The sequence below is a fragment of the Megascapheus bottae genome, chromosome 25 (assembly GCF_031878675.1).
Source record: "Megascapheus bottae isolate mThoBot1 chromosome 25, mThoBot2.hap1, whole genome shotgun sequence".
Taxonomy (NCBI): Eukaryota; Metazoa; Chordata; class Mammalia; order Rodentia; family Geomyidae; genus Megascapheus; species Megascapheus bottae.
Window position 1 is genome coordinate 6045388 of NC_143533.1, and position 142162 is coordinate 6187549.

Sequence of the window (142162 nt, forward strand, 5' to 3'; positions counted from 1 at the left end):
GTAGCTCAAGGGTAGGGCAGTAGACTTGAGCTAAAGAGCTCAGGGACAGCGCCCAGGCCAGAGTTCAGTCCCCATAAAACCCTTCCCCCAAACGAAAGAAAGAGAGAAAGAAAGAAAGAAAGAAAGAAGGAATTAATCGACCACTGTGCTACATTCCTAGGTCCTGTGCTGTGTTTACAATTTCTGTTTTATATTGGAATCTTTTTCTTATCGGGGCAAATTAGGATTAATAGTAGTTGCCCACAGTTTCTCACTGAGCTCCTGCAGTGATGTAGCATGGGCAGGTAGCCAGGCATAGCTTTCTGATTCCCCACTTCTGGCTTTTCCCGCCAGCCTGTATACCTTCCTCCACCATGTGGTCAATAATCTAAAACTGAGGCCTTTGATGAATGTAAGGTTGTGGCCACAGGTCCCTTCTGTTCCTGTCTGTGACCTTCCCAGCCTGCTCCTTGCCTTCCTGCCAGCTGGGTGACATTGAACAGGCAGCTTAGCTTCTCTTGGCACCAAAGACGTAGTCTGTGAAATGCTTCATTGGTGTCTTTCTACCTGGTTGTAGGGTTTGGGGGAATGTCATGAATTGGCTCAGGGTAAGGCATTAGTAAATGCTCAATAAATATCAGTTGATCTCAGTCAGGGTTAGTAGAGCCAAGACCCAGGGCCTTGGCCAAAGCTGACTCACAGGCCTGTGTGTGGTTGATGCTCCACCCTAGCTCCGTTCATTCTGGCTTATCCCAACACATAGTTACTGAATGACTGCTTTTAGCTTTTGTGGGTTTTGTTTTACAAATAGAATTTTACTGGAGCTTCCACTCAGGGCCTAGGAATTGTTCTGGAGCTCTAAAGGCTCCAGGCTGGCACTCCACCACTTGAACCACAGCTGCTCTTCTGGCATTTTGCTGGCAAATTGAAGATGAAAGTTTCACTGAATTTTCTACCTGGGATGGCTTCTACCTGCAGTCCTCAGATCTCAGCTTCTTGAGTAGCTAGGATTACAGGCATGAGCCTTTTTAAATTTTTTTAAGTTGATTAATTTTTTTTTGAGGCAGAGTCTCATATAGTTCATGATGGCCCCAAACTTATAATCCTCCTGCCCTGCCTTCCCAGGTACTGAGATTACAGGTGTGTGCTACCACATTGGTTTAGCATTACTTTTATAATCCACATGGTTGAGGTGGGATTGAGGAGACCTCTGAAAACTGTTTCAGTGTTTAAGGGTCCTGAAGTGGTACGTCTCAACTTCCCCTCCTCCCTTCCTTCCTTCCTTCCTTCCTTCCTTCCTTCCTTCCTTCCTTCCTTCTTCTTTGTGCTGGTACTCGGGGGTTGAACTCAGGACCTCATGCTCTTGCTTGGCTTTTTTTTTTTTTGCTCAAGGTTGGCATTCTTTCACTGGACCCACAGCTCTACTTCCAGCACTCCTCTGTTTTGGCTACACATTTGAATGCCCTGGGGAGCTGTAAACATCACTACACCCAGGGATTCCATTTTAATGGGTTTGGGATGAAGCCTAGGTCTGCAGAGTCCATTAGGAAAACAAAATTAAGAACTACTGTTAAGATCTCACTCTGGATATGAACTGCGGTGTTAGGAATGTATGGGGAGCTGGATATTCTTATGCTGTTTATTTAGCTTTGCAGTGCTGAAGATTGAACCTGGGGCCTGGCATGCTAGATCAGAGCTCTACCGTGAAGTTCAATGCCAGCTCCAGATGCCAAAGTTTGCAGCCACTTGTAGTTTCACTTTTTTCTTCTCCTCTTATTTCTCTTCTTGTTCTTGTTCTTCTTCTTTCCCTAATTTATTTGCTTTGTTTTGTCACTTGTGTTTTGCTTGCTTGCTTTGATCTGTTTGTTTTAGAGACAGGGTCTTGCTGTGTAGCCCAGGTTGGCTTAGAACTCATGATGCTTTGACCCCAGCTTATCCAGTGGTGGATTATGGACGTACACTACCATGCCCAACTTTGGGAGGTTCTAGATTTTATTTTAAGTATTAAAAAAAATTGATGGGCTATACAAATGGCTCATACCTGTAATCCTAGCTATTCGAGAGGCTGAGATCTGAGGATTATGGTTTGAAGCCAGCCTGGACAGGAAAGTTTGTGAGACTCCAATCTCCAATTCATCACCAAAATACTAGAAATGGATCTGTGGCCCAAGCATTTGCCTTGAACACAAAGTCAAGGAACAGTGCCCAGACATTGAGTACAAACCCCAGGACTGGCACAAAAACCCAGTCCAAAGCAAAACAAAACCATGACCAGTTTTACCAGGAAGTAAAACTGATTGATTTCTTACATCAGTCATTTTTTCATCAATTCACCGGAGATATCAGAAGGTAAAGAACTTGAGAAAATAGATCCAAATAAGCTCAGAACTGAGAGTAAAGAAAGGCTCTCCTCTCCTTTCCCTCCTTTCCCTTTCCTCTTATTCCTTCTCCTCCTCCTCTTTCTTTGTCTTTAACTTTTCTCTTTTCTGTGTTACAGATCAAACTGAGCACTTCTAGGACAGTACTTTACCACTGATCTATACCCAAGCTCTATGAAAAGGCTCTGAAGCTAGTCCAGGCATGGTGAAACATATCTGTAATCTCAGAATTTGAGAGAAAGAGGACCAAGAGTTTAAGATTATATAGTGAGTCTCTGTCTCAAAAAATAGGGAGGGTGAGAAAAAAAGAAGGAAAGAAAAGAAAGAAAATCTGGAATCTCTGGTCAGATCAAGATAGAATCCCAGAAGAGGAGAGGAAAGATTGAACAAATGAATAAGTTCATTATTTATTTATGTGTGGTGATATTAGGGCTTAAACTCAGCACCTTGAACATGCCAAGCACACTCTATCTTTTTGTTTTTGTAGGCTGTGGGGCTTGAACTCAGGGCCTGGGCACTGTTCCTCTGTATATTCAAGGCTAGTGCTCTACCATTTGAGCCACAGCTCCTCTTCAGTTTTTTGAGTAGCTAATTGGAGGTAAGCATTTCACGTGAATTTCCTGCCCAGGCTGCATTCAAAACTCAGTCCTCAGATCTCAGCCCCCCGGAGTAGTTAGGATTGCTGGCCTGGGCCACGGGTGGCCAGCTACAACTCTACCAACTTGAGCCCCAGTTCCAGACATTTCTTATAATAGATCCAGCTCCCTAATCGAAACCCCTTCAGTTCCTCAAGGTCCTGATAACTACACTGTCCTCAAAAGTAGGTTTTCAGTAATTTTTACAGAATGGTTTTCAATATGTATGTTAAAAAGTTATGTGAGGGTTGTCCCAGAATTTAGGAGAGAGACTGAGGCTCTCAATTTCAAAGCCACTCTCAAAAATATGACCCCAAATCCCCACCATCCACCAATAACAAACCACCAATAACAAAAGAACCGTTAAAAAATACACATAACCAAGCCAGGAACTGGGGCCTCATGTCTAGTAATTCTAGCATAGCAACACAGGTGGCTAAAAATCTAAGGATTGTGGTTTGAAGCCTCCCTCACAGACACGTCTGTGAGATTCTTATCTCCGATTAAACAGTAAAATGCCTGCAAAATGCCTGCAAAATGAAGCTGTGGCTCAAGTTGTAGAGCACCAGCCTTGAGTAGAAAAAGTTAACTCAGTGCCTAGACTCTGAGTTCAAGCCCAAGTGCCAGTCCCCCCAATACATAAAAACAGCTTATTTGTTATGATTAATTTAAGAAGAATCGAAAGAATAATTGTGTTATAATTTATAACATAAATGTGTTTATATTATACATGTAAGATGTATTAATTATTATGTAGTGATTATATAATTAAATCAATTTCAAATAAACAAAAGAATGATTTGTTGAAGGACAAATAGTCTCACAAGGAAGACAATACTAAGTTAGGGGACTCTACTTCAGGATTGGATTCACAGAGACTTTTTTTTCTTTTTTCTTTTTTTTGCCAGTTTTGGGCTTGAGCTCAGGTCAGCACTGTCCTTGGGCTTTCTCAAGGCTAGAGCTCTACCACTTGAGCCACAGCACCACTACTGGTTTTTTTCTATGTATGTGGTACCGAGAAATGGAACCCGGGTCTTTGTGCATGCTAGGCAAGCACTCTACCACTAGGCCAAACTCCCGGCCCTCACAGAGACTTTTTATCTTCATAAGAAACTAGAGAAGGGTTGGAGGTGTGGGTCAAGTGGTTGAGCAATAACCTTGCAAGCATCAGGCTCTGAGTTTAAATTTCAGTATCAGCAAGTGGGGGTGTGGGAGGTAGAGGGAGTGAAAGAAGAAATGGTAGGAGATCACACTTGCAGGTTCTTTCTGAATAACTGTAGGACCCTTCTTCATATTCTTCCTTTAGCAAAAGGGAGGTGGGGTACCCCAGGTGATTTCTAACTAGAGTGTGTGCATATAGGATTTATCTCCCTTCACTCAATGCATTTCTTGTTTTACTGAATTATCAATTTATTAGTCTGAAGTGCTGGTGATAAAACCGAGGGCTTTGCTCAACTGCAGGCAAATGCTCTCCCACCAAGCTCCATTCTCAGATCCATTTATTTGTGTGTGTGTGTGTGTGTGTGTGTGTGTGTGTGTGAGAGAGAGAGGGGGGGGGCAGGTTTCAGGTACGCCCAGTTCCCAGTGGGGATTTCAGGGCTGAGGCAAATACCAGCATTTATTAGTACCTGGGTGAGCAGGGAGAGAAGGAAGAGGGAGGAAAGTGTCTTCGAAAGTTTGACTTTCCCTGCTTTAGAATGCTGGAACTTACAATCTCATAATCAAGTATCCACGCTAGCAATTGCACAGTTTTATCTGCAACACTAAGTAACAGGACAAGATCCCTTATGCAGACACTTATGGGGTTGGCGTCTTGTCCATCTTGCCCTCTGCCCTTTACAGGGCTGGGGATTGAACCCAGAGCCCTGCGGATGCTAGGAAAATGCTTGACCATCCAGTTTCCCTCCAGACTCTTGGGTGCATGTTCTCTATCTGCATTCACATAAGGTGAATTCAGATGCTTCCGTGAATTCTTTAGGAGGAACTAGAAAGGTGTTTCAGGTTGGTCCCTGCTTCCCTTGCCCAGACTGTGTTGGGAAAGAGGTGAGGCGGGGAGGACAAGGTTAGAGTAAAGGGTGATTCTAAGCACAGGCCGGAGGGCTGGGTCCTGGCAGTGCCAGAACTGGGTGCACACATTTTAGGTGTGCACCACCTTCCTGTTTCTACTTTCTTCCGGAGGACCACGAGCAGGTGGGCGCTCGCCAACTCCAATGCCTGACGCAAGAACCTCCGCGCCCTCATTGGACGCCTGATCACACCTGACTGTGTGAGTGTGTGTGAGCGTGTGCGCGCAAAGGCGAGGGTGGACAGGGCCCAATCCCGTGATGCCCCGCGGTGGACGAATCCCCGGGCCTCGAGGGCGGTCTGCTCTCGGCTCCGCCCCCATCAGACCACGCCCCTCCGCGAGCCTAGACACGCCTCCCTCATCCACGCAAGGCCCCGCCCCTTCTCCCCAGGCTCGGCGGGCGCCGGCGCCGCCCCTCGTTCCCAGCATGCCGTGCGGCAGCGGCGGCGCGGCGGGCGGAGCCGGGAGGCGGGGAAGCCGTGGCCGTGTGAGCGTGAGGAGCCGCCGCCACCGCCTCCTCCTCCTCGCCGTCCTCGTCCTCCTGGGCCCGGGCGTCGCGGCCCGCGTACGGCTCTGGAAAGAGACGTCGCCTCCCCTTCCTCCGCCTCCCCCTCGCCGCGCCGCTCCCGCCTCCTCGCCCTGCGCTGCGGGCTCAGGCGGAACCCGGAACGGCCGTCGGCCTCCCCCGCCCTTCGCCGCCGCCGCCTCCTCCTCCTCCTCCTTCTCCTCCTCCTCCTCCTCCTCCTCCTCCTCGGCTTCCTCCTCAGCCCCGGGCCGGAGCGGAGTGTCGGCGGCGGCCGGTTCGGGCGGCGACTCGCGCTTCTCCGGGCGGCGGCGCTTGGCCATGTCGTGTCGGGGAAGGTAATGAGCCGCAGAGCCCCGGGGTCTCGGCTGAGCAGCGGCGGCGGCGGCACCAAGTACCCGCGGAGCTGGAATGACTGGCAACCCAGGTGGGTGACCGCGGCCAGCCCGCCGCCGCCGCCGCCGCCTGCGGGGCTGCGGGGCGCCGCCCGAGGCCTGGGGCCGCGGGGGCCGGCGAGCGCGGCCTAGGCCCTCCGGCCGCCCCGGGGAACCGGGCGCGGCTCCCTGGGTCTCTCGTCGGCCGGCGGGAAGGCCAGGCCCGAGTGGGGGCGCCCCGCCGACGCCCTGGCCTCAGGGGTCGGGGGAAGAGGGAATCCCTGTGTGGGGTGCGAGTTCAAGACCGCCTGGATTTCCTGGAGAACCCCCCGGGACCCCCGCCCGCCTCGCCCCCCACGTGGACGACCTGAACTCCGTTCCCGGCTGGCCCTCCCACGTGTTCGTCTTTTTTTTAAACCTCGAACTCCCAGCTAAGGAACTTTTGACTTTCAGGCCAGGCGCTGCTGGGGCCCTGAGGTGAGGTGGGGTGGCCGGTCGTGGAATGTGTGGAGGGAGGTCCTCTTCCCCGATGCGGGGCAGGTGGACCGACACCTGGACACTTAGATCCCCTCGGGGCGCTCCTCACTCAGCACTCAGCTCGAGTCGAGTTTTCTCTTTCCATGCTAGGTTTGCTCTCAGGCCGCGCGTTGTGGCCCGGTTGGATTAAAATATTTTTTTTTTTTTAGGAGCGTTTTTTAATAAGTTAAATTTAAATTTCTGAGTGTTTAATTTAGGGTTGGTTTAGTCCTTCTTACTGAGTAAAGGCTTGTAATTGTAATAATCAGAAGACCGTTTGGAATTTGACCCAGAGCTCAGAAGAACTTCCTCAATGCATTTGCGTATATTTTAGGGTTAGTGGATACAGGAAGCTTTCGAATTTGAGAGCCAGAAACTGGCTAGATAAATGTCAGACGCACACATTATGAAATGCTGCTTTGCTTTCTGACGAAATTATCCTGATTTCACTTGTATGGAAGTGAAGAGTTTGAATTGTAAGATGTTAAAACGTAACTTTTGTTCCTTCCCCTCCCCCCCAATACTGGGGTTTGATCTAAGGGAGGGGAAGCTTGCTTGCTAGGGAAGCCCTGCCCTTCTTCCAGCCTAAAGAATTGAAATAATCTTTGAGTAGTAGTGGTGATGGTGGAGAGATCTCTTATTCTTTCGAGGGTGCTTGCCTAAGTTCTGTGTCTTTTGAGAGCTTATGTACATAAGTGACTTTAAAAATGAACACTCCAGGGCCGGGAGTTTGGCCTAGTGGTAGAGTGCTTGCCTAGCATGCGCGAAGACTCAGGTTCGATTCCTCGGTACCACATACATAGAAAAAAGTTAGAAGTGGTGCTGAGGCTCAAGTGGTAGAACTCTAGCCTTGAGAAAGTCCAAGGACAGTGCTCAGGCCCTGAGCTTAAGCCCAGGATTGGCCAAAAAAGAAAAAAAAAAAAAAAAAAAGAACGCTCCAGTCTAGAATTGAGTAAGTAGCTCAAAACAGTTGTTTGAAAAGCATGGCTTTGACTTGACTTGTACAGGGTTCTAAATAAATCAGATACAAGTAGTATCTGTGTTGGATGTACTTGGCTGTTTTCACTTCTATTTAGATGTGTGAATTTTTATTTTATTTTAATTTTTTGCCAGTCCTGGGGTTTGAACTCTTTCCCTGAGTTTCTTTTGCTCAAGGCTAGCACTCTACCACTGGGAGCCACAGCACTACTTCAGGCGTTTTTTTTTTAATGTGGTACTGAGGAATTGAACCCAGGGCTTCATATAGGCACACATTCTTGAAATTTGATTTTAGGCAATTAGTGCTTTAGGTGATAAAAAAAAATTGGATTTGACATTTCAGACACCCCCCCTCCCCCCCTCTCTCTGTGGATTATGGGGCTTGAACTAGGCCTGGGCGCTGTCCCTGAGCTCTTCAGCTCAAGGCAACTCCCCTACCCTTGAGCCAAACCCCACTTCCCCTTTTCTAGAGGTTAACTGGAGATAAGAGTCCCAGTCCTTTTGTGCCTAGGCTAGCTTTGAACCTTGATCCTCAGATCTCAGCCTCCTGAGCAGCTAGGATTACAGGTGTGAGCCACTGCGTCCGGCTTATTTCAGTAACCAACAATGGATTTTCTGTTGGTTGTCAGAATTGTGTCAGTATATTGAAGAGGGTTTTAGCAATCATTTAGAGGGTTAAAAATGCCCTTCCCAAGGCCGGAAATTTGGCCTAGGGGTAAGAATGCTTGCCCATTATGCAGGAAGACCAGCTGGAAGTGGTGCTGTGGCTCAAGTGGTAGAGTTCTGGCCTTGAGAAAGCCAGAGGACAGTGCTCAGGCCCTTTTCAGTCCCCATGACTGGCAAAAAAAAAAAGAAAAGAAAAAGAAAAAAAAATGCCCTTCCCAAATAGTCCTACAGCTTTTGGGATATGAAAGTGTATTGTGTTAAATAAATGTGATAGCAGATTGCCAGCCACATCCTGGGGTCACTGGACTTAATTGTTGAAAGGTATGAAGCAGAATGACTTAAAAAGTTTAGGAATCTGTGCATAGGTTATTAATAAGTACTCATGTTTCTTCCAGGCGCTTTGTATCTTGATGTGTGAGAGATTTACTGGGGGTGGTGAGAGGCAGGGGGAGGAGGATGCAAGCTTGCTTTGGAGCTTAGTTCTGTAATACTCTGATCTAACACCCAGGTAGTAGGTGGGTACTGTGAGATAGTTGCACTACAACTTATGTGGAGTTCAGAAGGTTGGAAATACTTGATTTTCTCCTGTTGCAGAGAGAATAGAGAAAGATGTAAGGACATACTCTATAACCTTGATTTGTTTGTAAGGTTGCCATAGTTGCTTTGTAAAATAGCCAATAAATAACCCCAGGTATTTTCTGAATCTTAGGGTTGTTCCTTCTGTTCAGAAAAATGAAATAGTTTATAGTTAACTAATAGAATGGAGGTTGAAGTTCCCACTTGCATAAACAGTGGCTTATTTTTGAAACCTTTTCAAATGCATATAGATTCTTTAAGGGTTCATCTGAATTGTAAAAAAAAAAAAATCCATTAATTCCCTGATTTTTCACAGGACAAAGTATTCTGGGGCCCTTGATCTGGGGTTTGAGAAAATGAGATTTTTTTTTTTTTTTAAAGAATCATTTTCAGTTTCCTTTAGCTTTTTTTTTGCCAGTTGATCAGAAAACTGACAGTTGAGTCAGTCATGACCATGAGGACAGGAAGTGTTCCAGGTGGCTGAGTAATGTTAGAGATGACAACCCAGCAATCCTATCTTCTTTAGAAGCACTTGCTTACAGCCTTCGTTTCTTTTTTTTTTTTAACTGTACTTTGAACATTTACGAATGGCTAGTCAAGTGAATGATATTAACTTAGTCAGTTATTACTTACAGTCTGTGTGTCCATCAGACATAAGAGTTTTAGGAGGCAGACTCATTCATGACTGTAATATCAGTTACTCAGGAGGCTGAGATCTGAGGATCACCATTCAGAATCAGCCTGGACAGAAAAGTCTGTGAGATTCATACCTTCAGTTAACCAGCAAAAATACCCAAGTGGAGCTGTGGCTCAGATGGTACAGTACCAGCCTTCAGCCTTAATCAAAAAGCTATGAGAAAACAAGGCCTCAAATTTTTAAGTTCCAGTACTAGTACCCAAAAAGTAAAGGTGATGTTAGGATCTCGTGGATACCCCTGGTGTTTTCATATGGACAAACAGGTGTGGTGGCTTTTTGTCATTTAGGAAACTTGATATGTGAAGGTAGTTTGCTTTCTTTTACTTTCTTGATTTTGAGAAAGTGTATGTGCTATTCAAATGCAGATTTCAAGTTAAATGTGTAATATTGTACATTTTAATATTCTAAAATTCAAGAAAGAGAAAGCATTTACTCCATCAGAAAGCAAATACTTCTTGGATTAAGTTAACAGATACATTAGAAGTCTTATGGTGCCCAAGCTTGCTTGCTTGCTTATTTATTTACTTATTGTAGTGTTGGGATTTAAAGCCTGTGATAGTGGGCAAGTGGTCCAGCACTTGAGCCACTTTAGATTTTCTGGAATGGTCTTGCTCTGTTGTTCATATTGGCTTCAAACTTGAGATCCTTCTGTCTCAGCCTCCCAAATAGCTTGGGTTAGAATTGAGTACCACAATGCCAAGCTATTTCTAGACTTCTAAATGGATACAGCTGTGTAGTAGAAGTAGCCTCCAAGTTTAGAACAGAGATCAGAGTTCTCAATACTTCCTGTGACAAAGGATGGAAATGTTGTGAAACTGAAAGTCACATATTAGAAGCTGGAGTTTATTTTTTATTTTTATTTTTGATTATATAGTCCATATTAGCCTTGAACTTAAAGAACTCTTGTGTCAACCAGTGGAGGAGATCTGAAGTTAGAGATGTGTGCACTGCTAACCAGATCTAAAGCTAGGTTTTCTTTTTTTCTGAGCCTGTCCTGGGGCTTAAACTCAGGGCGCTGTCTCTGAGCTTTACTCAGGCCACATGAGCCACAGCTCTACTTCTATTTTTATTTTTTTAGTGGTTAATTGAAGGTAAGAGTCTTCATGGACTTTTCCTGTCTGGGCTGGCTTTGAACCTCCATCCTCATACCTCAGTCTCCTGAGTAGGTAGGTTTACAGGGGTGAACCACCAGCACCCAGCTTCTGGCTAGGTTTTTGAAAGAGTTTTCTATGAATAGAGCCCTTCATGGGTTTTAATGTCTGATGTATATAGTATGGTGAAATATATAAAGGATATAATTACAAGGAGTCACATATTTCAGGCTATAAATGGGACCACAAATAGAATACAGTTACTTTGGGGGGGGCGTGGCAGAGTTGGAGGAGGTAGATCTAGTCTCACTATGTTGCCCAGGCTCTCCTGCCTCAGCCTTCCAAATAACCTGACACTAAAGGCATACACACTACATCTGTACCAGAGATTTCTAAGTTTGTGAGTGAGGTTTAAGTTTGTTTTCATAATAAAACAAAGCATTCCTTATGAAACATTTATCAATTACCTCTTTAAGCTACACGTTTGTTTTCTCCCCTTATATTTGTTCTTTGTAAGTAGGGAATATAATTAAACATTTTTTTTCTTAAGTGACAGGAGATGTGAAATACTCTATTGAATTAGAAATACTGTAATTCAGTGAGACTGATCAGAACAGAAACTGTTGATGTTTTAGAGATATTTATGACTTCCAAAACTATTCTCACAGAGGTTCATAAGGGAAATCAAGGCTTTAAAATAATAAAACATCCAAATATTGTGTTATACGTCTTGGTATACTCACTTTTTGTACAGTCAGTAGAGTTTAAAACTTGAGTTAAAAAGTGGGAAAGCTATATAGTTGAGTGTGACAGGGGAATTAATTGGTGTGTCTATCTTTGACCATAAATTTGTGGAAAACTCACAAAAGGATAGAATAAAATATAATTTGTCCTTGGCAAAATATTTAAATAAAAATTGATCAGGAGCCTTGGCATTTGTGAGGAGTAATACAAAATAAAAGGTAAAGCCTGAAGAGTTGGGTTAGAACTCTTTTTTAGCCTTGAATTACGTGTAATGGCTTTAGGGAATGAACCAATGAAATTTTACCAGGTGGAAGTGACATAATTTAGGGCTAAATCTAAGTTCTTAAACGAGATGGAGTGAAGAGGAGGAAAGGGGCGCCTACATAAGTAGACAAGAGTACTAAGAACCTAAGTGAGTATTATGTTCTGTTTATAATTCAGTTTAAATTCAGGCAAGTGTCTAGCCAATATGCAAAAAGCCCTTCATTTATCTGGTGTTAACTGAAGACGATCACTTTAAGTGATACTTTTTATCTACTCACATTTCAGTTTGCCTTAGGAAACTTACATGTAATGTCACATACATAAAATGTAGTGTGACTCATGGTGTCTTTTAGGAATATTGAAGTCTCACAACTCTTCAAGATTTCCTGCGTTAACTATCTGGTATTTATAATAGGTACTTTCTTTTGCTATCCTAATTACCAAAAATAAATCCCCAAGGTTCCTTTCATTGAACTTTATGAGTTTACATAAGCTAGTTTTTCATAATATCATTATTTTTATTACCTGTTTTTGGCTATCTTAGTTTTCTCAGAGCCCTTTTTACTTTGGGAACTATGAAATAAAATGTATCTCTATCTACATGGAGATGTAATGGCAAAGACTGCAGAAATATTATGGTTTAATTCCTGTATAAAATAGTCTACTGTAGGTGTATATAACATTTTCTCCTTTACATGTAGAATGTTTGCTTACATAGAAATATTTGCCTTAATATTACTTTTCACTAGTTTATGTGGTGTACATTTCTAAGTTTGCTTCTCTTTTGCACTCCATTGTAATTTTTTGAAACATAAGTTATATATAACACTAACACTTAATTGTAAATTTAGTTAATTTTTTTTTTTTTTTGCCAGTCCTGGGGCTTGAACTCAGGGCCTGAGCACTGTCCCTGATTTTTCTTACGGCTAGAGCTCTACCACTTGAGCTACAGCACCACTTCCGGCCTTTTCTATGTATGTGGTACCAAGGAGTTGTCCCTGGGGCTTTGTGAATGCTAGGCAAGCACTCTACCACTAGGCCAAACTCCTGGCCTCAATTTTGACAAAATTGTATACACATCTGTACCCAAGAATCCAACCAAGAGACTTCAGGTTGGCCTTTTACCCCGGAGGCAGCAATGTGTGGGTTAGGTGTTACCTCGAAGTCTTTTGTAGAAAGGCAGTCTCACTGAGCTTGGAAGTAGCTCAATGGTAAAGCACTGTCTAACAAATGTATGGTCCTGGTTCAATCCCCAGTATCAAAAAGAAAAGACTAAAAATGAAAAAGCAAGTCTCTGCATAATGTCTATGGTTATCAGTTTACAGTTAATAAGGATAAATAAACTCATATTCAGTGTATTTTTCTCATTTGTCTTTTGCTATAGCATTGCTGATGTATTTAGAGTATCTGAAGACATTTTCAGGCTTTTGAGGTCAGGAACACAAAAGGAGTTCCTCTGCATGGCTACATTTACTTCTGTGAGTTACAGAGTTGTGGGCTTTTTGTTACCCTTGTGGTACCTGCTGGGATTCTGCTCTGCTTTTCATGCTCTTCTGCATCTAAAGTCGCGCTTCCTTTCACTCCTAAACCTGCCTTTGGTGATTTGTCTCTCTGCTATATAATTTGCAAGGGATCTAGTAAAAAGGAACATGTACTTTTTACTTTAGTTGTCAAATCCCCCCATTTAGTTTAGATGTTTGAGAGCTGTGACTGGATGGCTTTTCTCTCCTGCTTTGTGCTTTGTCCCAATGCACTTCCCAAGTTCATTCTTGGCGTAGGGCCTTCGCATGTGCTGTTCTTGGTGCTACTAAGGATGACTGCCATTCTCAGCAGCTTTCATACTTTCTTGCCCTGTCTTACCCCCTCTGTGGGGGAAGCAGTCTCCTTAATACCTCATCCCTGGTGGGACCTGAACACAAGGCCTGGGCACTATCCCTTCAGTTTTTGTGCTCAAGGCTAGTGTCCTGCCACTTTGAGCCCTCAGCTCCGCTTCCAGTTTTCTGGTGGTTAATTGGAGATCAGAGTCTCATGGACTTTCCTGCCTGGACCGAATTCAAACCATAATCCTCAGATCTCAGTTTCCTAAGTGATTATAGGCATGAGCCACCCAGTCCCAATTTTAATTTTTATCTTTATTCATTTATTATTATTATTTTGTTGTTGTTGGATTTGGGGCTTGAAATCAGGGCCTGGGTACTGTTCCTGAGCTCTTTTGCACAAGGGTAATGCTCTACCACTTTGAGCCATTAGTCCCACTGTTGATTTTCTGGGGGTGAATTGGAGATAAAAGTCTCATGGACTTTCCTCCCTGGACTGGCCAAGTAGCTAGACTTATAGGTGTGGCCACCAGTGCCTTGCTCCCAGGTTTTTAAAGTAATACCAATAAGCACAATTTTATGTTTTTTCCCCAATAAAATACAACCTTTGTGTATATGGATCTCATATAATTCATGCTTCATGTCTGTATCCTTCTACCTTACTAATAGAGTTTATGTAGCCAGTCTGTATTTGAGTGTCTTCTCAAAGAACACATGCTTGTGCATACTCTAGTACAGACACAGACACACATACTTGGTACCAGTTGAAACTGTTGAGCAGCAAAAACAATCTAATCTTTATGACTTTGGATACAAGGGAGGGCAGGTACAAACGGAATTAAACTGAGAAAGGGTAGGTTAGAAAGGCAACATGTCCATTGCTTAACTTTGATTATAGTTAGAATTTAAGAACTATTATTTTTAGGAACATCAGTTGAATGTTGAATTATTTTTTCCTCCACAAGTTATGTGTCTATACTGTACATAATTTGACTACAAGAGAAAGCTTGTCCTCTGTCAGTATAGTACTTTGAAGTTCTTGGAGAAGAACCCACATGCATCTTAAAAAAACCTGGGAACAGTCATACTGCTGTAAGAGTGTGTGTAGGAAACAAAAAAAGCCAGCTCCATGGGAGGCTGAGATCTGAGGATCCCATTTCAAAGCCAGCCCAGGCTGGAAAGTTCATGAGACTGTTACCTTCAGTTAACCCCCAGAAGACTGAAAGTGGTGCTGTGGATCAAAGTGATAGAGCACTAGCTTTGAGTAAAAAAAGTTCAGGGACAGTGCAGGCCCTGAGTTCAAGCCCTTATGACTGACAAGAAATGAAGGTAGGAAAGAAAGAAGTTTATATAGATATTAAGCAGTAAGACTACTATACTATCTTAAATTGTATTATAAACTCAAAATGAGCATAGATGTGCTTTCCTAAGTAACTTAATACTTAGAAACTATGTTTTTTTCTCTTTTGCTAGAAAAGTTACATAAGTCACTTGAATTGGATTAAAATGTACTTACAAAATGTAACAAAAAGATGAAGTTGGATGGACTTTGAGCTTGCTGATGAGCTTAAACTATTTCTTAGAATTCTAACAATTTAAGGCTAAGTGTCAATGCCTTGATTAAGTGGCTCCTGCATAGCTAGGGAGCGGGGGCTCCCTGGGGCTGATGGGGGCTTCCTGGTCTTCCCGGGAGCTACCCAAACTGTCTTCATTAAAAGAATAGTGAGATTCATCTGAAAAGGAGCTTCTTTTCTCAAGGAGTTCATTTATGACATTGTGCTCCCCCCCACCCCCCACAGGGGTGCCAGTCCTAGGGCTTGAACTCAGGGTTTGGGTACTGCCCTTGAGTTTCTTGCTCAAAGCTAGGGTACCACTTGAGCTGCAGCTCCTCTTCTGGGGTTTTTGTTTTTGTTTTTGTGATGGCTAATTGTATAGATAAGAGGTTTTTTTTAATTTATTTTTTTATTGTCGGGATAATGTATAGAGGGGTTACAATTACATTCACCAGGTAGTAGGTGCATTACTTGTCACACACTGGGAGATGAGAGTTTTATGGACTTTCTTGCCCTGGGCAGACTTGGAATTGCAATCTCCAGGTCTCAGTCTCATGGGTAGCTAGAATTAGTACAGGTATGTGCCACTAGTGCTAGGCTAACACATTTATTTTTAAAAGCCGTAGTAGTGTATTTTAAGATTCTGTTAATTTTTTCAATGTTGAGGATGGAACTCAGGACCTTGGAGTATGCTAGGCAGTTGCACTTATTACTGAGCTCTATACCCAGCCCTAGGATTATTTTTAAAGGGGAGATTTTTAATATGTCATTAGAGAAGCTTATTAACATTTCATTCCCTTGGCAGATGTGCTTGAATTTATTGACTGGTAGAACTTTATCAGGATAGTGCCATAGCTATTCTTTGTGTGTTTCCAAAAAGATGGGTTGTATTTTTTTTTTTTTCTTTCTGTGTATTGGGGCTTGAAAAGTGTGGGGTTCCCACACTTCACTTGGCTTCTCTCCCCCCACATTTCCAGCCTGGCTCTCTACTACTTGAGCCACTTCTTATCATATACATTTTTTAATGTTAATGAAACATTCTTGGGCTTTTCTGCTGTGATGGCGGCCCAGCCTGGTTTAGATTCCTGTTAGGCTCTTGTCCTGTGTAATTCACTGATTTTTAATTTGTGTCCCAGAGGGTTATTTGGCATTAGACTGATGTGTGGGAGGGGGTGAATTTTGTAGACATTTCCTTTTCCAATATCTATTTGGGGAAGTCATAGAATGAGAGGTTTGCTTCCAATTTTGGCAACTTCACAAGCCAGTGGGATGTTTCTAGAGTACTTTCCAGTACTTGCTGACAAGTGTGTGTTGTGCTGCAGCTATCACTACCACAACCACACCAAAATACACCTAGCCCACTGCTGTTCCCCCCCCCCCCCCACTGCCTCCTCCTCCTTCTGTTATTTTGGTGATAAAATGCACACAAAATGTGCCACTTTACAATTCACTGGCATTAAACATGTCTGTGATACTGTGCAGTCATCACTGCTGTCTATTTTCAATACTTTTCCCATCATCCCATGTGGAGAGCCCTGTGCCATTAAGCCTTTATTCACCAGCTTCTCCTTTCCCAATCCCTGGGAATCTTATTTTCTCTCTGAACATAGGTGAAATATGTATTAGGTGGCCTTTAGTGTCTGGAGTATTTCTTAGTCTGTTTTCCAGGTTCATCCTGTAGTATGTGTTAGTACTTCATTCCTTTTTATTTTTATTCTATTATTATTTTTTTCTTTTTTGTGCGGGCCCTGGGGCTTGTGCTTAGGGTGTACATGCTGTCCCTGAACTTCCTTTGCTAAAGACTAGTGCTCTACTACCTAGCTACAACTCCACTTTTTTTTGGGGGGGGGGGTATGGTTAATTGGAGATGAGTCTCAGTAGCAGCCTGGGCTGGCTTCAAACCTTGATTCTCAGCTGTCAATTTTGTGAGAAGATTACAGGTGTGAGCCAGTGGCACTTGATTTCTTTTTTATAACTAATATAATGAAAATTGTGTAGATACATAATTTGTGAGCCATTCTTTTTTTTTTTTTTTTTTTTTTTTTTTTTCTTTTTTGTGCGGGCCCTGGGGCTTGTGCTTAGGGTGTACATGCTGTCCCTGAACTTCCTTTGCTAAAGACTAGTGCTCTACTACCTAGCTACAACTCCACTTTTTTTTGGGGGGGGGGTATGGTTAATTGGAGATGAGTCTCAGTAGCAGCCTGGGCTGGCTTCAAACCTTGATTCTCAGCTGTCAATTTTGTGAGAAGATTACAGGTGTGAGCCAGTGGCACTTGATTTCTTTTTTATAACTAATATAATGAAAATTGTGTAGATACATAATTTGTGAGCCATTCTTTTTTTTTTTTTTTTTTTTTTTTTTTGCCAGTCCTGGGCTTGAGCTCAGGACCTGAGCACTGTCCTTGGACTTTCTCAAGGCTAGAACTCTACCACTTGAGCCTCAGCACCACTTCCAGCTTTTTCTATATATGTGGTACCGAGGAATCGAACCCAGGTCTTCGTGCATGCTAGGCAAGCACTTGAACCACTAGGCCAAACTCCTGGCCCCCTGTGAGCCATTCTTTAATGGACATTTGATTATCTGCACTTTTGACTTTACCTACAAGTTTCTGTTTGAACACCTGATTTCAATTCGTTTGGAATTATGCATAGAAGATTCTTGATGGATTATATAACAGTTTTATGATACACCTTTTGAATGATGGCCAAATTGATTTCTGAAGTGTGTGCCATTTTGTGTTTCCACCAGTGGTGTATGAGGGCTTTTAATTCTTCCATATCCTCAAAAAAAACTTACTTTCTGGGTTTTTGTTTGTTTTTAGATTTTATATTTAAAGTATGGATATCTTAGTGAATGGTTTCTGCTGGTGGTTTTGCTTTGCATTTCCCTAATCACTAATGGTAAGGTGTTTTTTGTTTTTGTTTTTGGTAATATGTTCATTGGTCATTTATTTGTCTTTTTCCTGTGTAGCCCAAGCTGGCCACAAACTTGATTTCTCCTACCTCAGCTTCTCCCCGTGCTAGAGTTTCAGGTGTGTTCTACCACACCTGACTCTATATCTCTTTTTGAGCAATGGCAATTTTTTTTCCCCCTCATTTAAAGTTTAGGTAATTTTTTTAAAAAATGTTTTGGATGTTAGACTCTTAGGTGATTTACAAATTCTTTTTGATTTTATGAGTGGGCTTTCCATTTCCTTGATGATGTCCTTCATGTGTTAAATAAAATTTAAAATGAATGTTAAATGGATTTAAAACAAAATACTTATTTCCTCCCATTAGATACACAGAGGAGGAATTTGTTGTTGTATTTCTGCTCATGGCTTCTTCTATTTCTAGCCTCTATGTGTTTAGAAAAGTGACTGTTTGTTTTGAGCTTTGTGACCCAGATTGGTCTTGGACTCACCATCCTCCTGCTCTTAGAAGCATACACCACCATTCCCAGGTTGGCTTTGAACTGTCCTCTTCAGATTTCAGCCTCCTGAGGAGGTAGGATTACAGGTGTGAGTCATCAGCACTCAGCTTTTATCCAACTTTTTTCCTTTCATGACCAAGTTTTTACTGTTGCTCCATAGTTTCCAGCTCTAGAAGTTCCCACCATAAGATGCATTGTTAGTATTTCTGGTGTGGTCCAAATCCCCAGGAGACCAAGGAAAAATCTTATTAAATAGGGTTTAGAGATTACCTTTCAGAAATCACAGGTAAAAGCCACAACTCTCTTTGAGTAATACAAAATTATTTATAATTTTACAATTAATTGTTTTTACTGGTTTATAATGTCTAATTTAGTTGAGAATTAGATTTAGAATTAAAAATCAGTAACAAGGAGCCAGTAAATGGGTAAGTAAGATTTGTTATAAAGTCACTTATAAGGAAGTTTCATCCCAAAATTATGTAACTTAATATTTTAATATTACAAACCTGAGAAGCTTCATTTATAATCTTGACACAAAGTGACTGTTTTTTCTAAATTTTCAAGTGAGAAGCATGTTATAAGTCATCTTTGGGCTTGTAAAATGAAAGTTTCTAGACTCAGAACATGTTGTTTGTTGACACACACAAGGTTTAGGCATATTTTGTCTTTTTAATCCTTATGGAACCATGTCTGAATCCAGGTGAGTAAGAGATAGTATAGGGATAACCTTGGATTTTTTAAAGGTAAATCGTGTCTTCAAATAATATGAACCTTTTTTCCCCCTTCTCTTACTATTGTTTGAATAGCAATAAGCTTTGGACTTGCTAGGCAGGTACTCTCCTACTCAGCTTTGCCTCCACAGACAGTATGAATTGGTAATATGGAAAACTCCCTGCATAATCTAAACTGCTCTGTGACAGTGATGCTATTTTCGAGTACCATTATTATAGAGAGTAAATATATATTTCTATTTCATTGGCTTTAGTGCAAATCTCATTTACCTAGTTGATATCCATTACAAATTAGATCTTTCCACAGAGCTAAATCCCTTGGTCAACTCAAAGCAATGTGATGCTTATTCCACTGGGCACCACTAGGTGTTTTTGCATCAAGTCATTTTGAGTGCTTTTTGTAGAATTTTTTTTTGGCATAATTTTATTGTAGATGTCAGGCTATCTTTGAACTCCCTGTATAACCCAGGCTGGTCTTGAACTCACCATCCTCCTACTTCCTTCAGCCTTCTGAGCACTGGGATTACAGGTGGCCCTAACTTTATCTGACTGGCAAATACTTTCTGATAGGAATTCTTTGACTTCTTATTTTTTAGAGGTGGTGGCATTTTTAGAGGAGGAGGAGGTTGTGATTTGCTTTTTCCAATACTCATGTATGAAGGATTTGTCATTCAAAATGGTTTTTTAGGCCAATTATATTTTCTTGCTATTTAGTATAGGTAACTAAAATGAGTGCTAATTGTATTTGTATGTGATTTGTATGTTATAGTTAATTCTCATATGTGCCCCTAGTTTTTTGGTTGTCACTTTAAGCCTTTTTATCTTCTAAGGCATCCAGTGACTTTTTATATTATTTTTGCTTGGACATACAAACCCAAGGGGGCCGTAGTTAACTAAAAGCACCTAACTCATGAATGATTATTGCTTCATGTTTGAACATGAAATGTTTTAACCCACTGTCTTCACTAATATTGTAACTACTGTCTTACAGATTGACTTGATGCAAAACATCACAAAGGCTCCATATTATACAGTATGCGATTTTTGAGGTATGAGCTTTAGAAACTTACCTCCCATGTGGCATGTACATCAGGCTTTAACTTTAGTTTGATCACTTCGGGGAAATGTGTGCATTTCTTCTTTTTTTCTCTTCATCATATTCTCAGAGTGTTAAAGGGGCTGTGCAGATAGTTTTTGATGCTTGGATTTTAGCCTTAACAGATACATTTTTTTTTTTCCCACTAAATTGAGACACTAATTGTGGAGTTGATAGTTTTGTCAGCCCTCCTGACTAATGAGTTTAACACTTTGGAGTTCAGATCTGCATTTTCTGATTTGATTGCCTCATGCTGAGTTCATTTCCCTTGACCCAGGCAGTTTAAATATTAGATAGAGATTTCATGTAAGCGCTGAGCCATTTTGTGCTCTGGGGTTCAGAATACCTGAATTCTGGTTGGAAATGTTTTAATCAATTTGAATTAAAATAACTTAGCAACTAGGGCTGTTTTTAGGCCGCTCTGAGACAGTGGTTCTATCTTAGTGATTCTTTTTCATTATATTTTTGAAAACCCTAATTTTATTTTATTTTTTAGCTTAGGGTTTATAACTCATGAGATTAAAAAAAAAAACTTGTATTCTAACAGATTGTGAAGTTACTTTTGGTTTTGTAAGTTTAGCTTGAAATCAAATGAATAGTGGTTAGAAATTGGTTGATAGCACTAAATTGCTTAATTTCTTAAGTGAAGAATTTAAATAAGATGTTCTATGTTCAATGTAAAAACATTTTATTTTTGCTCAGTAACTGCTTATTTATTGTCTGTTGAGTGGAGATTGATTGTAGGTTTATTTTGCATTATAGTTACAATAAGTCTTCAATGTACTCCACATGCTAAATACTGAGAATTTTAATTATTTGAGGAGGGGGCTGGTACTTGCTTTTGAACTCAGGGTGTGGAGTTCTCCCTCACCTTTCTTTGTTCATGGCTGGTACTCTACCACTTGAGCCACACCTCCAGTTCCAGCTTTTTCTGGAGTTAAGAGTCTCATTGACTTTTATAATCCGTAGATCACAGCCTCCTGAGTAGGTAGGACTGTAGGTGTCAGGCGCCAGGTCCTAGCTTTATTCAGTAACATTTAATCTTATTTAAGCCTTACATTCTTACATGTATTTTAGATGGGTGGTATCCCCATCTTGCCCAGGAGAAAATCAAGTCCTGGAGACTTATATTGTCAAGGGCACATGGTACCTCATGGTACCTCTCAGTGCTGAAGCTGGAATTTGAGCCCAGATCTTTTCTTTCTTTTTTTTTTTTCATATATTTTTTATTGTAATTAATAAAAGGGTTACATGATATTTGCCAGATAGACGGTACATTAATTCCCATACATTGATACCCTTTCACATGTCTTGGTCCCCATTTCCCTCCCCCCCACTCCCACCTCTTAGCTTGTTTCCAGATCTTTTCTTAACTAGTATTCTCTGCTTCCTTATGTTCCTGCTTTGCCACCAGAAACTGATAGGAATGGTTAACTCTTAATAGTTTGGAAATTAGGTGTCATGGGAACATAATAAAAACATAAAATAAACACAGGCTTAACTTTAGCTTAACTTTAGCTCTCTTTGTCTATGGATGTGTGTATTTATTTCCTAATAATCTTATTTTTCCAGGTTATATTAGTGCCATATGTAAATTACAGCAGCTTATACGTTCTTTAGTTCTTTTTCAGAAAGTAGCAATATATTATGCTTTATTAGAGATGCACTTTACTACACTATTTTTAGATACACAGCTTACCTAGTATACATACTTTTTTGAAATTCCATATATATATATATCTCCCATCCTGGGGCTTGAACTCAAGGCTTGAGCACTATTCTTGGTCATTTTCATCAAGGCTAGCACTCTGCCATTTGAGCCACAGTACCACTTCTGACTTTTCTATGTATGTGGTACTGAGGAATGGAACCCGTGTCTTTGTGCATGCTAGACAAGCACTCTACCACTAGGCAAAACTCCTAGCCCTCCATATGTATATATTTTTTTAATGTTAGAAATACTTAGCTTTGTTTATGAACAAGGGGAATCTGAATATTTGAAGAAGCTGTTCTATAGAGCCTTAGCTATTTTACTATGCCAGGCTATGGGATTGAGTTTTAGAGTAATAGCCTTTAAAAAGTAAGATAGACTTGAGTCAGTTAAGTGTCTGAGCTCAATTGGCTACTGACAGTGACTCAAATACAAGCAGAAAAGTTCAAACTGTTGAGTCTATGGAATAATACATGTTAATTATTTTTGGGAGTGGGGAAGGATAGGTGATGAAACTGGAAATGAAATATATCAAGTTATATCATTTTATATACAAGAGGGAGGTATGAGGGCTGAGGAATAGGCTACTTTCTAGTGTCCTAAACTTTTCCAAATAGATTATAGTTTCAGGAGATATTTTCATAAAATACTGAAGTTATATGTATATATATATATATATGTAGGCATGCACACTCTTCCTGTACATTCTGTTGTACTTGCTTTCAAATATCCTATAGTTTTCCATCTAATGAGGCAGTTGAGAGTTGAAGGCACATTGCTATGAGGCAGTTCATTATATCTATCAATCTTCATTTCTTAATGAAGGTTGTTTTCCTCAGGATGAAACCAGAATAGGAACTATTTACTTGTATTTTTCTTATATAATAGACTTCTATTTCCTTTGTTGACATTCTGATGGGTTAATGGAGTAAGACTCATGAGAAGTCTTGATGCTTATTTAATCTACTTGACTGGCTAGCAAATGGAAGCATAGAGCAGAAAGGAGCCAGTAGTTGAATGAAGATGCTAATTTTGTCCTGAGTGTTACTACTTGTTAATGTCCCAGAAACAGGTATTATTCTGAACAGTACTTATTTTAGATTCAGCTTTACTGAGTTGCTTATTTATACCTTTTAAAAATTATTATTGGGCCGGGAGTTTGGCCTAGTGGTAGAGTGCTTGCCTAGCATGCACGAAGACCCGGATTTGATTCCTTGGTACCATATACTTAGAAAAAGCCTGAAATGGTGCTGAGGCTCAAGTGGTAGAGCTCTAGCCTTGAGACAAATCCAAGGACAGTGCTCAGGCCCTGAGCTCAAGCCCAGGACTGGCCCCCCCCCAAAAAAAAATTATTATTTTGTGACAGTCCTGGAGCTTGAACTCGTGGCCTGGGCACTGCCTCTCAGCTTTTCTGTTAAGGCTAGCATTCTATTACAGCTTCACTTCTGGCTCTTGGATGGTTAGTTTGGAGGACTGAGTCTAGTGGACTAGCTGTGCTGGCATTGAGCTATGATCCACAGATCTCAGCCTCCTGAGTAGCTAGGGTTATAGTTGTGAGCCACTGACACCAAGCGTGATCTCTCACTTTTTAAACAATTGTAGTTGATAATACTTACTATTAAAATATTTTTACTGAGGTCCTAAGCATTGCTGTGTAGAAATAAAATTGTACTTTGTCGCTACTGTGTTCTTTCTATACGTTTCTGTTGAGCTTACTTTCTAATACTATTCTATAGTTTTCCACCAAATAAGGAGTCAGTTGAGAGTTGAAGGCACATTGCTATGAGGCAGTTCTTTAGAAATCATTTGGTAACAGATTACCTCTGGCATGCTATCCCCCCTTAATGACTGGGAAGACTTAACATTGTTAACTCATTAACCCTCTTCGGTGAGGAGAGTTGAGGAAGAATAGCTTTAAAAATCACATCATGAGGAAAGTATCTTGAACCAGAGCAGCCAACAAGTCCAGTTTTGCCTACAACAAGAAACTTAGCAGAAGCTAAAGCCAGTAAAGTTGTGAGCAAACTAGCCTGAGTTAGTCACCTTTGTCCTGGTGGATATTCGGATTTTGAATGGGTCTTTTGTAGAGGAAGCAGAATAGCTGGCAGTTTATCTGTTGAGGGTTCTTCCTGTTGAAAGGTTTGTAATTAAGACAGTGTAGTACTTAATGCATGATGGTAGAAGGTAGAGAAAAGCTTGTACACCAGAAAGATTTGTGATTTTGGACATGATGAAAATTCTAATCACTTGCATTTCTCTTTGCAGAACTGATAGTGCATCAGCCGACCCAGATAATTTAAAATATTCCTCATCCAGAGATAGAGGTGGTTCTTCCTCTTATGGACTGCAACCTTCAAATTCAGCTGTGGTGTCTCGGCAAAGGCACGATGATACCAGAGTCCACACTGACATACAGAATGACGAAAAGGGTACATATGTTTTCTTACTGCTGGAAGTGTGTTTTCTGGGGGTTTGGGGGATTTTGTTTTTGTTTTTGTTTTTTTTTTTCTTTTTAAAGTTCTCCTTGCAATACTGGGGATGGAACCCAGGGTCTTGCGTATATGTTAGGCAAGTACTTTATCATTTTAGCTACAATCCTGGCCCTGTGGGGTTGTTTGTAATAATTGCAAATATTGTCTTTGACAGTAAACAGACCACCTTCATCCTTGTTATATTTTTGTTTTGTTTTTGTTTATTTGAGCTGGTCCTTGGGCTTGAACTCAGCACCCAGGCCCTGAGTTCAAGCCCCAAGGCCAGCACAAAAATATATGTGTTTAAACAAAATCTGACTTAATTTAGTTTTCATTTCTTTTCTTAGCCTCTAACTAAGGAATCTAATGATTTCAGGGCCAGCAGCACAGGGAAGTAGAAACAAAGGCTTGGTGAACTATAGGTAGATAAGGACTCTGTACTGTCAGGAATTGAGTGCATGAAACAACCCTATTAAAATAAATTTTGTTGTTTTTAGGTGGCTACAGTGTCAATGGAGGATCTGGGGAAAATACTTATGGTCGGAAGTCGTTGGGGCAAGAGCTGAGGTTTAACAATGTGACCAGCCCTGAGTTCACCAGTGTTCAGCATGGCAGTCGTGCGTTAGCCACCAAAGACATGAGGAAATCACAGGGTAAGACTGGAAACCCAGGATCCACCACACATACCACATAAAGGATACCATCCACACAATTCCAGACTGCTATCTGCATTGTGTATCTTAGTAAATACCTGTATACACATTTTTGGGGAAGGGCATAAAATAATTAAACGGCCAGTTTCCCTTGGATAAAATAAGAGTTCTGATGTAGAATGATTAAAGACTAGGTTATCTCTTACATGTTTGAGACTTTATACTATAGAAGTGCCTTATACTGTAGATAAGTTATTTTAGAGTTCACAGTAGTTACATAGTTTACTAGTGGCAGATTTATAAATAGCATAAATTTCCCAACGTAACTTAATATTTTTCAAGAGTCTGTTTATTGAAATAACTGTGCGCTTGAGTACACCTTACACTTGATCTAATAGTTTCTCTTATTAATTTTCCTTCCAAGCTTCAGAGATAAAACTCATAACCCTGGCTGTAGTTAGTTGTCTTATGGGCAAGTCATGGAGCCTTTTCATGCATTCTTTTTGTTAGCAGTGTGAAGCACTGTTTGGGAATTAGCATTTGTTATTTCAGTGAGAAAATAGAACAAAGGTTCTGGTTTGCTTCTTGGGTTGTGGTGGCATACTCTGCTGTCTTATAGTCTTGCTCCTCAGATCTGTCTTACTGAATAGCTAGAATTTCAGGAGTGAGCTACTTGTCCTTGGCTCAGGTTGTGTGTTTTTGATGTACGTCTCAATACTTTTTATGCTCATTTGTACTCAGCAATCAGTGTTCACATTCACAGAGCGATCGATGTCTTACTCTGATGAGTCTCGACTGTCGAACCTTCTTCGGAGGATCACCCGGGAAGACGACAGAGACCGAAGGCTGGCTACTGTAAAGCAGCTGAAAGAATTTATTCAGCAACCAGAAAATAAGCTGGTGTGTACAAGTCCTGGGAGTGAGGTAGAGGGGAGAGGTCCAAGGCCAGCCTGTGTAAAGCAAGACTTCTCTGAAAGAAAGAAACTGAAGAAGAAAATGGCTAGGATCATTGGCTCAGGACGAAGGATTACTTAGCAAGTATGAAGCCTCAATTCCAACTCCAAAATGGCCCAGAAAGGGAGCAGGGTTGCTTCTAGAAAAATTAGTTTGCGGGCCAGGAGTTTGGCCTAGTGGTAGAGTGCTTGTCTGGCATGCATGAAGACCCGGGTTTGATTCCTTGGTACCACATACATAGAAAAAGAAAGAAAAATTAGTTTGCTTATTCAGTACCTATTGGTATTTTAATGATATTGAACTTTGTTTTTTGTTCCTGAGGCTTGAACTCTAAATCTGGGCGCTGACCCTGAGCTCCTATTTGCTCTGCCCGTTGAGCTACAGCGCCACTTCTGGCTTTTTATGTTCTTACTTGGAGTTAAGAGTCTCATAGATTTTCCTGCCCAGGCTGATTTTGAACTGTGACCCTCAGATTTCCGCATCCTCAATAGCTAGCATTATGATATGAGCCATCAGTGCCTGGTGATGTTCAACTTTAATGACATCCTAATGTATCTACGCTTGTCCACTGCTACATCCATATTGCTGTCTTCTGCAATGAAGTTTTAAAAATTGGCCTGTGTGGGCTGGGAGTTTGGTCTACTGGTAGAGTGCTTGCCTACCATGCACGAAAATCCTGGTTCGATTCCTTGGTACCACATACATAGAAAAAAGCTGGAAGTGGTGCTGAGGCTCAGATGGTAGGGCTCTAGCCTTGAGAAAAGTCCAAGGACAGTGCTCAGGCCCTGAGTTCAAGCCCCACAACTGGTAAAAAAAAAAAAAAAAAAAAAAAAAAAGAAAAAAAGCCTGTGAATAATTCTGTCTTCAGAACTTTTTCTTGGTGTTTTTGGATAAATATCTTTTTTCATGTATGAAATGGAGATACAGGGAGCATGTTTTGTTGGTGTCAGGGTTAAGAAAATGGAATAACCCTTTACAAAACAGCTTCGGGAACAGCTGAATTGTTTTTTCCATTCCAGGTAATTCTAATAAATCAAGAACTTGATGTGAGTCAGGAGAAAACTACTAAGGATGGTCTAGTGAGGCAAATAGTTTGGCTGAAAGCAAGCTTTTCTCCCTAAGTTGTTGTTTTTGTTGTTGTTTTTGTTTTTTTTTTTAGTGGGTCATGGGGCTTGAACTTGGCCTGGGCACTGTCCCTGAGCTCTTCAGCTCAGTGCTACCACCCTCTTCTTGAGCCAAGCTCCACTACTTCCCCTTTTTTTAGAAGTTAATTGGAAATAAGAGTCTCTGGTCCTTTTGTGCCTGGGCTGACTTTGAACCTTGATCCTCACATCTCAGCCTCCTGAGTAGCTAGGATTATAGGCGTGAGCCACTGCGCTTGGCTCATCCAGCACTTTATATGCAGAGTATTTGAAGTCAAAGCAGCTCTTGGTGCATTTTCTTGATGGCTTCAACTGTTTCCTCTGGATGTCTTTTGTAGTTGGAGGAGAACCATGGTGTTCCTATTTGGGGACTGGAATAATAAGGAAATTAAATTGCTTTCTAGTTATAATTTGGAGAGCAAGACAAGTTGAGTATAAAATTTCATTCTTAAAAATACGGACTTTTGAAGTTTTTATAAATGTGTGTGTGTTTTTTAAAGGTACTAGTTAAACAGTTGGATAATATCTTGGCTGCTGTACATGATGTGCTTAATGAAAGGTAAGTAAATCATACTGACTTTGTAAATCATACTGAATTATTTTTATTGTTATATCATTCTTATGTCTTACATATTAATTATTGTTCAATGCAAATGGAATCTACTTAAAAGGATTTTTTATTTAAAAAGTTAGCAACATAGCTGGATAATTGAGTATTGACTGGTGGAACAAATGAATGTAGTAGTTAGTTTTTTTAAACTCTAAGTTTGAAAGTACTTGGAGTGCAGAGGTAGAAAGGAGCCTCCCTCAGTGAGCACACAACGCTAAGCCTGTGCTGGGGCTCTCGGAGGGACCAGAAGGAAGCAGTGCTAGGAACGCCTGAACTCCATGGCTCCTTGTTCATTTTATAATTAAATTCATGGTGCTAACTACTAACCATTTATTGGTGGTTTTTACATATTGACTATTATGTACAACTTAGGGAGTTTTTTTTAGTATTTTTGTGGTGTTACTGGGGTTTGGGCCTGCATGCTGGCCTGTAGCTCTGTAGCTTTTTTTTTTTTTTTTTTTTTTGCCAGTCTTGGGGCTTGAACTCAGGTCCTGGGCATTGTCTTGAAGAGCTTTCTCAAGGCTAGCATTCTACCACTTGAGCCACAGTACCACTTCCAGCTTTTTCTGTGTATGTGGTACCGAGGAATCAAACCCAGAGCTTTGTGCTTGCTAGGCAGGCACTTTGCCACTAGGCCACGCTCCCAGCCCCATGTCCTGTAGCTCACTCTTTCTTCCTTTCCTTCTTTCTTTCCTTCTTCCCTCCCTCCCTCCCTTCCTTCATTCCTAACTTCCTTCGCTTCACAAATTTGCATGTCATTCTTGTGCGGGGGCCAGGCTAATCTTCTGTATCATTCCAGTTTTTGTATGTGTGCTGCCCTGCCAAAGCTACTCCTGTAGCTTTATCATTCCAGGCTAGCTCCCTATTATTTGAGCTGTAGCTTCACCTTTCGAGCGCGCGCGCATGTTCCCCCCCCCCCCCCCCCCGTGTGTGTGTGTGTGGGGGGGGGGGTTAATCGAGACAAGAATCTCATGGACCTCCTTGCCAAGGCTGACTTCTCACCATGATCCTCATATCTCAGCCTCCTAGCTAGTTAGGATTACAGGTCTGGCTTACAGTGTGTTTTTAAAATTATTATTAATGCGATGTACCTGAGGGGTTATAATACGTAGATCAGGTGCATTTCTTTTTGGACAATGTCACCCTTGCTCCCAGTTTTTCCCTCTCATCCCAACCCACAAGATAGTGTCTAGTGAGTACCACTGCTGCATTTATTTACCCTTATTTCTCCATTTCTGTTTTGGTGTGTTTTATCTAATAATTTGTGGCTGCCTTTTCCTGTGACTTGTCTAGCCTCAGGATTAGCAGTTCAGGATTAGCAGAAAAGCTAATATCTGAGAAGGCTACTCTGACTGATGCATGATAGAGACAATTCAATGTTTATTGGGTAAACATTCAATCTTTAATATGAACTTTTAAGAAATCCTTTTAAAAGTTACAAAATGTCTAAGATATTTTCTTTGGTGAGATGTGGGTGTGTGTAGTGTTGTCTTTGGATGCTTATGTCTTTTGTGTATCTTTTGTTTCATTTGCATTAAAATAAACAGTAGCAAGTTGCTTCAGGAGTTGAGACAAGAGGGAGCTTGCTGTCTTGGCCTTCTTTGTGCTTCATTGAGCTATGAGGCTGAGAAGATCTTCAAGTGGATTTTCAGCAAATTTAGCTCATCTGCTAAAGATGAAGTTAAACTTCTCTACTTATGTGCCACCTACAAAGCACTAGAGACTGTAGGAGAGAAGAAAGCCTTTTCATCTGTGATGCAGGTAAGGTGGAGGGAAGCCATGTCCTCTGGGAGGGAGCTGTCCTTAACCTTGCATCTTTGGGGGAACGGCTTAAGAAAGGAAACAGTCGTCAGGGCCAGTCTATTCATGGTAAAGATGATTCAAATTCAGTTCTTCGGTTGGAATTTGAGTGAAGGACACATAGATCAATTTTAAATTGAGTTTTGAGAATTTTTGTATTTTTTAGTTTTAGAAGCTTCCCTTTGTTGCTTAATGTTGGAATGACTTGCAGTTTCAAAAACAGGAAGTCTTCTAGAGGAGTTGAACAGAGAAGTTTCACAGTTTTTTGAGGAAGACATGATACTCAGTTCTGACCTTTTTTAGGCTGATGTTACAAGACAGGCAAGAAATTCTTTTTTTTTTTTTGGCCAGTCCTGGGCTTGAGCTCAGGGCGTGAGCACTGTCTTGGACTTTCTCAAATCTAGAGCTCTACCACTTGAGCCTCAGCACCACTTCCAGCTTTTTTCTATGTATGTGGTACTGAGGAATCGAACCCTGTTCTTCATGCATGGTAGGCAAGCAGTCTACTGCTAGGCCAAATTCCCGGCCAGGCAAGAAATTCTTAATCCAATTCAGTATAAAACAGGTGCTGGGTATGGTAGCTCACGCCTGTAATCCTAGCTACTCAGGAGGCTGAGAACTGAGAATGTCGGTTCAAAGCCAGCCCAGGCACTACAAAACTGAGAGATTCTTTATCTCCAATTAATCACTGGAAAATGGGGCTGTGGTTCAAGGGTAGGGTGGTAGCCTTGAGCTGAAGAGCTCAGGGACAGTGCCCAGGCCCAGAGTTCAAACGACCCCCCCCCCCCACCCTACAATTAAGTATAAAGAAAACCAGCTTTTTTAGCTTTCATTTCATTTTTGTTTATAATGTGAATGTATAAAACAAGCACTTTGTGTATGCGTGTGTGTTGGGCCTGGGCACTGTCCCTGAGCTTTTTTGCTTAAGGCTAGTACTTAGTCACTGTGCCACAGCGCCACTTCATACTTTATGGTGTTTATTTGTGATAAGAGTCTCACTTACTTCCCTCTTGGTGCTGGCTTTGAATCACAGTGCTCAGATCTCAGCCTCCCGAGTAGTTAAGAACTCAGGTGTGAGTCACCAGTGCCTGGTGCTGATTTATATTTAAGCAAGATATGAATTAAAATTTTTCTGAGGTAATGCTTTTAGATATTAGGGTGTTGGTATTTGAAATATTTCATATCTTTTTTGCAGCTGTTTTAGAATTTATTTTTTTTATAATTTTTTATTGTAATTAATAAAAGAGTTACATGATATTTGCCAGATAGAAGGTGCATTAATTCACATACATTGATACCCTTTCACATGTCTTGGTACCCATCACCCTCCCCAGAATTTATTTCTTTAGATCTTTATGAAGCATTCCATTTTTATGTATGATAGTGCTTTATTGACAGGGTCATGTTTTCTTAACCCTTTAAAATGCAAAACAATTTATTTCCATGGCATTTTACTAAATAACTTCAGGATTCCTAGTGTTGATATTAGATCTGCCATGGAGGTGGGTGTTGTGACAAATACCCTTTCTGAAGCTATGCTGACTAACAGACACCTCCCTGTGGTCTAACAGCCACAATCCAATTACTAGTCTAAGCTGGAAAAGACTCGTGGACTGCTGTGCATATCATCTAATGAAAACTGACCATTTTTGCTTTTTTAAAAAATAAGTCATAATGTTCTTCATTTATATAGTTTGTATATTACAAACCTTTCCTGATTATTTTGAAAATTCATAAATCCACAGGAAAATCATACAACAGATGTTTATATGTACTTTATCTAAATTGATCACATTTAATAACTTTTAGGGGGTGTGATGTGCTGAAGGTTGAACCTAGCATGTGGGGTGTTGCAATTTAGCTCTCACCTGGTGACCCTTAAGTTTTGTTCTCTTTCTTTCTTGGGCTCTCTGTTTCTGTCTACACGTCTGCCCATCTGTCTTTCTCAATTTTGAACCTTGTGAAGGTAAATGACACACATGACAATTCTGTATATAGAATAATCCTTTTCTTTTTAACAGTAATATTATAATCACACCTATGGGAGTGAATTTTCTTGTATTCACAGTACAAATTAAAATTTCTGCATTTACCCTAAAGGTGTCTTTTATAGCTATGTCACTAGTAACCAAGGATTCCATTAAATTCAAGTACTGAATTTGATATTATGCCTTTTTAAAATCTCTTAAAATAGTTCCCAAGAAAAGGAACTTTTTATGTTAAGTTCTACTTTCTGGACTGTCACATTGTTCTTTCTTGGTATGAGTCAATTAGTACTTTATGCATGCATGCTTCCCACAGCACACCAGCAGGCAGTTAATATTGTTCGTCCACCCTCCCACAGACAGTTTGATCACTTGCAGGAGAGGATGACTCCCAGAGCGAATCTGCCATTTGAGAAGGCTTCTTTTTCCTCTTTGGAGTTAGTGATCTTGATGTCATGCCTTAAGACACTTGGAATACTATGGGTTTTGGTACTATTTCCCTCAGGGAGTGATTGTCACCTCCACTGATTCTCTGTTGTACAGGTTACGACATTGACTGCTGTGAAGTAGAGACTTGTAATTCTAGCGTATCTTTTATGTTTAGGACATGTTTTTGTAAAGAAGAGTTGTTTCTTTTATGAAAAATTTTTTAACAACTCTAGAACATTCTATCAGTGGTATGTATCAGTGTGTATGTATTGGTAACATGGTCTGCTTGTCATTGACTTATGATGCTCATGCTAAGACATTCTGAGTTGAATTGTATAAACTTTGCTCTAAAGCTAAAATTGCATAAAACTTTTTACATTTTAAATTGAGAAGTAATTATGATACTTTAAAGAAAATAGTTGGAGACCGGGAGTTTGATAGAGTGCTTGCCTAGCATGCATAAAGACCCAGGTTCAATTCTCAGTACCACATACATAGAAAAAAGCTGTAAGTGGTATTGTGGCTCAAATGGTAGAGCTCTAGCCTTAAGAAAATCCAAGGACAGCCCTGAGTTTAAGCCCCAGGACTGGGTTTTTTTTTAAAAAAAAAAAGGTCAGTGTTGTGGCTTACAACTGTAATTTTAGCTACTCAGGAGTGTAGGACCTGAGGATCAAGATTCAAAGCCAGCTCGGGTACTACAGTCCGTTGAGACTCTTATCTCCAATTAACCACTAGAAAACTGGAAGTGATGCTGAGGCGCAAGGGGTAGTCTTGAGCTGAAGAGCTCAGGGACAGTGCCCAGTCCTAGAGTTCAAGCCCCACAACCAACCAAAAAAATAAAAAAGAGAAAGAAAGAAAATAGTTTCCCAGACACTCTTTTGTATTTGAAATTTAGGGAGAACCAGGGTATATGTGGGCACTTACAAATAAAATAATGGACAATGATTAGTAGTTACTTAGTAGTTAGTTGCTATTCAAGGAATGTTAGTAGATGTTAATCGTGCAAACAGTATTTTCACCCTACCAACTTTGTGGCGTTGAAATGTTTTCGACTTTCTAAACTAAAACAGCCTTGTTTCCTTTGATAATATGATTAGTTTTAGTTATAGTCACCAATAATCTAATTTGCTTGTTTTCTCCTTACTTTGTTAAATACTTACAGTTTGTAACTTATTTTTAAGCTTGTAATGACCAGCCTACAGTCCATCCTTGAAAATGTGGATACACCAGAATTACTTTGCAAGTGTGTTAAGTGCATTCTTTTGGTGGCTCGATGTTACCCTCATATTTTCAGCACCAATTTTAGGGTGAGTTCTCTACTATCCTTCTCCAGTGATGTGGGGAGGGGAGGATTGTGTAAGTGAGAAACTGGGAAATGAGAGATAGTACATTGATTCTCCTCTTTTCTTTTTATCAGTGGTGTTAGAGGGTTTTTGTTTGAATGATTGCAGTGACACTGGTTTTATGAAAATAACAAATGTACTTTCTGACCTCAATACTTCAGGATAAACTATTTCATCCATATCATGATTACTGTCCCTTTATCTTCCTAGTTTCTTAATGTCAAGACCATAGAACAGAAAGGTGTTTTCTTAGCATCCTTTACTGTAAATGGTAGAATGGCAGTTAAGTGCTTCTAGTGACTGGCTTCCTCTCTCTTTCTCTCCATCTAGGATACAGTGGATATATTAGTTGGATGGCACATAGACCATACTCAGAAACCTTCACTCACACAACAGGTGTCTGGTAAGGCTTCTGTTCTAGCTTATGCCAGTTTTTTACTTATGATGGGCAGGAATGCAGGCCCTCCAAGGCCATCTACTCACTATGGTCCAGGAAATCTATATTGCTTGTGGGAATTGGATATTATAATTGGATATATTTTATATTTTTTTTTTCTTTTTTTGCCAGTCCTGGGCTTGAGCTCAGGGCCTGAGCACTGTCCTTGGACTTTCTCAAGGCTAGAGCTCTACCACTTGAGCCTCAGCACCACTTCTGGCTTTTTTCTATGTATGTGGTACCGAGGAATTGAACCCGGGTCTTCATGCATGCTAGGCAAGCACTTTAACCACTAGGCCAAACTCCCGGCCCGGATATATTTTATATTATGAATGAGTGTTACTTAGTTAAATTGATGTCAAGGGAAAATTGTGTGGTTAGTAGTAGGGAGTGTGAGTACAAATTGGAATGTTGCTCCTGTGAGAAATGTGGAGGATGTATCTCAGGTCACTTGTAGCTCATCTTGGCAGAAGGAAATAATGACAATTGCAATACCCTGAAGTTCAGAAGGGTAGAAACTAGTTATTTGAAATTTTTGTTGTATTTCTAATTACTTAGAACAACAGCAACAACAATCCTTCCTTTCCCTACCCCACATAGGTATTTAGAGAACTGTGACAAATTATAACAGTGGTTTTATCTTTGAGTGAATGTTTGCATATGTCAGCAAATTCCAGGTGCAGTAAGTTCTCTGTGTACTTGGTTCTATACACTTCTAAAAGTGAGATGTGTTTGAGAATAGGTTGGTCTCCTTTCTTTTCTATTGTGGAGGTAAGAGCACCTCTGATGGCTGGATATGGATATGACCCTTGGCTGCAAACCAAGTGGATGGTGGCATTTCAGTTTAACATCAAGTGTAGAGAGGCCATATGGGTATGGATGTGGAACCTTCTAGGAATTAAGAACATGAGGTGTGTAGGTTTTTTTTTTTGTCAGGGGGCGTCATGGGGCTTGAACGCTGGGCCTGGGAGCTGTCCCTGGGTTCTTTAGCTCAGGGCTCCCGCCCTACCCTTTGAACCAAAGCACCACTTCCTGTTTTCTAGTGGTTAATTGGGGATAAGAGTCATGGACTTTAGTGCCTGGACTTTAGTGCCTGGGCTGGCTTTGAACCTCGATCCTCAGATCTTGGCCTCCTGAGTAGCTAGGATTACAGGCATGAGCTACTGTGTCCTGTTGAGGTTTTTAAGGAATGCTCATTTCTGTAGCATTAAAAGAAGTTTTCATCTGGCACCAGTGGCTCACACCTGTTGTAGTCCTAGCTACTCAGGGGGCTGAGACCTGAGAGTTGCAGTTCAAAGCCAGCCAGGGCAGAAAAGTTCTCACAAGCTCCTTTCACAAGTGGAGTTGTGGCGCTCAGATGGTAGAGTGATGTCTTTGAGCCAAAGAGCTCCAGGACAGCACCCAGGCCCTGAGGTCAAGCCCTATAACCAACAACAACAACAAACAAAACCAAAATCCCGCAGACCTTCAGTACTCATGACTGTCAGCATGTTATTTCTAGTTAGCAGTCCTGATTCTATAGAGAACAGGCTTTGAAATGGGCAGCTTAAAAGATAGCTTTAAAACAAATTCTCGTGGGCCAGGAGTTTGGCCTAGTGGTTAAAGTGCTTGCATAGCAAGCATGAAGACCCGGGTTCAATTCCTTAGTACCACATACATAGAAAAAAAGCCAGAAGTGGTGCTGAGGCTCAAGTGGTAGAGCTCTAGCCTTGAGAAAGTCCAAGGACAGTGCTCGGCCCTGAGCTCAAGCCCAGGACTGGGAAAACAAAACAAAACAAAACAAATTCTCTTGACTAAGCCTATGGTTTGTTTGATAAAATAATTTTAATAACAATATTACTAATTAGTATCATAATTGTACAAAGGGCTTCAATTCGACATAGTAAATTTAAAGAATTAAAAGTTTAATTTTTTAAATTTTGGCTTTCTGGGTTTTTTTGTTTTGTTTTGTAACCTGTTCTTTCAAAATTTCTTAATGATTCCAAGGGTGGTTGCAGAGTTTGGAACCGTTCTGGGTAGCTGATCTTGCATTTTCTACCACTCTTCTTGGACAGTTTCTAGAAGACATGGAGGCATATGCTGAGGTGAGTTTATAGAAGGCTATATTATTTCTTAAAGTACCAGTAAAGAAGCATTCAGAAATCTTAAAACAGCCTTAGATGTATGTTAAGGTAATTCATACCCTCCTGATATTTACAGTCGAAATTATAAGACTATCACAGTTGCCCCTCCCCCCCCGAAATTCTTAAATTATAAGGCTATCAAAGGTATAAGCTGTATATTTTACAAATAAGCTGTATATTTTACAAAGCTTGAAATAGTCTTAGTAGCTGTTATTTTCCACAAGACATACCCTTTTTTTTGTGTGTGTTGTTTCCAGATATCTTTGAAGTAAGTAAAGTTGATGTTGAATGGAGATGAAAAAAAGCCTTTGATGGGGGGGGGTTGGGGGTGGGCAGGTGTCTCAGCTCAGGAGGACAAGCCTTGGCTTCATCCAGCTTGGACAGCTATAGCTGGGCTATGTGGTTCAGGGCACTGATGAAACCTCTGGGTTTTCCAAACCTTACTGCCAAGGCTTCAGCTGTCCCTTGGCTATGTATGATTCTTCATGTATACCACAATGCTTTGCAGTGTTGAAAGCACCCTCTAAATTCAGCTTCCTAGTTTCTTCATTCCTTCATTACTATCCAACATGATTTTACTGCTGTATTTAACTACATGGGTCTGTTTAGTTTCGTCAGGGAAAGCAAGGGGTATTTAACTTACTTTTTCTTGCCTCCCCATGTGGCCTTTTCTCACCTACCTTTACTCTGCAGCTGCCTTTCTGAATCTGCCCATTCTGTTCAAAGACATTTCCCTTTGGCTTTCATAGTGGCTTATTGTTGTCTGCAGATACATGATGCTTCTATCTTCCTCTCTTTTTATTAGGTTTTGAACTCAGGGCCTTGCCTAATTGTCAGTCTCTCCACGCTTGAGCCTTCTTCCCAGTCCCTATAATGCTTCTGATGTCTTAAGTTTTGCTGATTTTTCTCTTTTGAGTGTATCTTATGTCTTTACCAGATTAAGAGGCTATAGAGTAGAAATTTGTAATTTTTTAAAAAAAACTTCCACTTTTGACTTTTACATGCCTAATAATGGTATAGAGTACTATTTTTTTGGGGGGGGGATACAGTGCACGTTTTATTGGTAAGCATGATGTCAGCGGGGTGGGTGTGATGATGTAGTTCGGCGGGTGGGGGTCCTCATGAGTGCAGGGCTCGCCACTTATCCAGAGGACCGTGGTTTGGAATATACTTGTAGAGTACTATTTTTTTATTTAGTGGCTTAAAGGATATCTAGAATGAGTTTAGTATAAAACCAATTAAGGAATGGGAAAATTTTCTGGTTTATATCTTTATGTACTTATAGTATACATAGTAAAATAGATTTTTCTCCAACCATCTCTGCAGGAGATTATTTCCTAAATCTGTGGGTTTCATGTGGGCTATTTTAAATAGGTAAAAACCTATTTTGATATTTGGAGTCATATGTATTATCCTCTTCTAGTTTAAGATTCTCAATATACAGAGTATATTCTAAACTTAATTGACTAAAAAATGGGAAGACTACTGGGTGTGGTGGCACATACATACCGTAACGAATGTTGTAAATTCCCATCTAGGACCTCAGCCATGTGGCCTCTGGGGAATCAGTGGATGAAGATGTTCCTCCTCCTTCAGTGTCTTTACCAAAGCTGGCAGCACTTCTTCGGGTCTTCAGTACTGTGGTGAGGAGCATTGGGGAACGCTTCAGCCCAATTCGGGGTCCTCCAATTACTGAGGCATATGTAACAGATGTAAGTGTCTTTAGTAGTTTGAAGTATCACTCAGAAGCAGAACTGTTATGTACTGTAATTCTTCTTGTGCCTAATGAGCCGTGGTGTTGGGTTTTTATGTGTGTAGTGTCTGTGTATCCCAGCTAGAAAAGCATGGAAACCTATTGTTTTTACCCCTAGCTTCTTCCTATGATCCCCTCCGCTTGGAAAACGTGACCACTGAGTTACTGAATTTTTTAATTTCCATGGAATTTTCTCCTAGAGACTTCACAGATCCCACTGATTTCTTTTCAAATGCAAATTTTAAAATATTATTTTCTTACTTTTTAGAGTCATATTTTAACTGTGTGCCAATGGTTCACACCTGTAATCCTAGCTACAGGAGGCTCAAAGCCAGCCTGAAGATATGAAAGCTGTGAGACTCTTATCTCCAATTAATCACTAGAAAACTAGCTCTGTGGTTCAAGTGGTAGAGCACCAGCCTTGAGCTCAGGGACAGCACCCAGTCCCAGAGTTTAAGTCCCATGACCGACCAAAAAAAATTCATATTTTAATTTTTTCAGCATATTAAGTTTACACATGGTAAAGAAATCTCAGAAACTTATTTTCTTGGGTGAGGATTTGGCTCATAGTAGAGGATGTATGAGTTCCGGAGTGCTATCCCCTGCGCAAGTTATCTTCATAGGATACAACAAAATGAAACTTTAACCTTTCATGTCTTTACAGTTTTTTGTTCTGTTTTGTTTTGCCAGTCCTGGGCTTGAGCTCAGGGCCTGAGCACTGTCCTTGGACTTTCTCAAGGCTAGAGCTCTACCACTTGAGCCTCAGCACCACTTCCGGCTTTTTTCTATGTATGTGGTACCGAGGAATCGAACCCGGGTCTTCATGCATGCTAGGCAAGCACTTTAACCACTAGGCCAAACTCCTGGTCCTATCTCAGCCTCCTGTATAGCAAGGATTACAGGTGGGAGCTACCAGTGCCCAGCTTCTTCACAGGTTTTTTTTTTTTTTTTTTTTTGGTAGGTCATGGGGCTTAAGCTTGGCCTGGGCCCTGTCCCTGAGCTTTACCCTTGAGCCAAGTTCCATTTCCTATTTTCTAGAGGTTAATTGGAGATAAGAGTCTGAGGTCCTTTTGTGCCTGGGCTGGCTTTGAACCTTGGTCCTCAGATCTCAGCCTCCTGAGTAGCTAGGATTACAGGCATGAGCCACCATGCCCAGCTTCTTTACAGTTTTTGATACTGGGTTTTCAAATAACATACAAATAGACACACCAATTCAAAATGTACACTAATATGAGTCCCATTGTAAGCAGTGATTATACTTCAGTGGTCCTAAAAATTAGCTGCATTCTGTTCTAGCACTGTGTGAGTTTTCCTTTCACAGGAAAAATGAGCACAGACACTACTATGTTTTTTTTCCCTGAGAGAGGCATGTGTGTAGTCCCAGAAGGTTTAATGTACATTGTTATAGTTTTATTGTTCAGATATAATGCTAACTTCTGGAAGCATTTTCTTCTGCTATATATATCCCCCCCTCCTCCGCATACACTCCTTAAGATTGAACTCAGCGCTTGAGCACTGTCTTTGGACACATTTCACTCAAGTCTCATGCTCTGCCACTTAAGCCACAGTGCCACTTCTGGCTTTTTCTGTGCATATGGTCCTCAGGAATCAAACCTAGGACTTGGCTTCATGCTTGCTAGGTGAGCACTCTACCACTAGGCCACCGCTCCCAGGCTCAGGATATTTGTTAATAAATGTAATTCTTGGTGAGTTAATTGTATGTGATAACAGATACATCACATTCTAAAGACAAACTTTTCATGTTACTATTTTAAATTTGTAAATTGGTTTAATATTTTTGTTTTCCTTTTTACTAGTTTAAAATGAGGCTTTTAAAAGCCTGAGCTGTAGTAAAAAGCAGTTAACTCACATATGAAACAAAGGGAAAGGAACCTAATTATTTTTCAGGATAGCTACATTAAAAGTCTGTTACTTTGTGAAGGTTTTAAATACAGGTCTATTGACCTACAGAAATACTTAGCTGCAACCTTTTGTTTTCTCTTAGTATTAATAATTTATAATTATGTATGTATATATGTTTTGTGTATGTGTGTGATTTGAGAAAAACTGATCTTTAGAATCCTTAGTAGGTATTATATAGCAAGCCTAGAGAGTCTTATCTTGCATAAGAGCTTACCAGCGGCTGGGAATAAAAGCTTGTCTAGCATGTTCACAAATATATGAACTTAACATTAGCTCAAGATGACCTGGGTGTTCACTTTTCAAAGACTGATTATCTGAAGCCCAGGAACTGATTATAAGATAGTGTGTTGTGAATTGTAATCATTTTTAATTCTGGTCTTTTTCATGATGATAACAGATAATTTGCCATGCTCTAGGGATGGCAAATTCTATTTCCTGTCATAAAAATACTTGGGAATTTTTTAGCCATGATTGATTCTTTTCCTATATTAAGGACAACCTTATTGTTTAGCTACTAAGAACTACTACCTAGTAGGTTACTGGCTGTAGGCATGGTGGCACACATCCATAATCAAGAGCCTAAGGCTAGAGGATTGCAATTTTGAGGCCAGCCTGGGCTGAACACAGTGAGATGCCATCTCAAAACAAAAAACATGGGCCCTGATTGTGGCCTAGTGGTAGAGTGCTTGCCTACCATGCATGAAGCCCTGAGTTTGATTCCTTGGTGCCACATACACAGAAAAAGCAGAAAATGATACTGTGGCTCAAGTAGTAGAGTGTTAGCCTTGAGAAAGCTCATGGACAATGCTCATGGTCTGAGTTCAAGCCACAGGACTGGCCCCCCCCCCCCAAAAAAAAAAATCCCCCAAACAAATGCTATAACAAGGCAAGCTGTTAATTTTTTGTTGAAGCTGCATTAAATAGAATGTGTTTTCTTGCCAAGTGGAATCATGTGCATTTTTTTAAAAAGCTGCTTGTTTTCCCCATTTGCAGGTTCTGTACAGAGTAATGAGATGTGTGACGGCTGCAAACCAAGTATTTTTTTCTGAGGCTGTGTTGACAGCTGCTAATGAGTGTGTTGGTGTTTTGCTCGGCAGCTTGGATCCTAGCATGAGTATACATTGTGACATGGTCATTACATATGGATTAGACCAACTGGAGAATTGCCAGACTTGTGGTACTGACTATATCATCTCAGTCTTGAATTTACTCACATTGGTATGTGAATTATTCTTTTGTTCCTTTTTGATATATGGGTTTATTTAGGCTTTTAGATAAGTATTAAGGACTTGGTTTGCTGGGTTTTTTTTTTAAGTTTTTGTGCATTGATCAGTCTAGTTTCATTTATTCTAGTATCAATTTATTTTTTTAAAAATCTGCTGATTTCAGTGCAACTCAGACACCTCCCCCCCCCCCCCTTTTCTTTTCTTTTCTTTTTTTTGCCAGTCCTGGGCTTGGGCTCAGGGCCTGAGCACTGTCCTTGGACTTTCTCAAGGCTAGAGCTCTACCACTTGAGCCTCAGCACCACTTCTGGTATGTGGTACCGAGGAATCGAACCCGGGTCTTCATGCATGCTAGGCAAGCACTTTAACCACTAGGTCAAACTCCCGGCCCCCCTTTTCTTTTTTATGTGGGCCTGGGCTTGAACTCTGGGCCTGAGTGCTATCTCTGAGCTTTTTCTGTTCATGGCCAGAGAGAGCTCTGCCACTTGAGCCACAGTTTCCCTTCTAGCTGTGTGTGTGTGGGGGGGTGGCTGTGTGTGTGGCTGTGTGTGTGATTAATAGGAGATGAAAATCTCATGGACTTTCCTGCTTGGGCTGGCTTCAAACTGAGATTCTCAGATCTGTTTCCTGAGTAGCTAGGATTACAGGCGTGAGCCATTGGTGCGTATCTTCACTTATTTTTTAAAATGAAACATCCCAAAATTTGGCATTCTGATAAGTATTATGAGAGCTCTTTTGAAGGACCTTTATATTTATATATGTCCTATATAAAACTTGGTTTATGGCTCCCTCCCCCTTTAATGTCCCAACTGTAAGTAATTCCTCCCCCATTATGGACACTGCAAAGCACATGCAAAATAGGACGCAGTAATGAGTCTTTGTATGCTGAATACCAGCTTCTATAATTAGAAACTCACAGGCCATCTGGTTTTGTGTAGCTGCTGACTTTGCCTCCTTCATATCTGTTGATTTTCCATTGTATTGTTTTAAAGAAAATTCCCATTCTTCTAATTCACATTTCTGCTAAGCTCACACAACTCACTTTGCCAATGTGAGAAAAGTGCCAGGATGTAAAATGTATGTATTTTATTTAAGGTTTTTAAGCCTTTTAATATTGCAGTGTGAGTGCTTTAAAATAGAGCTTAGATATCTAATTTGTTTTCTAAATTAATAGGCTTTATTTTATTGTAGTTAGTTGTGGGCCTTGAACTCTGGTCCTGGGCACAGTCCCTGAACTCTTCAGCTCAAGGATAGTGCTCTGTCACTTGATGCGTGTTGCCATTTCTGATTTTCTTGTGTTTTATTGGAGATAAGACTCTCACAGCTTTCATGCCTAGACTGGCTTTGAACCGAGCTCCTCAGCTTAATAGGCTTTATTTTTAATGTAGTTTTTTTTTTTTTTTTTAATTTTTCTAGGTTCACAGAAGAAATGAATAGGAAATCAGAGACTTAGTTACATACCTCCAGCAGGTTTCTCCTAACATTTTGTTTAGATGGTACATCTGTAAAAATAATTGAGCAAAATATTGCTATTAGAAGTTCATAGTCCCCTTTAGCAGTAACTGGTGTTCATCTTCTGGGCTTTGACAAATGTATAGTGACCAGTACTTGTTCACTAGTACAGTGTTATATAGGATAGTCCTACTGTCCTAAGAACGCCTTCCGGTTCATCCACTCACCCTTCCTGTCTTCTCCCTTCATCCCTTGGTAACTCACGTTTTTGTTGCCTCCATAGTTTACTTTTTTAGAAGTTAGCATAGTGGGAATCATGCAGTATGTATCTTCTTTCACTTAACAGTATGAATTTGAAGTTCTTGATTGAATTTTTGTGATTTTAGCTCATTTAAAAATTTTTATTCTTTTTAGATTGTTGAGCAGATAAATACAAAACTACCATCTTCATTTGTAGAAAAGCTGTTTATACCATCATCTAAACTATTATTTTTACGTTATCATAAAGAAAAAGAGGTAAGTGACATGTTAATCACTTTTTTTGGTCTGTCATGGGGCTTGAACTCGGCCTGTGCACTGTCCCTGAGCTCTTTAGCACAAGGCTAGTGCTCTGCCACTTGAGCCACTGTGCCACTTCTGATTTTCTGGTGGTTAATTGGAATTAAGAGTCCTAGAAGAGCTTTGAACCATAATCCTCAGATCTCAGCCTCCTGATTAGCTAGGATTACAGGCCTGAGCCATCAGCTCCTAGCTTAAAGTATTTTATATTGGCAATTTTTAAAGTGCTCTTTATTTGCAACATAGCTTTAGTATTTTAGAAAGGCTCAGAAAGATAATACATACATATTATATATACATTTTCAGACATATATATGTATATATACATGTATGTTCCCAAGATTGTTTTAAAAACAATTGTGATTATTAGGTATTCTTAAATTCATTTTTTGACCCTATAAACTTAAGAGATCTATTTTCTGTTGAGTATTATTTTCTGTAATTTCCTTTTTCAGGTTGTTGCTGTGGCCCATGCTGTTTATCAAGCAGTGCTTAGCTTAAAGAATATTCCTGTTCTGGAGACTGCCTATAAATTAATTTTGGGAGAAATGACTTGTGCCCTAAACAACCTGCTACATAGTCTACAGCTTCCTGAGGCCTGTTCTGAAATAAAACATGAAGCTTTTAAGAATCATGTATTCAATGTAGACAATGCAAAGTTTATAGTTATATTTGACCTCAGTGCTCTGACAACAATTGGAAATGCCAAGAACTCTTTAATTGGGGTGAGTTTTCACTTATAAATTACTGTCCCCTATTTTCATGTGATAGGCCACGGTCTATAGAATTACTGCAGTGGACATATTTAGGACATGCATGTGTAAATAAATTTGGCAGAAGTATTTTTGTGCGACTTTTTGATGTAAAATATTTTACATTCATTCCCTAAAAAATATCTTTCAGGAATTACTTCTGTTTAATATTTTTCATACTTTAGATACATAGAATTCTCTCACTACATAGTCTTTTTTTCCTCTGATACTTTTTTCTTCTGATACAATCATACATATGGTCTTACCTTTTGATTGCCTATTCTAGAATATATATTCACATTTCTTTTCCTTACATTTTTTGTTCTACATAACGTCTTACTAAGTACTTAGCCCAGCAGGCCCATGTAGAACTCATAATGCTTTTGTGACTCATCTCCTGAGTGGTTTTTCAGTGGCTGTCTCTGTATAATTCATTTGCTGCACTATTTCTTCTTAGAATATGCAGTTTAATCCTTTTGAATGTATTTAGAAGTGTGATTGTCAGTACTTGTTCTTGTTACTTTAAAGAAAGATACATTGGCAGATAGCCATTCTGCTTCCTGTTTTGGCTATAGCTCTTTTTCCACTTTATTGGCATGGTTGAGGAATTGTGCACACCCCTCCCCCCCAAATATTATGTACAGTCATGCCTAAGACTTAAAAAGATGTGCTTATTGACGATCCCAGATTATTTCCAAACTGATCTGTCATAGTATGATTTTAGGCCAGTTAGTACCAATAATTCATGACACTCCATATCCAAGTAGCAAAGGAAAGGAAGCTAGGAAGTTTAAGATCCTTCCCAACCTGGATGAAAACGTGACACCCTATCTCCCAAATAAAGCAAGAAGGGCCCCAGGGCATATCTTAAGTGTTAGACTATTTGCCTAGCAAATGTTGTGCTCCAGTATCACAAAAAAGAAATGAACAACTTATTTTGAATGATAAACTCTTGCTATGCTTGTATGCCTTTTGGAGGAGTCATTAAATGTGTCTTGTTTTATATGTTGTCAGATGTGGGCTCTCTCCCCAACTGTCTTTGCACTTCTGAGTAAGAACCTGATGATTGTGCATGGTGACCTGGCTGTTCACTTCCCGGCCATTCAGTATGCGGTGCTCTACACCTTGTATTCTCATTGTACCAGGTACTATGCTTACCAGCCCTCTGGTAGAAAGTTAAAAATAAAAGATATTTTCTTTCTTGGACTTAATGAAAAGGTAATTCCTACTTTTGTCTTCCAGGCATGATCACTTTATATCTAGTAGTCTTAGTTCTTCATCCCCATCTTTATTTGATGGCGCCGTGATTAGTACTGTGACTACAGCTACAAAGAAACATTTCTCAATTATATTAAATCTTCTGGGAATACTTCTGAAAAAGGATAACCTTAATCAGGACACAAGGTACCCAAGCAATATTTAATAAGAGAGCTCTTCTTCACTTTGTAGTTGAGAATATGCAGTGTGGACTACAGGCATGGGATACAGAAGTTTCAACTGTTTGGTGGTTACCTAATTTTTGTGTTCTTTGCTATAATCATGGTCCATAGCTTTATTAAAAAGGCACCATAGGGACCAGGAGTTTGGCGTAGTGGTAGAGTGGTAGAGCATGCATGAAGACGAAGGTTTGATTTATTGATACCACATACATAGGAAAAGCCAGAAATGGTGCTCTGGCTCAAGTGGCAGAGTGCTAGCCTTGAGGAAAAAGCCCAAGGAGAGTGCTCAGGCCCTGAGTTCAAGCCCCAGGACACCAAAAAAAAAAAAGGCGTGATAGCATTTTGACAGAGTAGTTCCAACTTTAGTTTCATTACTTAATGTTTTTTTTTTTTTCAAGGATCCCAAGAAGATTGATATAAGAAAATAATTTTAAAATTGTGTTTTTGCTTTTTATTATAGTCAGCTGTTCATTTTGTGTTTCAGGAAACTGTTGATGACTTGGGCTTTGGAAGTGGCTGTTTTAATGAAGAAATCTGAAACATACGCACCTTTATTCTCTCTTCCATCTTTTCATAAATTTTCCAAAGGCCTTTTAGCCAACAGTAAGACTGATATTTTATTTATCAACCTTTAGAAAGGAGTATTTGGTAATAAAGACAGTTACTTCAGCTCTTCCTGATCTGAAGATGTAAAACCCCTTTTTAGTGACAGATATTGTCAGTGTTGAATTTTGTTTTTCTTAGTGACTATCCCTTCTATATGGTAAACTTTTTCATGGAAGCAGGTTTGTGTGGAAGCTGGCTTGCTTCACAGAGCTGCACTGGGTTAGTGTTCCACATGTTCCTACCATGCAGGCTCAGGCAGGAGCAGAGTCGCTGCTCCTTGACTTGAGAGGAAGAGCGGGTTCATAGTATTGTGACAAAGTGCCACGGCTGATAGTGCCTTTTTCATTTTAACAGCTCTTGTTGAAGATGTGAGTATCTGTCTCCAGGCATGCAGCAGTCTGCACGCTCTGTCCTCTTCTTTGCCGGATGATCTGCTACAGAGGTAGGGCTTAGAGACGGTGTGTTCAATCTGGCCCTAATGACACTGGAATGCTACCATACCTAATTTTTTCATTTTTCATAGATGTGTTGATGTTTGCCGTGTTCAACTGGTTCATAGTGGAACTCGAATCCGGCAAGCCTTTGGAAAGCTGCTGAAGTCAATTCCTTTAGATGTAGTCTTAAGGTACAGAGATTGTGTGTGTATACACAACATTGTTATTTGCTTTCTTTTCTTTTTTTTTAAACATAATCTCACTTTGTATCCCAGGTGACCTTGGGTCTCCCATCCTCTAGCCTCTGCCTCCCATGTACAGGGATTAGGAGTGTGCCATTATGCCTTGCTGGGGCACTGTGTTTTTAGTACCTAGTAAGTTTAACATAAGACAAATCACCATGTTGGTGCTTTAAAGTCATATCTACTATGAATATCCCAGATTGCAGAAGTGTTAATGGATCCAGTGTTATAGTAGATCAGAAAAATGTAAAATTTTTATGAACTTTGTAAGTTTACAATAATCAGTATATATTTATATAGTGTCAGAATATATTTCTTAGTTGTTGACTTACTTAACCTTAATTTTTTCATTGTTTCTAATTAAGTTGATTTGGGAGTTCTGAGAGCCTGAAAATAATGAAATTGTATAATAGATTATCTGTTTTAAAGTTCCAGTTTTATGATTTTACTTCTAATTTAGTTAATAAAATAACTTTTCTTTTAAATACATTTAACTTTTAACTAAATTTAGTATGTGCTGATGTTTCACTACATTTAATATTTGTAAAACTATGATTGTTTTCTGTCTACAGCAATAACAATCACACAGAAATACAAGAAATTTCTTTGGCACTCCGAAGCCATATGAGTAAAGCACCTAGTAATACCTTCCACCCTCAAGATTTCTCTGATGTCATCAGCTTCATCTTGTATGGGAACTCTCACAGAACGGGGTAAGAGGTTTCTTTGGTTGTTGCTTTGGGGAAAAGGAATTTGAAGAATATCTTGACCTTACATCTGGTTTTGGGGGAAGAGTTACCAAATGACAGAGTAGAAAATAATACTGGGTCACTTTAGGTGTTCAGTAGAAATCTTCTTTTGAGGCTGATATTGGTAGAAACAGAAATGGGCTATGTACTTCCTTGACATGGCAGTGAACTGAATTATCACCAGCATTCCTTTGGGAGATCTCCTTTGGAGATGCTTAGAGTGAGTGGAGGCTAATTAGCCATTTACCCTACTGTATCATTTATATCATTCCCTAACTATGAAAAGTTCTCGAAATGCAAAATGGAGCAACTGTTAATTTTATAGGTTTTACCTTTGAGAAGGAAAATTTGTAGTTCTTACTCCTGTTCTCCCTGCAGTTGTTTTACATCATTGAAATGGAGTTGTCATTGTCTGTTAAATGTAAACTACTTTTCCCAGGAAGGACAATTGGTTAGAGAGATTGTTCTATAGCTGCCAGAGACTGGATAAGCGTGAGCAATCAACAATTCCCCGCAATCTCCTCAAGACAGATGCTGTCCTTTGGCAGTGGGCTATTTGGGAAGCAGCTCAGTTCACAGTCCTTTCTAAGTTGAGAACCCCACTGGGCAGAGCTCAAGATACCTTCCAGACAATCGAAGGTAAATTACCTCTTCCTCAGCTTTCATCAGACTGCATCATGCAAACAATGGCCACAACTTTGGCCACTCAGAAAATGAATTTTTTTGTTAAAACAAAGATTTGGAAAAATGTCTTTCTGTGATCTTTTTTTTTTTTTTTTGAGATTTTTTTAAAAAAATTGTAATGTGTAGAGGGGTCTCACACATTCACACATTCACACCCCCTCTCATTCTATGATCTTTTATAAGTAATTTTCAGATACATTTGATGGAATAAAGTTTCATATAATAATTGCATTAGCCACATGGTTGTCAGCCTTGGGTAAAACTTAGGGTTTTTTTTTTTTTTTTTTTTTGGTGGGGGCGGGGGCAGGTTAGGGCCAGTTGTGGGGTTTGAACTCAGGACCTGGGTATTGTTCCTGAGCTCTTGCTCAAGGCTCGTGCTCTTCCACTTTGAGCCATAGTGCCACTTCTGGTTTTCTGGTGGTAATTGGAGATAAGAGTTTCAAGGACTTTCCTGTCTAGGCTGGCTTTGAACCATGGTCCTCAGATCCCAGCTTCCTTCGCAGCTAGCATTACAGGTATAAGCCACTAGCTTCCTGGCTACTTTGGGGAATTTTTTTTTTTTTTTGGCCAGTCCTGGGCTTGAGCTCAGGGCCTGAGCACTGTCCTTGGACTTTCTCAAGGCTAGAGCTCTACCACTTGAGCCTCAGCACCACTTCCGGCTTTTTTGTATGTATGTGGTACTGAGGAATTGAACCCAGGTCTTCGTGCATGCTAGGCAAGCACTTTAACCACTAGGCCAAACTCCCAGCCCCGCTTTGGGGAATTTTTTATGGTTTTCTTGCTGGGTACCTGTGGGTTACCCCAGTAATCCTAGATACTCAGTAATTTCAGATATTCAGGAGGCTGAAATCTGAGGATTGCAGTTTGAAGCCAGCTAGTTAACCCGCAAAAAGCCAGAAGTAGAAGCTGTGGCTCCGTTGGTGGATTACCAACTTGGAAAACTCTAAAGGACCGATTTTAGGTTTAAGTATTAGTATTAGTGCCTGTGTGCGTGCGTGCGCACACACAACTTGGAAGGACAACTCCCAGATTTTAGGTTTAAGCACTAGTACCAACACACACACACACACACCCATACCCATGCAATCTTTTTCTCATAAAATGGAAGATATTTCATGTTAGAATATTTTTTTTTAGATATTTGATAGAGAAGATACCTGGCAAGTGTTGATTTGTGAAGTAACTGTATACTTGTTTGTAGAGTCTTTAAATTTTTCCTTTAATTTAGAAGGTTGTGTCTGCTTCTAGGGATCATTAGAAGTCTGGCAGCTCACACATTGAACCCTGATCAAGATGTGAGTCAGTGGACGACTGCAGACAATGATGAAGGCCATGGCAGCAACCAGCTTCGACTTGTTCTTCTTCTGCAATATCTGGAGAACCTGGAGAAATTAATGTACAATGCATATGAGGGGTGTGCCAACGCATTGACGTCGCCTCCCAAGGTTGGTTTCAGTGGGGCAGTGGTGCCTTGTAAAGACCTCTGGCAGTTCAGGCAGTACATGCAGGGCTACTTGTGTGTTTGACACTTTTCACTTAAAAATTGAACCAATCCTGAGCTTGTCTTTCCCCTTTTTCTAAAGGTCATTAGGACTTTTTTCTACACTAATCGCCAAACTTGTCAGGACTGGCTAACTCGGATTCGCTTGTCTATCATGAGGGTTGGATTATTGGCAGGCCAGCCTGCTGTGACAGTAAGACATGGCTTTGACTTGCTTACAGAAATGAAGACAAATAATCCATCTCAGGTGAGCATGATGTATTTGGAATTATTTTATTTGTAGTGCTAGAAATTGAACCAGAGACTTAATACATATTCCACCATTGAATACACCTCTACCCAAAATTATTTTTAAATCCGTAAGAGAAGCTTGGGTTTAAGTCCTTTGATGTTATATGATCAGTGGATAAGATAAATCAAAATCAGTTCACCTTCAAAGCTTTTAACCCCAAGTCACCTACTTATTTTCTACATAGAACATGTATCTACTTAAGTTTCAGGACTAGAACTTTCTGGGTGATTTCTTTTGTGAAAGAATTGTCTGATATCTGGGAAAGTACTTGAATAATTCCTGGCTTTTAAGTAGGTTCTTAATAATAAGTGATTTAAACACACAGAATGTTTGTTTACGCCAGTATCAAAGCATGAAATTAATCATTCTAAAGAATGATGTTAAAATTCATATTTCTGGGGCTGGGAGTTTGGCATAGTGGTAGAGTGCTTGCCTAGTATGTATGAAGACCCAAGTTTGATTCCTTGGTGCCACGTACATAGGGGAAAAAAAAAAAAAAGCCAGAAGTGGTGCTGAGGCTCAAGTGGTAGAGCTCTATCCTTGAGAAAGTCCAAGGACAGTGCTCAGGCCCTGAGCTCAAGCCCAGGACTGGCAAAAAAAAAAAAAAAAAAAAAAAAAAAATCATATTTCTGTATCTGCATGCATTCACTATTCTTTCACACAAAGATGTCTTTCTTTTTTTTTTTTTTTGCCAGTCGTGGGCTTGAGCTCAGGGCCTGAGCACTGTCCTTGGACTTTCTCAAGGCTAGAGCTCTAGCCCTTGAGCCTCAGCACCATTTCTGGCTTTTTTCTATGTATGTGGTACCGAGGAATCGAACCCGGGTCTTCATGCATGCTAGGCAAGCACTTTAACCACTAGGCCAAACTCCCAGCCCCTCTTTCTTTTTTTTTTTTTTTTGCCAGTCCTAGGGCTTGAACTCAAGGCCTGAACACTGTCTTTGGGCTTTCTCAAGGCTAGCACTCTTACCATTTGAGCCACAGCACCACTTTCTGGCTTTTCTGTGTATGTGGTACCAAAGAATCAAACCCAGGTTTTGTGCATGTGAGGCAAGCACTCTGCCACTAGGCCACATTCCTGGCCCACACACAAAGATTTCTTAGTTAAAAATGTGAAAATAATTTCATTTGATGTTAAATAGCTACAGATTGTTATCAGTAGTAACATCTTTATGATGTTGAGGTCTGTGACTAAATTTTTTTTTTTTTTTTTTTGCCAGTCCTGGGCTTGAGCTCAGGGCCTGAGCACTGTTCTTGAGTTTTCTCAAGGCTAGAGCTCTACCACTTGAGCCTCAGCACCACTTCTAGCTTTTTTCTATGTATGTGGTACGGAGGATTCGAACCCGGGTCTTCATGCATGTTAGGCAAGCACTTTAACCACTAGGCCAAACTCCTGGCCCTCTGTGACTAATTTCTTTAATTGCTGTTGTCAGGGAAACGAACTGGAGGTAACCATCATGATGGTTGTAGAGGCACTGTGTGAGCTTCATTGTCCTGAGGCTATTCAAGGAATTGCTGTATGGTCATCTTCTGTTGTTGGTAAAAATCTTCTCTGGATTAACTCAGTGGCCCAACAGGCTGAAGGGAGGTAAGTTAGAAGAAAAGAAGTGGATGATATAGGCCCTTTGTATTGCTATCGAAAGCATATAGTTCAATGTTAAAACAGCTTTATTTGGTTTCAGGAAAATGTGGCATAAGTCACTAGGAGGCATGTTTAGTATAATTAGGATTGATACTTCGGTCTTTCTTACTTAGAAATTAGTGAAAAATTATATTGGCCAATGAGCTGTCAGTTCTGTAAGTGCTTTTGAGCCAAGTATAGTGGCTATGCCTATAATCCTAACTACAGGGAAGGCTGAGATTGGGAGGTTTGCAGCCTCTAGGTCATCTTAGGCAAAACATTTTGAAAGATTCCATCTCAATGAAGAAGCAGCTTGGCATAGAGGTATGTGCCTGTCATTCTAGCTACAGTGAGGAGCATAAAATGGAGGTCCAGGAGCACAGCTACAAAACAATAACACCCTTTGGCAAAATGATCAGTACCAAAAAAGTGCTGGAAGCATGGCTCAGTAGTAGTGTACTATTAGTAATCCCAGAAGCCCTGAGTTCAAACCCCAGCCCCCCAAAATGAATGTATGAACGTGATCCTTAGTTGAGATGACTCCATATCAGTTGCTAACACAGTGTTGTTGAATGTTTCCTCATTTACTTCAATGAACTTGGCATTCAAGCTCATTCAGAACACACATAATAGAAATAATTGTTGGAATTTCATCTCATATGGGTAACTATTAGTGGTAGGCCTTGCTAGTGTTTTTTTCTTTGATAAATACTTTTCTTCTGATGTAAATATCAGAAAAAGAGAAATTTTATTTTTCTGTTCTCCACACACAAGAAGATAGGAAGGACGCAAGTGTTTTGTTTCCTTCGATTGCTTTTAAACCTTTTGATTGGCAAACTCCTAATACTTAGACCCTGGTTCAGGAGAGTAAGATGGGTGAGGCTGACCAAAAACACAAGTGATCTTCAGGTTTGTTTTTGTTTTGTGTGCCAGGTATGTCCTTTTATTCTTTCTGTGTTTTCATCTTTGTGCTGTTGACAGTTTTCTATTTTAAATGTTAGCGGACTAGTATAGGGTATAAGGCCTCACATTTAAGTAAACAATGCTGTGTCCTAATTGTCTACTTTCTTGTTTGTAGTTTTATTGACTAGGTAGGCTAGGATTATAGGCATGTACCACCCATGTCCAGTTATGTTTAATTATACTTGAATTAATTTTCATATGCAAGGAAGAGATCTAATTGTTCAGTTCTCATGCCCTCACCCCACCCATAATTTATACTTGTTCTTGTCCAGTGAATAATCCATTTGTTAACCATTAAGTAACCATCAAGTTGTTGGAGATTCTCATATTTAAAATAAAATGTCTTCCATTTGCACTTCAGATTTGAGAAAGCTTCTGTGGAGTACCAGGAGCACCTGTGTGCCATGACAGGGGTTGATTGCTGCATCTCCAGCTTTGACAAATCTGTTCTTACTCTGGCCAATGCAGGGCGCAACAGTGCCAGCCCCAAGCATTCTCTGAATGGTGAGTGTTTACAGAAACGAGCACAATGGTTATAATCAAATGTTTTGTCCAAGTGACCCTATTGTATAGTTTTAGGTTTCTCAGCCCTTTGAAATATTAACAGTGGTGGATTCACATTGGGTCACTGTGTTCTCATTTTACTAAATGTTTTCACTTAGGTGAATCCAGAAAAACTGTGCTGTCCAAACCAACAGAGTCTTCCCCTGAGGTCATTAATTACTTAGGAAACAAGGCATGTGAGTGCTACGTGTCCATCGCTGATTGGGCTGCAGTGCAGGAGTGGCAGAGTGCTGTGCATGACCTGAAGAAGAGCACTAGCAGCACTTCCCTCAACCTGAAGGCTGACTTCAACTACATCAAGTAATTAGTACTCCAGCAAGACAGATTTCCCCTAATGGTTATGTTTTCCTCCACGGAGGAGACAGTTTACTTGCTTACACTACTATAAAAATGACTACACAGAGAAGAAGTAATGGAGATGAGAGGATAGAGGATACAGTGAGGGAAAAAGGGTTGAAGAAAAGGTTATCTTTGCTGTAGAAAATATTCTAGGTGACAGCTATTGTTTCTAAATTAGGTATGAATATATAATCAGGCAACAAGGACAGAGAGTTTATAGATAATCAATAAATTAAATCTATAGTACATTAATGGTATAAATGAATCAGAATTGAGTACTCACTGTGTGTAGTCATGGTCAGGAAGGGAAAGATCCTTAGCCTTAGTATGCTAGCCTTCCATTGTGCTTCATTTCACATGTACCACACGCTTGGCCATGGGAGGCATCAGTACAGCACATTTCCCAGAGGTTGAAAGAACACCAATAGAAGGGTTAAGTAGGCCTGGCCTTCACTGTAACCTGAAAAGTAGATTGGGCACAAGCAGTGTGTGGCTATGTGTGGTGAACTGGAGGTAGTGGAGGAAATTGAAGCTTGGGCCCATATGCAGGCAGTATCAGCATAATCATCAGGCATAATAGGCTCAAAGTGTTTGAGTATACGGTGGAGAACCTGCTTCTTGAAAAGATCCAAGAGCCCCACAAAGATGGCTAATTTGTCAGAGCCCACCCAGTCATCAAGCTTGCCAGGAATCCCCTGGGAATTGCTCTCATCTAGATATGTCAGCATCAGACTAAATGTTAAGGGAAGAGATAGGTGAGATGGGAAAATGAAGTCTTTCTCTGGCTTCGGGACAGCTGTAGGAGAAAGTGGTAGACAACAAAGGATCTGAGACTAGCACTAGGGCTAGGAAAATGAGGCCTCTCCTCCTTTTGCTGGGATGGTGTGGGCTGTAGACGTTTCAGAGGTTCATTCCTCTTCAGGTAAATCAAGACAGTAGAAAGACCTTGAGAAGAAGACATGGCTTCAACGAGAAGAAATTGGCGTGGGAGCAGCTAAGGAGGGTTTTAGCCTTCCTTAGGTGTAGTGAAGAAGGGTAGAAAGAGTTTCTGTTGTGGTCTCCCAGCCCACCCACGTGCTGAACAGGTCTCCTGGCTAACAGCCTGCAGCACAAGTAGATGAGGAATATGGGGCAGGGGATTGAGAGCTAGAGGGAGCTGGAGGGAGGAGGAGATTGGGGTTGGAGGAGTAGGGGAGCTGAATGTTTAATAGCTGTGTCTTTCCTATCTCCTGGTCTAGTTTTAGTGTTGACAGTCCTGTCTTCAAAATAAAAGTAGTGGGCAGGAGTTTGGCCTAGTGGTAGTGCTTGCTTTAGCATGCACGAAGACCCAGGTTCAGTTCCTCAGTACCACATACATTAAAAAAAGCTGAAGGTGGTATTGTGGCTCAAAGGTAGGGAAAACCCAAGGACAGTGCTCAGTTCTCAGCTCAAGCCCAGGACTAGCAAAAGAAAAAATATTAAGTAGTGGCAGACCTGAAAGCCATTTTTCAAAATGAGTAGTGTGTGCTGCTTGTCTAGAACTTGTTCTTTCATTGAGGTTCCATAGACTGCAGAGGGTGGTAGAATACAAACTGATCAATGTTTTAATTACAGGTCTCTAAGTAGTTTTGAGTCTGGAGAATTTGCTGAATGCACCGAACAACTGGAATTGTTACCAGGAGAAAACATTAATCTTCTTGCTGGAGGATCAAAAGAAAAAATAGGTATTTGAGAAGATATTTGAGAGAGAGAGAGAGAGAGAGAGAGAGAGAGAGAGAGAGAGAGAGAGAATATGAATGTGTGTGTGTATATGTGTGTATATGTGTGTGTTGTTTAGATTTTGAGACATGGTCTGTGTTGCCTAAACAGATCGCTGACCTCAAAATTCACTGTATACCCTTGGCTGGCCTTGAATTCTTGGTTTGCTTTACTTATCACTTGAGTGCTGATAGGTTTATACAACCACAGCTGGTTTGTATGTGGATAAGTTTCTGAAATGATCTTGGGTATATTTTATAAAAATCTGGAAGTTAGTATATATTTCTTTGGGAGAAGGATGCAGAGTCCCATGGGAAGTCATAAATTTAGGTTGATAGCATATGATTTGGGAAATGATAATTTTTTTTCGTTTTTTCTTTTTCCCCAGTCCCTGGGTTTGAGCTCTGGGCCTGAGCATTGTCTTTGTGCTTTCTCAAGGCTACAGCTCTACCACTTGAGCCATAGCACCATTTCCAGCTTTTTTTATGTATGTGGTACTGAGAAATCAAATTTGGGTCTTCAAGCATGCTAGGCAAGCACTCTACCACTAGGCTAAACTCTCCAGCCCCATGAAAATTAATTTTCTTAAAACGAAGTAATCCAGAAAAATGCTACATTAATACTTTGAGATTTTGTTTGGAAAAGTACAAAGCATTTTAGTTAAATAGTTTACTTTCATCCTGTTGTGGTTCACTAATTATATCTTGATCACACATTTTGTAAAATTTTACAGTATATAGTGAATGAGTATTCTGTTTGTCTTGATTTTGAAGATCTAATAAAGCTTACCAGTGTTAAGATTTTTTTTTTTAAATTTATCATGGGCTTGAATTCTGGGCCGGGGCGTTGTCTCTGAGCTCTTTAGCTCAAGGCTAGTACCCTGCCACTTGAGCTATAGAGCCACTTTCAAGAATTGTCTTTTTAAATTATAGGTAGCTGATGATTTTGGGGGTGGGGGGATAGTTGTGGGGCTTAAATTCAGGGCCTGGGTACTGACCCTAAGCTATTTCTCAGAAGCCCTGAGCTCTGCCACTTTAAGCCACAATTCTGCTTCATTTTCTTCTCTTTCTTTTTATTGGTCACTCCTAAGGCTTGAATTCAAGGCATGGACATTGTCCCTGAGCTTCTTTTTTGCTGAAGGCCAGCACTCTACCACTTGAGCCACACTGCCACTTTTGGCTTTTTCTGTTTATTTGGTACCCAGGGCTTCAATCATGCTAGACAAGCACTCTGCCATTAAGTCACTTTTCCGGCCCACAAGGAGAAATTTTATATGAGGTCATTGTGTTTAAAAGGTGTTTAATTATAGGGTTTAGCAGCCTTAATTTACAACTGAAAGGAGATATTTATTGATCATTGTGTAAATATTGCCAAGGTAAATTCTCATTTGTGAACATGAAAAGAAAATTATATAATGAAATTTATCTAACTTCTTTAGATATGAAAAAACTACTTCCTAACATGTTAAGTCCGGACCCAAGGGAACTTCAGAAATCCATTGAAGTTCAGTTGTTGAGAAGTTCTGTTTGTCTGGCAACTGCTTTAAATCACGTAGAACAGGATCAGAAGTGGCAGTCCATAACTGAGTAAGTTCAATCTTACTTATTTTCATGTTTTGGTGCAGGGATTTGGACTCAGGGCCTCTTGCTCTCTTAAGCTTTTTCATTCGAGTCTGTGCTCAACTACATGGGCAACAGCCCCACTTTTGTGGTGGTTAGTTTGGAGATTTGAGTCTCACAGATTTTCAGCTCAAGCTGGCTTTGAACCAAAGTCCTCAGATCTCATCTTTCTCAGTAGCTGGGATTGCTTCTGGGCCACTGGCATCTTGTTAGTAAGTCTAATGTTCCAGAAGTAAAATCTGCCTTATGTATAGTAACTTTATGTACTCATTCATGCATGCATGCACACACACATGGGTAGGAGCATTTAGAAGGAGGCAGTTGCCGAATCACTGAACATTGATGGATTTGAAAGTTTCAGATGTCGTCATGATTGCCACTTGTCAAAACATGTAGGGATAAAAGTGGAACAGTATAAAAATCCTTTAAAGCAAATGTCTATGAATCAGGATTGTCATTTTTCCCATCTTCAGATATAAAATGTAGTATCTTACAACTGCCTTATTCCTTCAGTAGTTTGTAGTTGAACAATCTCGTTAATTAATTGGGGTAAATGCTTTTTTTCAGAAACGTAGTGAAGTACTTGAAGCAGACCTCTCGCATAGCTATCGGACCTCTGAGGCTGTCTACACTCACTGTTTCCCAGTCCTTGCCCGTCCTGAGTACCTTACAGCTGTACTGCTCCTCTGCTTTGGAGAACACAGTTGCTAATCGACTTTCAACAGAGGTGTGTACAGATGTGTATAAGCATATCTTATAACTATAGAACCAAAGACCTTATTCTTTCCGTTTTTAAAATAGCAGATACGGTTGAACAAGCTATTAAATAACCCATCTGTAAGCCGATTTTCACTTGAGATGTATGTGGAGCAGATGGAAGGACTTAAGAACATTATTTCAAGGAAGACAAGACTAATTGTCTCCCTGAAGGTTTTTTTTTCCCCCATTTTCTTTTTTAATGTAAAGGGCTACCATATATAAAGATATTTAAGCATAATATTTAAACTTACATAGTAAATGCACTATTGATTTTGAGTAAAATACATTTTTACAATATTTTTTGTTTTTTTTTTTTGCCAGTCCTGGGGCTTAAATTCAGGGCCTGAGCACTGTCCTTGAGCTTTTTTTCCTCAAGGCTAGTGGTCTGCCACTTGAGCCACAGTACCACTTCCAGCTTTTTTCTATGTATGTGGTTTGGAAGAATTGAACCCAGGTCTTCTTCATGTATGCTAGGCAAGTACTCTTATCTACCACTAGGCCAGATTCCTAGCCCTAATACATTTTTACAATAAAAAATGTATTTGCTTTCCTGGTAAATATATTGGCAAGTTAGATTTAATATTCTGAATTTATTTTGCCAAACAGGTTGTCTTTTGGAATGTATTTATCTCTTGTAATGACAAAGTGGAAGGGGATAGGAAAAATGAATCAGTCTGAACCTGCCCACCTATACTTGGGCCTGCTCATACTAGCAGTGTGCCTATAGACTCGAGAGGAGCATGTCACACAGGGTCTGTTTCCTTTGGCAGGACTGTCTTATTCCACTGTACAGTGAAGCTTTACGCTCATGCAAGCAACATGATGTGAGGCCCTGGATGCAGGCATTACGGTACACCATGTACCAGAATCAGTTGTTGGAGAAAATCAAAGGTAAATTACTTTCTTGTTCTTCAAATTAGCTGTATTGATAAATAAATTATAAGTGTGAAGTTGGAGGCCTATTGGCCCATCTCCAACTGTGCAACCACCAGTACAAATAGAGAGTGTTGACCCAGAAAGCTCCTCCTGTCTCTCCAGTCTTCTCCTTCCTCCCCTAGCCCAGCAGTTGCTGATTTGCTTTCTGGCACTGTCAATGGCTTAGGCTTTGGGGTTATGTGTAGTGTTCTTATGGCTATGACTACCTTCTCATGCTTACCTTAGTTTTCAGATTCACTTCTGTTAAAGCTGTCAGTAAGGCTGGCCTTTTTATTGTTGAGTATACCACCACTCAATTCTTCATTCTCTGGTGAATGCCTTTATTCTGTTTTTTTGGGCACTTAAGCATGAAGCTCCAGTAGACGTTGATGTACAAGTCTTTGCATTGTGTTTTTTTTTAAATAAATCCTAGGAGAGAGATTCTTGTGTCACATGACTTAACTTGGTAAACAGTTTGTCACTTTCCTCAAAAGTGGTTCTTTGTAGAAACTTATGTCTCTGTCCCAGTTACTTGGGAGGTGCAAATCAGAAAGACTGATGTTCAAGGCCAAGCCAGGGAAAGTTACTGTGACTCCATCTCAGTAAACAGGCTGGGTGTGGAGGTTCACGCTTGTAATCCTAGGTATAGGGTGTTTCTGACAGAAATCACAGGACCCTATCTGAAAAGCAGATAAAGCAAACCGAGTTGGTGGTGTACTTGTCTAGCCAACAGTGTCAGAGTTCAAACTTCAGTACTGCAAAACAAAAACCTAAAAAAGGTGGTGTTCTATTTATATTTGGTATCTTACAAAAGTTTCAGTTTTTCTAAACCATTGTTATTGTTGTTCTTACTGATTTTATAGTCTTCTGTTAAGTTGAATCGCTGAAAGTGGGTGTAGTTGTATCATAATTTTATCTGTATTTTCAATAGCATTTGTATAATGAACATTGTATATCTTATTTTTTAAATACTTGTTCCTATCTTTTCAGTGAGTTAGATGAAGTGGAATTAGGGACTAATGAAACATTTTCTTTCTCCAGAGCAAACAGTCCCAATTAGAAGCCATCTCATGGAGTTAGGCCTGACAGCAGCCAAGTTTGCTAGAAAACGGGGGAATGTGTCACTTGCAACAAGACTGCTGGCACAGTGCAGTAAGGTTCAGCTGGGAAAGACGACCACTGCCCAAGATTTAGTCCAGCATTTTAAAAAACTCTCAACTCAAGGCCATGTTGATGAAAAGTGGGGGCCTGAACTTGATATTGAAAAAACCAAACTGTTGTATACGGCAGGTTAGTAAAATGAATTATAGTTACTGTTACAGTATAATAAAAATGTGAATGACTTATTAAGTATAGTTATAGGCAGTAATAAAAAAATGAGAATTTCTGTAATTTTTGAGTTTTGTAACATGCAATCCAGTGCTTTTGGAAGGAAGTAAATCTCTAGTGTATACTAATTTTAATTAATGTGTGCTAATGAGCATATTATATTCTTCAAGTGGGAAATACTTCCAGAGATCACTGATTATTACTGAATTTACATTTTTTTGAAAAAAGCAAAATACTGTATTATTCTGAAATAATTTCATTTGCTTTTAAGGGTAAATTATCTTGCTTGCTTGCTTGCTTGCTTGGTCTAGGTCAGTCAACACATGCAATGGAAATGTTGAGTTCTTGTGCCTTGTCCTTCTGCAAGTCTGCCAAAGCTGAATATGCAGTTGCTAAGTCAATTCTGACACTGGCTAAGTGGATCCAGGCAGAATGGAAAGAGATCTCTGGACAGCTGAAGCAGGTCTATAGAGCACAGCAACAGCAGAACACCTCGGGTCTTTCCACTTTGTCTAAAAACATACTCACCTTAATAGAGCTGCCCACTGTCAATACGGTTGAGGAAGAGTACCCTCGGATCGAGAGTGAGTCAACAGGTAGGATTTGTTCTTAACTTTCTTGAAAAGTACTGATTTTGGAAGGTTAAAGGTTTTGTTGTAAAAAATATGACCAAAATATGTACTGTATTGCCTGGAAGTAACACATTTCTTTGGGATCCAGTGTCACACTTTCTAGATCGAAGCTGCTTTTATGACTTAAAGAGGTTTCTGGTAGAAATCAGGTCCTGATCCTGATACCTCAAAGGTCACCACACATCCTGAGGAGCAGTGAAGAAATAAGCGTAGCCTGTATTGGCCTTGAATGATGCAGTACAGTTTTCTTACTCCTCAGGGTCTTTATGCACGCTCGGCAAACACTCTACCACTAGGCCAAACTCCCAGCCCTCTAGCACTTTTAAAAAACTGAATTAATTGTTCCTAAGGTTTATGGTTATAATAGATGTGTTCTAGCCTTGGTGGCTCATGCCAGTAATCCTAGCTACTAAGGAGGCTCTGCACTAAAGTCAGTGAGACTCTTTATCTCCAATTAACCACCAGAAAACCACAAGTGGCCCTGTGGGTAGGGCAGTAGCCTTGAGCTGAAGGGCTCGGGGATAGCCCCCAGGCCCAGAGTTCAAGTCCCACAACTGACAAGAGAGAGAGGGATGGGGGTGGGGGAGGTGTTCTATAGCTGCTGAACCAAGCTTTACTTGAAATGTCAGGTTACTGATTGTGCTTTTCTAAACTCCTAGTATGTTACAATCTAAATTTGTAACTTAATCAAATTATGTATTATGGAAATTACTGCTTGCAGATGATGACCTAAAATTTTAATGGGAATGCCAGAAATTTCTGGATGTAATGCTGAATTCTTTCATTTTTTTCTCCCTGTCACGACAGTGCATATTGGAGTTGGAGAACCTGACTTCATTTTGGGACAGTTATATCATCTGTCATCAGTACAGGCGCCTGAAGTTGCCAAATCATGGGCAGCATTGGCTAGTTGGGCTTATCGGTGGGGCAGGAAGGTTGTTGACAATGCCAGGTATGTAGAGTGTAGTGTGGAAAATAATGCATTTAGAATGTCTAATAATTTGATGTTGAAGAGGCTGAAATACTTGATGACTTGTTTATTTTTATAGTCAGGGAGAAGGTGTTCGTCTGTTGCCTAGAGAAAAATCTGAAGTTCAAAATCTGCTTCCAGATACTGTAACTGAGGAAGAGAGAGAGCGAATATATGGTATTCTTGGACAGGCTGTGTGTCGGCCAGCAGGAATTCAGGCAAGGAAAACATGATCTGTGGTGGTGGGGTGGTGACAAGGTTGCTACTCTACTCAGTGGTGGTCTGTATTTCTGTAGCTGTTGAATGAGACAGATACTATTGCGATATGAACCTTTGAGTTTTAAGGTGTGAAAACTTGGTTTTATTTTTTTCTAAGGGCATTGTTTCTTGAGAAATCAAGTTATTTCCTTAGGTACCTTTTAAAAGTAGATGAAATTCTAGTTTATAGAAATTAAATTTCTCTTAATTACTCTTGTGATGCGGAAATTAGATTTTAGGGTTAGTGATGCAGCTCAGTTATAGAGGGTTCAACCCCCGACACTGGAGAGTACGGGTAGGGTACCTAGGTTAGGAGCTGTTAAACACACCAGTGCATGAACTTACCCCTAGAGGTTCTGATTTGTGTGTGTGTGTGTGTGTGTGTGTGTGTGTGTGTGTGTGTGTGTGTGTGTGTCTTACCAGGTGATTCTCATAATAGCCAAAGTGAAGACCAGTGGACTTACGCGATGAGTAGTGTTCCTTCCCTCTCTTACCCAAGAGACATATCAGTTCTTGAATTCTATTGAGTATTCAGTTGCAGTGGTTAGAAACCTGGATTTCATTTGCCAGGCTGACCTCTGATGTGTGAGTTCTTCCCTAAACAGTGGCATCTATAAGCATCTGTGAAAGAAGGTGTTAGGTATGTATGCAGTATTACAAAGAAAGGAACGTATTCACTATTTAGCTTTAAACTTTTGAATAGAGTATTTTTTTTTTTTTTTTTTGCCAGTCCCGGGCTTGAGCTCAGGGCCTGAGCACTGTCCTTGGACTTTCTCAAAGCTAGCACTCTACCACTTGAGCCTCAGCACCATTTATGGCTTTTGTCTATGTATGTGGTACCAAGGAATCGAACCCGGGTCTTCGTGCATGCTAGGCAAGCACTTTAACCACTAGGCCAAACTCCCGGCCCCTGAATAGAGTATTTTTAACTTTCCTCCAGACAGAACTTTGTAGTTTAGAAGCTTTTAAAGCACAAATAACTCAGTCTTTCGTCTTTGCTTTAATCTTTCATTGGGTTCATTAATATAGAGAAGCCTATTGACGTTGAGTACCACACTAATATTGTAGATTATTATGTCTTTCTGTGACTGTACTTTTCTTACTTTATGTTTTAAAATTGCCATTTGATGTCCAATTTTTCTCCAGGATGAAGATATAACGCTTCAGATAACAGAGAGTGAGGATAATGAGGAAGATGACATGGTTGATATCATCTGGCGACAGTTACTGTCAAGCTGCCCATGGCTTTCTGAACTTGATGAAAGTGCAACTGAAGGCGTTATTAAAGTGTGGAGGAAAGTTGTGGATAGAATCTTCAGCCTGTACAAATTGTCTTGCAGTGCATATTTTACCTTCCTTAAGCTCAATGCTGGTCAGGTAGGTGGGGTGGCATTATGCTATAAGACAGATCATTTGTACTACAGGTTCTTTTTAGTACAAAAGCCAAGGTAAGAAAATGGACTTTCTTGCTTTAATCTTTCCCTGTCAGATTCCTTTGGATGAGGATGACCCCAGGCTACATCTGAGTCACCGGGCCGAGCAGAGCACTGACGATGTGATTGTGATGGCCACCTTGCGGCTGCTCAGGTTGCTTGTGAAGCATGCTGGTGAGCTCCGCCAGTACCTGGAGCACGGCTTGGAAACAACACCTACTGCCCCGTGGAGAGGTAAAGCCTAAACAAAATGAATAGGAAAAGAGAAGAGTAGCTTCTTAAGTTTTTGAATGTGTTGGAGAATAGACTGCTTGTTATGCATGAAGACTTGCCATCCCTCTAACCTTTCCAAATAGTGAGAAGATGGTAGTGAAAATAAAATTTGAAAAGGTTTTTTACTTAGCTTTAGTAAAAGTTTATTTGTATCTGCCTTCTTTGTAATTCATTTCTCTACAGTACTTTCTGGTAAAAGGTTTGTATCCTAGCTAACTTAGAAATCAAGAGCTATTACAAATAGTTTGTTGTTATCACAGGGGCAACTTTAAGTCCTTTAAATTTGCTCCAATACTGACAAACATAGGATTTTAACCTTTGGCATCCAGTATATTGACAGATTTTAAATTTTTTTCCCTCCTTTTTTCTTACCCTTGAAGGAATTATTCCACAACTTTTCTCACGCTTAAATCACCCTGAAGTGTATGTGCGTCAGAGTATTTGCAACCTTCTGTGCCGTGTGGCTCAAGATTCCCCACATCTCATATTGTATCCTGCAATAGTGGGGACCATATCACTCAGCAGTGAATCCCAGGCTTCAGGTAGGCAATGCTGAACTATTTTGTGTATATATTACAATTGTTTGAGGTTTGTGTACTAGAGTTGGTAGCCTTTTTTTTTGTTGTTGTTGTTGTTCTGTTTTTGCTTTTGGGTTTTTTGTTTTGTTTTTTTGGTAGTAAGAATTATTTACTCTGAAGGGCTAAACTCTTGTGTATCTGCCTCTGCCTCTGGGATCTGTGTTTTGCATATTCTCTTTAGTCCTTACTGAGACTCACAAACCCAAGGAGAAGTGGAGTTTTTCCCATCAACATAGGCTCCTGGAACTCAAATTGACAGCTAAGGATTAGGCCAAGTTCTAGACTGGAAGAACACCTGATTTGTTAGAAACTCATCCTCTCTTGCTGCAGGGTGTTTTTGTTGTTGTCAACCATGGGGCTTGAACTCTGGATACTGTCTGTGAGCCCTTTAGCTTGAGGCTAGCACTCTACCACTGAGCTACAGTGCCACTTCTGGTTTTGTGGTGGGTAATTGGAGATAAGAATATCACAGACTTTTGTATCCAGGCTGGCTTTGAACTGCGATCCTCAGATCTCAGCCTCCTAAGTAGGTAGGATTACAGGCGTGAGTCACCAGTGACCAGCATCCTGCACGTCTTTTTTTTGGTGGGGGGGTAGGGGAGGGGGGGTTAAGGTAACGTTTATAAATTTGAAAGATCTGCTTGTAAAATAGCAGAATAGGGGCCAGGAGTTTGGCCTAGTAGTAGAAGTTCGATTCCTCAGTACCACACACATAGCAAATAGCTGGAAGGGGTGCTGTGGCTTAAGTGGTAGAGCTCTAGCTTTGAGAAAGTCCAAGGACAGTGCTCAAGCCCACGACTAGCCAAAAAAAAAAAAAAAAAATCTGTATTCCTTCTTAGTTATCTTAATGCATAGAAGGAAAGTAAGTTAAATAAGATGTGTGAACTCCACTGGTTTTCTGTACCAGCCTGTGCCCATAGGTCAGGTACTCAGATTATTCCCTTTGCCCATTCCACTGTAGGAAACAAGTTTTCATCTGCAATTCCAACATTACTTGGAAATATTCAAGGAGAAGAATTGCTGGTTTCTGAATGTGAGGGAGGAAGTCCTCCAGCTTCTCAGGATAGCAACAAGGATGAACCTAAGAGTGGATTAAATGAAGACCAAGCTATGATGCAGGATTGCTACAGCAAAATTGTAGATAAACTGTCCTCTGCAAACCCTACTATGGTATTACAGGTACAGAGAAAGCAAACTTGTATATTTCAAATAGTTTGATTATACACCCTGCCCCTAAAAGCCCTAAAAATATAATACTCATATAGACTGTCTTGGAAATAGTATTTGAGAAGCAAAGCTTCAAGGATTATGAAAGCTTTAGGGATTAGTTTCATTGATCTTTGTGGATCTAGTTGGCGGTTCTGTAGTTGTGCAGTGAGCATTTAAGTTGTAGTGCCAGTGTTTGCAGGGAGAACTGCATGTGAGCTGACCTGAGGCAAGATGAGTGGATGTGCTATGTACGCAGGTCCAGATGCTGGTGGCGGAGCTGCGCAGGGTCACTGTGCTCTGGGATGAACTCTGGCTGGGAGTTTTATTACAGCAGCACATGTATGTCCTAAGACGGATTCAGCAGCTAGAAGATGAGGTGAAGAGAGTCCAGAACAACAACACCCTACGCAAGTATGTATTTGTCTACATTTGCTCAAAACATGAAGCTCTTGCCTTTTTTATTTTTAAAGATGTAATCTATTTGTCATCATAGCTACTTTTTTTTTAGAAGGGGAATGGCGGGGCTTAAACTCAGAGCCTCTGTGCTCAAGGCTAGTGCTCTACCACTTGAGCCACAGCACTGCTTCTGGCTTTTTTTCTGAGTAGTTTATTGAAGGTAAGAATCTCATGAGCTTTTCTGTCCAGGCTGGCGTTGAACTGCAATCCTTAGATCTTAGCCTCCTCAGTGGCTTGGATTGTAGACTTGAGCCTCATAGCCACTTTTAACTGTACTTCCATTCACACTACTATGCAACCATTAGGACTTGTACAATTCTTTATCCCAAAATAAACACATAGTTAATCATTAAGTACTAATTTTTTTTTCCTATTCAAGACTAATATGGCCCCTGGCTACCTCTTTCAACTTGTTAATTTTTGGGCATTTTTGTTAATAGCCCTCCTAATGGGTGTGATGGGGTACTCTTTGTGGTTTTGATTTGCATTTCCCAGTGACTAAGATGCAGAGCATCGTTTCATATGCTAAATCAATTACTGGTGCATCTTCTCTGGAGACTGTTAGCCCATTGATGCTGTTTTTGAATTGCATTGTGATTTTGTTGTGAGTTATAAGAGATTTGAAAATACTTTTCTACCCCTCTGAATTCTCTTATTGTTCTCTTGGCACACAAATATTTTGAATTTCAGTTTAATCTTTCTTTCCTTTTGGTGCTATGTCCAACAAGTGATTGTTAACGCTAGTGTCACAGAGCCTTCCCCTTTATGTTTACTTCCAAGGATTATATAGTCTTTAGGTCTTTATTCGATTCTGAGTCATCTCTGGTTATGGTATAAGGATAGGATCCACCTTGTGGTTTTTGTTATGCAGATAGCCTTTTTTTGCCCAACAATATTGAAAAGAGAAGCTGCTTCTTATAGGCAGGGTTATTTTTCATCCTGCTGTGTTAGTAGGTTACTTTGCCAGTGTTTTATTGTTTGTTCTTTGGTAGTATTTACTAGAACTTCATGCATTTGAAGCATGTCATAGCTGGGGAGGGATTTAGCTGTTTAGTTTTCACACATGTTTGCAATATATTCCAGTGGGTGTAAAACTTGAATATGGTAACTTTTTGAATAAACATGTCTTGCTAAACAGAGAAGAGAAAATTGCCATCATGCGGGAAAAGCACACAGCTCTGATGAAGCCCATTGTGTTTGCGTTGGAGCATGTGAGGAGTATCACAGCTGCCCCTGCAGAAACACCACATGAAAAGTGGTTTCAGGATAACTATGGTGAAGCCATTGAAAATGCCCTAGAAAAGCTGAAGACCCCATCAAACCCTGCAAAGCCTGGAAGTAGCTGGATTCCATTTAAAGAGGTATATATAATCGTCTGAACTAAGGCCGTTGGAGTGTATGTGTGTGTTGTTTTGGATTGAACCTAAGTGACTTGGGCATACTGGTCAAATCCTTTTGCCACTCAACTATGTCCACAACTCCTCATCCATTTGCTGTATGTAACTAAACAGTGATCACGTGAAAATACCACAGTTTATTCTGTCAGTTGATACTTGTGAGATTACCAGTTATTTGGTTTTTTACAAACAAGTTTGCTAAAGATTGCTTTGAAAATTTTCACGTAGCCGGAGCCCACTGTGCTAAGTCAGGAGCAGGTTGTTTAGTTAGCTATAAGTAGGGGCACCACTGGACATTCCATCTATTGTTCATTGTGATTCTTAGAAGGGATTGTAGTTTGTAGCGTACTTGAAGTAGTCAGAGCTGTGTTTACTTTTCTGTTAAAAGCATTCTTACCTAAAGCCATGTATGATGGCACATGCCAATAATCCTGGCACTTGGGAGGCTGGAGGATCTTGAGTTAAGGCCACCCAGGGCTACATCATGAGACTGTCACAGAAACAAACTCTTTCCCTTTGTGTTTTCTTAAGTGTCTTAGAACTATGCTTCACTTTTCTCTTTTCCAGTGCAAGCTTTTTTTTTAGGTGAAGCTTCTTTTTTAAGTGGCTTCCTAAGAGTAAATGGCCTATAGCCATCTGCTAGTTATATCTTTTGCTCCATAGGGAGGGCCATATTGATTTGTTTTGGCATTGTTTAGGCATAGTGGGTAAATAAGGACCAAAAGCTAGAATTTGTGACTATAGTAGTAATTTTCTTCTGTTTTGGTTATTTGGACAGAGGAGGAAGTAGAAGGACCTTATCAAATGGCAGCCATTCAGAGCAAGGCAGGGTATCTTTGTTTTACCTCCAATGTGGACCATCTTCCCAGCAGTAGTTATGTGTAAGGCTGAAAATCAGTGTGAGAGGAAATGTGTTATAATCCTAACATAGATTTATTTTTCCCCCATCTTATGAGTATAGATAATGCTGAGTTTGCAGCAGAGAGCCCAGAAACGTGCAAGTTACATATTACGCCTTGAAGAAATCAGCCCATGGTTGGCTGCCATGACGAACACTGAAATTGCTCTTCCTGGGGAAGTCTCAGCTAGAGACACTGTCACAATCCACAGTGTGGGTGGAACCATTACAATTTTACCAACTAAAACCAAACCCAAGAAACTTCTCTTTCTAGGATCAGATGGAAAGAACTATCCTTACCTTTTCAAAGGTAGGACTTAGCTCCATTTTCATGCAAAATGTTAGTCTTACTGTGTGTGTGTGTGTGTGTGTGTGTGTGTGTGTGTGTGTGTGTTGACAGGTTTATTTCTGGTGATTCACTATAAGTCCTCTTAACTATATGAAGTAGTTTGAAATGCTAGTGTTTGAGCAGCAGTGGTTGGATGTGTTTATCAAGATTTCCTACCCTTACTCCTTGCATGAGAAACATTAGAAGCAGTTCTGAGGTACCATGCATAATGCTAATTCCTGAATAGAATCTAACTTTTTCAGGTGTGCCTTACTGTACTTCGTCTAGTTGAAGACACAAAGGGTGACATACTCTGACCTCATTCTACCCTGGCAACTTTTTTTTTTCCCATAGGACTGGAGGATTTACATCTGGATGAGAGAATAATGCAGTTTTTATCCATTGTGAATACCATGTTTGCTACGATCAATCGCCAGGAAACACCCCGTTTCCATGCTCGACACTATTCTGTAACACCGCTGGGTACACGGTCAGGACTGATCCAGTGGGTGGATGGAGCCACACCCTTATTTGGTCTTTACAAGCGATGGCAACAGCGGGAAGCTGCCTTACAAGCACAAAAGGTTGGTGAAAATTGAAATATGTATAATTTTATATGAATGATTTTATGCAAATGTATTTATTAACATTGTGTAGTTACGTGGAATATTTCTACACTACATTTGAATATATTTGCATGTTTATTAATCATTCAAGTAGAAAAAACTTGAGCTTCTTAGGAAAATGATGGGAGGGGAGCATGTCATGTTTAAAAGTTTGGTTACAGGCCTTTTTGGTATTTATTTTATGAGTGTCCATACCAGGCCCTGGGTCTGCCCCTTAGCTTTGTCACTCAGGGCTGGACTCTGCCACTTTCTTGATATATAGTTCCACATTCAGGTTTTGGTGTTTAATTGGAGAAAAGAATTTTAAGGATTTTACTGTGTTAGCCTGGTTTGAACTGTATTCCTCAGATCTCAGCTTTTTGAATAGGTAGAGTTACTATAGATGGGATACTCTGGTTCTCAGCTAATACAAGCCATTTTTTGTGGGGCTTAGGATTTGCTTCAAAAAGAAAAATAGAGGAAATGCATGTAACTGTCCATAAAAAAACAAAAAAAAAAAACAAACTTCTAAGGAAAGAATAGGCGAGAGTTGTGAAAGATTCTTGTAGCCAAACCCATTTTCTAGAAAAATGTTTTTTGAAATTTTAAGATGCAGAAAATGCCATTGGATTAGTTGTGATTACTAACTGCTCAGTAACTAGTATGTCACATCTTAGTGCTTTCATTGATTTTATAAAGGTCTTTGGATTTGCAAGTAATTAGAAAGCTGTGAGATCTAGATTCTTTTTTATTTTTTTGTCTGTTACGGGGCTTGGACTCTGGGCCCCTGTTGTCCCTGAGCTCTTCAGCTCAAGGCTACTGCCCTCTCCTTGAACCACATCCCCACTTCCTATTTTCTAGTGGTTAAATTGGAGTTAAGAATCTCACGGTCTTTAGTGCCTGGGCTGGCTTTGAACCGTGATCCTCAAATCTCAACTTCCTGCGTAGCTAGGATTACGGTGTGAGCTACCATGCCTGGCTCCTAGATTCTTTTAAATTAGTGATAGAGTGCTTGCCTAGCCCTTGGTTCTATTCCTTGGTACCTCATAGGAAGAAAAAGTCAGAAAGTAGTGCTGTAGCTCAACTAGTAGAACATTAGCCTTGAGAAAGCCCAAGGACAGTGCTCAGGCCCTGAGTTCAAGCCCCAGGACTGCCCTCACACACAAAAAAAATTAAACTAGTAAATGTAAAACTTCAAGGATAAAATTAGTCTTTTGGCTTATTCTGTTTTGTCGATTTTATAATTTAGGCATTAAGGTTTGTTTTAGCAGCTGTCTGAGAGATTAATACATGACAGGAGCTAGAAGTAAATGCTCAGGATATTAATAAATTGGTGTGCTCTCAGCCTCACCACAAGAACATGCTTACAACTAAGGGTAAGTGTAGGAAGCAGTGAGACTTCAGTAAGGTGCCTGTTTTCTTAATGTTGTATGGTGCTGTAGCTCTAGCCCAGAGTCTAACTCATGTGAAACATGCTCAAGCATTTGACTGCTCTGGCACTGGGGTCACATTGTTAATTGTTCAGTAGGCCCCTTAGTCTGCACAGGAGCTGTACTATAAGCTGGTGTGGTGGTGCACTCCTGATCCAAGCACTCAGGAAGCTAATGAAGGAGGATCTGAAGTTCAAGGCCAGGCTGAGCTATAGAGCGAGATGTTCCTCAAAATAAAAGAGAATAATTCTTGTCTTCATTGTTTTTTCTAATGTGCGTGTGTGTGATTTTTAGGCTCAAGATTCCTACCAAACTCCTCAGAATCCTAGCATTGTACCCCGTCCTAGTGAACTTTACTACAGTAAAATCGGCCCTGCTCTGAAAACAGTTGGCCTTAGCTTGGATGTGTCACGTCGGGACTGGCCCCTACATGTGATGAAGGCAGTGTTAGAGGAGTTAATGGAGGCCACACCCCCAAATCTCCTGGCCAAAGAGCTCTGGTCATCTTGTACCACCCCGGATGAATGGTGGAGAGTCACACAGGTATGAGGCATTTAGGATTCAGGTATAACCACTTTCTTGTCTGTCTGTCTGTCTGTCTGTCTCCTCTCCCCTCCCCTCTTCCCTCTCCCACCCTCTCTCTCTAAAGACTTGGTAGTTTGAGACCTGTATGTGAATCTTACTTTACAGTTAGAAAGTTGTAGCCTGTCTGTGTCTAAAGGCAGGAAGGAGCAGGTTGATTGGATGAAATGGAAAAGAATAAAATCTTAGGAGGGGAAAAATCACAGGAATCTGAAGGGAAATTGTTGAAAACCCAGCATTCTGATGCTTACACAGCACCTAGAGGATCACACAGTACAGGTGAGCTGCAGGCAAGGTGCTCAGCTCACACCAGTATGAGCACATTGAGCCCATGCAGCAGTCTTGAGGTTCACTTTGTGTTGTCTGTGTTAAGATCAGGGGTGGGCTTCATGGGGAGGGCTATGTGCTAATAATGCTTACCTTCTTTGCCTCTAGTCGTACGCAAGATCTACTGCTGTCATGTCTATGGTTGGCTACATTATTGGCCTTGGAGACAGACACTTGGACAATGTCCTCATAGACATGACAACTGGGGAAGTGGTCCACATAGATTACAATGTGTGCTTCGAAAAAGGTGAGGTGAAAGTGGACTTGCACTTCTATAGGAGGGTCAGGTGATTCTGGTGTAAGAGCCAAAGTATAACAATTTATCTTTTCAAGGTAAAAGCCTTAGAGTTCCTGAGAAAGTACCTTTTCGAATGACACAAAACATTGAAACTGCACTTGGTGTAACTGGAGTAGAAGGTGTTTTTAGGCTTTCCTGTGAGCAGGTATGCAGGTTTTTTTTGTTTGTTTGTTTCTGTTTTTTCCTCTTCTCTTACCCTGTAATACTGTACCTATGAAATGAATTGAGACCTGTGAAATGAAAATTTTAAAAGATACATGGGCCGGGAGTTTGGCCTAGTGGTAGAGTGCTTGCCTAGCATGAACGAAGACCCGGGTTTCCTCGGTACCACATACATAGAGAAAAGCTGGAAGTGGTGCTGAGGCTCAAGTGGTAGAGCTCTAGCCTTGAGAAAGTCCAAGGTCAGTGCTCAGGCCCTGAGCTCAAACCCAGGACTGGCCAAAAAAAAAAAAAAAAAAAAAGATATCAGGATCTGGGTGGCTCACTTGTGTAACTCCTCAGGAGGCTACCATCTGAAATCATGGTTTGAAGCCAGCTTGGGCACCATAAAAAAGCCAGAAGTAGAGCTGTGTGTGGCTCAAATGGTAGAGTGCTTGCTTTGAGCAAAAAAAGCTGAGAGCACCTAGGCTCCCTGAGTTGAAGCCCCAACACCAGCACAGAAAAGAAAAAAAAAATTTATTTCATTGAGGAAACTTACTTGAGACTCTTGTGAAAATAGGTGCTGCACATTATGCGGCGTGGCCGAGAGACTCTGCTGACACTCCTGGAAGCCTTTGTGTATGATCCCCTGGTGGACTGGACAGCAGGAGGCGAGGCTGGGTTTGCTGGGGCTGTCTATGGTGGAGGTGGCCAGCAGGCTGAGAGCAAGCAGAGCAAGCGAGAGATGGAACGAGAGATCACCCGCAGCCTCTTTTCTTCCAGAGTAGCTGAAATAAAGGTGTGGACGACTGATGCAATAAGTCATTGACATCTATTAAGAATGTTTATTAAAAACACTGGTGGATTCCTGTTATCCTAGCTACTTAGGATGTGCGCGCTAAAGGCTCAAGTGGTAGAGGGCCAGCTTCAGTGAAAAAGTCAAGTGAGAGAGCATTCTGAGTTCAAGCTTCTGCACTGGCATTAAAAAAAATTTTTTTTTAAAGCATTCTGTATTTTTTTTTTTTTTTCAAAACTGTTGTTTGCCAGCATGGTGGTTCATGCCTGTATTTCTAGCTATTCAGGAGGCTGAGATCTGAGGATAAGGTTCAGAGCCAGCCAGGGCACAAAATGACTGGAGACTCTTATCTCTAATTAACCTCTAGAAAATGGAAGTGAGGCTTGGCTTTAAGGGTAGGGCAGTAGCCTTGAGCTGAAGAGCTCAGGGACAGCGCCCAGGCTGAGTTCAGGCCCCATGATTCCCCTCCAAAAAATAAAACCTGTAGTGTATAATGACAGTTAAATTTGAGAATTTGGTGCCATCTCTCTATTACGCAGTGCTCCCATCCAGATAACCACAGTTACATGGCCATTTGTAAGAGGTAGGTTAATGATTTGGGAAACGTGTAACAAGTGTAAGTGCTTCCTAGTCTAATAGTCTTAGGTCTTGTCTATAGCTAGGATTGCCAGTTTGTTCTGTGCAGTGTGCTGTTAGGAAGCAGTGGCTGTGTAAACTGAATGTGTTGGGTGTCTGAGTGTGGGAGGTGGTGCCATCTTCCCTTTGTGGGTTTTTTGAGGTTTAGGTAAGATAATGTATTCATGTCTTTCTTCCCTGATTCTTCTACAAACATGGAATTACTGCTGACCTGGATTTCCCTGATCAAGATTCCTTTCTTTAGGTGAACTGGTTTAAGAACAGGGATGAGATGCTGGTTGTGCTTCCTAAGCTGGACAGTAGCTTAGAGGAATATCTTGGCCTACAAGAGCAGCTGACAGAGGTGGAAAAACTACAGGGCAAGCTGCTAGAGGAAATAGAGTTTCTAGAAGGAGCTGAAGGAGTGGATCATCCTTCACACACACTGCAACACAGGTCTGAAATCATGTTGATTTTGTATTTGTAAAACTGTTACCTTGAATTACGATTACTATAGCAGCTCATAAAATCAAAACAAAGTTCCCCTAAGGACCTTAGTTTTAAAATGTTACTGAAGGTCTGGAGTGTGGCCTAGTGGTAGAGTGCTGGCCTAGCATGCACGAAGCCCTGGGTTCGATTCCTCAGTACCACATACCTAGAAAAAGCCAGAAGTGGTGCTGTGGCTCAAGTGGTAGAGCTCTAGCCTTGAGAAAGTCCAAGGACAGTGCTCAGGCCCTGAGTTCAAGACCCAGGACTGGCATAAAAAATAAAAAAAATAAATAAAATGTTACTGAACTGTGGGAGATAGGTAGGGTTAGTGATAGGAACATAGTTGGTTACCTAAAACCTGCAGCTTGTTTTTCTCTGTCTCTTAGTCCTCACTTGTACAGAGGCACTTTTCTCATCTGCTTTGTTTTTCACCTATTCAGTTAAATTAAGGGCTCTGAGGGACTTGACTTTTGCTTGTGCTTACTGCTCAGTAACATGGAGTTGAATGTTCAAGTGCCAGGCATAGCAGGAAGCATGCAGGCTGCAACATTTCTCAAGCTTCAAGGAGATCAAAAACCTGGCAGCTATGGTAGACTTCCTTAAAATGTTACATAGCTAAGGGAATTAGAGGGCTTGGAAAATAGAGAGGAGTTAAGGAACATTTGAAGAGGGTCCTCAAGATTGAAAAGCAAACTAGATAGATGTTCTAGGTCTGACTGAGTAAGGTCCAGGTTGTTAAATAGGTAGAAGAAAGAGCAGAAAGTGATCTGCAGGTTGGTTGGTTTTTGTTTCCCCCATTAGGTATTCTGAACATACTCAACTACAGACCCAGCAAAGAGCAGTTCAGGAAGCAATCCAGGTCAAACTGAATGAATTTGAACAGTGGATAACCCATTATCAGGCTGCATTCACTAACTTAGAAGCAACACAGCTTGCAAGCTTACTTCAGGAGATCAGCACACAAATGGACCTGGGTATGAGTTGGCTCCATCTGCATATACCCTGGGTAGGGATTCTGTGTGTGTGTGTGTGTGTATTTCTGGTTTGTATTCTAATTGCAATGTGATTGCTTTTTCCCGTAAGGTCCCCCAAGCTATGTGCCAGCAACAGCCTTTCTGCAGAATGCTGGCCAGGCCCACCTCATCAGCCAGTGTGAGCAGCTGGAGGGAGAAGTCGGAGCTCTTCTGCAGCAGAGACGCTCAGTGCTCCGTGGCTGTTTGGAGCAACTACACCACTATGCAACCGTCGCTCTGCAATATCCCAAAGCCATATTTCAGAAACACCGAATTGAGCAGTGGAAGACCTGGATGGAAGAGCTTATCTGCAACACCACAGTAGAGCGCTGTCAAGAACTGTACAGGAAGTAAGTTGAGAGCAGTTCGTTTTCTTCCCTTTCTCGGTAGTGTTGCAATTTTATGTGCTGGGTTTTTTTTTTTTTTTTAATTTTTTATTTTATTTTTTGCCAGTCCTGGGCTTGAGCTCAGGGCTTGAGTACTGTCCTTGGACTTTCTCAAGGCTAGAGCTCTACCACTTGAGCCTCAGCACCACTTCCAGCTTTTTTTTTCTATGTATGTGGTTACTGAGGAACTGAACCTGGGTCTTTGTGGATGCTAGGCAAGCACTCTACCAGTAGGCCAAACTCCCGGCCCAGTAGTGTTGCAATTTTGAATCACCTTACTATTATTTTCTCTGAAAAGGAGAACTATGAATGGAGTTGCTTCTTTCCCCCATGTTTAAGACAGTGTCTGTTCTCATGTCTCAGCTTCCCAACTAGTGGATTTTACCTGTTTGCCACCATTCCTGGTTGTCTCTGTTGGTCCTGGGGCTTGAACTCAGGGTCTGGATGCTGTCCCTGAGCTTTTCTTCTGCCACAGCTTCAGTTCCATCTTGGTGGTTAATTGAAGCTAAGAGTCTTACTTACTGTCCTGTCCAGACTGGCTTTAAATCTTTTTGATCCTCAGATCTCAGCCTCCCGAGTAGCTGGGAATATAGGTGTGACCCACTGATGCCCACCTTGATTTATTTTCCTGCTTTTCACGAAGTAAAGTACAAAGTTGTCTTGCATAATTTGTAAAGCATGAATGTTACCTCTTTTTTGTGTTTATAGATACGAAATGCAGTATGCTCCCCAGCCTCCCCCTGCTGTGTGTCAGTTTATCACGGCCACAGAAATGACCCTACAGCGGTATGCAGCAGACATAAACAGCAGGCTTATTAGACAGGTGGAACGCTTAAAACAAGAAGCTGTCACTGTGCCAGTTTGTGAGGACCAGTTGAAAGAAATTGAACGTTGCATTAAAGTCTTCCTTCATGAGAATGGAGAAGAAGGATCTTTGAGTCTAGCAAGTGTCATTATTTCTGCCCTTTGTACTCTCACAAGGTGAGTTAGCATCATCTTGGGCCATTCCATTGCCCTAAAAACTTGCCTTATTATGATTTCTTGTTTTCTTTTTAATCTCTTACGTAAAGTGCTGTTGTAGTTTACCTCAGTCTCGTTAGAATTGCTTTCAGGTTTTGAGGCTCCTCTCTGTTGTGTATATGCTTTACCCAGTCGTGTCACTGTGTACCTGTCTATTACCCTATCTTAGGCGCAACCTAATGATGGAAGGGGCAGCCTCAAGTGCTGGGGAACAGCTGGTCGACCTGACATCCCGGGATGGAGCCTGGTTCTTAGAGGAGCTGTGCAGCATGAGTGGGAATGTCACCTGCTTGGTTCAGTTACTGAAGCAGTGCCACCTGGTGCCGCAGGACCTGGACATCCCAAACCCCATGGAGGCCTCCGAGGCTGTGCACCTAGCCAATGGTGTATATACCTCACTACAGGTGAACACACTAACTTAACTTTCTCTTGATTGTTTAAGCAGTCTTGTAGATCAAAGCCGAGAGTGGTAGCGTTTTGGGAAACCAAGAGACCCATAAGTTGGAAATCAGCCTTGACTATATTTATTTCTCAAACATAGATAGATAGATAGATAGATAGATAGATAGATAGATAGATAGATAGATAGATAGATTAAATTTTATGAGTTTTGTAGCCACTACTTGTGTGGTATTGGTTTTTGTTTTGTTTTTGCCAGTCCTAGGCTTCAGCTCACTGTCCTTGGACTTTCTCAAGGCTAGAGCTCTACCACTTGCCCCTCAGCACCACTTCGGGCTTTTTTCTGTGTATGTTGTACTGAGGAATCGAACGAACCCTGGTCTTTGTGCATGTCAGACAAGCATTCTACCACTAGGCCAAACTCCCCACCACTGCTTGGTTTTAATTACATATACTGGTTTTTACTTTTTTTGGCATCCATTATTCCCCCTTAATCCCAAAACATATGCTTCTCATGTGTTTATAGGAATTGAATTCAAATTTTCGACAAATCATATTCCCAGAAGCACTTAGATGTTTGATGAAAGGGGAATCCACCTTAGAAAACATGCTCCATGAACTGGACAGCCTCATCGAGCAGACAGCTGATGGCGCTCCTCTGCAGACAATAGTTGAATCTCTTCAAGCCTACCTGAGAAATGCAGCTATGGGGCTCGAAGAAGAGACACACGCCCATTACATCGATGTTGCCAGGCAAGTGAATGATAGCTATGTATTGTTGTTCCACAAAACAGATGGGGCAGCCGGGTAAAGGGATTCTATGCTCTTAACTCTGTTGTAAATTTAATTTGCAGAGCAAATGTGATTACAAATACATCTACTTTAGTGTAGTGTGAGGCAAGAGTGAAGAGGTTTAAACTCAAACTTGCTAGACAGGCACTTTATCACTTGAGCCATGACTCTGTTTTTTTCTTTCTTGTTTCAGTTGTTTTTCCGACAGATGATCACATTTTCCCTTAGGCTGTCTGTAGACTGTGGTCTTTCTACCTTAGTCCTTCTGCACAGTTAGTACCGTTACCTCATATCACTATGTCTGGCATGTTGAGATGGGGCCTTGCTAATTTTTTTTTTTGCCCAGATTGGCTTTGTATTGCAACTTTCCCTCCCTGTGTCTACCTACAGAATAGTTGGAATTATAGGAGTTAGCTACTGCACCCATTGTATTGTATAAGCAACATACAATACAATGACTATAGTTTCACTGGAAATTGCCTTTTAAGTATAGAAATGCTCTGTGGATACCTTATCCTTTATCCACCCTCTACTAGTGTCCTGGAGTCGTTAGCTCCAAAATAACCAGCAAAAGCTGGTCTGGAGGTATGACTAAACATGGTAGAGCCCCAGCTGAACAAGCAAGTAGAGTGAGAATGAAGGCAGGTACCAGTTAGAGAAAAAAAAATATTTAATGAATCCCTTGTTTTCATCTGGTACTCCTCTGCCCTGGCTCAGTCTTATGTTCATGTATTGATTCAGCTTTTTAAAATTTATTTTTATCTTTGAGTTAGCATATATTAATAACATGTATTTTTAGTCATACAACAAGAAGTAAAACTAATTTGAAAATAAGTCAACTAAAGACTGGTTTTGATTATTTATAGGCTGGGCTTGAGGTTTGGCTTAAGTGGTAGAATGGCTGCTTAGTGAAGAGGAGTCTCTATGTAGCTTTCATACCTCAGTTTATCTGTTATCTTTTCCAAGACTCACTCCCCTCACATTGAATGCATGCTTAGGATGACAACATGCTCACTTCTGTCATAGCCTATGTGTGTCTTGTGTGTGAGTAAGTCTCAAGGAAAATGTCATAGCCTTGTCTTTCAGCTCTTTTCCAATAGAAATGTTTCCTGTTAACATTTTAAATTCTCCTAAAAGCTCTTCAGGGTTACATACATTAGGAATGATTTCTCTTTGTGACAGATAAAGAAGAAACTATTTTACTGATAGTAAGTACTTGCAGTTTTATTTTGCTTTTTATATAAAATGTTAGAGGGAATATGAGGATATGTATGTATGTGTGTATATATAGCCAGTCCTGGGGCTTGAATTCAGGGCCTGGGCACTGTCCTTAAGCTTTCTCAAGGTTAGTACTCTACCACTTGAGCCACGGCACTACTTCCGGGGTTTTTTCTATGTATGTGTTACTAAGGAATCCAACTCCAGGGCTTTTTTTTTTTTTTGCCAGTCCTGGGCTTGAGCTCAGGGCCTGAGCACTGTCCTTGGACTTTCTCAAGGCTAGAGCTCTACCACTTGAGCCTCAGCACCACTTCCGGCTTTTTTCTATGTATGTGGTACCGAGGAATCGAACCCGGGTCTTCATGCATGCTAGGCAAGCACTTTAACCACTAGGCCAAACTCCTGGCCCCTCCAGGGCTTTGTGTATGTTAGGCAAGCACTCTACCACTAGGCCATGCTCCTGGCCCCTAGCATTATATGTATCTTAATGATAATAAGGTGGATGAAGTTGTATTTACAAAGACTGCATTCAAAATACACATAATTCTAAAGCTAGGGTCGTTGCTCAAGTGCTCTACCTAGCAAGTATTAAGGCCCTGTATTTAGATCTTGAACTGCCAAAAAGAAAAGAAAACACAATGTGCCAACCAGCTTCAGAATTATCCTTTACATTGGTCTAGGATAGGAGTTCAGGTTATTTCACATTTTGAACCTAAAGTGAGACTAATACTTTATGTAATGATTTTTTAACTGTCATAATTCAGTTCTGCACAAAATATAATGATATAAATAACTTGTGAAACTGGATTAGCTTTGTTAGCTTCCTGTAGTTGATGTGAAATACCATTTTCTCATGGCATTCCATCTTCAACTTAGATTTGCTGACTTTGTATACTGTCCCTGAGATTGCTGACTTTTGTGATCCTCTGCATTTCCTCAGGGAAAGTCTTAACTCTTGTTTCCTTTTCTCCAGAGTACTGCATGCCCAATACGGGGAATTAATCCAACCAAGAAATGGTTCTGTTGATGAAACACCCAAAATGTCAGCTGGCCAGATGCTCTTGGTAGCATTTGATGGCATGTTTGCTCAAGTTGAAACAGCTTTTGGTTTATTAGTTGAAAAGGTAAATACGGGGTTGGCTTTATGAATTGTATAAGTGCAGTGCAATGTATTCAGTGTGAGAATAGAGAAGTAATGAGTTTTTTCTTTCATTTACACAGTTAAACAAGATGGAAATTCCTGTCACTTGGCGGAAGATCGATATCATACGGGAAGCCAGAAGTACCCAAGTTAATTTTTTTGACGACGACAATCACCGGCAGGTGCTAGAAGAAATTTTCTTTCTAAAAAGACTACAGACAATTAAAGAGTTCTTCAGGCTCTGTGGTACTTTTTCTAAAACATTATCAGGTAATATTTTACCTTTAAACATCTAGGTTTAACCTTTGGAAGGGGACATTGTGAAGTCTTCATACAGTCACACGTTCTTAAAATCTGAAATGCTTTAAATAAGCAGCTCTCTCCCTCTTTTAAGAGGTTATATTTTTGTTATCTTTATGTAGTTGTACAGAGGAGTTACCATCCAACATGACAGTTTCTGAATGTAATGCATCTTGATCCACATCACTCATCATTTGGCTCTTTCCCTCCCAACCTCGCCTTTCTCCTCCCTCTCCTTTGTTTCGTAAACTAATCATTTTTGCATTTCTCCTTTTCTTAGGGTCAAGTTCACTTGAAGATCAAAATACTGTGAATGGACCCGTGCAGATTGTCAACGTGAAAACACTTTTTAGAAACTCTTGTTTCAGTGAGGACCAAATGGCCAAGCCTATCAAGGCCTTCACAGCTGACTTCGTGAGGCAGCTCTTAATAGGTCTCCCGAACCAAGCCCTGGGCCTCACGCTGTGCAGCTTCATCAGTGCCCTGGGTGTGGACATCATTGCCCAGGTGGAGGCCAAGGATTTCGGTGCTGAAAGCAAAGTTTCTGTGGATGACCTGTGTAAGAAAGCAGTGGAGCACAACATCCAGGTGGGGAAGTTCTCTCAGCTGGTGATGAACAGGGCGACTGTGCTTGCCAGCTCCTACGACACCGCATGGAAGAAGCACGACCTGGTGCGCAGGCTGGAAACCAGCATTGCTTCCTGCAAGACAAGCCTGCAGCGGGTGCAGCTGCAGATCGCCATGTTCCAGGTATGCCTGAAAAGTGGAGGCATTTGTATAAAACAGTATAAAAGGGAGAGAAATTTTAACTTCCTCAACATGCCAACTCATAGCCAACTCACCTTTAGGATTCAGGGGCTCCCTCTTCTATTTTAGAAGCTGGGATCATTTCATGTGTATAGTTCGTGCTCTTCACTTGTTTCTGTCAGGGCTGCATCATAAAACATGTTGATGAGTATTCCTGGTGGATGGAATAGGTGCAATACTGGGTTTTTGGTTTAGTTTGGATTTTTTTCCCCCCAGTACTGGGGTTTGAATTCAAGGGACTCATGCTTCCTTAGCTGGTGTTCTACCATTTTCAGTGGTAGAGCCTCCAGCCAGCATTTTTGCACTTTGGAGATGGAGTCTCTAGTCTTTACTTTCTAGGCTGGCTTCCAATCATGAACCTTGGGATCTTAACCTTTTAACCTTTTGAGTTTCTAGGATTACAGACACAAACCACTACAACCCTGGTCTGCAAGGACGACACTTACTGCTGAGTCACACCTCTAGATCATTGATTTTTTTCCTCCCCCTTTTTTCCTTTTTTGGTGCTGATGCTAGAGCTTGAACTCAGGGTCTGCGTGCTATCCCTGAGCTTTTTTGCTCAAGGCTAATAGTAACACTTGAGCCACAGCTCTACTTCTAGCTTTTAAATCAGTAATAAAAGTTTCACTGACTTTCGTGCCCTGTTAATTTTGAACAATGATCTTCAGATGTCATCTTCTTGACTAGCTAGGATTACAGACATGAGCCACTGGGCTTTTGTTTTTGTTTTGCCTGCTTTTTGCAGGATATTTCTGATAAAGGATCTCACTTCCTGGTTGGGCATACCACTTGGGTGAGATTCATTACATTTGTCAGGCATGTGCCACCTGACCCAGCTCTTGTTTGAGATGGAGTCTCATAAACTTGATTGCTTAGGTTGGTCCCTAGCAGTGTTCCTCCCAATCTCAGCCTCTTTTTTTTTTTTTTTTTTTGCCTGTCCTGGGCTTGAGCTCAGGGCCTGAGCACTGTCCTTGGACTTTCTCAAGGCTAGAGCTCTACCACTTGAACCTCAGCACCACTTCCGGCTTTTTTTCTATGTATATGGTACCGAGGAATTGAAAGGGTCTTAGGGCATGCTGGGCAAGCACTCTACCACTAGGCTAAACTCCCAGCCCTCTCAGCCTGTCTCTCTAGTAGCCAGAATTACAGACATACTATACTATAGTATACCCAGCTATACTAGTGGTTGGTTGAATCTATTTACTATGTAGACACGCTTCCACTACTGTTAAACATTATAACTAAGATGATATATTTAGAGTAATTTTAAGTAAATAATATTTATAAGTTTATACTGAGTTCCCCAAGTTCTGGTTTCCTTATCTGTAGGATGAGGACAGCATATCTTTTATCAGATGATCGTGGACTTCTTAAGCTGCTAAGCACAGGATAATGGATGCTTTCTTATTTCTTGCTTTTGGGTATTGTCGGTAACTTGAAGTAGGGGGTATCTGGGGACTACCATTTTTAGACCTGTTTGGCACATCTGGTGGTTACTTTGTATCTTTTTTTTTTTTTGCCAGTCCTGGGCTTGAGTTCAGGGCCTGAGCACTGTCCTTGGACTTTCCTCAAGGCTAGTGTTCTACCCTGAGTCACAGCACCACTTCTAGCTTTTTCTATGTATGTGGTACCGAGGAATCAAACCTGGGTCTTCGTGCATGCTAGGCAGGCACTCTACCACTAGGCGAAACTCCCGGCCCCACTTTGTATCTTTTATATCAAAGTTGCTCCTAATAGTGGACTTGGTGGCTTCTTTCTGCTCAGTACAGCAGGTGACCTTTCCTCATCCTTCCTCCACCTCCCACCCCAGCCCTGAGGCTTGAACTCAGATCCTAGGCACTGTCCCTGAGCTTCTTTTGCTCAAGGCTAGCACTCTTAACACTTGAACCACAGTGCCACTTCTGGCCCTTTATGATTCTGTGGTACTGAGGAATCAAACCCAGAGGTTCATGCATATTAGGCAAGCACTCTACCACTAATCCACATCCCCAGCTGCTGTATTTATTTTCTTGGCAGGCTTATCATAGCCATTTTCTTCCTTTGTGAGTTAAACAGTTTATTCTACTTAATTGCATTTATTGATTATATTGATTCTCCTACTTACCGCACATTGTTTGGGTTTTGGTATACATTTTACTAACTCTAAAAATGCTTTCAATTTTAAGTATTTATGAAGTTGTTTAGAAATTGACAGGATAATGGAAAACATGGTAGAAATCTTTTCAGTTTTAAAATTGGAATGCATTTTCTTATAAGCTCCAAGCACAATGTATGACTTTTTTGCTTTATGGTTTGTTTATATGTTTTGGGGGCAGGTTCCTCCCCCCCTTCCTTTTGTTTTGGTATTTAATGGTGCTGGGACTGAACAAGTGCTGTGTGTGTGTGAATACACACACAATCACCTAACTTCATCCTCAGCCCTGCAGTTCTTAGAACCCAGTGTTCTTCAGAACTTCTAGGGTGGGCTGCAAACACCCTTGATGCCTGACTCTCCGGCAGTCCCTTTCTCCTTGGCCTCACATTCGCTTTTCTGCAGAGTGCTTCTCTGTGGCTGCTCCTGTTTTTTTCCAACCTCCTGCCCAGTGTGTTTCTCCTAACTAATAGAGATGGGGGATGGGTTGTTTTTTGAGGTGGGATATTGCTATATGGATGCTGTATTTCACTAAGGGGCTCCTTAGTGCCAGGCTTGCAGGTGAGGATAGCCATACCCACAAGGCAGAGAATCTGGGGCGGAGGAGGTGGAATCATGTACTGGATTTTTACATGAACTAGTGAACACACTTAGAATGACTGGTTAAGTTTTGGCTCCTAAGTAATTACAAAATTTGGGTTTGTTTTTTATTTGTCAGCCACTCACCTCAGGAAAATGTTCTTCAGGATGTGATTCTTTTGATGTTACTGCTGTTATCCTAGTAGGGTCCCTACACCTTGCCACCCCTGGTTTTCCTCCTGATATTCTTACACATTTTCCCCCTTTGGACAGTGGCAACATGAAGATCTGCTTATCAACAGACCTCAAGCCATGTCTGTCACCCCGCCTCCTCGGTCTGCAATCCTGACCAGCATGAAGAAGAAATTGCACACTCTGAGTCAGATTGAAACTTCCATCGCCTCTGTTCAGGTGTGTTCTGTTGAGTCTTCCTCCCAGCACACCAGCACTAAATGAGTGGTGTCTGTACATATGTACGTATGAACATGCATCTCAGTTGTGAAGTGTGTCTGTGCTTGTCCCTCGTTGAGAAGCCACACTTGACTTTGTTACTTTTGCCCTCCATGGTAACTAAGCCTTACACTAAAAACAAGTTTGTGAAGCAGGTGCAGAATTAGGCTAGATAGGGGCCGGGAGTTTGGCCTAGTGGTAGAGTGCTTGCCTAGCATGCACAAAGACCCAGGTTCGATTCCTCAGTACCACAAAAAAAATAGCTGGAAGTGGTGCTGTGGCTCAAGTGGTAGAGCTCTAGCCTTGAGAAAAGCCCAAGGACAGTGTTCAGCCCCTGAGCTCAAGCCCAGGACTGGTTACCCCCCCCCCCCCCAAAAAAAAAAAAAAAAAAAACTTAAGCTAGTTTAGTCATGCTTCTTATAAATTTTACCTCCTTTTACCTTAGAACCTCAATGATTAGAGAACTTGAAATAATTCTTTGTTAAAATGTGTATAAACAATTACAATTACATTTGCTTTATTGTGAGGCTTGGACATGACTTTTGTCCTGTAGATAATGGTGTGTGTGTGTGTGTGTGTGTGTGTGTGTGTGTGTGTGTGTGTGTGTGTGTGTGTGTGTTATTTATTTATTTATTTTGTGAGTCACAGGGCTTGAACTCTGGCCCTGGGGTGCTGTCCCTGAACTCTTTATCTCAAGGCTCCTGCCCTACCCCTGGACCTGGATGTTGTCCCTGAGCTCTTCAGCTCAAGGCTACCACCCTACTCTTGAGCCATAGCTCCACTTCCCGTTTTCTAGTGATTAATTGGAGATAAGAGTCTTAAGGCTTTGTAGTGCCAGGGCTGGCTTTGAACCTCCATCATCAGATCTTAGCCTCCTAAGTACTAGGATTACAAGCAAGAGCCACTGCACCTGGCTGCCAAGGCAGCAGAACATGTTTTCTGAGCAGTCACTGATTGCATGCTTTCAACCAAACAAACGAGAGCACTTTATTTTATAAAATAAGTAAATTTGAGGGCTATGTATACTTTTATGCTCTAAACGCTAATATGTAGTATATGACATTGTTTTTCTTTAGAGTATAATTAGATATTTAAATTTTGAAATGAAATTTTTTGGAGCTAACTTTTTTGAAGATTGAAAGATAGGTTCTTAGAGGACTTCTCTCTTTTTGATATTATCTATGCTTCTCGGGTAGCTGAGATGGTAGACTGTGCACCTGACTTTGCTGTAGAGCTATAGCCCCCTCAGGGCATTGTTCATTTGTGGTTTTTTTTTTTTTTTTTTTTTGCCAGTCCTGGGCTTGAGCTCAGGGACTTTCAAGGCCAGAGCTCTAACACATGAGCCTCAGCACCACTTCCGGCTTTTTCTATGTATGTGGTAACGAGGACTTAAACCCGGGTCTTCATGCATGCTAGGCAAGCACTCCACCCACCACTAGGCCACACTCCCAGCTCCCATTTGTTTTTTGTATCCCAGTCCCCCATCTCCCCACCACTTCTGGCCCTCATTGTCAGAGGTGGAGTAATTGCTTTAATTCGGAATAGTAAGTAAATAACTTTGCGCTGTAAAACTTAATCTGGATTTTTAAACCATTATTAGTAACTTAATAATTTTTGACCATCTGATTTTTATCTTTCGCCAAGTATAAATACAATTTGGTGTAGTAGGCTTTTTAAAAAATCTTTTCAAAGTCCAAGGCCTACCATGGGCTAAGCATGCACTCATTCTGTCACTGAGCTGTACTGTAGCTCCTGTTTTCGGGTATTCTGTTCTGTTTTTTTGGCAGTACTGGGGGTTTGGACTTGGCTATGTTTCCAACACCTCCTGATTTATTTTATTTATTTATTTATTTATGTATGTATTTATGTATTTATGTATTTTGCCAGTCCTGGGCTTGAGCTCAGGGCCTGAGCACTGTCCTTGGACTTTCTCAAGGCTAGAGCTCTATCACTTGAGCCTCAGCACCACTTCTGGCTTTTTTCTATATGTGGTACCAGGGAATCGAACCTGGGTCTAAAATGTGTTTATTTAATTCTTGGTTACCAATAGTATATTATTTTGGGGATAGGTCTCATTTTATGTCTGAACTTGCCAGTACCACAATCCTGCTTTTGTTTCTTGTCATTCTTGGATATCAGGCAGATGGTACTTTCCCCAGCTTTTTCTGTTGATAGAAAGGACATAAAAGGCTGTCCTTGAGCTTTGATCTTCCCTATGTTAGCCTCCTGTCTAGGGGAATGGCAGATGTGTGCTACCATGGCAAGTTACTGTTTTGAGATGGATGTCCTATCCAGTTTTTGCTGGACCTATCCTGGAACCATATGTGAGTCACTGGTGTCTTGTGCACAGTGATTGAACACAGTCTCTTACATGCAAACAAATGTTCTACCACTGAGCTACATGCCTAGATTTGTTCTGAGTTATTTTAAAATGAAAAGTGACAGTCCGCAGCACTTCAGAGAGAAAAGGAGGTGTATTCTCATCTGTACATTTAAAACCAGTGATCTGGGGCCGGGAGTTTGGCCTAGTGGTTAAAGTGCTTGCCTAGCATGCATGAAGACCCGGGTTCGATTCCTCGGTACCACATACATAGAAAAAAGCCGGAAGTGGTGTTGAGGCTCAAGTAGTAGAGCTCTAGCCTTGAGAAAGTCCAAGGACAGTGCTCAGGCCCTGAGCTCAAGCCCAGGACTGGCAAAAAATAAATAAATAAATAAATAAAACCAGTGATCTGAAAGCTTATCAGGTGAGGTGGCATGAACCTGTAATCCCCACAGGAAGACCACAAACTCAGTGCTAACCTGGACTGTGTGTTATGATAGTATATGAAAATTTTTTTTTACAGACTTTTTTTTTCTTTATTAACGTTGATTTTTACATCATATTTTAAATGACAGCTTTAACAAACGAGTGTTCAAGAAGGGAATCTCTATTTACAGTCACTGGGGCTTAGTATTAAAACAATCAAAATTAGGCTAAGGGTTTGTATGTCATAGAAACATATTAATTTTAGAAAATAAAACATGTCTATAGAGTCATAGTTTTTTATATCTATATAGTATATGAATTTTTTGATAGACTGGAGGTAGAGAATGTTATCAGTATTCAAAGGTTCTACTGGCTTTTACAGGAGAAACTAGCAGCCCTTGAAGCAAGCATCGAGCAGCGACTCAAGTGGGCAGGTGGTGCCAACCCAGCACTGGCACCTGTACTACAGGATTTTGAAGCAACCATAGCTGAAAGAAGAAATCTTGTCCTCAAAGAGAGCCAGAGAGCAAATCAGGTACTATGGCATCTGTGCCATCACTGTGCTCAAGTTCGAGATTGTAGAACTGATGGAAGCCAGCCCAGGGCAGAGCCTTTAATCCATAAGCGAGAGGATGACGCTTTCCCCAGCTCTGGCAAACTCCAAGACATTTCTCTAGCCATTTACTTTTGCCATTGAGGTATTAAATGATTTATCCTCTGTTGACAAATAAGCACAATTTTAGTTTCCTGTTTGTCTAAGGTTATTCTATATGCAGCTGATGTGACCAGAGATTAGAAATTTTCCACCTGGCAGTAAAATACTTTGTTCACCAAGACTTTGTGCTCTGCCAGAAGTTGTAAATTAACTTTGTGGTGATTTGGGGGTAGGGAGTGAAGAAGGAATGGCAAATCTCAAATATGTTTCATGAAAAATTTTAATCAGGTATGGAATTAGATTATTAATACCAAATGTACCCATCACCAAAACTAAATTATTATCAACTCCTTGTTTTAAATATACTCCCTACTTCTCCCACCCCATGTTTAGTATAATTATCTATATAATATTATCACTTCTTGGCTAAGATCTAGTGTAGTGTCTATAATATTTGTACCGGTTAACATTGTAGAACATGGCACAGTACTGTTACTAATGCCACCTAAAAATGGGCTTGATACTACCAAATACCCTGTTAATATTTTTAAGTTGTATATACAAGAGTAGAAACAAAAGAGGAGCATGCTGGCAGAAAACTTTCCTGAAATTTGGATCGAACACAAGTTTAGCTAAATAGCGTAGTAGTTTTCTGTGTGAAAACAAATGTTGGAGTTGCATTTACCTAATTGTTCTTAGATGCTTTTGGCCATCTCAGAACTAATAGTACTGTCAAATTAAAACTTGCACTTAGTGATAGCCATTTTAAGATTTGATTTATTTGCCAGAGGAGCCACACATTTTTAGGGGCAGTTCTCGTCTGACTTGTGCAGATAGCGTTTTTTGTGTCATTAACTGCATTCTCTTCCCTCCCATTGTGGTTCTGCCTCTCTATCCACAGGTCACTTTTCTCTGTAGCAACATCATTCACTTTGAAAGTTTACGAACGAGAACTGCAGAAGCCTTAAACCTGGATGCTGCATTATTCGAACTAATCAAGCGGTGCCAGCAAATGTGCTCATTTGCATCACAGTTTAATAGTTCAGTCTCTGAGTTAGAGCTTCGTTTATTACAGAGAGTGGTAAGTCTTGGTGGGAAGAAATTATGGAGCTTAACATGATAAGGTCATTGTGAAACTGTCAATCTGATACTCAGTTTACATTTTTTGATGATGATTAAATCTTGCATTTAGCCTTTAGGGATGTACCTGTTCAATTCTGTAGTGAATAAAAAAGTGAAACGGAGTCTCAGAGCAGCAACCAGAAGTAGTACAAACTGTGGAAGGGAGCATCCAGGGGCAGTGATGTGGATGGCACTGCAGACAGTGGAAGGAGAAGGGCTAGTGGAAGATGCCTGCCAGGAAGGCGATTTCTGCCTCAAATACTAAGTTGATCAAATACTAAGTTTGTAAGGCTTAGACTTACAGGAAGGCTTTAGTCCATGTCTCTGACTTATTTGGGGACCTGGACAAGGAATGTATTTGTCATTTCAATACATTCCTCAGATCTTAGCCTTTTAAGTACCATGCCCTTTATGATCTTGCAGAAAGTGAGAAATTTTCATTTATAAAGACTGTAGAAATTGTTAGGTACCGTTTTTTCTTATTAAAGAATTTATTAGCATTGGTTTTTACATCATATTTCAAATGACATGTTTAACAAACAGGTATTCAGGAAGGAAATCTCTATATAATCACTGGCACTTAGATTTTAGAAAATAATTAAAATTAGGCTGAGGTTTTGTCGTCATAGACACTCTATAGACATAGTTTTATTATATAGGTACTGTTTTGTAGGTAATATATTAACCTTGAGGAACTTAAATTCCTATCTCTTGGTAATAGTGGTGACAGGACTCACTGTTCAGCCAAATAATCTTACACATGTGTTCTGTATAGGACACAAGCCTAGACCATCCCATTGGCAGCTCTGAATGGCTTCTGTCGGCACACAAGCAATTGACCCAAGACATGTCTAATCAGAGGGCAGTTCAGACAGAGAAAGAGCAACACATAGAAACAGTCTGTGAAACAATCCAGAATCTGGTGGATAATATCAAGACTGTGCTCACTGGTCATAACCGACAGCTGGGAGATGTCAAACATCTCTTGAAAGCAATGGCTAAGGTAAGATTGACACCATGGCATGGTCTACTTTCTTTTTTGGGATTGCACCTTTATTCATGGAAAAATAGTGACAGTTTGATTTTCAGGTTACATCTTCCATCTTGTTTACAACTGAGTTAATTTCTGTTTCCAATACCCCTGTTAAAGTAGATTGATTCAGTACTGGACTCATCATTTTTTTCTCTCCACAACTTTGCCCCCAAGGGAGTTGACTCCAAAATGAATGAAATACTGTCACTTCCTCCAACATCAGCACAATCTAGTTAGTAAGGAAATTGAGCTGCTAAAAAAAAGGCGAAATTAGCAAATCATTACAAAATAGTAATTTGGGGATGTTACTACTTTGGGGGTGGGGAGGGTAACTGGGGCTTCAACTCTTGGCCTTGGCACTCTCCCTGAGGATTTGCTTTTGTTGTTGTTGTTTGCTTAAGGATAGTGCTCTACCACTTGAGCTCTGTCCAACGTCTAGCTTTAGGTGGTTAATCGTAGATAAATATTGTAAATTGTTCCTGCCTAGGGTGCTTTGAACTGTGATTCTCAGACCTCAGCCTCATGACTAGCTAAAATTACAGATGAGCCACCAGTGCCTGGATTTACTTTAATTATTTTTGTGTGTGTGTGTGTGCTAGAACTAACATCCTATACAAAATAAATGGAGCTGTAATAGTTAGATTAAACTTAATGGGTCTGAACTATTTTTCCCCTTACAGTCAATGGATGGCTGCTTTAAGAAAAATTGGTAAGAGCTGGGAACATGGCCTAGTGGTAGAGTGCTTGCGTGCACGAAGAATCCCGGGTTCAATCCTTGGTACCATTTATGCTGAAAAAGCCCAAAGTGATACTGTGGCTCAAATGGTAGAGTGCTAGCCTTAAGAAAGCCCAAGTGCAGCACCCAGGCCCTGAGTTCAACCCCAGGACTGCCCCCCCCCAAAAAAAAATAACATAGCATTTTTCCTAATAACTACTGTGACACAGGATGAAGAAGCTGCTCTGGCAGATGGCGAAGATGTTCCTTATGAGAACAGCGTCAGGCAGTTCCTGGGTGAATATAAATCATGGCAAGACAACATTCAGACAGTTCTGTTTACCTTAGTCCAGGCTATGGGTCAGGTTCGAAGTCAGGAACATGTGGAAATGCTCCAGGAAATCACTCCCACCTTGAAAGAACTGAAAACACAGAGTCAGAGGTAAGGGCACCTGTTGGCTACAACTATTTATAAAATGCAAGCAAAAATTCTGGGATACTAATTTGTCTCTATTGATTTAATTTATTTAGTGTTGCTTATATTTTTGTCTATAGTTATTACTAAAACATTTAATAAATTTCACAAATTTTTTATTTCAGTATCTATAATAATTTAGTGAGTTTTGCATCACCCTTAGTCACCGATGCAACAAATGAATGCTCAAGCCCAACAGCATCTGCCACTTGTCAACCATCCTTTGCTGCAGGTAGGAGAAGATTGATTGCAATTTGTTGATAATCATTGTGTAGATGCTGAGATGTTCAAATATATATGGAAGTCTAGTATCCTTATGTATAGTCATTACATTTTCTTTTTTTTTTTTGGCCAGTCCTGGGCTTGAGCTCAGGGCCTGAGCACTGTCCTACGACTTTCTCAAGGCTAGAGCTCTACCACTTGACCCTCAGCACCACTTCTGGCTTTATTTCTATGTATGTGGTACCGAGGAATCGAACCCGGGTCTTCATGCATGCTAGGCAAGCACTTTAACCACTAGGCCAAACTCCCGGCCCTAGTCATTACATTTTCAAAGAGTTTCCTCAAATCTTGATATACATTAAACTCAATAGAATTTTTGGCTTATCTTTACAATTATTCTTATGATTTAAATGTTTTTTGAAAAAAATATATGAACTAGGTGCATTAGTGCATGCCTGTAGTCCCAGCCTGGATACTGAAACAAAGATCATGAGATTAGATCACCCTGTGCTGTATCAGGAAACTTCGTCTGAAAATTGTTTTTTCTTTTTTAAGTAAGTTTTAAGATATATGCTTGTTTGAAATTTGGAAAAATATTTAATAAAAGAGAAAAGCTTAGGGCTTGGAGTGTTGGTCCAGTGTCAGTGCCTGTGTATAAGGCTTTCATTGCATAGTCCATTAAAGAAAAAGAGGGAGAAACAAAGGTGTAGGTTATTCCAGCTAAGGTTAAAAACCAACACATGTGTATTTCCTTACTTCTTAGTGTGTATGTATGTGTGTGTGTGTGTGTGTGTAAAGGATTATTTTACAAATGCAATGCAGTTGCAGTTACCTGTTCCTGTTTAGTATTGTGCTTAGTATCCTGTTTAGTGTTCCTGTCACTAAATCTTTTTAAAGATTGAATGGCATACTTAATGCACTATTCAAAGTAACTACATCAGTTTTTCATTATTGCATTTAAGATTTGATATTTTTCGATGCTGCCACAAACTAGTGCATAATCATTGACAAATCTTATCTGAACCATATCATTGTTCAGACTGTTTCTATGAAGCTAGTTTCTGAGTCAAGAGGTAAGGGCTTTTAAGGTTGTAAAGTCCAGTTATTTAATTTGTTTCAGTTTTGGGTATTTACTTCAGCTATTCCACTTTCCTCTTGATCTTCCATTTTCTGCTCACATGTAAATTGAGTCACCAACTTTCTCTGCAGCAGTCCGGAGCAGCACTGGCCAGAAGACTCAGCCTGATGTCATGTCACAGAATGCTAAAAAGCAGATCCAGAAACATCTTGCTACATCAGCAGATACTCCACCAAGCACCGTACCAGGAACTGGCAAGAGTGTTGCCTGTAGTCCTAAGAAGGCAGTTAGAGACCCTAAAACTGGGAAAGGTAATTAGTGTGGATAAGGGCGCTATAACATTTCCCATACTATTGTGATTTGGACTTACAAATGTTTTCATTGCTTCATAGCTGTACAAGAGAGAAACTCCTATGCAGTGAGTGTGTGGAAGAGAGTGAAAGCCAAGCTAGAAGGCCGAGATGTAGACCCAAACAGGAGGATGTCAGTTGCTGAGCAGGTGACCTAACTCTTTAGACCTGAGCTACATATTTTAATGCTGTGGGAAAGTGTAGATTCAAGGATCTTCTTACACATTTCATTGGTAGTTCCATCAAGGGAGGTGGCAGGTACCAGTGGCTAAGCCTGTAATACCAGCTACTCAGGAATCTGAGACCTGTAGATTGAGGTCAGCTAGGGTAGTAAAGTCTGAGACTTCATCTCCATTTAACCAGCAAAAGGCAGGACTGGCGGTGTGAATCAAGCGGGAAAGCTCTCTCTGAACAAGTAAGCCGTTCAAGTTCAAGCCCTGATACCTGTATCAGAGAGAGAGAGGAAAAAAAGATGGACAGACACATGAGCAATGTTGACAGCTGTTTTTTGTATTCACAAGTAACTCAGCTCTGTCATCATTATACTCTGATTTTCCTTTTAGCACTTTCCTTCTTCCTTAGTCCTCTTTGAACAAAATTTAAGGTGACCCACTGTAGTCTTCTATGAATCTCATTGGTATTGCTTTTTTGGGGGGCCGGGGGAAGGGGTAGGTCATAGGGCTAGAACTCTGGGCCTGGGTGTTATCCCTAAGCTCTTTAGGTCAAGGCTACTGCTCTACCACTTTAACCACAGCACTACTTCTGATTTTTTTTTTTTTTTTTTTTTTTTTTTTTTTTTTTTTGCCAGTCCTGGGCTTGAGCTCAGGGCCTGAGCACTGTCCTTGGACTTTCTCAAGGCTAGAGCTCTACCACTTGAGCCTCAGCACCACTTCCGGCTTTTTTCTATGTATGTGGTACCAAGGAATCGAACCTGGGTCTTCATGCATGCTAGGCAAGCACTTTAACCACTAGGCCAAACTCCCGGCCTACATCTGATTTTTGGTAGTTAGAGATTAGAGTCTCACAGACTTTTGAGCCTGGGTTTAGCCTCCTGAGTAGCTTAGGATGACAGGCGTGAGCCACCAGCGCCTGGCTTCATAGGCTTTTTTTGGGGGGGGGAAGGGAGGGAGTCTGTCATGAGGCTTGAACTCTGGGCCTGGGTGCCATCACTGAGCTCTTCAGCTCAAGGCTACCATCCTATCCCTAGAGCCACAATGCACTTCCTGTTTTCTAGTGGTTAATTGGAGTCTCACTGACTTTAGTGCCAGGCCTGGCTTTGAAGCAAGATCTTCAGATCTCAACCTCCTGAGTAGCTAGGATTACAGGCGTGAGCCACCTCGCCTGGCTCATTGGCATTTTTAAGAGTTTGAGACCTGGAGACGATTTCATCTTATTCCTTCAGGAGTGTCTTAAAAGCCTCCTAGACGGTCTGTGGGGTTTGTTCCAGCTAGTATTTTATGTTTTCTTTAGTATTACTGAATATATAAGTTTGAGAATGAGTTAACCTCCAGCTGATTATTTTGAAAAATCTTAATCCTAGATCCTAAATCTGCCCTAGATTTGGTAGTTCTTAGTCTCTGCCCATATTTGTTTCCGCCTTCTGTGTGGTGACATTCAAACTCTTCCCTGTAATCAAACCCTTTCCTAAGACATGTGTCCTGTGATCCTTCTGTGGTTCTGGGAGAACGTGGCCTCCCTTCCCTGCATGGATGCCACATGTCCTTTGAGTGATTAGGAACTCTCAGTTAGACTACTCCTAGAACTTGTACACAGCACGTCCTTTCAAGTTCTCAATGGCTTTAAATCTTGTCCTGCCTCGTTTTTCAGGTTGACTATGTCATTAAGGAAGCAACTAATCTAGATAACTTGGCTCAGCTGTATGAAGGTTGGACAGCCTGGGTGTGAATGGCATGACAGTAGATGAGTCTGGTTAAGCGAGGTCAGACATCCACCAGAATCAACTCAGCCTCAGGCATCCAAAGCCACACGACAGTCGGTGGTGATGCGACTGGGGGCTTACTCTGAGGAAACCTAGGAAATCTCGGTGCACTAGGAAGTGAGTCCTGCAGGACAGCTGCACTCAGGGATACGCCTAACACCGTGGCCTGCAACCCCAGGGTCAAGGGTGAAGAAAGCAAGCTCACCGCCTGAACACGGAGATTGTCTTTCTGCCACCACCGCAGCTGCAAACGTGTCAGGAGGTTAGCTGAGAGAGAAATCGGGATGCCGCGGAGCACAGAGTGATTTGGAACTCCACTCCACCTGACCCTGTGTGTGCAACCCAGGAAAACAAACCCCGCACAGAAACAGAGCAAACTGGGGCCGCGAAGAAATCACAGCCAAGGAAGATTTGATGCATTCAGATTCTGGAGAAACACTTGTTGCTTGGCAACAGTACTGGTTGGGTTGACCAGTAAGTACAAAGAGGCTATGCGACATGAATTTCAGAAATGGACTGAAAATGGATAGCTGTGTCACAGATACACTACATTGGAAGAACTGACTTCTGAAATGAAGGGAAACAAAAATCCACCCCACCGATACCCACTCCTTCTCACCCCTCTCCTGCTCCCCGTTTACCTAATCTAGATTAGACATCTTCCAGATCACTTTTATTTCAATCCTTCTATTTCATATTCTTCAGTCTCAATGCTGTTAACTTACATTTGGAGAGAGAAACGAATTTTTCCCAAACCACTGATAACGTGGAAAATTCAAGGATTGTTTAAAGGCGTGATGATCACATACAAAATGTAATTCTGGTTATTTAAGTCATTTCTGTGATTCTATCATGTGCAGTTTCCAGAATTGTCACTGTGCATTCAAAAGTGATGAATCTCCCCAAATTTGATTTAAGGTGCACTCCCCTTTCCTTATGGTGTGCATTTTTTGGAGGTCATTAAAATTTTTCCTCTTCTGTGATTGCTGTAGTTTCTTTTATAGATAGTAGCTAATCTGATGTAATCTTATACCTTTTAAAAAAAAACCAGAATAGAACACCCATTAGTTATACTTTGTTGATGACAGATTAACAATAAAGTGATATTCTGGTGGAGATAGAGTGACATGTTTTTCACTTAGTTTTCTCATTTGATACTTTTAATTTAAGAAGTGTAAAGTTTTGCACTTTGACATGTAAATTAAAAGTGCTTTAGTTTACCTAGCAATTTAAGACATGTACACACAATGCCAGAAGTGAGAACCTCCATCATTTAAGTTCCACTACTAGTCTGAGGTTGCACCTGTGTGCATAATCTTCCTACCTTGCTATTCAGTAATAGAGAATTCATGACTAAGGTTTCTTTCTATCTAGTATCAAATCTCAGTGCTGGTTGATAAACCCTTTCATCAAAATAAAAAGTCCACACTCGGGTTGTTAATATCATGCACTCAGCCACACAAATTTGTTTGGGCACATCTCCCTTGCTCTGTGAAGTGCAGGACAGTGGTCACACCTTGCTTTTTACTCTACACAGGAGTAAGCTTTGAAAAGGTACTCTGCGAACTTGGCATTCCCTGTGTTCTTGAAGGTCACATTAACCTGTAGACTTTACCCACCAGAGAATGAATTTCAGTTCCCAGTACCTTCTTAATACTTCTAAGTCTTGTAAGAAAGGTGGTAAATTCTTCAGTTCCCATTTGTCCAGTGGCAAGTTAAGGAATCTAGGGCACCAAAATTTATTTTCTTGATTTTGAACTTTTTTCCCCCCTTTCCACTGTCAAAACAACCTTGCTGGAATAATGATGCCATATTGTATTTTTTGGGCTGACTTACTGGCATTGGGGGGTTATTGCACTCACCACCTTTTACCTCTGCTCCAAAGATTGGTCTTTTGAGCAAATTCTTTATCACCAGGAGAAAGCCCGTGCATGTTTGTCCCTAGAGGTAGTGTTCAGAAATTTGCTTATTCCTATGTGGATAAAGATGATGAGTGGAATAGGTGAATTTTACTGCCTGTTTCAGGCATGAGAGGTACCTGGCACCTTACCCATGCATAAAAAAAGACAGCTTTATTTCAAGAAATGTGCCTCTGGGAAACTATCCATCACTTGTAGTTTAAAATAGCCCCTTAGAGAACACTGTGGCAGGTACAATGAATGTGCAGTTACAGGGCCACACTCACCAAGGACTTAAAAGGGTGCTCTTCCCTGCACTCTGGGGAAGACTCTTCTCCCTTGGCCATGTTTGGCTGCTTCTGTATTGTCCTGCAAGGTCCTCCCAGTGTGAACTTTGGTAAGAGGTCCGTGTTTGGGGGATTATTTTGTGAAATAATGTAACATTAGAGTGCTCTAGTTTTGAAGTCATACACTTGTTGACAGAATGCCAGTGGAGAACTAGGGATATGTCTCTGTGTCTAACATCCCCCCCTTTCCCACCCTCCCCTCCAATCCCTTTCCCCCTTTCTCTTTCTTTACCCCTCTACTCTTCTAAGATTCAGGGGATACAGAATAATTTACAACCTCTTCAAAGTACCCTTGAAACTTGGAGTTTTAAGTGGTGTCTTTAACTGACTAGTCTGACTTTTTAGTTGATTTCTCTACAAAGATGTGGATTTTAGGAGTTTAGTGGATCTATTTCTCTTTTTCTGTTTAGTATGTTGTATAATTGTTTCTGGCCATGAGTTCATAACAGTTTGCTGAATGATGAGGGTTCCTTTTTTTGTCTGAGCCTTGAGCTGAATTGTCTTTTTTTAGGCTAAGTGAGATTTTTGTGTGAGACGTGATAATCTGGCTCTTGATCTGCTCTCCTGAGTTGCTTTTTCCCCAGGTTTTAGGGGGAGCACTTGTAATACAAAGAAAAACATCCATTACTTCTGCCACTAACAGCTTAGGAAGTGGTTTCCTTAGTATTGTCCAGTGTTTGGTGTTACCAGCATTGTGATTTTTGTGTGTGTGTGTGTGTGTGATTATTTTGATGTGTGAAATTTAAGGAAAGAGCCATTTAAAAAATGCTGAGCAGGGCAATGCAAGTACAGCCAAATATTAGAGTTGATGTGCAATCTTAGGTCCTTTTTAATTTGGGGTAATATAGGCAGTACTTTGAATCAAAAAAGTCTTCCTGGCCTTTTTTTCCCTCCACTTTTTTGTATTACTCTGGGGGCTTGTTTGGCAGTACTAAAAATCAAAGGAGCTGGTTCTTCTTTTCTCTTGATTCTTTTCATAGTAATGAAAGCACCTACAATTAGCCTGTTACTATTCACACAGAGCAAATACCAGTGAATGCATTACTTATAACACATTAAAGAATTTTTTAAATGTTTAGATGAGTATTAAAACCAGTGTCCCATTTTACATCTTGTTGAGCTCATAAAGTGCCAGTAGATTTAGGACTAGAACTTTTCCCTCTTAAAACAAGGGTCTCAATGGAGGTAAATTGTTTTCATTAATTAGGGTAGTAGAGAGATTTTTCCTGTGGGGAAAATCTAGCATTAATGAAATTTTCCAAATTTGGGGAAAGGGGAAATTCATTGTATTACAAAGCCCTAACGGTCTGCTATGCTTTTCTTGCTTTTTTGGCCTGGCTGGCAAATGCCACTAGCTTTATTAAAAGGTAAAAACTCATTGAGAGAAGCTTTGGGGGTTGAAGGGTTAGCTTATAAAGCAGCTCCTTGGGCAGGGTCCTTTACTTCCAGGCTTACTAGGAGAAACTGTCACAATAAGCTGGATTGTTTTGAATGGTAACCTCTTAAAAAGCGTACGTTCTGAAATTATAGACATTTAGAGCACTTTTCTTTCAAAACAGGCTGACTATACATACATACATACATATTTTACTGGACAGTTGAAGTTTCAGCTCCTGTTTCAAGTTCTTCTGTCACTTATATTTCTGGTTTAAATTTCCTGTTCCCACTGTAATGTCAGTGGCAGCGATTTCACACCTCCCTTGTTTTCTCCCTTCTAAGAGAAAGTTGAGTTGAACTTAGTCTTGTCCTACAAAACACTGTATAAATAGTGGCATCTCTGTATAAAAGGGGGAGTATCTCCTCATGGACATAATTTTGTGATTGTATTTAAGATTAAAAGTTGAATAAATCACACCAGCTTCCTGGAAAAAAAAGTTGATAATGCATCTTTTGGAAACAAAAAATACATGCCTACTGTGCTATTTGCATTAACATGGCAAAGATTGTATGAAATACTTGTTTTTCAGACAATAAAGGTTCAGTCTTAAAAGATGTAACATCGAAGGTCTGAATTTATTGAAGTAGGTTCCAGAAAAATTTAAGGCTTGGATTATGGTGTCTCCCCTCACCCCCCCTCCCCAACCCCGCACTGTTTACTTTAAAAAATAGAAAACTGCAATTCTCAATTATACTCATAGAAGTTAATGCTCTCAATATTGTATTTTTGAGCAGTATTTGAAAATTTACTTCAATGGTAGAGTTATTGTAAAGCCAACTTCTCTTCCCCCCACCTCCTTTTTTTTTTTTTTTTTTTTTTTTGCGCCAGACTGGGGGCTTGAACTCAAGGCCTGGGCACAGACTGTCCCTTGAGCGGCTTTTGCTGAAGGTTAGCTACCAGTTAAGCCACAGCGCCACATGTGACTTTTTCTGTTTATGTGGTACAAGAAGAATTGAACCCAGGGCTTCGCTTCGTGCAGTGCTAGGCAAACTAGGTAGTTTTAATAATTGGATCATTTACAAGTCCCAGGCTATGCCCTTGGAGATAGGGAGGGGGGGGGTCATGCTTCAGAGAAAATGTTTCTTTTACCCACCTTCTTTCACATGTCTCCTTAGGCTGGACACCAAAAACTTGAGTACAAAACAGAAGTAAATTGGGTCCTTCTACATTTTCTTTTGAAGCAGTGGAGGAGAGCTTGCTCCTCCCAATAAATTCCATGGCTTTAAGGTCAGGATTCCTAAGTGGGGGTCTCAACAAGTGACTGAATCATAACTAGATAACCTGTCTTGGACCCCCCCAACAACACCGGAGTATGGCAAAGGCTTCACCGAAGTGATGGAGAAGTTCTCTTTTCTGACGCCACTCTCCAAAAATGATCTTTTCCGGGACACTGGGGCCTTCCGCCTTTGCTCTTGGGGACAGTTTGTGACCCGTTTGCTAATTTCTACAACATTTCATGGCTTTGCCTGAATTTTGGAAAACCTGGCACGGCACTTGAGCAGCACTTGGGAGATGAAATTCAATCCCAGAATCAGTTGGCCATAAAAGGACAAAAGCTAATCGATCCAAAACACCTGGAGCCATCAACCTCCTGGGAGAATTTTGCACCAACACCACAAGCAGTCGGTGTTGTATTTCCAAACCCCGGTTGAGGTTGTAATCTCAGCCAACTCCGCCCAGCTCCAAGACGCTTGAGCGCTTCCGCTCTTCACCTCTTTTTCCCTCGGGCAGCCCCTTTGGTGGGCAGGGTTTCCCTAAGTACTTCCGTGTCACCATGTGGGTGTTAAAGCCAGGCAGATGCACGCCCGGTCCCCAAACCAGGGCGGGGTGGGGGGCGAGGGGGTGCCGGCCGCACGACTCCCACCGAGAGCTCCGTATCCTGGTCCTCCCGAGGTGGGCTGGGCAGGTGCTTCGCTGTCCCGTGTCCATCCCCCGCCCCCTGCCCCGGCGTGGCACCCTTCTTCCACTCGGGTTTTCCCACAGCTGCTTCATCCGTAAATCCGAGACGCAACGGAGGTGGGGAACCCAAGCTGTCCGGGAGAAGAAGGTCGACGCCGCCGGGCCCCCCGACCCTCCCCGCAGCGGCAGTTGAACGGCTTCCGGCAGCCGTGGGTGGGCACGCCCCCCCGGACGCTGATTGGTCAGCGTCCTTCCGTCCGGGGGCGGGGGAGGGGAGGCGGCCCCGCCTCTTCTCCCTTCTCCTTTGACCTGGATTTCAAGCCATGCGCTGGGCAGCGGTTGGTTCAACTTCCCTAAAGGCTGAGCTCGAATGGTCCAATGAGAAGCGAGTTTCGCAAAGGCTGTCGGGAACGACGGCCGAGCTATATAAGCGACCTACGGGGCGTTTCCCCGCGTTGGGGTCGCCGTGCGGGAGTCGGCTTGGGCTGTTGGTTCTGACGGTGGCCGCCGCCGCTCTCTCTCGCTTGCTCAGCAACGATGGCGGAGGGAGATAACCGAAGTACCAACCAGCTGGTGAGTGCCGGAGTCCCATCAGTCAGGAGGCGTGCAGCCTTGAGTCGGCTCGGCGGGGCCAGGGCCGCCGCCGTCCTCTCGGGGGCTCCCGGATCCGGTCTGGCCCCGGGGCTCCCAGGCGCCTCCCGGGGGGTTGTCACTGGTCCTGTCGACCTCCCTAGGGGTCGTCCCCTAGGGGTGCTTGTGTTTAATGCCACTAGTGGGGTCTGAGAGAAGTGGAGGGGGGGGGCTTGTGGCAGGAAGGAAACGTGGGGTGCAAGACGGAGCGGAGGCCTGGTCGGTCGCTTTCGGAGCCCCCAGGCCCACAGCGGGCTCCCCCCCCACCCCCAGTCGATCTTAACCTGAAGCTGCCCTCGTTCCTTTCTCCCCTAAAACCTGCGCGGGGGTGGGAGGTCAAAGGCTGCCGCAGAGAATGGGAGGAACTGGCACCACCTGCGGCGGTGGGGACCAGCTGTCCGGCCCGCGGCCTTTGTCCCGCCGGGGAGGGGGGTCACAGGGCATTGGGGACCCCGGGGGAGCGCGTGAGGCAGTGTCCGAGGGGGACGGACCCACGTTACAAAATGGACTGCACCGTCTAGGCCGAGAGAGGATAGTTTTGCATCTCAACATTGTTTCTCCTCCACACAGCCCTCCTCCTCCCCCTCCCCCGGGAGAAGCGAAACCCAGGCTACACACTTGGGGTTTTTGCACCTCTAAATCCATATAGATAAGTGACTTTGAACTGGACAGTTTTGGCTGTACCTGATTTTTACTTTGCCTTGGTTTTTATAACTCAATGGCCTCTTTACACACACAAACTCACACAAGTATGCTTTCTTCTAGATTTTTCCTCCTTCGTAGCTCCTTTATTTAAGAGGATTAGCTTAGACACAAAGTAGTTCCCCAGGTTCTTTTGAAATGGCAGATCCTAGCATAGAGGCCGTGATCCCCCCCCCCAGCCCAGTTACTCTTTCCTGCAAAGCAGTCCTTACAGCGTTAAGGAAAGCAAGCCTCTGATCTTGGAGTTCTGTTTTCCAATATGCTAACCGCAAGACATCTCAGTTTCTTCCTCTGTAACACCTAGTTACAGTACCTTGTTGGAGTTTTGGGGAGAATTAGTTCAAGTGTAAAAATATAAAGTTGGCAGCATTTAGTAATCTCTTGTTTAACTACCAAGCCTGGGACTGGAAGTCAGGAATTTTGAGGCTGTCGTGGTGACCATTGTAGTACTGACGAGACCTTTATTAAAATGAATGCAAGTTATCCTATTTGCATATTTCTCAGTGACCAGTGGATCCAGATACCTGCTGAACCCGTTTTTTCCTCCCCCCAGATCAGCTCAAGGGCTTTGGGGACATTAGCTCATTCTGGAGGTGTGCCTTGGCTGTCAGATTTGCAGGGCAACTGGAAGTTTAGTGGAATTCCTTCATAAGTGACAAGAAACAGTGTTGAGGAGATACCATTGGGTTGAAAGTGTCCTGTGTAATTAGGGAGAATGGATTTCCTTAATTCTGCATCCATGGCCAGCATCTAAGCGATTCTAGCACACAAAGAGCTATTTTAGAGATTGAAAATGCTGTGCAGGGAAAGCTTTCCTAATGGGTTTAGAAGGGTTTAAATCGATGAAAGGACAAAAACAGATCAATTCTAACCAGCTGAAATAAACTTTAACCTTGGGCATTGCCCTGTGACTCTTTGTATAAGAATTTTGGAAAATTAGTTAACCATGTTGGGCTCTTTTTTGTTTCAAAGTGTTTTAAGAGTTAGGGTTTGTTGCCAAATTCTTTAAGAGATAAGGTTTCAGCTATTAAAGTTTAGGGTGTTTTTTTTTTTTTTCCTTTCTTTTTCTCATTTCAGGGATTTAGGTGGTTTAAGACAGTGAATTAGGGGCTGGGAATGTAATCTAGTGGTAGAGTGCTTGCCCAGCCTGCATGAAGCCTGGGGTTCAATTCCTCTATACCACACACACAGTAAAAGCTGGAAATGGTATTGTGGCAGAGTGCTAACCTTGAGAAAGCTCAAGGACAGTACCCAGGTCCAAGTGAAAGCCTCAGGACTGGCAAAAAAAAAAAAAAAGTAGTGAATTGCTTAAAAGGTGTCTGATGTATTCCATGCTGCAGAGGAATCTTTGTAGGAGCCACAGAGGGTATGATCACATGAAGTGTTGGTCCTCTGTAGGCTGCTGAAACTTCGACTCTGGAGGAGCAGCTGGTGGGATGGGGAGAAGTGATGCTGATGGCTGATAAAGTCCTGCGATGGGAGAGAGCCTGCTTTCCACCTGCCATCTTGGGTGTGGTGTCCCTGGTGTTTCTGTAAGTCAGCTATTGCATTACTGAGGACTGGGCTTGCTGATGAAGGTGTGTGGCTGTGGAAGCTTCTGTAATCTAAAATCTCTAAAGAAGTCTCTTCTCACGGGCTATCTACCTAGAAGAACTAGGAATATGCCTATTCCAGTTGAATAAATCATGACTCTTCACTTTGCCCCAGCCCCCTTCCTTGATTTTTTTTTTTCCAATTCTGGTCTTGAACCCAAGACCTGAGAGCTGTCCCTAAGCTTTTGTGCTCAAGGTTAGTGCTCTACCATTTAAGTAATAGCTCCACTTATGGCTATTTAGTGGTTAGAGAGTCCCATAGGGTTTCCTGCCTAGGCTGGCTTCGAACCTGTGATCCTCAGAGCAGCTAGGATTATAGGCACACGTAGCCATTGCTTGACCTTAACATTCTTAAAAAGCAGTGAGGGACAGGAGTGTGGCCTGGTGGTAGAGTGCTTGCCTAACATGCACAAAGCCCTGGGTCCTTGGTATCACACACAGATAAAAAGCCGGAGTGGTGTTATGGCTCATGGTTGAGCACTAGCTTTGAGAAAGCTCAAGGACAATGTCTAGCCCCTGAGTTCAAGCGCCAGGACTGGACCAGCGAGAGGGGAGGGAGGGAGGGGAGGGGGAATATTGAGCACCCAGAAGAGCTTCTGGTTATTGATCTTTTCACTAACCCTAACATGACATCATGATGTCCTGAAGTCTCTGGAAAAACCACTCAGCAAAAATATGCAAATAACAGCAGACACTGGCTCTTAGAACTTTGGACCAGGGGGGATAAAGTCTTTGGTTATAAAGAACAACTGCGCTTTTCCAACCTCAGCTGATTTTTTTTTTTTTTTTTTGTAAAAACAGGATTATCTATTATCTAGATCCATCTGTGCTGTCCGGTGTTTCCTGTTTTGTTATGTTTTTATGCTTGGCTGATTACCTTGTTCCCATTCTGGCGCCTAAAATTTTTGGCTCCAATAAATGGTAAGTGGCAAAGTGACCTGGCAGTCATTTTGGAGAAGTTACTGATTTTGGTGGCTGGATTTGTATGCTAGTCAAGGGTAGACAATTCTGTAGCCATCAGTTATCTACATTTACAATGATGGTGATGATGATAATACTGAGGAATTGAACCTGGGGTCTCATACATGCTAGGCAAGCACTCTACCACTAAACCAGATTCCCAACTCCACATTATTTTTATGTGAGGAATTTCCTAGCTGGTTTCAGCTAGTAATTGTGGATGCTTACATTTCCATAGTTCCTTTATGATCAACCATAGGCTTAATAGAGCTCATGGTTTTTTTTATGTGTGTGTGTTTTTCTTTTTCAAAGTCATAGTTCTAAAGGTAATGTTTGGTAAGGATGATGGAACTCAAGTGTGCTTTCCATAATAGTTGCACATTTACATTTACATTGAATTTAAAGTAATGGAATATCAACTTCACAGATGAATGAATATGAAAGCTAGTTTTAGACCTAGTCCTGATAGTGTGACATACTTAGACCTTTTCATTTTCAGATTGCTGGTGGGTTTAATACGGGGTTGCTGGTACATTGCCATAGTTAGCCAAAGCAAGTAGCTCACAAGCTTCACGCTGTACACAAGTGGTGATTTCTTTGGTAATAACTCTGTGTGAATATTTTGTGTTCCTAAGATGATTGTTATGTGGTCCTATGATAACGATTTTGACTTCTCTCTACACTGTTGAATTTCTCACCGTTCACCCAGGGGCTAGCAGTCTCACTCCCTTCCTACTGTAGAGTGCTTGCCTAAGCATGCGGGCACTGGTGAACACACACACACACACACACACACACACACACACACTTTGGTTCCCAGCATAGGGTGTGTATGAGTGTGTGTGAGTGTGCCTACACATAATGAGCATTCCAACACTACTAGTTGGAATGGATTTTTTTTTTCTTGCAGCTGCCATTCTTTCTTGGTTATTTATTTTACATTAGATTTCTGTTTGTACCTTTAATTTTGCTTGTTTATTTGGGGAAAGGAAGGAGAATTTTAAATGTGTGCCTGTGACTCTTTAAGCACACAAACATTCATGTTTTGGAAGTATTTGCATTAGTTGTGGGATCGGTAAGCATGCTTCCTCCAAGGATATTTCTGTTTCTGGATGGGTGGGTGATGGGACAAGGTGCTTGGTGGGGACAGAGCCTGGCCCTGCAGATGCTGCATAAGCCTAAGTGCTCTAGCATTGAGCCCCACCCTAGTGGGCAGATTGTGTTAACTTCACCTCAGGGGAATGATGTTATGGGAAAGAAGCACATAGACACCATTTAGCCTTGACTGTGGGCAGCATGTAAGGTTAAGAAGCTCCTGGGCTTTGTAGAATCCTCCTCCCTCTGCAGCTGCAGTTTCCCTGGAGCCTGGAGGAGGAACAGCACTCCCTGGTCAGCACGGGTCGTACTACCGTACCAGTGGCCCTGTAACTGCAGCAGAGACAACACAGGGCTTGTTTGTTTGCTTTGAAAATCAGCGCTTGGGAGAAATAGGGCTTTCTTGGAGGGTCTCATTGCATTTTTACTGCTCTTTCATTTCCCTCACTAAAGAACTTGTGTTGGAGCTAGTTCTTACTGCCCTGGCATCAAGTGTGTAAGCCTATGTATGTTATCCTTTGAATATTAGTAGCGATATCTTGCTGCAGTTTTCAAATACTGATCTCAGATACAATGCAGGATTTGTTAGAATCTGAAAAAAGTATGGTACGGTAAGAACATCAGATTTATAGTGTCCTAAAGGTAGAGTAACTTTTCACCTGCATAGAGGTAGTAGTGAGTCCCTTTAGAAGACAGTCTGGGCTGGTCTTGTAATTCAGTTTCATTCGTCTGTGAAGTTGATATTCCATTACTTTAAATTCAGTGCAAATGTAAATGTCCCCAGGACTGAGTGGGAGTTGCCTCAGCAAGGGTGGTACGTTTCTGTGTACTGCAGATAATCTGCTTATAACAAAGAGGAAAACTGTGTTTTAGGACTACTGAACAACAGCAGAGATTCCATGAAATTTGCAGCAATCTAGTGAAAACCCGACGCAGAGCTGTGGGCTGGTGGAAACGTCTCTTTACACTAAAGGAAGAGAAGCCTAAAGTGGTACTTTTTAGTCTTATTCTTTCACTTAAGTGAAATCAAAAATGGAAGATTACTTTTGACTTGACTGCAGTCCAATGATAGCATTTTTGCTTTGATAGTTAGAGTAGAAGGCTGGTGACATGGTTCAATGATAGAGCATCTGCCTGCCCAGCTTTCGGCCCAGTACTGCCAACATAAGATTGGCACATATTAACTGATGCAACTTGTGCATGCATTCATAAATATTTGGCTGGGCACTGTAGCACACACCTATAAGCCTGGCACTTTGAAGCCTGAGGCAGGACAGTTAAGTTTGAAGTCATTGGCTCCGAAAGAAACACTGTCTTCAAAATAATTGGTTTTCAGATTATGTTTTATATATATATATATATATATATATATATATATATATATATATATGTTCTTTGTGGGGTATGAACTCAGGGACCTTGGTACTGTCCCTGAGCTCTTTTGCTCAAGGCCTGGCACCCTGCACTTTGAGCCTCAGCTCCACTTCCTGTTTTCTGGGAGTTCTTTGGAGATCAGAGTCTCATGGAGTTTCCCTGCCCAGGCTGGCTTTGGATCATGATTCTTAAATCTCAGCCTTCTGAGTAGCTAGGATGACAGGTGTTAGCCACCAGTGCCTGGCTATTTTTTTTTTTTATTATTATAGGTGACAAATTTTTGTTTCTTTTTGCCTTTTTGGGTGATTCTTGAGGTATTTTTGTTTTGTTTTTAAATTTTAATTCAGGCCTAGTTCTTGCTTAGCAACATTTCAGCAAAACCCTAGCCCTTTTGCTTTATTTTGTCAGGTAGAGTCTCAGACTTTCTGAGGGCTGGTTGGGCCTCAGACTGATCTCCTGCATAGCCAGAAGTGGCTTTGTGAGACGGTCTCAACTAATTTTCTTGCCCATGCTGGCTTTACTGAAGCAAGAACGCTGTAACAACATTCTAAACACCCTCACCTTCACATGAATTAGTAAAGTTATTTATTGGAAAAGAAGCATAATTTACATTGTGAAACATTTAAATCTATACATAGACTCGGTCATTCTAAAAGGAAATGTAACTATGTCTTATAAAGTAGATCTGAATTTTCTGTAGGTTTTATAGATTGCATAATTTTTAACCTAAATATTTTAAAAGTAATAACCACTAAATTATTTTTCTTGCCTTTGAACAGCTAAGGTTGTATGTGTCATGTTCTACATGATTTTTTTTGTTGTTGTTTTTTTGTCCATCCTGGGGGTTGAACTCAGGACCAGGGCACTGTCCCTTGAGCCTTTCTGTGTTCTAGGCTAGCACTCTATCACCACTTCTGGCTGGCTGGCTTTTTTTTTTTTTTTTTTTTTTTTTTTGTCGGTCTACTATTTGAGCCATAGCGCCATATCTGGCTTTTTTCTTTTTCTTTCTTTCCTTTGTTTTTCTGTAAGTCGTGGGACTTGAACTCTGGGCCTGGGGATTGTCCCTGAGCTCTTCAGCTCAAGGCTACCACCCTATCCCTTGAGCCACAACACCACTTCCGGTTTCCTGGTGTTTAATTGGAGATAAAGTCTCAAGGACTTTTGTGCTTGGACTGCCTTAGAAGCGTGATCCTTAGGTCTCAGCCTCCTGAGTAGCTAGGATTACAGGTGTGAGTCACCAAGCCTGGCCTCTAGCTTTTTCTGTTTATGTGGAGTTGAACCTCAGGGCTTCATGTATGCTAGGCAAGCAGTCTGCCACTAAGCCACATTCCCTGCCCCTGATTTTTGTTACTAGCATACATTAGCTTTACAAAAGAGGGGTATTCATGATGACATTTCTATGCCATGATGTTTTATTGTATGGACACACGGTAAAACAGTGACCCTAACTTACTAAGGCACCCATCGGGTCTGTTTTGGCTTGGGGTTGATACCTTCTGTTTTCTTTGCTAGTACTTCCTGACCACGATCCTCTCTCTGGCTATGGTGGCTTGGGTGGGACAGCAGGTCCACAACCTCCTCCTCACCTACCTGATCGGTAAGTCAGGCACGTGGTGGCCAGTGAGGACAGACTAAGTAGCTTGATTGATAAATACCCAAGTACTTACCAGGTTTAAGGCACTGGCCAGGGGACTTGGGGGACCCAAGATCGGCAGTGGTGTGCCTGAGGGACGGGGGCAGTGCTGGTTGGGAGGTGTGGGGAGCACAGGGGCAGAAGTTTTGGGCCAATTCCTTACAGTGGTAATGGGTTCTACATTGCCTACCCTCTGTCACATGTTTATGGCTGCCTCCTCACTTTGTTTTTTGCTTTCAAGTGACTTCCTTGCTACTGCTTCCTGGACTAAATCAACATGGAGTCATCTCCAAGTATACTGGCATGGCCAAGAGGGAGATCAACAAGCTTCTCAAGCAAAAGGAAAAGAAAAATGAATAGTGCGCTGTGGCTCGTGGAGTCTGGCCAGCCCTGAACACTTCCTTCCACGCTATCTGGATTGTACAATGTTACACAGTAGCGCTTTGCTCTCCTCCTCTCTGCCCTTAGTTCATAGGAATTCACACTTGCCCAGTCAGGCCTTGTGCATAGTGTCTTTAAGTCAAGTGTAGCTGGGTGTGTTCTTGTCGGTTGGCCTTAAACGGACAACTTGGTAGTGAGTGTGACCTTGATTTTCCTCCCCCAGAATCGGCATTTTGCTTTAGAATAAATGCTAGGATGCAGTTCGTAGTGACTTAGGGTGCAGATTGGCAGTGGCTGCGTGGACCATGGTGGTTCAACATGGCTACAGGAAGCTGCTTCCAAACTGCCCGGCTTCATGAGTACAGAGAACACATTTACTACCCGGGAAAAGACCAACCAACACTCAGTCATTCCTCATGCCCAGGGAACAAATGAAGTGCATTCCGCACCCTCCTCAGCACAGGGGTCTCCCCATGCCTGTCCAGCCCAGCCGCGTCTGAGAAACACTGGTGATGAGGATTTTAGCAGGCCTACAGCGCTCCTGCCCTGGTTCTGCCTCAGGTTGCTCAGTCCTCGAAGGCTGAGGACCCCATCCTTCCAATATTAAGAGAGGAGGCTTTGTAGCAGGCCTGCATGGCAGAGTTGCAGTTGAGACTTCAAGTCTGCAGTTGGTTAAGACACAAGTCTGTGACTTTTACTCCAAGACCAGCCAGTCAGGGCACAAGTCTTCCTGTGTTTAATTCAGATTCACTGCAGTAGAAAATAAAACTTTTTGTCTACAAATCCTAAGACCACAAAAAGCCTTCAAAAGCATCAGTTGTGTTCCAGCGGCCACACGTTTGCGTTGGGATAGCTTAGCACTGGTGTCTTCCTTCTCCATGCCTCAGAAGCCACATGGCCGCTGCAGAGAGCAGCCTTGGCAGCTTGGCCTTGGGCCCATGTGGATTTTGTGACTTGGAAAGCTTCTTTGAAGCGCTCTTTTCTCCTTAGCCCTAGGACTTTCCAGTAGTTGGAATTTGTAGGTTTGAATCTGAAGGCCAAACTGTGACATAGTTGGGAGCACTTGGCAGCCTGCTGATTTATGGTGACTGGTTTCTTTTGTGGACAGATTGCACTGATGCTTGTGTTTGCCACCCCTGCCAAAGAGCCACAGCCTCCCCTTCCTCCCGCTGTACATTTGCCACCCATCTTGACCTCCCTTAGTCCCTTCCCTGTTTTTTTTAATGTGTCCATGGCAACTACCTTAATTTTACATGTTTCCTCCTTGTAAATAAGCCTGTCTTCCTGTCTGGATTTGTGTGTGTGTGTGTGTGTGTGTGAATACATGTTCTACCAAATGATCTACTTGGCAGTTTTAATCCTGCATTTCTTCTAATTTTGTTTGGTGTATAAGGGGGAAAATTAAAACAGCTGGTACAAGTCCTAGTGTGTCCCTTTCTTGGTCACTTAGCCTCATTAAGGTTCATGGGATTGGATTTATGAACCCAGGTACTGAACTGCCCTGCATGGTCCCCATCCTCTTCAAAAGGCACTTTGTAACAACACAAGTAACAAGTTCACATGCATACATGCTGCAAACATCTGGCCTGTTCCCATGGTATGGGAAGCAGTGGGTGGGTGAGGGCAGCTGTGGGGGGGGATAATGGGCAGGGGGCCAACGGGGGTTTGGCCTGGCAAGACCTGTGCCTCAGACCAGGCTGCCTACACCCAGTTGTGTTCAGGTGACTTATAGAGCTCACACCAGATGCTTTATCATTGGGTCTCGGGGAACAATGCAGAGCAAGTTAGGTTCTGAGCTGCTCCACCAGAAGGACTGGGATCTTTCCCGCATATTCTTTTTTTTTTTTTTTGCCAGTCCTGGGCTTGAGCTCAGGGCCTGAGCACTGTCCTTGGACTTTCTCAAGGGTAGAGCTCTACCACTTGAGCCTCAGCACCACTTCCGGCATTTTTTTCTATATATGTGGTACCAAGGAATTGAACCCGGGTCTTCATGCATGCTAGGCAAGCACTCTACCACTAGGCCAAACCCCGGGCCCCAATCTTGTATTTTCTAGGTTGCATGGTGCTACATGAGTCACTCCACCTTCCCCCCCCCCCTATAGTGCCAGTCTCAGGGCCTGGGCACTATCCCTGAGCTTTGCTCACAGCTAGTGCACTACCACTTGAACCACAGGGGCATGTCTGGCTTTTCTGTTTGTGTGGTGCTGAGGAATTATGAGGGCTTTGTGCATGCCAGACAAACACTGCCACTAAACCATATTCCTAGCCCACTCCACCTTTTTATATACTTTTACAATAATTTTATTGCTAAGGTCTTAAACCTGACATAAATCAGGTAACGAGTACTTTTTTTTTGCATATCCTAGGGCTTAAACTCGGGCCTGAGTGCTATCCCTGAACTTTTGTGCTCAAAGCTAGTGTTTTGAGTTACAGCTCTACTTGTAGCTAATTGTGATTAACCTGGAGGTAGGAGTCTCTGGGAGTTTACATGCCTGGGGTGGGTTAAAACTTGATCCTCATATCTCAGCTGCCTCCTGAATAGGATTATAGGCATAAGCCACTGGCTGGTCTTTCCAAGCATTTTCCATAGCGAAATATAGTGAGCACATACAATGTACACTCGAGACACTATGGCACCAGGAACAGCTTATCTCATTTGGCTCTTGCCACAATGTTTGTGAAGCAGGTTTTTTTTTTTTTTTTTTTTTTTTTTAATTTTGGTCAGCCATGAGGCTTGAACTCAGCCTGTGTGTTATCTCTGAGCTCTTCAGCTCAAGGCTACCACCCTACCCCTTGCGCCACAGTGTCACATTAGGTTTTCTGATGGTTAATTGGAGATAAGAGTCTCACAGACTTTAGTGCTGGGTTGGCTTTGAACCTTGATCCTCAGATCTCAGCCTCCTGAGTAGCTAGGATTATAGGCGTGAGCCGTCATACCAGGCATGATTGGGGGGGGGGGGTCCACGGGGGGCTTGAACTTGGCCTGGGATCTATCCTTGAGTTCCACAGCTCAAGGCTACTGCCCTACCCTTGAGCCCAACCCCATTTCCCATTTTTCTAGCATTAATTGGAGATAAGAATCTCAGGTCCTTTTGTGCCTGTGCTGGCTTTGAACCTGATCCTGAGATCTCAGCCTCTTGAGTAGCTAGGATTACAGGTGTGAGCCAACGGCTTCTTCGGCATGATTATATACTAACCCAAGATGGGTTCTGGTTCTGCTGAAGATAAATGCATCAGACACCTGATTGTCCAGTTTGAAACACTGTGGCTCCCCCCACCTCCCCCAAATTTGGGGGTCCCCATGAGTAAATTCTAAGGTTTGGAAGAATAAAAAGTAAATTACCTTTTTTTTTTTCCTCTTGTGAACACAGGTCTTTGACGTCTTAGACTTAAGCCATGCCTCCAGCCCTCCATTAACACACACACAGACACACTGGGCTGGGCATGTGGCTTAGTGACAATGCTTGCTGAGCTCGCATGAAGCCTTGGCTTGGGTTCCTCAGCACCACACAGGAAAAGCCAGAAGTGGTGCTGAGGCTCAAGTGGTGGAGCTCTAGCCTTGAGAAAGCCCAAGGACAGTGCTCAGGCCCTGAGCTCAAGCTCCAGGACTGGCAAAGAGACAGAAAATATAGCAGATTTTTTTTCTTCTTCTTTTTTTAACATCCTCAATGCTGAAAGGTGGAATTTCCGATCACAGCTTCCAGGAGACCCGCTGTGCCTGCCGGGACTCACCTGGGCGGTCGATTCCATCGACTTTCAACTGCCAATGCCTGAGAAGGCTCCGCCCCTCCCGCCAAGGAATTGCGGTCTGAGTCACCTCGGAAGTCTCGCGAGAGTCCTCCCACTTCCCATAACCCCGTGCGTTCGCCCCTCCCGCTCTCTTTCCGCCATCTTTCCGTGCCGGTGAGTAACTCTCTGAGAAGCTCCCGTACCATCCGTGGGCTATCGGCGCCATCCTTCCGCCTGAGATCCGGGTTCGGTGTCCTAGGAGGACGTCGGGGCCTCCCTGGGCCGGGGATCCGGGACTTTCGGGGACTTGAGCGGTCTTGAGGGTAGAGCGGCCATGCTCGGGGCGCCCCTCGTCCCGTGGCCGGGGAGCCGGGCTCGCCGGACGCGGGGCCGCAGCTCCGGCCGGCCTGCGGCGCCCGGGGCTTCCCATGGCGGCCGTGCAGGGGCCGGGGCGGGGGCAGCTCCCAGGCGTTCGCGCCGAGTGACAGGTCCCTGGCGGCCCCGCCTTTAGGACTCGGAGAGACTTGGGTGCCTCCCTGCGGCGTGTGGCCGTTCAGGTAGCTGTGTGTGTGGAGTCCCGTCCGGCCTTGAAGTTGTGGGACGACACCGGCAGTGAGGAGGAAGTTAGGAGTGGAGTCGGGACATTTGCCTGGAAACCGCCCCCCCACCCCCCCCGGCAGAGTTTTGTCTTCCCCTCCCCATCCCGAGCCTGCCTTCAGCTCGGGGAGCTGGGACTCTTTCGTAGCTGTAGCGGTACATGGCTAGTGGAGTTGGGCCGGGCAGTTGGTTGGGCTCTTGGTGGACCCTGAGGATGCCTCTGTCTTCCCCCGAGCAGCCATCATGGTGCGCATGAACGTCCTGGCCGATGCCCTCAAGAGCATCAACAATGCTGAGAAGAGAGGCAAGCGCCAGGTCCTCATCAGGCCGTGCTCCAAAGTCATCGTCCGGTTTCTCACTGTGATGATGAAGCATGGTAAGTGTGTTGCTGGCTCTGGTTTCCGTGTCAGACTGTCAGGGCACATGGCATGCCATGCCTGGGATCAGACACCGAATTTGTGGGTGTGTGGAGGAGTTGTGTGTGGTACTGAGAAATCCAGCCGCGCCGTGGTGCATGCTAGGCAAGCACTCTACCACTAGGCCAAACTCCCATCCTGCAAAGAATCTTGTAAGGCTGGATTCTTTGGGGTGTTGCTCACGAAGTTTTATATAGTACTGGGTAAAGAAATTAGCAACTCCAGTCTCCCCAAACTGGTCAAAGGCAAAGATAAGGGAGATGGATCTAGCAGGTGAAAAGCAATTGTGTTTGTTCCTCAGGTTACATTGGCGAGTTTGAAATCATTGATGACCACAGAGCTGGGAAAATTGTTGTGAACCTCACTGGCAGGTTAAACAAGGTAAGGATTGTTTAATGTTCTTGTCTTGCAAATATTGAGGGGAGTGCTCTGCGGCATCTCATTTGTTCTGTGGGGTTGCCTGCTGGACGCTGGTCAGGGACTGCTTTGTTTGAGATGGGGGCTGTGTGATGGGGAGAAGCTAGCTTTGGTGGACCTGGTAATTGAATCCTGGTTGTTGTATACCCAACCGCTGGCTGAACTTGGCTGGCTCGTGCAGTGTGGTCTGGTTTTTCTGGCATTGTGTTGTGTTGGTTTTGAATTTTTTTGTCTTGAGTTAGTAGGCTCCCTAAATACCATTATTAATTTTCAGTTCACTTTTTGCATAGGCTTTACCTGTGTCCTTGAAGATTAGGTTGCCTTCTTTGGGTTAGGAACCAGGGTTGGTCCTTACACTAGGGACATGCGGGCTGTGTTCCGTGGATGGCACAGCAGAGCACAGACCTGAGCAGCTATAATGGGGTAGTTGGGTTCAGGTGAGACAGGCTTTGTGGGTTCCAATCTGCTTCAGAGAGCTGGGGTCCCTAAGGATAGCTGTGGTGGGTGCTCTGTTTGACAGTGGCAATCACTGTTCTGGCATACTCATTTCTTATGTGTCACATCAGGAGACTGCACAGTGAGGTGCACTGGTGATTTGTCAAGATTTTGTGGCTGTTTGGGCAATTGCTTTGGGACTCAAATACAGAGTGACTAGAATGTGTTGGTCAAGCACAGTGCTTGCTATTTCCAATATCCAAAGAGCAGCTTTTGCTGTCTGATGGTGGGACACTGCCACAGAAGTATAGAATGGCAGTAGTAGCAGTTCAGTGCTATGGAGCCTGTGCTGTTTGCTTACTATGCTGAAGGTCAAACCCAGGTCCTTGTGGGTGAGTGATTGCCAGCCACCCTCCTACAGCTCACCCCTGTGGTCCTCGTTCCACTGGAAATGGAAGTTTGCCTCTGAGCTGGCTCACAGTCTCTGGCCTGTATAATTTTGTCCTTTGTTCTGGGATGGGAACAGGGACACCAGCTAGGGACATGTCATGGGTTTTCACCTATTATTCCACGTGCGTAGGTATAGTCATGGTATCATGGTATTCAGACCCTGGGCTTCATATGTCAGGCAAGCACTGTTGTGGCCTTCTCATTTTGAGGTAGTGTTGCATTGGTTGCCCCCTTTGGCTTCAACTGTTGCTATCTTCTTACCTCTTGTCTCCTCAGTAGTTCTGTTTATATTCAAAGACTTGCTTAATTATTATTATTTTTTTTTTGCCAGTCCTGGGCTTGAGCTCAGGGACTGAGCACTGTCCTTGGACTTTCTCAAGGCTGGAGCTCTACCACTTGAGCCTCAGCACCACTTCCAGCTTTTTTCTATGTATGTCGTACCAAGGAATCGAACCTGGGTCTTCGCGCATGCTAGGCAAGCACTTTAACCACTAGGCCAAACTCCTGGCGCTTGCTTAATTATTTTTGTTTCCTTTTATAGTGTGGAGTAATCAGCCCCCGATTTGATGTACAGCTAAAAGACCTTGAAAAATGGCAGAATAATCTGCTCCCATCCCGTCAGTTTGGGTGAGTTGGTTTTTATCAATTAAGAAAGGTTAATCCAATGAATAACTGGAATATAATTTGACTTAGGCCAAAAATATTTTCTTTCATTCTTTTTTGTTTTTGGTAGTGCAGGGTTTTGAGCTCAAGCAAGGCCTCTCATTTGCCCAGCAGATGCTTTAACCACTTGTCGCAACTCCAGCTCTGCTTTTTTGCTGGTGAACTGGAGATAGACTTTTGGAGTTGTGGACTTCTGTCAGGGCTGACTTTGAAATGTAATCTAGCTCAGCCTCTTGAGTAGCTAGGAGTACAGGCTTGAGCCACGTTGCGGTCTTTGGACAGTCATTACTTACCTTAATGAATCAGGTTGCCTTAAAAATCAGGTCAATGTCAGGCACGTTTCATGTGTTGGGCTTCAGGTTCTAAGAGCTGTGATTGGACAGGGCTTGTAGCTCCTCATTTGGTTAAGTCTGGTCCCAGCCTTTGAGGGAAGTTAAGGGCTGGAAGTCTTCATGAGGTCAGATCCTTGTTTCTCTACTTGATAGTTGTGAGATGAAGCACAAGTCATAGACTTGATTTCCACCTCTTAAAAATGGTTAAGTAAGCTGGACACTGGTGGCTGGTGCCTATAATCCCTAGCTACTCAGAAGGCCGAAATCTGAGGATTGAGTTTTGAAGTCGGTCTCAGCAGGAAAGCCACAGGACTTAACTCCAGTAAACCACCAAAAAAATCCAGAAGTAGAGCTGTGGCTTAAGCGGTAGAGTGCTAGCTTTAGGCACAAAGCCTAACTAAGGATAGTGCTGGGGCCCTGAGTTGAAGCCCAGGACTGAACAGAAAAGTAGGTAGAGGCCAGGAGTGTGGCCTAGTGGTAGAGTGCTCGCCTAGCATGCATGAAGCCCTAGGTTCAATTCCTTGATACCACACAGACAGAAAATGCTGGAAGTGATGCTACGGTAGAGCACTAGCCTTGAGGAAAGCCCAAGGACAGTGCCCAGACCCTGAGTTCAAACCCCAGGAGTGCCCCCCCCCCAAAAAAAAAAAACCAGGTAGAGTAAAAATTAAGATAGCTTACATCCAGAACTTGTTTTGCCCAGGACTAAGTTGCTCTAAAGTTTTAGTTTTCACAGAAAAGATGCTTAAGATAATGTCACCTGGCATGATTCTCTCTGAAGCCTTTAAGGATCTAAAATAGCATAGGTTTCTCTGTTGTGGCTAAGAACTTAAGGTCCTAGCCGTGACTCTTGAGAGTAGTTGAATCTATTCTCTCCTTGCTGTGTACAGTGTCCCCTAAGGGTGTCATTTGTGTATTGCTGTGTATAAGACTTGTCAAGTCTACAGTTAGTGACAGTCAGTTCACACTTTCCTTGGCACTACTTGTGCTTGGAAACTCCACGTCTGCTGTCTGGTTGTAGCGGAGAACATACTTATCTCCTCCCTGAGTTTTACCTTGGTTTTCCTGTAACTCCAGTGGTCCCAATGTTAGCATAAGCAGCCCAGAGCCAGCCTGGGCCACCTGGGAGGAAGGGGAGGGAGAGGGAGCTGTATCCCTGAGGGTGGTGAGTGTTGAACTCATAGCATGTCTCTTCCTCTCCAGCTTCATTGTACTGACCACTTCAGCTGGCATCATGGACCATGAAGAAGCAAGACGGAAACACACAGGAGGGAAAATCCTGGGATTCTTTTTCTAGGGATTAACACATGCATATAAATAAAATGCCTCAGTGGACTCTGGTGCTTCTGCTCATGGTTTTGAGCTCTTGCAAGAGTACAGCTGATGTGTTGGTTGGCACTGTTCCCTGCGTAAAGTAAGAGTCCTTGAGCAGGCCTGAGGTGGTGTCTGTCACAGGATGATTGGGTGTGGGCTGGGGTCCAGGTTTGAGTTCCCCTTCTTCCCTGAAAGGACTGCTGTATCCTGATGTGGTGGAGCAGTCTTGTAAGTGCACACCCCACCTCGAAGCAGGTGGCTGCACCACCAGCACGGTCTCTTGTAGAGGGTCCTGCACCTGCCGCAGGTCAGGATGGGGCTCTCCTGCTTGTGGGTGGCTCCTGGGCACGGCTGCCCCTCAGCCTCATGACTTGGCATTGAATGGTTTCTCAGTATTTTGAGCAATTAGAGGAGCTCTGGGTAAAAAGTATTTTATTCCATCATAAATGCTGGAATTTTATATGTAGTAGAAAAGAGATGTTCATGTTAGAAATTGTGTGTCTGCACACTAGAGTGAGTCCATGGAGAAAAGTTAACATTAACCATCCTGTACCCAGGTGGATGTTTGCAGGCCTAGAATTTCTGGGGAGTGGCCTGGCTGCAAATTCTGAGGGAACCTACTTGTGTGAGTGAGGTTCAGGGATATGTTTGGGCAGTTTCTCCTGGTTTCTGCAGCTGGTGCCTTTATTTCCACTGCAAGCTTTCCTCCCAAAGATCTGGGCTCAGTGCCAGGCTTGCCAGGCTCACCTGAGCCTCCAGTGGAAAGTACGGTGGTGATGAGATATTGGGCCTCACACAGCCCTCTTCCCTGATTCTCAGCTGTGGTGGAAATCAGTCCTGTCATTTCAGGTGGAAGTCACAAGTCTCACTAAACAAAAGTAATGGAAAATTGGTGTGGGGATTTGCCAGGCTTGCCAGTCGTGGTAGGTTTGGGAAATCATTGTAGTGGCAAGTTACTTACTCAGGAGGCTTTTATCTGAGTTTTGTGCATGTTGTAGCCAGACTGGGCAGAAAGCTGGCTGGTACCTCACACCTCTAATCCGAGCTACTCATGCAGAGATCTGAGCATCAGTTTGAAGCCAGCTAGGCAGGAAAGTATAACACCATCACAGGTGGAAGGAACTATGATTCAAGTAGAGTGCTACCCTAGAGCAGAAAAGCTCAGGCAGTACCCAGGCTGTGAGTTCAAACCCCTGAACTGGCATAAAAAATGATCTCATTTGTGATAAGGCCAATAAATACAATTGGTCACTAAAGAGAGATGTAACTGCTTCAGTGAATATTTGCTAGTGCTATTGGAAGGGGGAAGAGTGCCCAGGCTCCCCTCCCTGCATAGCCCTCTGCTTACTGTTCCTTCCCCCCCCTGCTTTAGTGCTTTCACCTTCACAGTTTCTGCAGCCAGCACTACAAGGATCTGGGGTTTCTCAGTAGACACAACATGTGGCAGTTCCCCATCCATTCTGCCAGTTTGCTGGTAAGAGACTAGGTCTCCTGCAGGGAGAATGTACTGATTTGCATTCTACTTATTTGGCTCCTGGCTAAATGGGAATTTTCATTACTTAATACCTGGCTTTCTCCTTGAAAATCAAAGTAAGTTTCTCACTCGATTATTAAGCAAATTCCATAGCCAAATAATCCTCTTATCTTTACAAGAGGGATTTTTGTGGTGGAGGTTGGGTTCTCTGAGCTTATCCTTTCATGCTTCCTGTCCTTGAAGTGGCAATTTTAAGGCCGGCCTTGTAAGTCATTGGTGAATTATTTCCTTTGGACAATGCCCAGATTTGAACTCAAGGTCTTGTGTTTGCTAGACAAATACTTTACTACTTGAGCCACATGATCAGCCACCTTTTTCCTTTTACCTCTTCCTTGAATGCATATGGCCATCCACCTGTACAAAATCAGGTGAGCACTCACTGTGTGCCTGTCCCCGTAGTGTGTCCAAACACCCTGGGATCGTGGCCTGGGAGAGGAGTGGGCTGGCCTGTTCTGGCACTGAAGAACTGGAAGAAACCAGCAGTGGTATAGGGTTGAATTTAGGGTTCTTGAGAGCTCATCCATGCCAGGGTTCCATTTTATCTTGGTACATTTTACAATACACCTATCCAAGAGATCAAGCCCAGATCATTAGTTGTGCAGAATTCATGCCTCACTGTTGGGTGTGGCATGTTGGATATCCCACGTCTGGCAATTCTGAGAAGCATCCCCCATGCATGCAGAGTGGACAAGGAAGGGTCTCTGGCCCACAGCTAAGCTTCACATGGCTCATGCTATTGGAGTGGCTCATTCCTCATTTCCTTCCACAGTGGTGAAAAGAGATGAAGCCACTTCTCTAATTCAGAGGAGTACAAGGCCAGTAGGGCCACCTAACAATGAAAGTGACACAAGCTAACAGAACTTGGGAACATTTCCCAGAGGTCATACAGTATGATCCATAACTTAAAGTGTGCTCTGCTTGCCTGTGGTTTGAGAGATGAGATTAGGAGACACTGCTAGAACAGTACAGACTTTTTTTTTCTTTGTGATGCTGGAGTTCGGACTCTGAATCTCAAGCTTGCTAGGAGGCTGCTCTAGTACTCAAACCATGCCTCCACCCTTTTTTGCCTTATTTTGAGATAGGTTTTGTTTTTTGGTCAGGCTGGCCTGAACCACAATCATATTTACATTTCCTAAGTACCTAGAATTGCAGGCATGAACACATATTCTGTCTGTTGATAAGAGTGGAGAATGTTTTGCCTGACTGGCCTTGAACCAAGACCTTCCTGATCTTCACTTCCTGAGTAGCTGAGATCATTGGAGAGGGCTGGAGTTCCTTTTGGGAGTGAAGAAGCTATAAAATCAGTTGTAGCTGTGTAACTTGGTTCAGTTGAGTGAGTTGTACAGTTTCACCAGGACATCTGCATGCCATGTGACTTCACCTGTTTTTACAACAGAATTGTGGGTTTTAACACCATTTTTCATTATTGTGGCGGCAACAGTGAAGATCTAAAGCTTTCTTCCTGAAATTAAAAGTGGACAGCACAGTAGTTTTGATGTGTTTCATGCCAGGATCAAACTCACAGATGCTCAAGGCGCGGCCACTGCTGATTGTGAGTGCAGTGTTAATGCAAGGTCTCCACACCCTGTCCATCAGACAGGACTGAACTCATCCTCTGAGCAGGTGTCAGTCCACCTTTGGGTGGGGGGGAACTACTCAAGACCAGAAGCACTGATTTATTTTGGCTTCTGTTTTAGAGGGGGAGGGTCTGGTAAAGCAGCCATCATATCATGGTGTCCAGGAAGGAGAGGAGGCAGGAGGTTATCCTTTCTCATTTCATCTGGGGTTCCAGCTTTTGGATGGTACCCCCTTCCCCCCTACATATCCTTAATCTCTGCAAACACTCAAAACACACTAAATCCACTTCTTGTCTAGTCAAGTTGCTGATGAAGGTGGATCACTGTCCATCACCAGTGAAATGCAAACCCACACCATAACCCTCCAGTACAAATGTCTCTTCCATCAGACAGTGAGTATGGAGAGGGTAAAGATTAACTGCAACCCAGTGCCTTCCAGGCAGGGGTGTAAATTGTACGGCCATGATGGAAAATGGAGCTCCTCAAAAGATTACACATTCTGTCTTAACCCAGCAGTCCCGCTGCTGAGGAATGCACCAGAGGCAATAGGCTCAGAGCCTCGTGCTCACTGCAGCACAGCTCAGAAGGGCTGATTTATGTGATGGATTTAAAGGTCCATTAGTAGTAGTTGAGGGGACAAAAAAAGTGATATGCTACCCAACAGACTACTTTTTGGCTTGAGAAAAGGAAAACCTAGTTTGGTAACCCTAGCTACTTAGAACACTGAGATTTGAGGATGATGGTTTGAAGCCAGCCTAGGCAGGAAAGTGTGAATTGATGTCCAACAGCAAGAAGCTGAAGGTAGAGGTGTGGCTCTGGCAGCTGTGGGCACAAAAGCCTAGAGACAGTACCTACGCTCTAAGACTGGCACACAAAACAAGAAAATCCTATCCTCTGTGCCAACATGGAAGAACCCGGGGCCCAGAAAAATACACCAAGCCCCGTAGTTGAATTTCGAGCCTATTGGCACCTTCTTAGATGAGCTTGCCTTTATTCCTGTGAAATGGGCCTGTGGGGGAGGCCACACCTTAGGATTATACCCAGTGTGTTCAGTACTGTGAGCTTGCTATTTTCACCTTTGGGACAGAAAAGCATTGAACATGGCACTTGGAGCCAGAAAACTTCAGCCTGGTCCAGCCACAGGCCAGCTTGTGCATAGAGGATCCTGAACAGGTCCCCTCCCCAATATACCACATCACCCCACTTTGTTTGGTAGGACCCATGACATGGAGGCTGGAGCAGAGAGGAAGCTGTAAATACATGGCCTCAGTTAGCAGAGGCATTGGTGAAGGGTTGCGATGGACAGGCAGGAGCCGTGAGTCAGCAGACTCCTGCAGAGTCCTTTGATGGGCACTCTGGTGGCGGTCAGAACTAGAGCACCCTGGAACAGTTCTGGCCTCGGGAGGCTGCCTGTGATGAAACCCATCTGGAAGGGTGTTTTCATTCACTGGGTCCAGCCGTCCCTGGTGTAAAGTACAGTCACTGGCAAGAGTAGCCAGAGGAAACAAAATGTTTTTTAGATCCATAGGTCTCTGAGGGGCAGAAGAGCACTGTGCAGTGCCCAGCTAGAAGAAGGACCACCAAAAGTGGGCCTGGTGGCTCAAACCTGTCATCCTAGCTACTCAGGAGGCTGCGATCTGAGGATTATGGTTCAAAGCCAGCCTAGGCATGAAAATCCATGAAACTTATCTCCAATTAACCACCAGAAAATTGGAAGTGGTGCTGTGGCTCAACGTGGTAGAGTGCTATCCTTGAGCTGAAAAGCTCAGGGACAGTGCCCAGGCCCAAAGTTCAAGCCCCTCTACTGACAAAAAGGAGGAGGACCACCAGCTGCTTGATATAACACCCCTGAATCTGCTTCTTGACATCGGTGGTGGGGGGGGGAGCTTATCTTGGATCTGGAGATTGAAGTGGGGCGTCTTCCTTGGCAGGCATGCAACCCTGGCATGCATCATCTTCCTATGCAGTCATCTTCCTATGTTAGTCTTTCAGACAGGGGGTTTGAGTGTTAGCCCCGGCTAGCCATGGATCTGACTGTGTCTGCCTCCTATGTGTGTGGCTGGGATTACAATTATATGCCACCATACTCAGCACAATATAGGCTTTGTGTCGAGTCCCTTACATTGTTCAGCTGACTTCTCAAATACAGTCACTTCCTTACCTCAACTCCGTCTGACTCAACTGGCCTGTTGTGCAGTGTCATGGTTGAATGCTGAGAAGCCAGGAAGGAAAGGGGAGCCACAGTTCAGGTCTCAGTGGGGATCTGGTTGGGGCGGGAGAGGGGACCAGACTCCTGTAAACTCCTGCTTCTTGGTGATTCCCTACTCCTCCTGGAATGCCGAATTACCACACTGTACCTTCTTAATATCTCTTGGCTCTGCACCTTAACAGGCCTATTTTTTTTTTTCCTTTGAAAGGGTTCTAACCAGCTCCAGAGCTTCTCACGGCAGTACCAGGGCATGTCTTCTAGATGGCAGCACAGGACAGCAAATGTTCTAGACCAGCGCTCTCCCCCACCAGAGCTCAAGGTTGGACTTGAGAGAGCTTGGGAAATGTTGATCTAGAGCATTTACTAGCCAGTGTGAGAGGCAGATACTGTAGGGGAGTGCATGTGTGTGTGTGTGTGTGTGTGTGTGTGTGTGTGTGTGTGTGTGTGTGTGTGTGTGTAGAGAGAGAGAGAGAGAGAGAGGCAGGTATGCCCCTTGCCTCAAGGACTAGAGGAACAGGGTGTATATTCAGTCTGTCTGTACCTACCTATCCATCTACCCACACATCAACCCAGCCCTCCACTCACTTGGTCAATCAGATACCTGCCTGCCCATCCATTCATCATCCATCCATCCATCCATCTCCTCATTCATCTACCTGCCCATCCACTCATCATCCACCCACCTCCTCAGCCATCCAAACAATTTTTTTGAGCACAGCTCTATTCATGCGGATACACATGCACATACACAAGTATACCCATGTATGCAACACTGATAATAGGTCATAAATATCTCTATATATGATAACTGGTATTTTTTAATACAGAGTTTTTGTATATAGCTTTAGGTGACAGCATGGTGTCACCTGGTATTTATTGGCCCACCAATAAATAACCAGACTCTAGTTTCTGTCCAGCCTCCACCTTGCTAAGTGGCCTCCACCCTTCATACCCCACCCTGCCACCCCCAGGGTTGTCCCCAGGGCTCAAGAGATTGAAGGAAGAGAGATGGAATGTTGATTGGTGCTGGTTCTGGGGCTTGAACTCAGGGCCTGGGCACTGTCCTTGAGCTCAAGACTGGTGCTCTACCACTTGAGCCACATCTCCGTTTCTGGCTCTTTTTTTTGGTGATTAATTGTAGATAAGAGTCCCTTGGACTTTTCCTTCCTGGTCTGGCTTTGAACCTTGATCTTTAGATCTCAGCCTTCTGAGTGGCTAGGACAACAGGTATGAGCCTATTTATTTATTTTTAAAGAACTCATGAGAATCCAACAGCTTCCCATCTGGATAGCAAACAAAAAGGGGTGGGGCAGGCAGCTCCCTGTGGAGGAAACACAATTAGCTGATCCCACAGGGAGAGGTTTAGCCAAAATAGTAATCAAAGGAGCACACATTTCAACAACACTCCTCCACCGTCTCACCACAATCTTACCCAAGAAGCTTTCCAGTCTGGTTGTAGCCAGGGCCCAGCAAGATGAGTACAAGAGCTCTGACATGGGAGCCAGAGGTCAGATCCTTTGGGAAATAACCTGACAGTGAATGTCTCCTTGACTCCATCTCTGGCAATGGAGCCCAGAGAAGAAACTCATCTAAAACTGACTGCTCACATGGCAATGGACAGGAGAAATAGGTGAACCCAGAGCAGAGACCCATCAGGCAACAGGATAGATCTGGGATGTTTTGTCACAAAGGTGAAGAGGTGGGACTTACATGCCAGGTGCTATGCCAAGTGCCAGGGAAGAAACTGGAACAGAGCATTTGTCCCTCAGCCTGTGGGCAGGAAAGCACAAGACACAGAATGATGAAGAGCAAGGAGTTCAGGGTCCCTTCTTCCCTCCCTCTTTCCCTTCCTCCCTTGCTTTCTTCCTCCTTGGGCTGGGCTGGGTGGTCTGTGGTCCAGTGACTTCTGGGCACATTTAAGGTCCACTGTGAAGCAGCAATAAATGTTCTTGCTTGGGATCTATTTTGAATTGACTCTGCTGGTTCCATTTTTGCTGCCCTGATGAACTGGATCCACTGGGAGAATCCAGACACCTGCACTTCCTCCCCTGCCCCACTTTGAGCAGGGAAAAGAGCAGACCTGGAGATCCAGCCTGTCCAGCAGAGAATGCTAGCTGAGATTTCATTTTTTAAGGAGGTCTTTATTATATTTTGTTTCATGGTTGCCTGTAGTTTACAATGTGATATTGGTTTTTCCATTGACTAAAGTGTTCCATTATCAATTAATGCATTTACTTTTTTTTTTCTTTTAGGAGTGGGTTGCTCTCTAATAGATCTAGAGGATTAGCAATAGCCAGGAGAGCAGTAGATGTAGCACAACTCAAAGTGGGGGTCCTGAGAAGCTGTGGATTGGGAGATGGAGATCACCGATCTGAAACCAGGCTCTGGCAGCTCACACCTGTCACCCTAGCTACTCAGAAAGTAGAGATCTGCGCAGTGAAGTTTAGAGCCAGCTGCGGCAAGGTCCTTGAGACTCTTTAATTAACCAGCAAAAAGCTGGTAGTAGAGGTGTGACTCAACTGTAAAGCACCAGCTATGACTGGAAAAGTCAAGCAGGAGCAAGACGCCCTGAGTTCAAAAGTGCAAAACAAAGCACCCAATCCAGTCAAGGCAAGCAAATCTGTGCATGCTGGGTTAGTCTCCCCCATTTGAGTTCCCAACCTCATATACAAGGTTTTAATGTATAGTAATTTCTCTTATGTACCAAATTCTGACGTGTTGTAATTACTGATATTCCAGTTTGCCCGCAAGTCAGAAAGACAATTTAATTCAAAGCAAACCAAGAACCCAACAAAAACAATCAGGCTGATTTTCCTTCTTCCCCCCCAACTCATTTGTGGTAGATTTGGCCCAACAGTGGCTCTGAGCCGCGGGCTCTCGGTCTGTGGGTAGCTGTGGTGCTCACTTATGTTAGAGGGTGTAATTAATCGAGGTGGTGGGAGTCTGGTTAGACTCTCGTCTCTCCCAGTTGACAGCTATGGGATCTTGGTAAGGAATGTAAAAAAAAAAAAGCTGTGACTCAATTTCCCCATTAGTGAATGGAGATTATTACTTTGTATGGATGAAGGGAGGGGCTCATTGCATCTGTGGGCTACACCAAACAACTCCCGGACTACAGGAGGGCTGGAAAAGTGTGGACATTCGTGGGCATAGGGAGAGAATGAGTATGGCTAGCAAAAGTCCTTTCTGCCTTTCCTTCCTCGTTTTATTTCCTGTAAGCTTGGAACTTAATGATTGGTATAACACCCAAACAGAAATCAAGTTTCTTTTGCCCTGGTGATATAATCACATATAATAATGCCACTTACATAAGCTTCCTACGTCCTTGTTAAATCCACCCACACTCTGCTCCATTTCATGCTGGTAAAGGATTTTTCTTCCAGAGGGAAAAAGACACCCCACGTTAGATTAATTACTACTCTAAAGCAGAGACCCATAGGCAAGCAGGAAAAAAGTAGGCTTGGGACAGTTCTTGAGTGGCGGGGTGAAGTCTGCAAGGTTGGTGAGCCATGAGTCAGGCAGGGAGCCCTCAGGCCAGCCACGTCTCTCACTCCCCTAAGTCACGCGGGTTCGGCCCAATCTCTAGAGGACTGTATCTCATGGGCCTGTAGCTGGGAAGCCCAAGGTTCACGGCAGGGATGGGAAGACAAGAAGCCGAAGAGGCAGAGGGGGGGACACAGAGGATGCATGTGTGAGCTCTCCCCTTAGGGACCCATGGTACGCGTGTTAAAATGAAAAGGGGAGATTAGACGAACATGCAATTCTGCCATCTGTTGGGTGCCAGGCTCTGCCAGGTGTTGGCAACATCAGGTGATTACAGGGGTCCCCAGCTCGGGAGTCTTCATTCTGTAGGGGATGGAGTCACCGCAGGAACAGAGGAACAGAGGAGGGCGGCTATGCCATTGGTTGCTGTGTGCTGGAGGTTTGCTAAATGCTTCCTCTGAATTACCTTCTATGAGTTTTTGTTTGTTTTTATTTTTTTTCTTGTAGGTGATGTGCAGAGGGGCTACAGTTACACCATATCTTCTTTTTGAAGTGTCTCCCCTTCCTTTACTTCCTCCCAGTTGTTTTTCCCTTCCTGACTCTCTTCTCCCTCAAGTTGTACAGTTTATTTTCAACATACTATCTAGTGAGAATCACTGCTGCATTAGTTTCCCTTTTGTCCCACCATGTCTGTGCTTCCTTTTCCCCTCCCCAAACCAGACAAACTTCCATACAAGACAAAAGGTACAGAAATCAAAAGTAGCCACAAAAGGGGAAAAGCAGCAGGGGTGGGGGAGAATGAAAACCCACAGAAAGTAAAATAAAGGGGATGGGAGTGTGGCCTAGTGGTAGAGTGCTTGCATGAAGCCCTGGGTTCGATTCCTAGGTACCACATACATAGAAAAAACTTGAAGTGGTACTGTGGCTCAAGTGGTAGAGTGCTAGCCTTGAGAAAGCCCAAGGACAGTGCTCAAGCCCTGAGCTCAAGCCCCAGGATTGGCAAAAAATAAGATAAAGTAAAATAAAAACCTCTTGTTTCCATTTTTTTGGAGTTTATCTAGATAAGCGTCACTTTACATGACCACATACACATAGATATGGAATATTTTGCTTAGGAAAAATAAGCCAGACCCAAAGAAACATAGGTTGCATGGTTTCCTTCATCTGTAATAATTATAATGTGCCTCTACATCTACAAGTAACCCCAATATATACTAAAAAAATTACGTTTGGACCTGCTAAATTTAAGCAGGTCCGTTAAACACTAAGATTCAGAGTAATTAAACACCTCATCCAAGGTGTTGGTAAGTGACAAGACCCAAACTCAACCTATTTAAAAAGTGGATATGAGGATCAAAGCTGGTAGGTCATGTTGTCTCTGGCGCTGGCCCCCAGGTGGCGCTGTTAAGCAGTCACTCTGGGGCAGCTTGGTTGCTGACACTCTTCTACAATCAGTACTGCCAAGCTGGGAGTCTTGGCAAACTATACATATTTTTTTTCTGCTGCTCTGCCAGCTGGCGGTGAGGAGAGGACCATTTGGAAATTAAACGGTAGGAAAAGAAGAGAGGCTTCTGTAGCCGTTTCATGGAGCAAAGCTGAGGTGAGTCTGGATTTCTTTGTGTAACACTAGCTTGGTAGAGCGAAACCTAGTCTAGTGTGGACTGTGGCTGCATTTCCAACAGCATGGTACTTACTAGGCAGAGCTGTGTGGGCTTCAGCCCAGGGTCATTAGAAACTCGTCATCATTCCTTCTTTCCACCCACCTCCAAACCCTTCGAACCACTTCCTCAGTTTGATTAGACCTGGAGCCGTTTGTCCTCTGCTTGTACCGTCGCCTCTAAAGTATAAGCTTACAATATTGCTGGCCCTAAGGTGAAAGAGAGGAGGAGAGCAACGAAAAGTTGTCTGCTTCTATGAGGGAGAAAGATACTGGCCAAACTCCTATCTATAGGGCCAGAAGGGATCTCCAATTGTATTTATTAAATTATTATTATGAACTATGAACATGGTCTAGCCAATGCTTGGATGTCTGGTCGTTGATGTTCAGACTTCCCTTAGGTCATGTGCTTTTTGAATTTGTACTGAAGATAGGCTGACATAAACCATGGATACACTTTACTTACCTGGTTAGTGGCCCTAAAGGATAGGCCAGAAAGTGCTAAGTGATACCGGCCATCTTTCTGCACAATGCCCTCCATTCTGTTTGCTCCCAGAATATGGAGCCCAGGTAAACCCCTCTGGTGCCAGAGTATTTAAAAATACCATGAGGAGGGTGATTAGAATCAAGGGAGAAGGTACCAGGCACAGATGCTAAGGTGTCTCCAGCAGTCAGCCACAGCCCCAGGCTTCTGCTGATGATTTTAAGCAATGCTTTCAGGCTCTGTGGGGAACTCCTCTCTGTGTGATACAGTCAAGTGGCAGAAACAAAGCTCAACAATGAGTTTCCAGCCAAGTTTGCTCCATACCAGCAAGAAGCCTATATCTGGTTTTATGCAGCCTTGCTTGGAGATGAAGGAGAAAATGGTCGAGTCACCCTGCTGAGGAGGAAACTAGGTCATTATGGCCCAAAGGAGGTATCTGTCCTAGATTTGAGGGATGTTTGTTGTTCTGAGAGGTTTTTTCCTAGGTCTCAGAGGCCTGGTCGTTGGCATCATTCACGCTTGGGTACCTAGGGAGGCAAGAACCAAGCTGTGGACACCCAGTATCAGAATCCGGAAGCTTGCAGCTCTGTGGAATCTCTCCACATTCCCCATCTCCCCACTAGCACAGACTTGCTGCCTTCTCAGTGTAGGTTGGTCTCATGTCACTTCTGTTGGTCTTTGTCTCCAGGGTGGAGGATTGGCCATACAAGAGCCGTTGTGATGAGGGCCTCTGCAAAGGTTGATGGGGTGAAGAGCGTGGGCCAAGTAGGGAGGTGTGGAGAGAGGGGGCTTGGTGAAGGTGATTTCTTCCGGGAGCTCTACTCCCTTGAATGGCCTCCTGGAGCAGATCAGGACTCCAGGCTGGATTAGGGTGTGTGTGTGTGTGTTGGTTCTGGGGCTTGAACGCAGGGCCAAGAGTCATCTCTTGCCAAGGAAAGATGCTTCAGTCACCTAAGGGAGTTCTGAGGGATTGTGGGTTCCATAGCTGGAGCCAGCCTCTCAGATCAAATATTTGAACAAAATATTTTCCTGGCCTACTGCGAGCTCAGGAAATTACAAAGGTTTTTAGCAGTTTGCTGCTAAGAACTGAGGATAAACACCAAACTATATGTATTTCTTATTATTAATCACCATGTAGTAGAATGATAATATCATCACTCTTTCCCCCTCCTCTATTTCTTTTCACTTTATCCCTTTCCATAGATCAGAACTGGACCAGTGTCTTTAAAGTTTACTCCATAGCATTATAGCTTCTTGTCTAAAGCCTAGACCTGGCCAGGTCTGAATCTCCGAAGCCAGATTTATAGTTACAGGTGTCTACGTCTAACTAATTATACTCATTTGCAGCTACGGGGCTGTCTCATCATGTGTCAGTTTCAGGTCTCCAGACAGACTTTGCTTCCTTCCTGGAAATAACAAAAACACAATCTTTCACACAGTTGTAAAGTTCTAAGTGTTAAGTCAGATAATGAAATGAACCTAATTCCAGTCTAAGAACATTATCATGATCAATACTGTTAAAGCCACTGGCCAATGGCAAATGCCTTCTCGTCTGTCCTCTCCTCCTCCCTTCCCCTCTCCTCCCCTCTCTTCCTTTCCTTGTTGGTGCTGAGGATTAAGCCTTACCACTTGAGCCACCATTCCACTTCTGTCTCTTTTGGTGGTTAATTAGAGATAAGACTCTTATGGATCTTCCTGCCTAGGTTGGCTTTGAACCATGATCCTCAGATCTCAGCTTCGTAAGTAGCTAGGATTACAGGTGTAAGCCACCAGCACTCAGATAAAATTTCTATATTATCTTTGTCTCATGGTCTGTGTAAGGATTTCACAAGATGGCACAAAAGCATCACCGTGGAACAGAAGTAGCCAGGACCCACAGGGGTTCAGTTGTACCCCAGTGTCTTCTAGAGCTGTTAAACTTAGTGTGAGATGCTAAATGATCATCACCCACACCTGTTTCTAATTATCTACCCATCAACAGTCACACTGGTTCCACATGTCTAAAATTCCATTCCTGTCACCTTAGCTACTGGGGAGGTAGAGAGGGAACGATTGTGGATTGAAGTCAGTCAGCCTTGGGACAAAAAGTTAAGAGTGGTGACACGGCTGAGGTTTCAGCCTCTTGGAAGATGGAGGAAGGAGAATTATGATACCAGGCTGGGCAAAAGCATGAGACCTTATCTGAAAAACAAGCATACATATATAGATATATACATACATACACAAAACATATAACCATACACATGTATATACATATGTGATACACACATACACACAATTTGTTTCTCCTGGGGGAAAAATAGGCATTTGAAGGGACATTTGTTTGTCTTCTCTGTCCTTAAGTGATTGCAGGTGCTCTCCAGGGGTTCTGCCGGAGATCGGGACTCCATCTTTTCAGGGGTGGGCAGTAAGTTCCTTAGGATCCTTGGGCAGCACACAGATTGCAGCGGCGACATCAACGTCCAGTGCTGCCTGGGTGAGAGGGCACGTCGGACAGGCTCCCAGGCCCTTCAGAGGAACCTTGGATACCGCCTAATGGGATCACCCAGAAACTGGGCGACCATTACTTATAACAGACTCGGGGTTGTAAATTATTCTGTTTAATTAAGCACTGCACGTTTCCTATTAAAGGAGAGCTTATCATAGGTTAGTAAATTTATTGGGAACACTTAACTTGAGCTAATTAAGCTGTTTGAACTCAAGGCAAGGGCATCCATTAATAATCAGGCCAAGTAGTTTAGGGCAATTAGTGAAACAGCTGGTCTTTATCTCCCTGATAAAGGCTGGCTCATAGGAATCTTTACAGCTGTTATAAACTACAACCCCACCCCCAACCCGGCCAACCAAAGCAAAATCTTCACGAAGGTGGGAAGTAAATGTCTAAGACCTGGAGGTTGGGTTTGGTGGGCTTTCTGAGCTCTGAGTTGAAGGCTATGGTCTGTGTATGTGGTACTGAAGAATCGAATCCAGGGCTTCATGAATGCTAGCAGGCAAGCACTCTACCACTAAGCCAGCTACATTCCCAGCCATGGGTACTTTCTTAGCTGTCTTCATTTCCCTGCCAGCCTTCGACCTTAGGGGGAGCAGAGCAGTGGTGACAGTTCCCAGGGCGTATATGCAGCCACATGTGCCATTTCCTGAAAGAACAAACAGGAATGGGGTCTCACCGAGCCCTTCGAACTCAGAGCCTCGTGTTTGCTAAGCAGAGGCTTTACCACTTGAGCCACTCCCCCAGCCCCTGTTTGTTTGTTTTGTTTTGTTTTTTGTATTGATTATTTTCAAGATAGAGCCTCACTTTATGCGTGTGCCAGCCTAGATTGTGATCCTCCAATATGTATCTCTCTTTTTCTCTCCCCCCCCACACACACTTTTTGTGCTAGTACTGGGGCTTGAACACAGGGCCTAGGCACCATTCTTGAATTTTTTTTTTTTAAGCTCAAGTCTAACATTCTGTTACTTGAGCCACAGCTCAACTTCTGGCTTTTTGGCGGTCAGTTGGAGATAAGAGTCCCATGGACTTTTTTTTTTGGGGGGGGGAGGGCTGGGTTGGCTTTGAACCACAGTCCTCACAGCTCAGCTCCATGGAGCTAGGATAATAGGTGTGACACACTGATGCCCAGATTCAGGTCCCAGTTGCCTGACACCATAGCCAGCGACTGTTTGAGATGGAGTCTCAACTCCTGGACTTTTATATCCAGGCTGTCCTTGAACTGTGATCCTTCAACCTCTGTGTCCCAAGTAGCTAGAACTGTAGACATGAGCAACCTGCCTCTTTTTTTTTTTCTTTTCTTCTTTTTCCTCCCTCCCTCTTTCTGCTAATCTTAGAGCTTGAACTCAGGGCCTGGGCATTTTTTTGTCTCGAGGTTCGTGCTCTACCGCTTGGGTCACAGGTCTATATTTGGCTTTGTAATGGTTAATTGGAGATAAGAGTCTCATGGACCTTCCCGCCTGGGCTGGCTTTGAACAGCCATCTTCCTGTCTCGGCCTCCTGAGTAGCTAGGATGACAGACGTAGGTTACCGGTGCTTAGATTACATTAGGTGATTCTGTGTCCGATTTTCTGCTTCTCTCTCAATCTGAATCTCTCCTTCCCAAAGGCAAAGGTAGAGAGATGTGTCAGAAATTGCTAGCAAGCAGAACATTTCCTATCTTCCAGATGACCTCCTCTTAACCGGCTTCAGCAACACATTTTGGGGTCCCTGAAATGTAAAGGGTTACATTCATAGCAGCTGCATTTTAATAATTAATGATCTGTTTGCTTAACGTTTGGTTATGGCTTGATATAAGAAGTCTCTGGTGCAAAATATTCTCTGCTAATAGCCCGCATAAAATTGATAAGTGAGGCTGAGGCGTTTGTTCTTGCCTTTTTTTACCCCTCAACCTAAACACCAGCATTTGTTGAGTTCTGCTATGTCTTTTTTTTTTTTTTTGCCAGTTGTGGGGCTTGAACTCAGGGCCTGAGCACTTTCCTTGGATTTTTCTCAAGGCTAGAGCTCTACCACTTGAGCCTTAGCACCACTTTCAGCTTTTTTTCTATGTCTGTGGTACTGAGGAATCAAACCCTGGTCTTTGTGCATGTTAGGCGAGCACTCTACCACTAGGCCAAACTCCCGGCCCTGAGTTCTGCTCTGCAGGATTGGCCTCTCACCCATGGCCCCATTCAGCGTCCACGGAGGACCCCACGAGGAAAGGCAGGCCTCCTGTTCTCCCTTGCATGGCTCTGGAGCCAGGCTGCTGGAGGTTCCAGTCCTGGCTCTGTTACCAGTTTTGTGACCTGGCTGCGGACCCGTCTCTGTACGTTTATAAAATGTACAAAATGATGGCTTGTGGCAGTTATGCCACAGGCGTTCCATGCAACTTTTATGGCCTTGGTCCTCAGAGCTCCAGCTCCCAAGTGGTCAGGACTATAGCAGCTGCTTTCTCCACACCTCCCATGGATCTCTCCTCCCTCCCTCCCTCCCTCCTTCCCTCCCTCCCTCCTTCCTCTTCCTTCCTTCCTTCCTTCCTTCCTTCCTTCCTTCCTTCCTTCCTCCCTCCCTCCATCCCTCCCTCCCCCCCTTTCATTTGCCAGTCACGAGGCTTGAACTCAGGGCCTGAGCACTGTCCCTGAGCTTCTTTTGCTCAAGGCTAGCACTCTACCCCTTGAGTCACAGCTTCACTTGCAGTTTTCTGGTGATTCATTGGAGACAAGTCTCATGGAGTTTTCTACCTGGGCTGGCCTTGAACCACGATCCTCAGATCTCAGCCTCCTGAGTAGCTAGGATGACAGGCGTGAGCCACTGGCACCTGGCTCCTCTTTAATTGGTGTCAGTTAGTTGTGCAAAGGGGTTCATTTATTACACAGGATGCTCCTCCGTCACTCCCTGTCACTCTCCCTTCTCCGCTTCCCTTCCCAAACCAGTCTCACCCAGTTCCCTCATTCCACGTCACCCCTGTGCATGTTTTGACTGTATTCAGTCTCGTCCCCTGCTCTGTTAGTCTGGGTCCTCTCACGAGTACCTACGTGAAGTTGAAACTTCCTAATGTTCATTTTTGTTGAAGTGCGTGTTAATTGTTCAAAGGATGGTGTTGCAGACATGCATATATGGACCTGCATGTAAATATAATGTATATATTGTATGCATAGGTACCTGTAAAATACATACACACATATAAAGTACATTTATGGATATGTTTCTGTTTTAAGTCTAACATCACTTATGAGGGAAGGCTTATGATTTTCTCCTTCTGAACCTGGTTTACATTTCACTTAATGTGAAGGGTTCCAGATCCTCCCATTTCCCTACAAATAGTGTAATTTCATTTTCACACTTTATGGCTGAATGATACCCCAGTGAGCGCATGTGCGCACACACACACACACACACACACACACACACACACACACACACACACACCCCTACATATGCCACATTTTGTCAGTCCATTCATTCTCTCTCAAGCTACCCCGACTGTTGGTAGAATTCAGTTCCTAGATTCTGTAGGGCTGGGTGGCCAAGTCACACAAACCACCAAGGCAAGCAGCCATCCCTGCAGAGGTGACAACTGCCATCTTTGCCTTGTGAAGAAAATCACAGGTCCTTTTGGTGCCCCAAGTTGGGAGGACCTTGCAAAGCACTGCACAGCTGCAGGCGACAGACAGTGGGGACAGCATCTCCCATATCACCAAGTGGAGCAGCAGTGATATTATCTCCACATCACCACAGGCTGTGACAGTCTCTCCCATGTCACCACAAGGTGACTGTGACATCATCATCCACATCACCACGGGGCAGCAGTGACATCCTTGGTGACATCACCTCACACAGCTGCCCCATCGCCACAGACACTAATTCCACTGAGTAGCAGCATGACTCTTGTCTCATGCATTGTGGAACCTTGGCTGCTCCATCTGAAAGTGTAGAAGGTTCCAGATGCAGGCTGAACTGTCCTTCTTTGGATCAGAAAATACCTTTCTCTCATGTTCTCTCTGTCTTGTCTTTCCTGTCTTTCCCCCCACCCCCTCTCTTGGTGCTGTTCCTGGGGCTTTAACTCAGGGCCTGGACACTGTCTCTTTGGTTTCTGCTCAAGGCTGGTTGGTGCTCTGCCCTTTGAGCTACAGCTCCGCTTGTGGCTTTTTGACATTTAATTGTAGATAAGAGTCTCACAAACTTTCCTGCTGGAACTGGCTTTGAACTGTGATCCTCAGATCTCAGCCTCCTGAGTAGCTCAGATTACAGGCATGAGCTACTAGCACCTGGCTAGAAGTTTCCTCTCTTTTAATGATCTATCTATTTTTCAGTAGAAGGAAAAAAAATGTCTCCCATCTCTAGCCTGGTATATCTGAAAAACAAAACAAAACAAAACAACCGCCCACCCCCCCCATAGTACTATCGTATTAATTGTTTTTTTTGGCCAGTCCTGGGCTTGAGCTCAGGGCCTGAGCACTGTCCTTGGACTTTCTCAAGGCTAGAGCTCTACCACTTGAGCCTCAGCACCACTTCCAGCATTTTTTCTATGTATGTGGGACTGAGGAATAGAACCCATGTCTTTGTGCATGCTAGGCAAGCACTCTACCACTAGGCCAAACTTCGGGCCCGTATTAATTTTTTAGGTCTGATTTCTCTTCCTTTACCTTTAGGGTCCCAAGCTACCGTGCTGATTGAGCAGGGTAGAAGGAGAAACTGCTGAGAGGAGCGGGGGGTGTGGGAATGCCTGCTCAGGTGGGGTCCCTGTGGGTTCACAGTTTGTGCACTTGCACAAAGGCCCTGGCTACAGAACCAGTCTGTCTCCCTGGCCACCCCTAAGGGGGGGTCCCTCCCCTCATTCGTGTGCCTGGATGGGACAGGGGTTCCTGTTTGCTCAGCACCCAGGTGTAGTCCTTGGAGTTTAATCCAGCTGTGTTTCCCAGCTTCCCTTGGCACGGGTTCCATGGGGTTCCGTGGGGTTCCGTGGGGCCTTCCACCCTTCCCGCTTGCCTTTTATTGATTCTTCTCTCCAGTCTTTCCAAGTCCAAGCAGGAACCCTCTTATTATTAAAAAGCAGTCCCTGTGGCCCACACCTTTCATTTCCCTTGAATTCCATTAATTGCCTGACAGCTAGAACGTGAGCTGGTAGTTTCAGATTTTCAGCTGCTGGCCGGCAAGAAATATTTACCCGTTCCTGCAGATTTATAAAGATGCCACGGAGATGCCTGGAGACTAGCAATCAGGAAATGCAGAGCAAAACAACACTATTTTTCAAGGTTAAATGCTCAGAATGCTAAAAAGAAATTGTCCATAAAGCAAAAATAAAAGGAAGAAAGAAAGAAAGAAAGAAAGAAAGAAAGAAAGAAAGAAAGAAAGAAAGAAAGATTTGGGAGCGGGCAGCCTGTACCCCAGACAAAAGGAAGGAGCCAGAAGGTTTAAAAGTAAGATCCTACAGCTCCACAATAATTATGAATTTAATAAGGGGAGCTTTATTTTTAATTTAGTTTCAGTCTGGCACATCAGCCGCTTCCTCCCGCCCCCTCTCCTCAGCGTAGTAATTCTTTTAATGGGGTCCTAGAGCCGGGTAGCCCTCAATACCGCAGGATTCTGACTTTCTGATGAAGAATTATTGAGACAGCGCGTGTCCTTGCTTCATTGCAGGCAGAGGGACTAACTCCTACTGGCTTTCTTCCCTCCTGGCAACCAGAAATGTCTCTTGTGATGTTAGTGAAGCAGTAGGTTTTGGAAATTCCAAGACAGAAAGATTAAAAAAAAAATCCCTGATAAAACCTTAGGCTTTGTCTCCTGCTTGCTGTCAGAATAATCAAGACTCAGCCAAGAGCGCCATGCAGTGCCAGGGACCCCCACCCCACTCTGCCTCAGGCCGAAGCAACCTCCAGTGCAAAGAAATGTGGTTAGCAAAGGGCAGACATTTCCCCCACAGCAATCTTTCCATACCAGTTGATTCTCTCTGTACCTCCCCCTGCATGCCTTATACATTGACTTGTGTGTTGATCATTTGTTCAACAAATGTTTATCTTTGAGGGTCCAGTTTCTGAGGTGATGGCGTTTTGGGGGGAGGGGAAGAGATTACCTTCACCTCAGGAAGTCAATTATTTTAGAATGAATATATGATCAATGTTTTGTACATGTGCAATGCCAAACAAAACAGATACTGTTCACGTGCTGATGGCTCATATCTGTAATCCTAAACTCCTCAGGAGGCCGAGAGTTGAGGATCTCCTTTAAAGGCAGCCTGAGTAGGTAGGAAAGTCTGTGAGACTCTTATCATAGCCAAAAAAAAAAAAGGTGGAACTGTGGCTCAAGTGGTAAAACACCAGCCTGGAGTATAAAAGCTAAGGGGCGGTGCTCTGGTCCTGAGTTCAAGTCCCAATATGCCTCCATTCCCCCCCAAATATGTATCAACTAAATAGCTGTTTCCTATCCTGCTCTGTCTGAATGGATAGATAGACCTATTATGGGTTATTCATATCCATAATGCCAGTGTACAACCTTTTGTGCCTGGAGAGTCTGTCTATGTATGCATGTATGTATGTATGTATGTATGTATGTATGTATGTATGTATGTATGTATGTATGTATGTATCCATCCATCCATCCATCTATCTATCTATCTACCTACCTACCTACCTCCCTACCTACCTCTAAAGTATCTATATCTCTCTGTGTTTCTAAAGCATCATTTTGCTATCTAGCCCAGGCTGCTCTTAACTTCCTGATCCCCTCCCTCCACAACACAAGTGCTAAGACTACAAGCATGAATGACCATACAAAGTACTAGTTCTACCCCTGAGCTACCCCTCCAGCCCAAGAAGGTCTCTGTGACATAATTCCAGTTCTTTGCCACTCTCTTCTTTGTCTTTATTTGGCCATCATGGGGTTTAAACTCAGGGCTTTTTTTTGTTGTTGCTCAAGGATACCACTCCACCGCTTTGAGCCACAGGGCCACTTCCAGTTTTGTGATGTTTCATTGGATTCTCATGGACTTCCCTGCTCAGGCTGGGTTTGAGCTTCCATCATCAGATGTCAGCCTCCTGAGTAGCCAACTAGTGCCAGGTTCAACTCATTTTTAAATAGTTCAGAAAAAATTGTACATGTGCTCATAATTGACAAGTGACAGTGACATTATCAGCATCATACTTATTATTATTAATCAGTTGTGGCCCTTGAACTCTGAGTATTGGTGCTGTCCCTGAGCCCTTCAGCTCAAGGCTAATGCTCTACCACTTTGAGCCACAGCATGAATTCCCATTTTTCTGGTGGTTAGAGATAAGAGTCTCATGGACTTTTATGCCCTGTCTGTCTTTGAACCATGATCCTCAGATTTCAGTCTCCTGAGTAGCTAGGATTACAAGTCTGAGTCATCAGTGCTCAGCAGGACAGTGATATTATAATTTGAACCTTTCTTTGGATTTTCCCAACAGGAAGTAGAATGTCAGGGAGTGTGCATAGTCCCAACACAAACACAAATGTCTGCTTACAAAAGCTGATGAACCATTCTTTGATAAACAACATGTGTCCACTTCTTTAATCACTTCTAAGTGTGGAGCCATCTTCCCCCTTGAATAACTTCAGCTTCCACTGGATGAGAGAAACTCAAAAGCAAAATAATGATCCACTGTGGCAAACACACAAACCACCCCTGTGCCAAAAAGGAAGGAGATTCGGTCCTGTGGATTCTTATGAAGCATTTTGGAATGAGATGACTCAGTCTTGCAGAAAGACACCATCCGGAGGGCTGCTGGGATGAATTCATTACATGTCACGTGACAGAAAAGATATACATGTGCTTTTCTCTGGCACCTTTACTGTATTTCGTCCTGCTCAAATAGCAGTTGAATTCTGGCACAGATTTGCGATTAAATTACTCAGAATTTGGGACCCATCTCATCTACAACCTCCACCTCCACTCCCCACTCCCGCCATATTTATTTTCAGCACCAAGGACAGTGCCAAGCATATGGCGGCTACTCAGAAAGCAACCCTTGGAAGGATGAACGGTCACACATCTCGCTTGGTTTATTGCTGTGTTGTGAGACAAAGATTATGCCTATTATTTGTTGGGAGGAGGGGCTTGGGTGGACTTTCCTAAGTTGGGAATAGTACTGAGAGACTTTATCTTTGGTGTTTCATCATAAGACTGGACCATCGTGAGGGACACACACACACACACACACACACACACACACACACACACACGGCAATATTCAGATTTCAAGTTTCAAGATGCTCATAAATCTGCCTTTTGCATTACCATTAAAAAAATAAGTCTGCCTGCTTCTGTTTCCCCCTGGATTTGAGGGAAGTGCTTTCCTTAGAAATGATTCACCTCTCCTGTGCCACTGTGGGTTTTGAATGTCACACAATGGAAGTTCCATTTCAAATCCCCCCTATTTATAATCGTGGGGTCGGGGAGAACTGTGTCTTGCTTTGGGGGTTAGCAATGACTTTCACAAAACTCAACCTTTGTTCCTAGATGTCCATTTTTCAACATCTTTCTGCTGCAAATCTCTTCAAGTTGTCACCTCATGAGGAAACATTTATCTCTGGTTTGATGCCTTTTTTTGCTGTCACCCTTTTTTTCAATTCCCCATTCTGAAGGAGGACAAAGAATGGAGAGTTCTACTTCCAGCACACTTCTCCAACATGGGTGTGAGCATGTTGAGACTTTGGGTTGCTTTCCAGCCCCCTTCCTCCCCACGCCCCGCCCCAGCCTCTGCACTGTGCCTCGGGCTCAGGCTCAGAACATGGAGAACTAGCTAACTGGGTAATGTGTTCATTCACATCAGTGCATCACCTCTTGTATGTATTGGAAGCTTGGAGGGGAGGGGCAGGATCTGGCTTGGGGTGGGTCGTTTCTCAATATCTCCTGAGCTGAGATGCCGAGCTCCCACGGTGACAGCCATTTATTGAAGTGACTGTCAGGGAGTGGATGCTAAAGTTGTCCCAGAACAACTTGAGATTCTTCGAGGTTATATAATATTTCACACCTATTTTTGCTGATAAGGAAACTAAGAGATGAAGTGACTCATTCGAGGCCATTGCTAATTGATGGCAGAGTCAGAATTTGTATCTTTTTAAAATTGTCACCATAAAGGTGGTTACAGTTACATCATAGAGAGGTTACAATTATAGAAGTAAAAAATAAATGCATTTCTTTGTGGACAATGTCACCATTTCCCTCACTCTCTTCCAGTTCAAAGTCAGAATTTGAACTCATGTCCTCCCTCCCCAGACCCCAAAGTCTACACTCTTAACTCTTTCTTCTGCATGCCAGGGCTCCAGCACCCTCATGTCCATCTTTGAAACAGGTCATGAATACAACACAGAGAAAATCAAGTCATAAAATCAAATGCCACACCAGGCACTGGTGGCTTGCGTCTGTCATCTCCACTACTCAGGAGATAGAGGATTGCAGTTCAAAGCCAGCCTGGGTAGGAAAGTCCATGAGAATCATTATCTCCAAAGAACCACTAGCAAACCTGGAAGTGGTACTGTGGTTCAAAATGGAAGAGCACAAAAAAGACTTCAAGGAGAGTACCAAGTTCAAGTCCTAGGACCCATGAAAACAAATGCCATCACATAAAACCAAAAAGAAACAACAACAAAATCCACATAAGTCCTGATCTGATCACTAGAGCGCAATGGCGTCCTCTTCCTCCTGCTTGAACACAGTGGCTGCAGCTCAGGTATCCTCTAATCGTCAACTGTCTCGATGCTCTGAATCCACCAGGCACCAGTTAGAGATAAATGTCCCCGCATTCCTCCACAGAAGTATTTTGTTATAACAGGTGTGGCCCCATATGCGTATCTTGTTGATTCTCCACCATTTCCTGTGATCCAGGTGTGTCTCCAGTCTGCCAGCCTTTTCTATACTTATTTGTTTATGGAGAGAATATTAATTATGGAGAGAATATTAATATTGCCTGCGATGTCCCCTTCCAAGTTGTCCTCTATTTAAGAAGTCTGATGGAATATAATTATTAACACAAGGAATAATAATAATTTACCCTGGCTCCCTGCTTCAGTTGCTTTTGTTTTTCCTGGTAGGATCTTTTCTATCTATTGGCTTCAGTTAAAATCTCAGTTTCATGTTGTAGAAATCCTTCTCAGCTGGGCAGCAGATCCTGGTAATTCTTCATGTATCCTTTAAAAAAAAAATGTTCCTTGTTCCACTTCTAGAGGAATTGGCCAATGGTAGAACACTTCTAATAGGCTATTTTCCTTTTCCACAAGAAGATGCCCTGAAGCTCAATTTTTTTTAAAAAAAGATGTATTCGTAGACAACACACACACACACACACACACACACACACACATGTAATAAATGCACAAAAGCTCATGGACAGAGCCTAGGCCCTGAGTTCAAGCCCCATGACCAACAAACAACAAACAAAGGAAAAAAAAAACCCAAAACATTGTGCTCATTTACTGACCTCTTGTCTCTGGCTGACTTTGAGTTACAGTGGGCACAACTGCACTTGTGATCAAGCTTCACAATGTCGATTCTCTGGATTGTTACAGATCCACCCTCAGGCTTCTGGTCAGGGCGCCCACCTCGGCTGTGCATTCATGTAACCGAAGTTGATTGGGTCAGCTCTGGGCAGAAGACGTGTTTCTCTCTGTCTATATTTTTTGTCAGTCTTTGGGCTTGAACTCAGGGCCTGGGCTCTTTTACTCAAGGCTGGTATTCTACCACTTTGAACCACAGCTCCACTTCTGGTTTTCTGGAGGTTCGTTGGAGGTGAGAGTCTCAGGGACTTTCCTGTCTGGCCTGGCTTTGAACCATGATCCTCGGGCTCCTGAATAGCTAGGATTACAGGAGTGAGCTACAGGCTCCTGGCTGATATCAGTACTATGATTCCCATTTTGCAGATAACACTGCAAAGGCAGTGCAGGTGCCAAATAAGGGGCTGGGGCTCCTATTTCCAGCTTCTTGGCTCCTGTGCTCCTGTAGAAATCTCCTAAGAGAAAAATGCAATGGAAGGCCAGCACCTTGGTGATTCCTGGCACAGGGCGGTTAGGAGGGTACTGAGGGTGTGTGTGTGTGTGTGTGTGTGTGTGTGTGTGTGTGTGTGTGTGTGTGTGTGTGTGTGTGTATTTATGGCCAAGGCATCACGGGTCTTACTATGTGCTCTGAGACCTTCCAGACTGAGCACTGTGAGCCAAGAGCTCAGGGGTTCAATGGAAATCACCTAAACTTCTTAGTGACCTAAACTTCTCTTTAAAAGAATAAGCAATCACTCCTTCCCTCCCTCCCTCCCTCCCTCCCTCCCTCCCTCCCTCCCTCCCTCCCTCCTTCCTTCCTTCCTTCCTTCCTTCCTTCCTTCCTTCCTTCCTTCCTTCCTTCCTTTCTTCCTTCCTTCTTTGCCTGCTCCTGTCCTGTCCCCTCCTCCTCACCTTCCTGGGCTGGCTTGGTCGACTGATCTCATGGAGACCTGTCACTTACAATGTGGTCCTTGGATCCCCAGTATTGTTGTCACCCCATGGCTTCCTGGGATGTGGGGTCTCCAGCTCCAGCTCTGCTGGGGGAGTCTGCGCGCTCTCCAGGTGTCTGCTGTGCTCAGAAAGTGCTCTCCCTCCGGAGTTTCCACAGCCCATGTGTGCTCTCTGCAGTGGGATCTAGATGGTCTATTAGGGTCGGGATTTTTCCCTCCACCAGGAGGCGCCCCACGACTGGCTGGCTCTCATTTTTCTTATGCGTTTGCAAGGCCGTGGTTGGGTGGAAAGGCTCCTTGATCTTCTATCTCATATTTGACATTTATAGAACATTAATGACCCAGGGCATCTGTTCTCTGCTAGGCACCGTTCTAAGGGATTTACATAAATGGACTCCTGCGTTAATCCTCTCAAAAATCCTCTAAAAATGGTGTTTAGTTTCCTGATGCTTTTGCAGCTATTGGACACGGATTCCCCGGTGTAGATTTATTATGTGACTCAAATGGGGCCAATGTACAGACTTCCTGGGCGTCTGGGGCTGTGTCCGCTCTGCATGCTCTGTGGGAAAATCTTTGCCCCTCCCCAGTTCTTTGTTGTTGGTGGTGGGGCTTGAACTCAGGACCTCCTGGAACTCAAGGCTAGCACTCTACCACTTTGAGCCACAGCATCATTTCCAGGTTTGGTTTTTTTTTTTTTTTTTGCCAGTCCTGGGCTTGAGCTCAGGGCCTGAGCACTGTCCTTGGACTTTCTCAAGGCTAGAGCTCTACCACTTGAGCCTCAGCACCACTTCCGGCTTTTTTCTATGTATGTGGTACCGAGGAATAGAACCCGGGTCTTCATGCATGCTAGGCAAGCACTCTACCACTAGGCCAAACTCCTGGCCCCATTTCCAGGTTTTTGATGGTAATGGTAGATAAGAGTCTCATAGCACTCTCCCCACCCAGCTCAGGAGCTCAGGAAGACCTCCGGGATTTCCAACAGAAAGGCAAAAAAGTCACAGGTGAAAGCAACCCACCCTTGTGGGGCCAGCAGGGCTCCAGATGAGCAGCTAGGGCCACACAGAGCCCCCTCCCGCCATGGTCCCTGTCCCCTCGATCTGCTTCCTCATCCTGTGGGCTGACCAGAGATTCTTATTGAAAGTGACAGTCTGTCCCACTTCGTAGCTCTAGATGACAGCCTCTGACTGGGGCCACCTCCTCTGGGCTCTGAGTCCTCTGCCTGGCTGTCCACTTCCTGGGCTCCTGGCGGGAAGAATTGTATTCCTTCCGAGCTGCCATAACAACATCTCTGCTTCCCAGACTCAGGGCAATGGGAGGAAGTGAGGTTGGAGATGGTTGGCCCCCTGTAGAATGAGGGAAGAATTTGCTTCAAGGGGAAACGTGTGACTCTGCCTCTACTCCCCTTTATTATCATGTAAGCTTTCAGCTGACTCAGCCCCAAAGTTGGGGGGCCCTTCAGTGGGAGAGGCTGTCCACTAGCTGGCCAGTCCCTGGAGTAACCCTAGAATAGGATCAGAAACACCCC

The 142162-nt window shown here is 42.7% G+C and overlaps 3 protein-coding genes and 1 non-coding gene across 6 annotated transcripts; 3 read left to right on the forward strand and 1 right to left on the reverse strand.

The window, feature by feature from the left end:
* Positions 1–5546: 5546 nt before the first annotated feature.
* On the forward strand, positions 5547–94469 carry Smg1 (SMG1 nonsense mediated mRNA decay associated PI3K related kinase). Of its 3 annotated transcripts, XM_090358111.1 has the most exons (64): positions 5926–6007; positions 19991–20048; positions 24072–24235; positions 24775–24930; positions 25694–25830; positions 27527–27585; positions 29184–29397; positions 33032–33157; positions 33524–33596; positions 35616–35713; positions 37291–37464; positions 40422–40646; positions 42518–42619; positions 43117–43386; positions 44428–44558; positions 44656–44817; positions 45337–45455; positions 45813–45900; positions 45982–46083; positions 46707–46847; positions 47323–47522; positions 48816–49012; positions 49151–49315; positions 50791–50945; positions 52303–52445; positions 52604–52805; positions 54438–54547; positions 56020–56167; positions 56768–56927; positions 57730–57850; positions 58916–59164; positions 59515–59799; positions 60643–60787; positions 60885–61023; positions 62210–62440; positions 62553–62730; positions 63150–63311; positions 64309–64526; positions 64813–64967; positions 66151–66373; positions 67371–67617; positions 67990–68219; positions 69965–70213; positions 70688–70826; positions 70913–71022; positions 71596–71814; positions 72692–72882; positions 73717–73889; positions 73999–74278; positions 75023–75295; positions 75504–75738; positions 76260–76486; positions 78717–78867; positions 78965–79154; positions 79465–79934; positions 82975–83112; positions 86280–86432; positions 87454–87633; positions 88450–88677; positions 89653–89864; positions 90023–90129; positions 91329–91508; positions 91590–91696; positions 93375–94469. In XM_090358111.1, exons 2-64 carry the CDS (start codon positions 20035–20037, stop codon positions 93450–93452), a joined length of 10908 nt encoding a protein of 3635 aa, XP_090214237.1. In that variant the 5' UTR covers positions 5926–6007; positions 19991–20034; the 3' UTR covers positions 93453–94469. The 3 variants fall into 3 exon arrangements, with proteins under 3 accessions (XP_090214235.1, XP_090214236.1, XP_090214237.1); XM_090358109.1 differs by lacking the exon at positions 19991–20048 and having other exon boundaries at positions 5547–6007; XM_090358110.1 differs by lacking the exon at positions 19991–20048 and having other exon boundaries at positions 5547–6007; positions 91332–91508.
* LOC150046295 (U6 spliceosomal RNA) lies at positions 28361–28467 on the reverse strand. The gene has a single exon (XR_016532642.1). It is a non-coding gene; the product is annotated as a U6 spliceosomal RNA (small nuclear RNA).
* Positions 94470–99503: 5034 nt separating the features above from the next.
* On the forward strand, positions 99504–108857 carry Arl6ip1 (ARL6 interacting reticulophagy regulator 1). Its single transcript, XM_090358112.1, has 6 exons — positions 99504–99641; positions 101799–101932; positions 102794–102913; positions 104921–105038; positions 106934–107018; positions 107296–108857. Exons 1-6 carry the CDS (start codon positions 99606–99608, stop codon positions 107412–107414), a joined length of 612 nt encoding a protein of 203 aa, XP_090214238.1. The 5' UTR covers positions 99504–99605; the 3' UTR covers positions 107415–108857.
* A 2379-nt stretch (positions 108858–111236) lies between these two features.
* On the forward strand, positions 111237–115827 carry Rps15a (ribosomal protein S15a). Its single transcript, XM_090358113.1, has 5 exons — positions 111237–111338; positions 112000–112137; positions 112479–112558; positions 114021–114106; positions 115678–115827. Exons 2-5 carry the CDS (start codon positions 112005–112007, stop codon positions 115769–115771), a joined length of 393 nt encoding a protein of 130 aa, XP_090214239.1. The 5' UTR covers positions 111237–111338; positions 112000–112004; the 3' UTR covers positions 115772–115827.
* Positions 115828–142162: the final 26335 nt, after the last annotated feature.

What these genes read in the sequence shown, in the direction of transcription:
- Smg1 (XM_090358109.1), top strand. Translation starts at nt 5,922, where the DNA reads ATGAGCCGCAGAGCCCCGGGGTCTCGGCTGAGCAGCGGCGGCGGCGGC. An exon ending in CATTACATCGATGTTGCCAG is followed by an intron (nt 76,487 to 78,716) that starts GCAAGTGAATGA and finishes CCTTTTCTCCAG; the next exon opens with AGTACTGCATGCCCAATACG. An exon ending in TCAACCATCCTTTGCTGCAG is followed by an intron (nt 90,130 to 91,328) that starts GTAGGAGAAGAT and finishes CTTTCTCTGCAG; the next exon opens with CAGTCCGGAGCAGCACTGGC.
- Rps15a (XM_090358113.1), top strand. Translation starts at nt 112,005, where the DNA reads ATGGTGCGCATGAACGTCCTGGCCGATGCCCTCAAGAGCATCAACAAT. An exon ending in CACTGTGATGATGAAGCATG is followed by an intron (nt 112,138 to 112,478) that starts GTAAGTGTGTTG and finishes TTTGTTCCTCAG; the next exon opens with GTTACATTGGCGAGTTTGAA. An exon ending in TCACTGGCAGGTTAAACAAG is followed by an intron (nt 112,559 to 114,020) that starts GTAAGGATTGTT and finishes TTCCTTTTATAG; the next exon opens with TGTGGAGTAATCAGCCCCCG.
- Arl6ip1 (XM_090358112.1), top strand. Translation starts at nt 99,606, where the DNA reads ATGGCGGAGGGAGATAACCGAAGTACCAACCAGCTG. An exon ending in ATTTTTGGCTCCAATAAATG is followed by an intron (nt 102,914 to 104,920) that starts GTAAGTGGCAAA and finishes ACTGTGTTTTAG; the next exon opens with GACTACTGAACAACAGCAGA. An exon ending in AGGAAGAGAAGCCTAAAGTG is followed by an intron (nt 105,039 to 106,933) that starts GTACTTTTTAGT and finishes TTTCTTTGCTAG; the next exon opens with TACTTCCTGACCACGATCCT.